At 44.7% G+C, this 144,179-nt stretch overlaps 1 protein-coding gene and 1 non-coding gene across 4 annotated transcripts; both read right to left on the bottom strand.

The window, feature by feature from the left end:
- Positions 1-67,408: 67,408 nt before the first annotated feature.
- On the bottom strand, positions 67,409-143,572 carry ttll12 (tubulin tyrosine ligase-like family, member 12). 3 transcript variants are annotated; one of them, XM_070900568.1, is made up of 14 exons: positions 143,385-143,571; positions 135,527-135,687; positions 132,598-132,796; positions 131,908-132,067; positions 127,612-127,745; positions 126,198-126,274; positions 124,211-124,327; positions 121,608-121,802; positions 120,348-120,459; positions 118,906-119,060; positions 99,407-99,488; positions 88,906-88,974; positions 71,184-71,322; positions 67,409-68,298 (listed from the first exon to the last, which is right to left on the bottom strand). In XM_070900568.1, exons 1-14 carry the CDS (start codon positions 143,508-143,510, stop codon positions 68,147-68,149), a joined length of 1,878 nt encoding a protein of 625 aa, XP_070756669.1. In that variant the 5' UTR covers positions 143,511-143,571; the 3' UTR covers positions 67,409-68,146. The 3 variants fall into 3 exon arrangements, with proteins under 3 accessions (XP_070756669.1, XP_070756670.1, XP_070756671.1); XM_070900569.1 differs by lacking the exon at positions 143,385-143,571 and adding an exon at positions 143,136-143,296; XM_070900570.1 differs by lacking the exon at positions 71,184-71,322 and having other exon boundaries at positions 68,185-68,298; positions 143,385-143,572.
- On the bottom strand, positions 117,374-117,466 carry trnay-gua (transfer RNA tyrosine (anticodon GUA)). Its single transcript has 2 exons — positions 117,430-117,466; positions 117,374-117,409 (listed from the first exon to the last, which is right to left on the bottom strand). It is a non-coding gene; the product is annotated as a tRNA-Tyr (tRNA).
- Positions 143,573-144,179: the final 607 nt, after the last annotated feature.

Below are 144,179 nucleotides of genomic sequence, written 5' to 3'. Positions count from 1 at the left end.
AAAACATGCCCAGTGGTAACAGACAGCTGTGTGGTCTGCCAGGAAAATAATTCTGGACCCATCACGGTAATGCCCCAACTGAGGCCCCCCCTGCCCCTGTCGGACCATTCCAGCATCTGCAGGTTGATTATATATCTCTTCCTTCATGCCATGATTCACTAACATTCTTGTCATGGTCGACAGATTCTCTAGATGGGTAGAAGCTGTCCCAACTAAAAGAGCCACAGCCAATCATACTGCAAAGGTCTTGTGTAAGGATTACATTCCCCGATTGGGAGTCCCGAGTAGCATTGACTCAGATCAGGGAACACACTTCAAAGGTGCTGTCTGCCAAGAAGTCTGTAGGTTACTGAACATTACGTGGGATTTACACTGTCCTTATCATCCACAATCATCAGGACAAGTAGAACGAATGAATCGAACTCTGAAACAACGGCTTGCCAAATATCAACAAGAAGGAACACCCTGGCCCCAGGCACTACCAATAGTGCTATGTAGCATTAGGGCAACCCTGAACAGAACTACAGGTCTAAGCCCATTTGAAATTATAACAGGAAGACCCATGTCACTGCCAGGAACTATTGATTTAAGGAAAGCTGATGTTCACTTAATGAGTGACACTTTGTTATCATTCTATCAGAACCTAACCAATGCTATTAGTTCTGTTTCCCGACAGGTATCGGCAGCTTGGGGTAATCCACCCAAGGAGGACATCATCCCGGGAGTCTGGGTGTATGTGAAAAAGTTGCATAAAGAACCTTTGGGTGCCAAGTGGGAGGGACCTTATCAAGTGTTATTGACCACCCAGGCAGCTGTTAAAGTCCAAGGAAAGAAAACCTGGATCCACGCTTCACACGTTAAACGAGCACCCATAACTGAAGCTGAAATCTAATAAGGACAATTACTTTTTGCCAAAATGTATAAATTTATTGTATTACTGACTGTCGGTATTCTAGGCATAGGCCTACTTCTTACTAGCCGACCCTCTGCACCAAAGGGAAATAGTAGAGTACCAAGGGAATTACATGTAAATATCTTTTTATATATGTCATACATTTATGCCAAACAAGGTAACATTTCTAGTTGTTGGGTGTGTGCGCATATTCCTATTCACTCAAAGGGAGAGATTCCCTTGAGGCCAGTTCCCTTGAATATCTTGGAAATGGCTGAGTGGATAATTAATCAAAACAAAACAGGCAATGCGTTTCAGGATACGGAAAACTGGGCATGTAAATGGAAGTCAATGGGATTGAAGGCCGATAAATCCCCAGGGCCTGATGGACTGCATCCCAGAGTACTTAAGGAGGTGGCCTTGGAAATAGTGGATGCATTGACAGTCATTTTGCAACATTCCATTGACTCTGGATCAGTTCCTATGGAGTGGAGGATAGCCAATGTAACCCCACTTTTTAAAAAAGGAGGGAGAGAGAAAACAGGGAATTACAGACCGGTCAGCCTGACATCGGTAGTGGGTAAAATGATGGAATCAATTATTAAGGATGTCATAGCAGTGCATTTGGAAAGAGGTAATATGATAGGTCCAAGTCAGCATGGATTTGTGAAAGGGAAATCATGCTTGACAAATCTTCTGGAATTTTTTGAGGATGTTTCCAGTAGAGTGGACAAGGGAGAACCAGTTGATGTGGTATATTTGGACTTTCAGAAGGCTTTCGAAAAGGTCCCACACAAGAGATTAATGTGCAAAGTTAAAGCACATGGGATTGGGGGTAGTGTGCTGACATGGATTGAGAACTGGTTGTCAGACAGGAAGCAAAGAGTAGGAGTAAATGGGGACTTTTCAGAATGGCAGGCAGTGACTAGTGGGGTACCGCAAGGTTCTGTGCTGGGGCCCCAGCTGTTTACACTGTACATTAATGATTTAGACGAGGGGATTAAATGTAGTATCTCCAAATTTGCGGATGACACTAAGTTGGGTGGCAGTGTGAGCTGCAAGGAGGATTCTATGAGGCTGCAGAGCGACTTGGATAGGTTAGGTGAGTGGGCAAATGCATGGCAGATGAAGTATAATGTGGATAAATGTGAGGTTATCCACTTTGGTGGTAAAAACAGAGAGACAGACTATTATCTGAATGGTGACAGATTAGGAAAAGGGCAGGTGCAAAGAGACCTGGGTGTCATGGTACATTAGTCATTGAAGGTTGGCATGCAGGTACAGCAGGCGGTTAAGAAAGCAAATGGCATGTTGGCCTTCATAGTGAGGGGATTTGAGTACAAGGGCAGGGAGGTGTTGCTACAATTGTACAGGGCCTTGGTGAGGCCACACCTGGAGTATTGTGTACAGTTTTGGTCTCCTAACCTGAGGAAGGACATTCTTGCTATTGAGGGAGTGCAGCGAAAGTTCACCAGACTGATTCCCGGGATGGCGGTACTGACCTATCAAGAAAGACTGGATCAACTGGGCTTGTATTCACTGGAGTTCAGAAGAATGAGAGGGGACCTCATAGAAATGTTTAAAATTCTGACGGGGTTAGACAGGTTAGATGCAGGAAGAATGTTCCCAATGTTGGGGAAGTCCAGAACCAGGGGACACAGTCTAAGGATAAGGGGGAAGCCATTTAGGACCGAGATGAGGAGGAATTTCTTCACCCAGAGAGTGGTGAACCTGTGGAATTCTCTACCACAGAAAGTTGTTGAGGCCAATTCACTAAATATATTCAAAAAGGAGTTAGATGAAGTCCTTACTACTAGGGGAATCAAGGGGTATGGTGAGAAAGCAGGAATGGGGTACTGAAGTTGCATGTTCAGCCATGAACTCATTGAATGGCGGTGCAAGCTAGAAGGGCCAAATGGCCTACTCCTGCACCTATTTTCTATGTTTCTATGTTTCTATGTCAGCAGGTCACAATCTGACTACCTTTGAAGGGGGATACCAACCATGCTACAATAATTCCAAACGGCCCCCATTTTTTGTGATCACTAATACAACGGGAATAGGAAGACCGGGGGAATCGGTCTGTCTGATTAGAAACATCAAAGGAGGCCAAAATATGGGGTATAGTAACTGCTCCCGGAATTATAATATAATCAAGCTACGGAACCGTCCAAAGTGGGCCGATGTGGGAATTTTTAACGTAACGGGGATTCTGAATAAAACAGATGGAAAAGCCTGGACAGGCCCCGGAATGTTGCTGACAAAGAAACAGCTAACAGTCATTGCCTATAATGGCACCTATTGGGTGTGTGGCCACAAGGCCTACCCTTGGCTGCCCCAGAATTGGACGGGATCCTGCTATTTAGCCGACATTGTGCCTTATCTGTATCATATAAAGTCACTGTCGGAACATTTACACCGTCCTAAGAGAGCTATCACAGAAACAGAGAGGTTCTTTGGCATTCTGATCCCCAGGTATGGGACCGCCAGACTGGCAAGGGAATCCATTAACATGGCATCCGTTGTGGAACGGGTAGCCAATGATACCTCCGAGGCCCTAGTTAAAATCAATGCAGAAATGGTAGCAATCCGCACAGTAGCCCTACAGAATAGACTGGCCCTTGATTACATCGTGGCTGAAAAGGGAGGTACTTGCACCCGACTCGGAACTAAGTGTTGCACATATATCCCAGATAGCTCCGAAAAAATTACCCACTTAGCGGAGCATATCCAAAAGGAGGTAGAAAAACTTAAGCAACCCCCATCATTCACTTTGGGGAGTGGAGCCATTGAATGGCTAGGTTCAATAGGAACTTCATTGGTGGAAGGTTTAATTCTATTTGTTGTAATTATTTTACTTTTATATTGTTTGTTTATGTTGATTAAATGTTGTTGCGACCAGGCGGCTGTAGCTGCTGTCCCGCAGGTGAGACACCTTGCAGGTCCCAGCAGACCATCTGTACGTGGCACAGGGGTATGTTATGCTTAAGGGAAGGTTGTTTACTGGTTGAATTAAGATATTGATTTGGATTAAATTGGAATAAGGTTAATTAACCTACTAAAACCAGACTTCCATTGTGGCCACGATGGAACTCGGGTTGGTGTAAATTTGTGTGGAAGCTACTAGTCCGGACATGTGGTGAAACACATCAACAAATTTTAGAAGGAAACTCTATTAACATGTATGAAATTATTTTGTAGAATGTTTAACCAGTGATACCTGATGTTTTATGATTCAGTTTGTGAAAGAATCAAAGGGGGGATTGATAGAGAATTCAAACAGGCTGCATTTAGACAGGCTGTGAAAATTCACAGACCCCAAGTCAAAGCTGCTACGTGCAGTTCAGCATGTTGCATTAAGTCATCAATCAACTTGACATTTTAGGACTTTGGGTAGCGAGCCAATTAAAGGTTAAAAGACTATCAAATGAGCCAATAAGGTCAAAGAAGGCGAGTTCTTTTCTGTAAATTGCACCAGGTATAAGTACAGCCATTTTAGCCATGTGGTCTCAGAAGGACAAGGACCTGGCTTAAAGCCAAGAGCTTGTTGCTGCTGCTAAAATAAAGTGACATTAAAACTACAATCGGAGTTCGTATTTCATTGGAAATTAAGAGATCTAACATCAGGCAAACAAAACTAGTCCATGATATCACATGGGCCAAGTGTTATCTATAAATACACTTACCTCCTATATGATGCAACCTCTGGCCCAGTCAAGAACCAGCTCAGCACCCTCTTGAAGGCATGCAGAACATAAGAACATAAGAATTAGGAACAGGAGTAGGCCATCTAGCCCCTCGAGCCTGCTCCGCCATTCAACGAGATCATGGCTGATCTGGCCGTGGACTCAGCTCCACTTAACCGCCCGCTCCCCATAACCCTTAATTCCCTTATTAGTTAAAAATCTATCTATCTGTGATTTGAATACATTCAATGAGCTTGCCTCAACTGCTTCCTTGGGCAGAGAATTCCACAGATTCACACCCTCTGGAAGAAGAAATTCCTTCTCAACTCAGTTTTAAATTGGCTCCCCCGTATTTTGAGGCTGTGTCCCCTAGTTCTAGTCTCCCCGACCAGTGGAAACAACCTCTCTGCCTCTATCTTGTCTATCCCTTCGGCAACACCCACTAATATATTCCAGAGGCTCACTAGTCTCTGGGAGAAGAAGAACTGCCTAACATCTGTTCCACTGTTACATTGTTTAAACTTATATCCCCTTGTCCTCTCCAATCTGTTAAACTGAAATAATCTATCAATCGGCAGGCTATCCAGCCCTTTTATAGACCTACATCAGGTAGTGTCTAAGTTTACGCTGCTCTAAAGTAAGTAGACCAAGGTCTTTATCTTGCAAGTAGATTAGGTTGTTTAAGTTAGGAACCATTCTCCATTAGCTAAAATCATTGAATTTAAGGCACCATGTATGGTTGTAACATTGAATTTTATGAATATTTTTATCGTGAGATGCCAGCATAGAGATACCAATATCATTACCAACATCAAGTATTAGCTCAACACTCTATTTCCTGATTTATTTTGTAACATCAAGGAACTGTTAATAGATACATTTACTGATGTCTTTGGAAGTCTCAGAAGATAATTCAGCAATGAGTTTCCTGATGCACTGAGTTGTACCATTTTAGAAGGACCCAGTTCAATTGCTAGTCTGGGCTGAGTAAGCTAATCTTAACTGGATGCCAATGGGGGATGCTACAGGGAGGAACAAACAGATCAAGGTACTAATACCTGATCACCATCCTGGGTGAAGATGTGGAGTCATGTTGAGCTGTGATGGACCCCATGGTTAAACAGGGCACTTGTATTAACTGTCCAGGCTCACATGCGACAAACCGTTACTTGTCAATTATTGGATAGCCCACAGGACCATAGCCCACAGTGAACCATCTCTTTTAGAAAAGGCGAAACCTTATGAAAATTTTACAATTTCAAATTCATTGCAGATCAGTGGCTCTAGAAGTGTAAAGCTTGACTCTCCTTCCAGAAGGTTTGAGTTTGAATCCTATTCTCAATACTCATTCAAACTTGATTATCTTCACTCAGTTATAGTGGATTCCAGCCGTATCAGATTGTAAATCAGATTGGTAGAAAGTCACGTCATTAAAGAAACAGAAATATCCTGACTAGTAGAGTAGAATCAAAGAATTCTTATAGAAATTGCAGTGGACAATACATGTCAGGTGCTATACCTCTTATCAATAATCAAAGTCTCTTAATCAAAACTGAGCAAATTAACCTCTTCCCTGACCAGGAACAGAGAAATTGAACATTCAACACCAGTCCGTGTGTTGGACAAGGGGTTAATTCTCCAAATATACAAAGTGCAGGGAATAGCACTTCATCTGGCAAAATTCTCCTTGTGCTTTCATGTAAAACTTGGCTTTACCCACGACTTCTGTCTCATCCTTGCTAGCACAGTATCTTTCCACATACTGAATTCTCTTTCAAGCATCATATTACAATTTTAAACCCTTATGTCTTCTTTCAGGCATTTTGCAAAGGTTATGCAATTACTGACCATGGAATAGCAGCCAATGAAACATTCATCAGGGATGGTGATGCTCACTTTCTTAGCACTCCTGTCCAATCGCTGCTGAGTTCATCCAATCACACTGCAATCACAATCTTCCCATGGATGTGTCACAACATGTGGCCCCAAGCACACTCTGAGGAAAGGGATGGTCTGACATTCTTTACTATCTGAAACAAAAAGAGAAAATGCTGCAAATACTCAGCACCACGTAATGGTAAGGAAGTGGTGCAAATTTACAGCACAGAAACTGGCCATTCGGTCCAACAGGTCTATGCTGGTATTTATGTTCCACACGAGCCAGCTCCCACCATACTCAATCTCACCCTATCAACATATATTTATTAACAATTATCTTATATTTAGAATTTGAAGTACAACTAATAAAATTCTTTAGATCAGGGCAAGTGTAGCACTGACAGTCATCCATTTAATGAAAAAATTAACTCGGGGAAGGGACCGGAGTAGGACTGGAACAAAGACTATTCAATATACTCCATAAAAAGACAGGCATAGTTAGGACCCATGTAGGTTCCCATAGCAACACCTTAAATCTAGAGGAAGTGAATGGAGTTAAAGGAAAAGTTGTTCAAAGTGTATGAATATCATGAAATAGTTGCTTTTTACAATATTTGTTTTATTATCTTATAATCATTACTATCTTATAATCATCAGTAATGGATTTATAATTATGTGTAAGAATTAAATGTAGAAGTCTGTAACTATCAACTGTATGCAATGGTAACCTGAATTATATTTGGCATGTAATCCTTTGCCTAGAATTAAAGTCTGTGAGTAAGCCATAACCCAGACAGCCTCGTGAGAAAGAGGAGTGCTCTCGTCAAATAGGGAAGCTGCGGGTAAATTAATAGAAGTTTGCTATTAGCCAACAGTAAGGATGAGTCTTAGAGCGGAGCTAGCTGTGGGATCCAAGGTCAGTTGTCATTGCAATCGTGGTGGAATGTTATGATGTCTGGCAGTAAGGTAAAGCATTTGCCTCTCACAGGACCATCAAGGGTGCAATATCTCTTCAGTATGGAGATATGTTCTTTTGTGTTGCCATAACTGCCCCAGATATCAATCTTGATGGTCAAAAATAGATGATGTAAGGGATCATAAGACCAGGACCTGAGTAACCAGACGTGGCACCTTTATGATTGGATTTTGGGGAATTGTGTGTAAGCCAGTGATTGGTTCATAAGACTCCATGGGGCTGAAGTTGCCCCTTTCCTTAAGGCCTGTTACCGCAAATTGGCGGCCACGCTGAAGAGTGGAGTAGCCGCAGACTTTTCGTGGAATGGCCGCTGCTAGCCCAATTGCCCTCCCGTGTTTTCCCGCCGGTGCCCCAATTTCCCCCCCACCTCCCCACACCCCACTGCACCGCTGCCGCCGATCGGTGTTAAGTGCGTCATCAATCATGTGCACCGCTGAACTAACCCCCCCCAACGGCGAAATTCCCCTCTAAAAATCTTTGGCCCGCCAGGCGGTGCCAAAACAAGCTTTTCCCTGGTGGTCCAGCGAGGCTGCGGCCTTCTAAAATGGCGGTGAGGCTTCCCTTAAAAGGGAGGATGCACTGCTATTTTATTTTTGGCAGCCGACTGCCATGTCGGCCTGACAAATCTGCCTCCGGGTTCGGCCGGGCTGCCAACAGGCAGCCTGGCACCCCCTCTTGGGTGCCAAGCCACTGGCCTGGCCTAAACCCTACCTAGTGGCCCAGTAGACCCAAGTTTTAATACCACGGAGGCTCTCCCCTTTAAGTGAAGGGGAGAGCCCTGGTGACGCGGTGCCATACTGACATCATCGCAGGGGTCCCCAACCCCCCCTTCCCAAGTTCCGCCCCTCAGTTCCGTTCACCGCCGTGTTTTTGTCCCTCAAGTTTTGTCACCGCCCCCATTATGATCGATTTCCGGATCAAAACAAAAAAATAAGCGCCGAATGTCGCACAAGAGGCAACCTGATCACAGCTGCGGTAAAATACATTGAAACGGGGTGGGAGTGCCCCGTTTTGGGCTGGGGCAAGGTGGTGTATTTGGATTTCCAGAAGATATTCAATAAGGTGCCACATAAAAGGTTACTACACAAGATTAAAGCTCACACAGTTGGGGGTAATATATTAGCATGGATAGCGGATTGGCTAACTAACAGAAAACAGAGAGTCGGGATAAATGGATAATTTTCCGGTTGGCAAAGAGTATCTAGTGGGGTGCCACAGGGATCAATGCTGGGGCCTCAACTATTTACAATCTATATTAATGACTTGGATGAAGGGATCGAGTGTAATGTAGCCAAGTTTGCTGATGATACAAAGATGGATGGGATAGCAAATTGTGAGGAGGACACAAAAAATCTGCAAAGGGATATCCACAGGCTAAGTGAATGGGCAAAAATTTGGCAGATGGAGTATAATGTGGGAAAATGTGAGGTTATCCACTTTGGCAGAAAAAATAGAAAAACAAATTATAATTAAATGGAGAAAAATTGCTAAGCGCTGCAGTACAGAGGAACCGGGGGGTCCTTGTGCATGAAACACAAAAAGTTAGTATGCAGGTACAGCAAGTAATCAGGAAGGCAAATGGAATGTTGGCCTTTATTGCAAGGGTGATAGAGTATAAAAGCAGAGAAGTCCTGCTACAACTGTACAGGGTATTAGTGAGGCCACACCTGGAGTACTGCATACAGTTTTGGTCTCTGTATTTAAGGAAGAATATACTTGCATTGGAGGCTGTTCAGAGAAGGTTCACTAGGTTGATTCCAGAGATGAGGGGGTTGACTTCTGAAGAAAGGTTGAGCAGGTTGGGCCTATACTCATTGGAGTTCAGAAGAATGAGAGGTGATCTTATTGAAATATATAAGATAATGAGGGGGCTCGACAAGGTGGATGCAGAGAGGATACTTTCATTCATAGGGGAAACTAAAACGAGGGGGCATAGTCTCAGATAAAGGGGCCGCCCATTTAAAACTGAGATGAGGAGAAATTTCTTCTCAAAGGATTGTAAATCTGTGGAATTCTCTGCCCCAGAGAGCTGTGGAGGCTGGGACATTGAATATATTTAAGGCGGAGATAGACAGATTTGTGAGCGATAAAGGAATAAAGGATTATGGGGAGCGGGCAGGGAAGTGGAGCTGAGTCCATGATCAGATCAGCTATGGCGGAGCAGGCTCAAGGGGCCAAATGGCTTACTCCTGCTCCTATTTCTTATGTTCTTATGTACCCCCATAGGTTTTGAATGGGAGGAAGGGGGTCCCGCTAGCCACAAAGGGTAAAGGGTAGAGGAATCCAGGAGACACCCAAGAGACAAGAAACACAGGGTGCGGCCTACTCACTATTGCGACTTCTACCCAGAGCATAACGGGGTAATACAAGTCTCCATTATACTCTGTAAACTGCTGCTCGAATACTGTAATGTATTAAGTACTGAATAAAGTTAAATAATTGTCACCAATATGAATCAACTTTGAACCTTTTGGAGTCAGGGCCCCTCTAGGATCATAAACAAGTTCAGCCAGGTGGAGGAGAGTGATGCTGGAAGGTGAATGCTAAGTTGATCTCTGTTGTGGAGAGGTAATCACAACATAACTCTTGGGTATATGCTCCTCCACCTCACTGATTTCCAGGGCCTTCGCCTTCATGGGTGTTAAGTACACTATTCAACTCTGGAGGGTACCATAGCCGGGCCGGATCTTGTCCTCACCTGAAGTTCACTAATGTTCACTTTTCAGCATGATTCGCTAGACAGCAATCAGAAAGGGAAGCCTGCATTATTTGCCCCTCCCTAGCCCAGGGGCATGGAGGCTAATTGTAGTGTCCTTTCTGTTCCCCGGCTGAGATGAGCTAACAGCATAGATGGAGAATCAAACCTATAGAGCTAAATTACACCCTTTCTTTGTAAATGGAGCCATCAGGAAAGTTGCTAATGTTGATTTTAAAAAAAAATGAATTTCTGTGCTATTGAAGGTGAAGAATGTCACTTCTGCAGAATGTAATATCTTTCTCCTTTTGGTCCAGGTCAAGCCCAGAATGGTGTGGGTTAGATGTAATGTAAAGTTCTCTCTTCTCTTCCTCAAAAAGGTATCTCCACTCTAAACTCAAAATAGCACCCCTATAATGTGGAATCTTTTAATAAAAAAATAATCACTCTCCATTTCTCCCATCTACTCCTTAAGATGGTAATTGCTCAGGTTTGGCTCCATAGGTACTGACATTTCCCTACTACTTTATCATCAAACTATTCTCTCTATGAAAACCTGGAGATTGAGCATTAACTCCAAATTGGGAGTCTTCAGGTTTTCGAGTTTAAATCAAGCTTGCAGTAATACTGATTTAGCAACAGCTGTAAAACAAGGATTGGCACTACAAAATACAAAGTCAAACAAATAGTTAAAAAGTCAGGCAAAAAACAGGTTCTAGTTACCTCCCGGGGAATAAAGATATGGGCTTCATCGCGCAGTTGTCTTTTGAAGCTCTTCTAACAACTGGTGGCAATGTATACCTTTATATAGGTGACTTGATTACAAGAATCTAGCAACTGTCCTTGTACAATAGTTGACATGGAAAGATTTAGACATTGAGCCCTCTTAACCATTGGTGGGAAAGCTTCCAATGGTCATGAACCCTGATTCAGAAATTCTCTTCCTTATTCATCGATATTCCCGCATCTCTCTGCCTCTTCAAATCTTGCTCAAAACCTACCTCTTCGACCATGAATTTTGTCAACATAAGAACATAAGAACTAGGAACAGGAGTAGGCCATCGAGCCCCTCGAGCCTGCTCCGCCATTCAAAAAGATCATGGCTGATCTGGCCGTGGACTCAGCTCCACTTACCCACCCGCTCCTCGTAACCCTTAATTCCCTTATTGGTTAAAAATCTATCTATCTGTGATTTGAATACATTCAATGAGCTAGCCTCAACTGCTTCCTTGGGCAGAGAATTCCACAGATTCACAACCCTCTGGGAGAAGAAATTCCTTCTCAACTCAGTTTTAAATAGACTCCCCCGTATTTTGAGGCTGTGCCCCCTAGTTCCAGTCTCCCCGACCAGTGGAAACAACCTCTCTGCCTCCATCTTGTCTATCCCTTTTATTATTTTAAATGTTTCTATAAGATCACCCCTCATCCTTCTGAACTCCAACGAGTAAAGACCCAGTCTATTCAATCTATCATCATAAGGTAGCCCCCTCATCTCCGGAATCAGCCTAGTGAATCGTCTCTGTACCCCCTCCAAGGCTAGTATATCCTTCCTTAAGTAAGGTGACCAAAACTGCACGCAGTACTCCAGGTGCGGCCTCACCAATACCCGGTACAGTTGCAGCAGGACCTCCCTGCTTTTGTACTCCATCCCTCTCGCAATGAAGGCCAACATTCCATTCGCCTTCCTGATTACCTGTTGCACCTGCAAACTAACTTTTTGGGATTCATGCACAAGGACCCCCAGGTCCCTCTGCACTGCAGCATGTTGTAATTTCTCCCCATTCAAATAATATTCCCTTTTACTGTTTTTTTTTCCAAGGTGGATGACCTCACATTTTCCAACATTGTATTCCATCTGCCAAACCTTAGCCCATTCGCTTAACCTATCTAAATCTCTTTGCAGCCTCTCTGTGTCCTCTACACAACCTGCTTTCCCACTAATCTTTGTGTATCTGCAAATTTTGTTACACTACACTCTGTCCCCTCTTCCAGGTCATCTATGTATATTGTAAACAGTTGTGGTCCCAGCACCGATCCCTGTGGCACACCACTAACCACCGATTTCCAACCCGAAAAGGACCCATTTATCCCGACTCTCTGCTTTCTGTTAGCCAGCCAATTCTCTATCCATGCTAATACATTTCCTCTGACTCCGTGTACCTTTATCTTCTGCAGTAACCTTTTGTGTGGCACCTTGTTGAATGTCCTTTGGAAATCTAAATACACCACATCCATCAGTACACCTCTATCCACCTTTCCTACCAACTCTTGATTGGTGTTTGCTACCACGTGAAGTATCTTGGGACCTGTTGTGACGATATTTATTCACACACCTTCCTGGCTCTCATGTTGGTTGACATCGTCAATGGTTACCTCTCCAACAGTAGTGGGGAAAATGTTGGAATCAATTATTAAAGCAGCGCATTTGGAAAGCAGTGACAGGATCGGTCCAAGTCAGCATGGATTTATGAAAGGAAAATCAAGCTTGACATATCTTCTGGAATTTTTTGAGGATGTAACTAGTAGAGTGGACAAGGGAGAACCAGTGGAAGTGGTGTATTTGGACTTTCAAAAGGCTTTTGACAAGGTCCCACACAAGAGATTAGTGTGCAAAATTAAAGCACATGGAATTGGGGGTAATGTACCATCATGGATAGAGAACTGGTGGCAGACAGGAAGCAGAGTTGGGATAAATGGGCCCTTTTCAGAATGGCAGGCAGTAACTAGTGGGGTGCCGCAGGGCTCAGTGCTGGACCCCAGTTATTTACAATATACATTAATGATTTAGATGAAGGAATTGAGTGTAATATCTCCAAGTTTGCAGATGACACTTAGTTGGGTCGCGCTGTGAGCTGTTAGGAGGACGCGAAGAGGCTGCAGGGTGACTTGGACAGGTTAGGTGAGTGAGCAAATGCATGGCAGATGCAGTATAATGTGAATAAATGTGAGGTTATCCACTTTGGTGGCACAAACACGAAGGCAGAATATTATCTGAATGGTGGCAGATTAGGAAAAGGGGAGGCGCAATGAGACCTGTGTGTCATGGTACATCAGTCATTGAAAGCTGGCATGCAGGTACAGCAGGTGGTGAAGGCGACAAATGGTATATTAGCCTTCATAGCTAGGGGATTTGAGTATAAAAGCAGGGAGGTCTTACTGCAGTTGTGCAGGGCCTTGGTGAGGCCTCACCTGGAATATTGTGTTCAGTTTTGGTCTCCTAATCTGAGGAAGGACATTCTTGCTATTGAGGGGTTGCAGCGAAGGTTCACCAAACTGATTCCCGGGATGGCAGGACTGACATATGAGGAGAGACTGGATTGACTGGGCCTGTATTCACTGGAGTTTAGAAGGATGAGAGGGGATCTCTCAGAAACATATAAAATTCTGACGTGACTGGACAGGTTAGATGCAGGAAGAATGTTCCCGATGTTGGGGAAGTCCAGAACCAGGGGTCACAGTTGAAGGATAAGGGGTAAGCCATTTAGGACTGAGATGAGGAGAAACTTCTTCACTCAGAGAGTTGTTAACCTGTGGAATTCTCTACCACAGAGAGTTGTTGATGCCAGTTCATTGGATATATTTAAGAGGGAGTTAGATATGGCCCTTACGGCTAAAGGGATCACGGGATATGGAGAGAAAGCACGAAAGGGGTACTGAGGGAATGATCAGCCATGATCTTATTGAATGTTGGTGCAGGCTCGAAGGGCCGAATGGCCTACTCCTGCACCTATTTCCTTTGTTTCTATGTTTCCTGTTCTCCCTCTTCAAAAACTCATCCTCAACTCTTTTGTCTTCCCCAACTATCGTCTCACCTCCAATTTCTCCTTCCTCTCACAGGTCTTCAATATGTCAGTGTCTCCTACTTGATCAAATCCCTCTAGTCCCACTTCCACTTTTCACAAAATACTGAAACACTCTGAGCAAAGTCATAAACAGCATTCTCGGTTTGTGACCATGGTGATTTATCGCTCCTCGATTCCTCCTTAACATTCAAACATGGTTGACCACACCTTCCTCTTCAAATTCCTCTCCTCCGACATCCAGCTCCATGGGACAACTCTTGCATAGTTCTAGTTCCACCTGTCCAAACGTAGCCAGCACATTTCCAACAATAACTATCTTCCCTCCCTTGTACCATTACCTCGAGAGTTTTCCCAAGGATCTATCCTTGGGTTCCTACTCTTCCCCATTTACATGCAGCCCCTTGGTAACGTTATCCACATGCCCAGGGTTAGCTTCCATCTGTGCACCAATGATACCCAGCTCTATCTCACTCGACTGTCTCCATACTGTCAGACTGCTTGTCCAACATCCCATCTTGGATGAGTCATAAATTGCTCCAGCTAAACACTGGGAATGCCAAAGCCATCATCTTTGGACCCCAACACAAACTCTGCTCCCTGGGCACTGACTCAGCTAGAATCAGATCATTTACATCCCTGGCACCCTGGTGAATCCTGAACTTTAGACATTAGGGGCCGAAAATTATTGGAGTCAGTGAGAGAGCATTTCATTTGCAGAGGGCTAGCCTAGGGGGCGGATATTACTATTTTCCTGTTTCAGATATTCAGTATTTGCTTTTTTGTTTGTGTTCTGCATACCAGGGACGCTCTTTCAAAGTCGAGGGCCAGATCCACATGACACAACCTTTGAGTCTAGTCCCCTCCCCACGAATCTAAAAATTCAAGTCCCCCACTAAAAATCTTTGTCCACCATAACACACAAAAAATCTAACTCCCCCTTCCCTCCAACATAAACTGTATCACACTTATCATTTAGCTTGTCCACCATAGACTGCTCTCCTGCTCCCAAGATGTCAACCAATGGGTATGAGCTCTTTTTAAATTCTGGGGGCCGAAATTGAGCCCCGCCCCAAACGGGGTGCACCTACTGGTTCTGAAAGTTTTTACATCCCTGTCCATTGGGCGGAGATACCGGAGAAATTCAGGACTCTGAAATTTGTTTTGCCTTGGTGCGATGTTCCGGTCAGGCGTGGGCGGAAGTGCCCTTGCAGCGGATCCATCGCCCCGACCAGTCATCAAGCCGCGCTGATGACATCATAGCGATGCGGATGTGCCGCGTCGTGCTGGCGCGTCACAACATCTCTCCCCTTCAGTTAAAGGGAGGGCTGCTGCAAACTCTGCAGCCACTTTAGTGGCAAACACTGGGCCACCAAGGAGGCTTTCGGCTGGGCCAGTGGCCTGGTTCCCAAGAGGGGGTGCCAGGCTGCCTGTTGGCGGCCCGGCCGAACCTGCAACCATAACTGTCAGCCCAACCTGGCAGTTGGCCGACAAAAAAAATAACATGGCGTCCATGGCAGTGCACCCTCCCCTTTAAGGGCATCCGTGCCACCACGCCACAAAGCTGTTGGGGGCACCAACCTGCGGCAGGGCTGGTCCCGTGGAGCAATTCCAGGAAAAGGGCAATTTCCCGAGAGACAATTTTGCAAAGGGGACCCCACGAGTCGTTAAGGGGCGGCACATGCACGGCACGGCAGGAAAACGTGCGGAGTGATCCCGGACTCTGCTCCAAAACTCCAGGAAGGGCAATTTCTAAAATGGCGGCCCCTCTGCAGAGATTCGGCGACCATTCCGCTCTGCCATGTGGCTGCCACTTTTAGGCAGCCAGAGGCCTTATTGGAAGGGGCAATTTCGGCCCCGGTGTCCAAAAAGCTGCATCCTGATTGGTTCAGAAATGTTGCTTTCTCATTGCCATTTCTAATTAGACCACACAGGACGCAGCGTATTCTAGTCCTTTAGCCCTGGAAAGTTGGACCTCTTAGCCATTCCGTCCTTGTGTACAATCTCACAATGTCAATACTAAGTGTTGTGTTCATACTCTATTTATTTGTCACAGCTCACACGACGGGCATTAGGACCCCACGGGACCTATTCACAGTTGCTATATTCATTCTGGTTCATGCCGGTTTGGGACACCATTTTGGGTTGTTGTATAAAGCACTCGGTTTAAGTTACTTCACTCCTGGCTCAGTTTGTCAGTTATTTGCGCATACATAACACTAAGCATGCAAAGGAAACAAGGCTACCACGGGCTGGGTTAAAAGAGCTTGAGACCCGATTTAGTCAGCAGACTGCCCCTGGTACATGGATGCCATATTCTACAAAGTACTTGATTAATTTGTTTAATTTTTCCATGCAGTTTATCAGCTGTTTTCAACCTATCAATTTATCTATTTGTGCTGAAGTCACTAGAATTTTGCTAAAATAAAACTTCATAATGCAAGCCCATTTCAAATTGAGACCAAGAAACATAGAAGTGAATCGAAATCATGTGATTCATGGCAAGAGAAAGTACTGATTAAGAAATAAATGAACCCAGCAGATGGGTGACAGTATATAATGAATAATGTGCATCGCAGCATGGTGATGATATCTGTCCAGGAAATGCCTTCCCCATTGCCAGCACTGGAGTTGATGTTCGGAGATTAACTGGGCATTTATCTCATTGCTATTTGTGGGATTTTACTGGGTGCGAATTGGCTGCTGCATTGTTTGCCTAAAAAATATTACCTTTTCTGATTGAACATCCTGTCCAGCAGTCAGTTTGAGAATACCATGCAATTGACGCAGAGTTTGGAATTTAACAGTCCAATTAATATTCCAAAGAGATGATACATTCCTATGCTAATTCTGCTGAACTTCAGTTCATGCAAAGCTCTGCTGCCCATGTCCTAACTCGCACCAAGTCCCATTCTCCCATCACCCCTGTGCTCCCTGACCTACATTGGCTCCCGATCCAGCAATGCTTCAGATTTAAAATTCTCATACTTGTGTTAAGCCCCTGCATGGCCTCACTGCTCCCCATCTCTAAGTTCCTCCAGCTTTACAACGCTCCAAGAATTCCTTCCCCCCACCCAATTCTGGCCCCTTGCGCATCCCCAATTTACATTGGCCACCATTAGTGGCTGTGCCTTTAACTGCCTAGGCCCTAGTCTCCCTAAACCCCAACATCTCTCTCTCCCCTCCTTTAAGACTGTCCTTAAAACCTACCTCTTTGACCAAGCTTTTGATCACCTGCCTGAATAGCCCTGTGTGACTCGGTCTGCAAATTTTGTTTGATGACGCTCCTCTGAAGCGCATGGAATGTTTTACTACATTAAAAGCGCTATATTAATGCCAGTTATTGTTGAACTCAACATATGTTTGCCATACTAAATAACAAGTTCTCACATTCTTGCCAGAACTCTGAACTGAACACAGTAAACATTGGGCTGAGCAAAACCTATTTAAAAAAAATTCTTGCCAGGAATAAAGTCAGAACCTCAAGTACCTTTATTCCAAGTACGTCCCTCCTGACCGCTATCTCTGATGAACCAGACTGTAGTTCACTAGCCAGGAAAAGAGGATTCGTGCCTTCGGCCCAAGTATGGTTAACCACACCAATGAATAGATTTGTGTCAAGAATTGATTATTTATTTGGCATCAAGTTTCCTCACAGACACGAATCTCACTTCAGATGTCTTAGTTTAAGGTAGAGAGAATAGTCTACTTTACAACTCCAATAGCCACATGCATTCAATGATTGAATCGGAGTCATCTGACGTGGTCAAGAGGCTTCAACAGCCCAAATCGCCAAACATGTGTGGTTTATGTTGTGTATCTGTAAAGCATGCACTCCCATTTTCCGCCACCAGGGAGCTCATCCCCTGAAGTCCCAAGGGATTCCAGCATCACTGTATATAAACCTGTTCCTCACTCTGGAGTGTCTTATTAAAGACTGAGGTCACTGTTACTTTAACCTTCTTGTGTGCAGCCTCATCTGTGTTAGGAACACAATAACTGGCGATGAGTGTACGAATCCAACACGAAGATGCAGCAAACTGTGGGCATCCTGGAGAAGTTCTCGGAAGGTGAGGACTGGGAAGCCTATGTCAAACGGCTAGATGAGTACTTTGTAGCCAACGAGCTGGATGAAGAAGGAAGCGCTGCAAAAAGGAGAGCGGTCCCCCTCACAGTCTGCAGGGCACCAACCTACAGCCTCTGGCTCCGGTGAAACCCACAGATAAGTCGTATGAGGAGCTGTGTACACTGGTTCGGGAGCATCTTAACCCAAGGGAGAGCGTGCTGATGGTGAGGTATCGGTTCTACACTTACCAGCAATCTGAAGGTCAGGAAATGATGAGCTACGTCGCCGAGCTAAGGCGACTTGCAGGACAATGTGAGTTTGATGGCTACCTGGAGCAAATGTTCAGACACTTTTTTGTACTGGGCATTGACCACCAGACCATCCTATGAAAACTTTTGACTGTAGAGACACCGACCCTCAGTAAGGCCATTGCGATAGCACAGGCGTTTATGTCCACCAGTGATAACACCAAACAAATCTCTCAGCACACAAGTGCTAGCGATGTTCATAAATTAACTGGAACTGTGTTTGCGAGCAGAAATGTACAGGGTAGAACCCACGAGTCTGCAACTGCCAGCAGGCCTCAGGTGACCCCAGATGACTCAGGATCCCCAACAAAGGATGAATGCAAGGCAATTCACACCTTGTTGGCGTTGTGGAGGCTTCCATTCAGCCTATTCATGCCGCTTCAAAGGGTATGTTTGCAAGAGCTGTGGAACAATGGGGCACCTCCAACGAGCTTGCAAATGAGCTGCAAGCTCTGCAAAACCTGCTAACCATCACGTGGCAGAGGAAGATCGGTCCATGGTGGATCAAAGCAATTTCGAGCCTCAGAGAGAGAAGGCAGATGCTGAAGTACACGGGGTGCACACATTTTTGACGAAATGTTCACCTATAATGCTAAACATAAAATTGAATGGCTTACCCGTAGCCATGCAACTGGACACTGGCGCTAGCCAATCCATCATGAGTAAAAAGATGTTTGAGAGACTGTGGTGCAACAAGGCATTCAGACCAGCCCTGAGCCCCATCCACACGAAACTGAGAACGTAACCAAAGAGCTTATCACTGTCCTGGGCAGCGACATGGTCAAGGTCACCTACGAGGGCACGCTGCACGAACTGCCACTCTGGATTGTCCCGGGCGATGGCCCCACACTGCTTCGAAGGAGCTGGCTGGGCAAAATCCGCTGGAACTGGGATGACATCCGAACGCTATCACATGTCGATGAGGCCTCATGTACCCAGGTTCTCAACAAATTCCCTTCCCTTTTTGAGCCAGGCATTGGAAACTTTTCCGGGGCGAAGGTGCGGATCCACTTGGTCCCAGAGGCATGACCCAAGGCGCGAGCGGTACCTCACATGATGAGGGAGAGAGTGGAAATCGAGCCGGACAGGCTGCAACGCAAGGGCATCATCTCCCCAGTGGAATTCAGCGAGTGGGCCAGCCCGATTGTTCCAGTACTCAAAATTGATGGCACGGTCAGGATTTGCGGCGATTATAAAGTAACTATTAATCGTTTCTCGCTACAGGACCAATACCCGCTTCCTAAGGCAGACGACCTATTTGCGACGCTGGCAGGAGGCAAGACATTCACCAAGCTCGACCTGACTTCGGCCTACGAGGCAGGAGCTGGAGGAGTCTTCGAAGGGCCTCACCTGCATCAACACGCACAAGGGACTGTTCATCTACAACAGATGCCTGTTTGGAATTCGGTCGGCTGCAGCGATCTTCCAGAGAAACATGGAGAACCTACTCAAGTCGGTACCACACACGGTGGTCTTTCAGGACGACATATTGGTCACGGGTCGGGACACCGCCGAGCACCTGCAACACCTGGAGGAGGTCCTCAGCAACTGGATTGCGAAGGGCTGCGGCTGAAGAGGCCGAAATGCACCTTCATGGCAACAGAAGTGGAGTTTTTGGGGAGAAAGATCGCAGCGGATGGCATTCGGCCCACAGATGCCAAGACAGAGGCTATCAGGAATGCACCCAGGCCATAGAACATCACGGAGCTGCGGTCGTTCCTGGGACTCCTCAACTATTTTGGTAAATTCAGACCGGGGTTAAGCACCCTTTTAGAGTCCCTACATGTGTTATTGCACAAAGGTGAGAACTGGGTATGGGGAAAAAAACAAGTAATTGCTTTTGAGAAAGCCAGAAACATTTTATGCTGCAACAAGCTGCTTGTATTGTATAACCTGTGTAAAAAACTTGTGCTAGCATGTGACGCGTCGTCGTATGGAGTCAAGTGTGTATTACAACAAGCTAACGTTGCGGTGAAGTTGCAACCTGTCGCCTATGCTTCCAGGAGCTTGTCTAAGGCCGAGAGGGCCTATAGCATGATTGAGAAAGAGGCATTAGCATGTGTGTTCAGGGTAAAGAAAATGCATCAGTACCTGTTTGGCCTCAAATTTGAGCTGGAAACCAATCACAAGCCCTTCACATCCCTGTTCGCTGAAAGCAAGGGGATAAATACTAATGCCTCAGCCCGCATACAAAGGTGGGCACTCGCGCTATCAGCATATAACTATACCATCCGCCACAGGCCAGGCACCAATAACTATGCGGATGCTCTCAGTCGGCTACCATTGCCCAACACGGGGGTGGAAGTGGCAGAGCCTGCAAACTTGTTGATGGTGGCACAGCCCGCAGACTTGTTGATGGTCATGGAAGCGTTTGAAAATGATAAATCACCTGTCACGGCCCGCCAGATTAGGACTTGGACCAGCCAAGATCCTCTGCTGTCCCTAGTAAAAAACTGTGTACTGCATGGGAGCTGGGCCAGCATCCCCATTGAAATGCAAGAGCCAATCAAGCCGTTCCAGCGGCAAAAGGACGAGCTGTCCATTCAGGCAGACTGCCTGTTGTGGGGTAACCGCGTAGTCCTACCAAAAAAGGGCAGGGAGACGTTCATCTCGGATCTCCACAGCACACACCCGGGTATAGTAATGATGAAAGCGATAGCCAGATACCACGTGTGGTGGCCTGGTATCGACTCTGACTTTGAGTCCTGTGTACGGCATTGCAGCGTATGTGCTCAGTTGAGCAACGCGCCCAGAGAGGCACCACAAAGTTTGTGGTCCAGGCCCTCCAGACCATGGTCAAGGATCCATGTCGACTATATGGGCCCGTTTCTCGGTAAAATGTTCCTGGTGGTGGTGGATGCTTTTGCAAAATGGATTAAATGTGAAATAATGTCGGGAAGCACCGCCACCGCCACCATTGAAAGCCTGAGGGCCATGTTTGCCACCCACGGCCTGCCTGACATACTGGTCAGTGACAACGGGCCATGTTTCACCAGTGCCGAATTTAAAGAATTCATGACCTGTATTGGGATCAAACATGTCACCTCGGCCCCGTTTAAACCAGCCTCCAATGGGCAGGCAGAGCGGGCAGTACAAACCATCAAATAGAGCCTTAAACAAGTCACAGAAGGCTCACTCCAAAGCCACCTGTCCCAAGTACTGCTCAGCTACTGCACGAAACCCCACTCGCTCACAGAGGTGCCCCTGGCTGAGCTACTCATGAAAAGGACACTTAAAACCAGACTCTCGCTGGTTCACCCCAACCTGCATGATCAGGTAGAGAGCAGGCAGCAGCAACAAAATGTAAACGATGGTCGCACCACTGTGTCACAGGAAATTGATCTGAATGACCCTGTGTATGTGCTAAACTATGGACATGGTCGCAAAAGGATCGCGGGCACGGTGATAGCTAAAGAAGGGAATTGGGTGTTTGTAGTCAAACTAGCCAATGGACAAATTTGTAGAAAGCATCTGGAGCAAACGAGGCTGCAGTTGACAGAATGCCCTGAACAATCCACAGCAGACACCACCTTTTTCGAGCCCACAACACACACCCAAAGGATGAACGACACCACGCCGGACCAGGAAATCGAACCCATCACGCCCAACAGCCCAGCAAGGCCAGGCTCACCTAGCAGCCCTGCAGGGCCAACAACACACACCAGCCCAGCGAGGGCACAGCCAACACACCAGAACAGACATTTGTACCGAGGCGGTCCACCGGGGAAAGAAAGGCTCCCGACCGCCTCACCTTGTAAATAGTTTTCACATTGACTTTGGGCGGGGGAGTGATGTTGTGTCTCTGTAAAGCATGCACTCCCATGTTCCGCCACCAGGGAGCTCATCCCCTGAAGTCTCAAGGGATCCCAGCATCCCTTGGGAGCACTGTATATAAGCCGGCCCCTGAGGTCTGTTCCTCACTCTGGAGTGTCTTATTAAAGACTGAGGTCACTGTCACTTTAACCTCTCTGTATGCAGCCTCATCTGTGTTAGGAACACAATAGTTTATATCTCATTTTCATTTGTACCTATGTCCTATTATATCCCACAATTTCATGTCCTTATGATTGGGGAATTGAACAAATTTAATAAGTCTTAGCTTTGGCTTTTTTCCACTATGAATAGACTTCTATGGTATTCAAAATAAAACCACAGGCTCTAGTCTAGCCTCATATATTCATTCTACTGTTATTCAGAAATTGCACTTTAGCATGGTTAATCCGTTAACAGTTTTTACAATCTAAGCAGACCTCATTAGAGAAAAGATTTGTTCGATATTTGTCTGTTTTTGTCAATTTCCATAGCACGTGGGTATTTGTGGTCAAACGTTTTTGCTTGCTTCAGTAGGAAGTAGCAGTTTATAAATCTGTCACTGTAGCTTTCATCCGCTTCAAGAGGAAATGAGCAGAGGCCACATTTTAGATACATCATGAATAGGTCAATTAAATAATAAAGTCAATTAATTTATTCATCACTCCCTCAGAATGACTCACTTTCACATATCAAAAGAAACAATACAGGAAGAATATCTTGGAGATCACTGAAATGCCCATTCGGTAAAGTCAGGCCATAATTTTCTGGGGTCCGTGCGGTCGCGATCGGAGGCGGATCGGGTGGGAAATGTGAAACATGTTGGAGCGGATCAGGAACCCTCAATCATCCCGCGCCCACGCGCCTTTCGCATGGGCGCATTTGCCAGCACGGCAGCGACACAAACGGCAGAGGTGGGCGACCTAATTTGTGGTCTGTTGCGCCCTGTACAATATAGCGTAGCAGCGAGGATTAGTGCTGCACGAGGACCAAGGCGCTGAGTGCACAGCCTCTTCAGAGCAGGAGGCCCAGGAGGAGGAGCAGCTGGAGGAACCAGCTGGCCACATCCCACTAGCACCCGAGCACATTGCTGCTGGGAGGCCAGGGATGGCCCCACCATGGCCAGATTTACTTAACTTTACACTGTACGCCCATATGGCTGCCACATGCTGCGCCAGGTTGGCATTCATAGCAACACCATAAAGCATCCCTACAATAACCCTTCACACTGACCATCATTGCTGGAGGTACAGTTATATCTCACCATTCACTGCAACTCATAAGCGGCGTCCAAAGGTGCGCACAAATTTGTCCAAGACTGGAAAATGATGAAAATAAAGATTTTTATGTTTGACAGCGCATCAGCTGGAAATTTTACATAAACATTGAATAAAACACCCAAGTGTCTATCCATGTGAATCTACTTGTGTGTTATCTTTCTCTTACGCATGTTGCTATGAGGTGCAACCCCTGTGGCTTCAGCAGAGGTAGAGCCAGCCTGCTCACTTCCCTGCTGCAACTACTTAGACACTGTCGGCGGACGTCCTCTGGGCTTTGGAGCCTGTGAGGGCCTCACCAAAGTCTTCTCCTCCTGTGACTGTGCAGGGGCAGACTCAGCAATTGCTGTCCGAACAGGCATCTGGGCTCTGACTGAGGGGTTGGCAATGGGGGAGAAGTGGGAGCACTTTGAGAGGAGTCCCCACTTCCATGTCCCCTCACACCATCATCGCTCTCATGGGCTACCCGCACTTCCCTGCTAGCAAGGAGCTGGAGAGCACCTTGCTGCACATCAGTGCGGCCATGAGGATCCACGTCTACGCTGACATCCCTACTAGAGAGGAGGGCTCCAAAATTCACGGTCCCGGGAAGGACCGTTATTGGCCATTTGGGCAGCCATTTGTCAAAATCGAATGGCCGCAGCTTTGGGCTCAACTATCCGCTCCAACATAGATTTGGTCTGGGGGTTTTGCAGCGGTATCGGCCACCGCCAACTCTCATGGCAGTGTGGGGCTTGCTGCGGTAGTGACGCGCTAAAAGTGCGCACCACTACCATTCCTCCCCCCGGACCCATGTTCACCATTAAGAAGCCGGCCCTTCAGCGGAGGGTGTCCCTGCCAGCTTTTAGGGCTGGTGCAGAGTGGCAGAGATCTCGGAGCCGTGGGAGCGGAGAGAGATAAGAAGGTAAGACCCAAACCTGAGGATGTGTCGGAAGCTCCCCGGAGTCCTCGAAGTAATAGCAGCTGAGTCGGTCTCACAGAGAAGTCCAGTAAGGGATCATCTGGTGGAGATCAGCGAGCTCCAGATGAGACGAGATCCTGCAGTCAGCTCCGTATTGCTCAGCAACAAGCCTCTTCAATGGACCAGAGTTCAGCACAGAATCCGCACTCAGAGGGAGAGAGGGAGGGAGGGAGGGAGGGAGAGAGGGAGCGAGGGAGAGAGAGAGAGAGAGAGAAAGAAAGAAAGGGAGGGGGAGAGAGGGAGGGGGCGAGGTAAAGAGAAAGGGAGAGGGAGAGAGGAGGAGAGGGGAGAGAGAGGGAGAGAGAAAGGGAGAGGGAGAGAGAGGGGAAAGGGAGCAAAAGAGATAGTAGTGAGGAAAGGGAATGAGAAACAGAATGAGAAATTTTGATTGGGAGAGAGAGAGAAATAGAAATAGAGAAAGAGAAAAGAGGGGAAAAAAAACGAGAGAGAGAGAAAGAGAGATCCCAAGATTCACAGACAGAAAACTGAAATCTCAATCCAGAGGCTCAGACTTGAAATGTTGCCCCAGCTCAGCATTCTGAGCGGTAACACATGGGAATCTGTTCCATCTCCATCGCCTCCAGGCTGCATCCAAGATCATCCCATCCTCTGTCATCAAACGACAATACGCAGACCATGCTTGCATCTGCGCACACTTGGAGGCCAAACTCCAAGCTGTTATGTATGCAATAAAGGTTCAAATGGAGTACTGATTAACTAAGCAAGGTACAACCTTGGCTCTGCTTTATTTAGGCCCAAGGTGCCTGACTCACAAGATGGCTGGCCTTTTATACCTGAGCAGCACCATGTGCATGCTGCTCAGTGGCCTCCAACAATAACACCATCTGGTAACTACAAACAGAATGTACATACATGACAATACCCCCCTCTGAGATCTTATCACAGTCTTTCACAGGTTGGGACGATCCGATGCTTTGCGCTCCCGGGTTGACCGTCTCAGTTTGATTCCAGCCTTGGGCGAGTGTGCGGGGTCTGTTGTGGCTGATGGCTGGATGACTGACTTGTTCGGGGTGGCAGAGGCCATGTCAGGAATTGCAAGTCAATTTTTATTGAACATGTCTGTGATGGAAATTCCGGGTTCACTGATGACCCGCGAGTCCTCTGAAGACTGCTGGTAGGTTGGTTGGTCGTCGATGGTTTCTTCGTCCGACTGCTCTGGCTTGTCTGTGTGCCTCAAGCCTTTGTCTGATCCATGTGTTTGCTGCAAGTTTGCCCATTCTTGAGCTTAATAATAAATACTCTGTTGCCCTCCTTGGCCATGACGTACCAACAATCTATTTGGGACCCTGACCATAGTTCAACACATATACAGGATCATTAACAGAAATCTCGCGTGACACAGTTGCGCGATCGTGGTACCCTTGTTGACTTTGTCTTCTGTATTCAACATGATTATTTAAATCCAGGTGTACCAGAGATAGCTTGGACTTAAGACCTCGTTTCATCATGAGTTCAGAAGGCGAGACCCCTGTGAGTGTGTGGGGTCTTGTCCTGTAACTCAGCAGTATGCAGCACAAGCGGGTCTGTAGTGACCCTTGGGTTACTCTCCTCATGCTTTGCTTGATAACTTGTACTGCACGTTCAACTTGCCCGTTGCACACAGGCTTGAACGGTGCTGACCTTACATGTTTTATGCCAATAAGTTTCACAAACTCCTGAAACTCCTGACTGGTGAAGTATGACCCATTGTCGCTCACCACTCTGTCAGGCAAACCATGTGTCGCGAACATGACATTGAGATTCTCTATGGTTGCCATGGACGTGCTGGATGACATGATTATGCATTCTATCCACTTCGAATAAGCGTCCACCACCACTAAAAATATCTTGCGCAGGAAGGGACCTGCAAAATCTACATGGATCCTGGACCAAGGTTTGGATGGCCACGACCACAGACTCAGCAGCAATTCCGCTGGTGCTTTGCTGAGCTGCATGCAAGTGTTGCACTGATGCACGCATGCTTCCAGCTCAGAATCAATTCCTGGCCACCATACATGGGACCTGGCGATGGCCTTCATCATCACTATACCCGGATGTGTGCTGTGTAACTCACGCATGAACTTCTCTCTCCCTTTCTTGGGCATCACAACGCGATTGCCCCACAATATGCAATCTGCTTGAATAGACAGTTCGTCCTTGCGACGAATCTACGGTTTGGCCTCCTCGCACAATTGCTTATGTATGGTAGACCAATCCCCTTTGAGGATGCAACCCTTTACCACCAATAATATTGGGTCCTGGCTGGTCTAGGTCTTAACTTGTTAAGCCATGATAGGGGTTCCTTCACTCTCAAAAACATCCATGATTAACATTAGATCCGCCGGTTGTGGTGTTCCACCTCCGGTGTGGGCAACGGCAACTGGCTCAAAGCATCGGCACAATTCTCTGTGCCAGGTCTGTGGCGAATGACATAATCATAGGCAGATAATGTCAGCGCCCACCTTTGGATGCAGGATGAAGCGTTGGTAGTGATACCTTTGCTCTCGGAAAACAATGAAATGAGCGGCTTGTGATCGGTCTCTAATTCGAACCTCAGACCGAACAGGTATTGATGCATCTTTTTAATACTGTACACGCACGCTAAAGCTTCTTTTTCAACCATGCTGTAGGCTCTTTCCGCTTTAGACAAACTTTTAGATGCATACGCGACAGGTTGAAGTTTCCCCGACTCATTGGCTTGTTGGAGTACGCAACCAATTCCATATGACGATGTGTCACAAGCCTAAACAAAATGTTTACATAGGTCATAATGTACCAGCAGCTTGTTCGAGCAAAGCAGATTGGTGGCTTTCTCGAAAGCTCTGTCTTGCGATGCGCCCCACACCCAGTTGTCGCCTTTTCTCAATAGCATGTGCAGTGGTTCTAGTAAGGTGCTCAATTTAGGTAGAAAGTTACCAAAGTATTTGAGTAGACCCAGGAACGAACACCACCCCGTCACATTCTGCGGCTTGGATGCATTCTTGATGGCCTTGGTTTTCACGTCAGTAGGTCTGGTGCCATCAACGGTGATTTTCCTCCCGAGGAATTCGACCTCCGGTGCCATGAAGATGCACTTCGAGTGTTTCAGTCTGAGTCCCACTCTATCCAAACACAGTACAACCTCTTCCAGGTTGTTCAGATGTTCCTTGGAGTCACGACCGGTGATCAGGATGTCATCTTGGAACACGATGGTTCTGGAACGGACTTCAGTAGACTTTCCATATTCCTCTGGAATATTGCTGCAGCCGAGCGAATTCCGAAAGGGCACCTGTGGTAAATAAACAGTCCTTTGTGTGTGTTAATGCACGTAAGTCTCTTCGACATTTCGACCAACTCCTATGTCATATAGGCCGACGTCAAGTCCAGTTTTGTGAATGACTTCCCTCCGGCTAGCATTGCAAACAAGTCAAGAGCCTTCGGTAATGGGTACTGATCTTGTTTCGAAACCCATTGATCATGGCCTTGTAGTCTCCACAGATTCTGACTGTGCCATCTTTTTTCAGCACAGGAACAATGGGGTTGGTCCATTCATTAAATTCGACCGGTGATATGATCCCTTCACGCTGGAGTCTGTCCAGTTCAATTTCGACCTTCTCCCTCATCATATACGGCACTGCCCGAGCTTTGGCTCCAGTGAAGTTGCCGATACCCGGTTCGAACAGCGAGGGGAACTTGCTCAATACTTGGGCACATATATCTTCCTCTGATGACAACTCCTTTATGTCATTCCAGTCGCATCTGATTTTCTCCAACCAGCTCCTGCCGAGCAGCGTTGGGCCATTGCCTGGAACAATCCACAGCGGTAACTCATGAACCGCACCGTTATATGACACTTTAATTAGTGCACTGCCAATCACCTTGATCAATTCTTTGGTGTACGTGCGCAGCTTGGCTTTAACAGGGCTCAGCCTGGGCCTCACAGTCTTAGTATCCCACAGCTTATAAAATGCCCTCTCGTTCATGATCGATTGACTCGCCCTCGTGTCCATTTCCATCGATACCGGTATCCCGTTAAACATCACATTAATCAAAATTGGTTTACTCTTGGTTATGAAGGAGTACAGTCCATACACTTCCTCTTCTGGCAACTCGGATTGCGTATCCGGATCCGCGCTAGTCTGACTCTCATCCTCCATGTGGTGTGTCGCAGCTTGCTTGCTCATCTGTGGACACTTGCACTGGAGATGCCCCACTCTCAGACAGCCTTTGCAACTATATTGCTTAAATCGGCATTGCTGGTGCCGATGATTTCCCCCACAAGGCCAACACGGAGAAGTCGGATACATTCCCGCTGGCGGACTTTGGGCAGCCACAGGTTTCGGGAACGTAGCCGGATAGGCCCTGCCATGTGCCGCTCTGCCGAACACCGAATCAGTCGCATTTACAGTACTTACCGAGGTTCGGTTCTTCACCGCTATTTGCTTTAGACTCCTGTCTGTCGTCATACTTGATTGAGCGATCTGGATGGCCCTTTGTAAATCCAACTCCTCCACCGTCAGAAGTTTGTGCAGGATCACCCCGTGGTTGATACCGATAACAAAGACATCCCGCAGCATGTCTGCCAACACCGTCCCGAACTTGCACGGTCCCGCTAGACGTCTCAGGTCGGCAACGACTTCTGCCGCACTCTGGCCCTCCGATCGAATGTGTGTATAAAACCTGTATCTCAAGATGATGATGCCGTCGTCTGGCTTGAGGTGCTCCAGTACCAATGTACACAACTCCTCATACATTTTCTCTGTTGGATCACTAGGCATGAGTAGATTCTTTATCAGACTGTTGATCTTTGAACCGCACACAGTGAGGAACACGGCCCAGCGTCGATCTGCATCGTCGACCCCCTTCATTTTGTTGGCCATGAAGTACTGGTTCAAACGGCTCACAAAGTCTGCCCAATCTTCTCCCTCCATGAATCGTTCTAAAAATCCAATCGTGCTCATTTTTCAAAGGTTCTTGTATTCTTGTCGCCAAATGTTATGAATGCAATAAAGGTTCAAACAGAGTACTGTTTAACTAAGCAAGGTACAACCTTGGCTCTGCTTTATTCAGGCCCAAAGAGCCTGATCCACAAAATGGCTGGCCTTGTATACCCGAGCAGCACCATGTGCATGTTGCTTAGTGGCCTCCAACAATGATGCCATTTGGTGGCTGCAAACAGAATGTATATACATGACACAAGCCATCATCAACACCTTCACCGAGGCGTTCGAAAGCATGGGCCTTACACTAAACATCCGTAAGACAAAGGCCCTCCACCAACCTGATCCCTCCACACAGCACTGCCCCCCCACAGTTATCAAAATCCACGGTAAGGTCTTGGACAAAGTGGACCATTTTCCATATCTCAGGAGCCTACTGTCAGCAAGGGCAGACATCGATGATGATGTCCAACACCGCCTTCAGTGCGCCAGTGCAGCCTTCGGTCGCCTGAGGAAGAGAGTTTTTGAAGACCAGGACCTCAAATCTGGCACCAGGCTTATGGTCTACAGGGCAGTAGTGATAGGCGCCCTCCTATATGGCTCAGAGATGTGGACTATTTCCAGCAGACACCTCAAAGCACTGGAGAAGTACCACCAATGCTGCGTCTGCGATATCCTGCAAATCCATTGGGAGGACAGACACACCAATGTTAGTGTCCTCATTCAGGCCAACATCCCCAGCATCGAAGCATTGACCACACTCGATCAGCCCCGTTTGATGGGCCACATTGTCCGCATGCCTGATACGAGACTCCCAAAGCAAGCGCTCTACTCAGAACTCCTACACGGCAAGCGAGCCCCAGGTGGGCAGAGGAAACGTTTCAAGGACACCCTCAAAGCCTCCCTGACAAAGTGCAACATCCCCACCGGCATGTAGGAGTCCCTGGCCCAAGACCGCCCAAAGTGGAGGAAGAGCATCCGGGAGGGCACTGAGCACTTCGAGTCTCGTCGCCGAGGGCATGCAGAATCCAAGCACAGACAGCGGAAGGAGCGTGCGGCAAACCAGACTCCCCACCCACCCTTTCCTTCAACCACCTATGACAGAGACTGTTCAGCCACCCGAGAACTCACTTTTAAAGTGGAAGCAAGTCATGCCCGACTTCGAGGGACTGCCTATGATCTTACACCTGCTTAACCTGCGACTTCGCCTCAGTGTCTCCCCTGCGGCTACCTCATGGGTCTGGGAAGGTTACTGTGTTCTCTGTGTGGAAGCTGAAGATGCCCTTCTTGGACGCCCTCGACCAGCTTTGGGCCTGGAAGGGCTGGGTGGAGACTGGTCAACGCCCTCCTGGGAGGGTTCAATCTGACTTGGCTCGGGCTAGGCCATGCGTGGAGGCACTGGCGGAGTGACAGGTCTGGAGCCAGGAATGCTGCGAGCCAGAGGGAGCACATCATCCGTATCTTGGCCCGAGGAGCCTGAATAACTCACCAGGGCGGCACCATAACACCACCACCAATCTGAGGGAAGTCAGGTCGGTGCTGCGGTGCCTCTCCAGAAGATCCGCCGTGGCCTGTGGTGGACCCAGCTGTGAAAGCCACACTGAGATCTCGGGGGGCATCCAGCTGAGGCTGCATGTGATCAACCACAGTCTGAAAGTCACCAGAAATGACAGCACTTAGATGCTTCATCGACTCTTGCAGAGCCGCGGCCATCCTCTCCAAAGCAGCTCCGATACGCTCGTTCCCTCACGCTTGTGCTGCAATGGCAGCTGTCACATCACCCTAAGGGTGAATTTCTCATGGGAATAAGGCCCCAATTACAACTGCAAACTTTCAGGTTTGAAGGGCTAATAAGACTGGAACACTTTTTTGTGGTCAAAAAGCTGAATTTGGATCCAATGGCTGCCGCAAACTTTGCGCCGCTAATCGGGGAAAAAAGGCCTTAACACCACCAGCTTTCGGGCTGCACGGAATTTTGGCCCCAAGGTCTATGAGCCTCTGCCAACTATTCTCCATAGATACCATGTGCTCCTGTGAGTGGCGCATTGGTTGCTTCATGTAGGTGGCCATCCTTTCCATGGAAGAGTCTGCAGTCATCATCGCCTGGAACATTGTGGTGCTCATGATGGAGATGGACTGTTCCATTCTCTGCACATTTGCAGACATGGTGTTCACAAAACCTGTCAGAGCCTCCTGCATTTCTTGCTGCCCCTCCAGGAACGCCTCCTTTCTGGATGGCTCCCCGAGGCTCAGCTTCTACATGTAGCTGAGCAGAGCTGGAAGTGTCCTGTGCACTTCAGCATGGAATCTCCACTGCTGTCTCTGTCTCCACCATCTCCTCTTGCTCACTTGTGACACACCAGGTGACAACACTACTCTATCTCGAGCGGGACCCACCGAGGTGTGTGTTTCTGTGTGGTGCTGGGTGCGCTTATATCTGGTGACGATGCACCCTCAGAGGCTGGAGACTCCTCTGAGGAATCATTTTCCTCTTCCTCCTGGACAGTGCAAGGGGCTCTTGATGGACCTGTGGGAAAGTAAAGAGATGAGTTATATATGTCAAAAGAAGAATGGGTACAGATACCATTATACACATGTTGACCATTCAATGGTTGCTAACATCAGTTCCCATATGAGTGACTGATGTATCCCATGAAGCTGTATGATATGTAATTCTGTCACCAGGTTGCTGAGATGTCCCCCTCTCTCCGTCTCCCACCTCCACCTCCTGTGCTGTTGTAAGGGTAGCAAACGATGGAGGGCCACTGCCGGTTCACTCCCTCTCCCTCTTATTGTGGGCTCTGTTTTCCTGCAAGTAGGGAAAAAAGCGAAGGTTGAGTGAGAGTGATGGCATGAGTGTAAGCAGAGGGCTGTGTTTTTGCCGACCCTGCCAGTGAAGTCACCGAGGAGGATCAGTTTGTCACCCATGGGGACACGGGATAGGGATTTTTTGAGGTTGGAGTAAAAAACCTCTTTGGTCTCATCCGTTGCATCGAGTGTTGGAGTATACATAGAAACATAGAAATATAGAAAATAGGTGCAGGAGTAGGCCATTCGGCCCTTCTAGCCTGCACCGCCATTCAATGAGTTCATGGCTGAACATGCAACTTCAGTACCCCATTCCTGCTTTCTCGCCATACCCCTTGATCCCCCTAGTAGTAAGGACTTCATCCAACTCCTTTTTGAATATATTTAGTGAATTGGCCTCAACAACTTTCTGTGGTAGAGAATTCCACAGGTTCACCACTCTCTGGGTGAAGAAGTTCCTCCTCATCTCGGTCCTAAATGGCTTACCTCTTATCCTTAGACTGTGTCCCCTGGTTCTGGACTTCCCCAACATTGGGAACATTCTTCCTGCATCTAACCTGTCTAACCCCGTCAGAATTTTAAATGTTTCTATGAGGTCCCCTCTCATTCTTCTGAACTCCAGTGAATACAAGCCCAGTTGATCCAGTCTTTCTTGATAGGTCAGTCCCACCATCCAGGGAATCAGTCTGGTGAACCTTCGCTGTACTCCCTCAATAGCAAGAATGTCCTTCCTCAGGTTAGGAGACCAAAACTGTACACAATACTCCAGGTGTGGCCTCACCAAGGCCCTGTACAACTGTAGCAACACCTCCCTGCCCCTGTACTCAAATCCCCTCGCTATGAAGGCCAACATGCCATTTGCTTTCTTAACCGCTTGCTGTACCTGCATGCCAACCTTCAATGACTGATGTACCATGACACCCAGGTCTCTTTGCAACTCCCCTTTTCCTAATCTGTCACCATTCAGATAATAGTCTGTCTCTCTGTTTTTACCACCAAAGTGGATAACCTCACATTTATCCACATTATACTTCATCTGCCATGCATTTGCCCACTCACCTAACCTATCCAAGTCGCTCTGCAGTCTCATAGCATCCTCCTCGCAGCTCACACTGCCACCCAACTTACTGTCATCCGCAAATATGGAGATACTACATTTAATCCCCTCGTCTAAATCATTAATGTACAGTGTAAACAGCTGGGGCCCCAGCACAGAACCTTGTGGTACCCCACTAGTCACTGCCTGCCATTCTGAAAAGTCCCCATTTACTCCTACTCTTTGCTTCCCGTCTGACAACCAGTTCTCAATCCATGTCAGCACACTACCCCCAATCCCATGTGCTTTAACTTTGCACATTAATCTCTTGTGTGGGACCTTGTCGAAAGTCTTCTGAAAGTCCAAATACACCACATCAACTGCTTCTCCCTTGTCCACTCTACTGGAAACATCCTCAAAAAATTCCAGAAGATTTGTCAAGCATGATTTCCCTTTCACAAATCCATGCTGACTTGGACCTATCATGTCACCTCTTTCCAAATGCACTGCTATGACATCCTTAATAATTGATTCCATCATTTTACCCACTACCGATGTCAGGCTGACCGGTCTATAATTCCCTGTTATCTCTCTCCCTCCTTTTTTAAAAAGTGGGGTTACATTGGCTACCCTCCACTCCATAGGAACTGATCCAGAGTCAATGGAATGTTGGAAAATGACTGTCAATGCATCCACTATTTCCAAGGCCACCTCCTTAAGTACTCTAGGATGCAGTCCATCAGGCCCTGGGGATTTATCGGCCTTCAATCCCATCAATTTCCCCAACACAATTGCCCGACTAATAAGGATTTCCCTCAGTTCCTCCTCCTTACTAGACCCTCCGACCCCTTTCATATCCGGAAGGTTGTTTGTGTCCTCCTCAGTGAATACCGAACCAAAGTACTTGTTCAATTGGTCCACCATTTCTTTGTTCCCAGTTATGACTTCCCCTGATTCTGACTGCAGGGGACCTACGTTTGTCTTTACTAACCTTTTTCTCTTTACATATCTATAGAAACTTTTGCAATCCGTCTTAATGTTCCCTGCAAGCTTCTTCTCTTACTCCATTTTCCCTGCCCTAATCAAACCCTTTGTCCTCCTCTGCTGAGTTCCAAATTTTTCCCAGTCCCCGGGTTCGCTGCTATTTCTGGCCAATTTGTATGCCACTTCCTTGGCTTTAATACTATCCCTGATTTTCCTTGATAGCCACGGTTAAGCCACCTTCCCTTTTTTATTTTTACGCCAGACAGAAATGTACAATTGTTGTAGTTCATGCATGTGGTCTCTAAATGTCTGCCATTGCCCATCCACAGTCAATCCCTTAAGTATCATTCGCCAATCTATCCTAGCCAATTCACGCCTCATACCTTCAAAGTTACCCTTCTTTAAGTTCTGGACCATGGTCTCTGAATTAACTGTTTCATTCTCCATCCTAATGCAGAATTCCACCATATTATGGTCACTCTTCCCCAAGGGGCCTCGCACAACGAGATTGCTAATTAATCCTCTCTCATTACACAACACCCAGTCTAAGATGGCCTCCCCCCTAGTTGGTTCCTCGACATATTGGTCTAAAAACCCTCCTTTATGCACTCCAGGAAATCCTCCTCCACCGTATTGCTTCCAATTTGGTTAGCCCAATCTATGTGCATATTAAAGTCACCCATTATAACTGCTGCACCTTTATTGCATGCAGCCCTAATTTCCTGTTTGATGCCCTCCCCAACATCACTACTACTGTTTGGAGGTCTGTACACAACTCCCACTAACGTTTTTTGCCCTTTGGTGTTCTGCAGCTCTACCCATATAGATTCCACATCATCCAAGCTAATGTCCTTCCTAACTATTGCCTTAATTTCCTCCTTAACCAGCAATGCTACCCCACCTCCTTTTCCTTTTATTCTATTCTTCCTGAATGTTGAATACCCCTGGATGTTGAGTTCCCAGCCCTGATCATCCTGGAGCCACGTCTCCGTAATCCCAATCACATCATATTTGTTAACATCTATTTGCACAGTTAATTCATCCACCTTATTGCGGATACTCCTTGCATTAAGACACAAAGCCTTCAGGCTTGTTTTTTTAACACCCTTTGTCCTTTTAGAATTTTGCTGTACAATGGCCCTTTTTGTTCTTTGCCTTGGGTTTCTCTGTCCTCCACTTTTCCTCATCTCCTTTCTGTCTTTTGCTTTTGCCTCCTTTTTGTTTCCCTCTGTCTCCCTGCATTGGTTCCGATCCCCCTGCCATATTAGTTTAACTCCTCCCCAACAGCACTAGCAAACACTCCCCCGAGGACATTGGTTCTGGTCCTGCCCAGGTGCAGACCGTCCGCTTTGTACTGATCCCACCTCCCCCAGAATCGGTTCCAATGCCCCAGGAATTTGAATCCCTCCCTGCTGCACCACTGCTCAAGCCACGTATTCATCTGCACTATCCTACGATTCCTACTCTGACTAGCACGTGGCACTGGTAGCAATCCCGAGATTACTACTTTTGAGGCCCTACTTTTTAATTTAGCTCCTAGCTCCTTAAATTCGTTTCGTAGGACCTCATCCCTTTTTTTACCCATGTCGTTGGTACCAATGTGCACCACGACAACTGGCTGATCTCCCTCCCTTTTTAGAATGTCCTGCACCCGCTCCGAGACATCCTTGACCCTTGCACCAGGGAGGCAACATACCATCCTGGAGTCTCGGTTGCGGCCGCAGAAACGCCTATCTATTCCCCTTACAATTGAATCCCCTATCACTATCGCTCTCCCACTCTTTTTCCTGCCCTCCTGTGCAACAGAGCCAGCCACGGTGCCATGAACTTGGCTGCTGCTGCCCTCCCCTGATGAGTCATCCCCCTCAACAGTACCCAAAGCAGTGTATCTGTTTTGCAGGGGGATGACCACAGGGGACCCCTGCACTACCTTCCTTGCACTGCTCTTCCTGTTGGTCTTCCATTCCCTATCTGGCTGTGGACCCTTTCCCTGCGGTACGACCAACTCGCTACACGTGCTACTCACGTCATTCTCAGCATCGTGGATGCTCCAGAGTGAATCCACCCTCAGCTCCAACTCCGCAACGCAGTCCGTCAGGAGCTGGAGGAGGATACACTTCCCGCACACGTAGTCGTCAGGAACACTGGTGTCGTCCCTGAGTTCCCACATGGTACAGGAGGAGCATAACACGTGACCGAGCTGTCCTGCCATGACTTAACCCTTAGATAAGCAACAACAATGCTAAAGTTTACTCACTGTTATAGAAGAGAAAAAAGAAAAACTACTCACCAATCACCAGCCAATCACTTACCCCCTTGGCTGTGACGTCACCTTTTGATTTCTTTCTACTTCTTTTTTGCCTTCTCTCCCCGCTGCAGCTGCACAGGTACGCCTCTCGCTGCCGCTGGGCTTTTATAGGCTCACCAACGCCAGGAACTCCCGCCTCTCGGACTGCCGCCGCCTCTCGCTGCCGCTGAGCCTTTATAGGCCTCACCAACGCCAGGAACTCCCGCCTCTCGGACTGCCGCCGCCTCTCGCTGCCGCTGAGCCTTTATCGGCCTCATCAACGCCAGGAACTCCCGCCTCTCGGACTGCCGCCGCCTCTCGCTGCCGCTGGGCCTTTATAGGCCTCACCAACACCAGGAACTCCCGCCTCTCGGACTGATGACTGTGGTGCATTGGTTCCGGGATAGGGTGAGTCGAAGAGTCATGAGGCGTTCGTTAACCCCGCAGGGGGAGCCTTTGTGGCAGTCGACCAGCTCGTTTTTGATGGCGAAACCGACTCCGTGAAGGCGGCGTTCTGCCTCTGGTTTCCCTTTCCAGAAAAAGGTGTAATCTTCACCTTGTTCTTTGAGCTGGCCTTCCCCTGCCCGCCAGGTCTCGCTTAGGACAATGATGTCGATGTCAAAACGTCCAAGTTCCTGGGCAACTATGGCGGTACAGCGTTCCGACCTGTCGCTGTTGGAGTGAATGTGGGGGGGGCTAGTCAGATGGAGATGTGATAATATATAGGAACATAGAAAATAGGTGCAGGAGTAGGCCATTCGGCCCTTCGAGCCTGCACCACCATTCAATAAGATCATGGCTGATCATTCCTTCAGTACCCCTTTCCTGCTTTCTCTCCATACCCCTTGATCCCTTTAGCCGTAAGGGCCATATCAAACTCCCTCTTGAATATATCCAATGAATTGGCACCAACAACTCTCTGCGGCAGGGAATTCCACAGGTTAACAACTCCAAGCGGGATCGGCGGATTTGTAAGATATGTTAATGTGAGTAATGATGTGCAGGAGTAGGGTTGGGAAGGCAGAGTGATGGGGATGTGATGAAGCACAGCAGGATGAAGTTGACTGTGATTTTCTACTCACCTTTCCTGATTTAATGAGATAATTGAAATATTTGTGGCACTGCACCCAGGTCCTCCTGATACATCCCTGCTGTTAACCTCTGTCGTCAAGCTACAGTACATGGACGACGCCTGCGTCTGCGCACATTCAGAGGCTGAACTCCAGGATATAGTCGACGTATTTACTGAGGCGTACGATAGCATGGGCCGTACGCTAAACATCATAAGACAAAGGAACTCCACCAGCCGGTCCTCGCCGCACAGCATTGTCCCCCAGTCATCAAGATCCATGGCACGGCCCTGGACAACGTGGACCATTTCCCATACCAGGGGAGCCTCTTATCAACAAAAGCAGACATTGATGAGGAGATGCAACACCGCCTCCAGTGCGCCAGCGCAGTCTTCGGCCGCTTGAGGAAAAGAGTGTTCAAAGACCAGGCCCTCAAATCTACCACCAAGCTCATGGTCTACAGGGTTGTAGTAATACTCACCCTCCTGTTTGGCTCAGAGACATGGACCACGTACGTAGACACCTCAAGTCACTGGAGAAAGACCATTAACAATGCCTTCGCAAGATCCTACAAATCCCCTGGAAGGACAGACGCACCAACATTAGCATCCTTGACCAGGCCAACATCCCCAGCATTGAAGCACTGACCACATTTGATCAGCTCCGCTGGGCAGGCCACATTGTCCACATGCCAGACACGAGACTCCCAAAGCAAGCGCTTTACTCGGAACTCCTTCATGGCAAATGAGCCAAGGGTGGACAGAGGAAACGCTACAAGGACACCATCAAAGCCTCCCTGATAAAGTGCGGCATCTCCACTGACATCTGGGAGTCCCTGGCCAAAGATGTCCTGAGTGGAGAAAATGCATCCGAGAGGGCGCTGAGCGCCTCGCGTCTCATCGCCAAGTGCATGCAGAAAACAAGCGTAGGCAGTGGAAGGAATGCGCCGCAAACCTGTCCCATCCTCCCTTACCCTCAACGACTGTCTGTCCCACCCATGGCAGGGACTGTGGCTCTAGTATTGGATTGTTCAGCCATCTAAGGACTCATTCTAAGAGTGGAAGCAAATCTTCCTCGATTCCGATGGACTGCCTATCATGATGATGATGAGTGTAAGCAATGGATGGGTTACATCATTAGAGGGAGACTACGATGCAGTGGGGTGCCAAGGCCAAGTGGTCTCCTTTTGTGTTGTTAGTTGGTATGGTTGCATTATGAGGGTGAATGTGAGGGGTGGTTAGTCAGATGGGGATGTGATAATGTAGAGAGAGGGATAGGCGGGTGTGCAAGGTATGTTGATGTGAGTAATGATGTGCAGGGTCGGGTTGGGAAGGCAGAGTGATGGGGATGTGATGAGACACAGCAGGATGAAGTTGAGTGTGATTTTCTACTCACCTTTCCTGATTTAATGAGATAATTGAAATGTTTGTGACACTGCACCCAGGTCCTCCTGATACATCCCTGCTGTTAACCTCCTCTGCAATTTGGAATCAGACTCTTTTGGTCTCCTGATGAGGGGGTGGGGGGCAGGGGGTGGTATCCTGTGTCCATTCAAAGAGAAGAGGACCTCCCTGTGTGCTCTCATTCCCCCTAAAGCATATGGAGAGAGTCATCTGAGAACCTGGGTGCAGCCCTCTGCCTCTATGCAGTCATCGGTGGAACTGTTTGCAGCAGTCGATTTGTCCAGCGTGCTGTCTTCAAATGCAATGTGGCCATGGCTCCTTTAAATATCCCGGCTGAAAACGAATCATGGATGACATCAGCAGGCTGGCACCATTTAATAGGACCAGGTAATCCACAGGGCAAGCCTGTTAGGCCTCATTAGCGCAAAGTCGATTTCTGCAGCGGGATGGAAGCAACAATGGGTCGTGACCCACACCCAACCCGCCCAGGTACAGAAAATTCCAGCCATCAGTGTTTAACTCAACTGTTAAGTTGAGGGAGATCCCAGACTCCATTACATGACACTCTCCTCTCCTGAAGCAGTAATTGCTGGCAAGTTATGGTTTCATGGGTGCCTCCAACCCTTAATTCAAATGCCAATTCTTCATGTACAAGTGTGTACAATTTTAAGTGATTCCGAGTAAGCTACTTTTATACTGGCCTTGGAGAGGTATTAGTATTGCCAGTTCCCAGTGCAGGATTTAGCAATTAAGGTTGCTGCCAGCTGGACGAAACCTGATCATCAGGACCTGGTAATGCCAGCAACCCTCTCAGGCCAGTATAAAAGTAGATTACATGAGTAAGAGTGGAAGCTGAGCAAAGACTGTTCCTTCTTCAAAGAAACAATTCTGGGCAAAAATGTCGCACACTCAAACAATGTCTCGAGGAGAGATGCGAGGCCACCTCAATTGTTTGATAAGGACATTTTGAAGGTCCTACTGCAGAAGGTGAGACAAAGGAGGGTGTCCATCTCTGGACCAGAATGCACTCTGTTAAAACAGAAATGAAAGTACCCTGGATGGGGGCGGCTGAGAGAGTTAATATGGTTAATGTAGCATACAAATGTGCAAGATAGTTTTAGATATCAGGTGTACTCCTAATGTGGGTGTCACCACATTTGGACAGATTATCATCACGTGCCATGGATGGTAAGCACCAAAATAGAGTTTGAACCTGACGTAATCTCAAGAAGGCATAATGAAAATGTAGAAAGAAAAGATTCCATTAAGTTGACCACTATTTTATTGTACTGCTGTGCATCAGCACTCTTAAACTGAGGAATGTCTTGGTGTATCACATTATGAATCACGTTATGAGTGTACACCATCATACCAACTTTGAAATTGACACAAGTTTGGGATTTCTACATGCACTTCCGCATTCGCTAAATCCCAAATGTGCGATCTGTCAAGGTACGCCTTGACAGATGATCCGCACTGACGGGAAAATACTCATTGCTGGTGCAGAGTTGGGCTAATTGCCCACCAACAGCCCAGCAATCATGGACGAAAATGTTAGAGTTAGTAAAAGCAGGGCTGTTTCATTGTGAAAGGAACCCGGAAGACCTTGCAGGCATTTTCTGCCATGGTTCCTGACAGGTGCACTTTGAAAGTTGCCAAAAAAGTTTGCAGTATTATTAATAAGGTACATTCACATGTTTTCACTAATTATAGCGCTGCAAGTTATATTTCAAAGAATTTGAAAATTCAAATTCAAAAGGTAAGTGAGACTTCTTTTCATAGGTTGGAAGCATACTCCATAGCTACGCCACCGACTGCAATTTTTGGCCCAATGTCTTCGCTCTTATCTGGTGACAATCTGCTGAAGGGCAGAGGGCCGTGCAATAGAAGGTCTTGGTCTGCAAGCTGTGGTACCTGTATGTGTGATAATGGAACATTTTTGTGTCACAGTTGAGCAAGGCCAGATCACAGATGCAATAAATGAGTTACATTTAAATATAGCTAGGATAGCCACAGCTTGAGAAGATAGTATGCTGAAACCACGTACTTCTGTTCCCAGATTGAATCTTTAGAGTCAGCACAAAGCATGGAGACAATGTTTTGCCATTTCCTCACATTTCGCTGGAAATAAAGTTGAATGGCTTACTGCATACACTGTCAAATATAAACCTTGGAAGGCGTGCTCCAATCAACACTTGCAACTTCCTGCATGCTAAACTGTAATTGACTGACACAAGAAGGGGTGTAGGGTGGCTGTCTAGATCCTCTTCCAAAATCTAACATCTGCACGTGTTGTGTGTGATTTCAGGAAAAAGCAACATATACCCAGAGAGAACCTAGATTAGAAGGAACTGCTCCACTTGAAGCAGTTGACCCGATTTGAGGAGAGAGCATTGGCAAAGGCTTTAAACTAGTAAGACGGGGGAGGGATCTACAAGAAATTAAACCAGTCTAAATATAAACAAAACAGTAAAGAAGAGCATGGGAAAGAATAAAGTAAGGGAGGACACTGAAAGCCAGGGAATAAATACGGTTATAGAACAGGAATGTAAAATGATGGTTAACAATAGAATGAGAGAAACTGCTATTAAAAATTAGTTAAACTGTTTCTAAAGCAATGCACAAAGCGTCTAATAAAACAGGGGAACTGAAGGCAATAATACGCTACGAGGAATCAGAAATAGTAGGGAATACTGAGACATGGCTACAGAAAAATCAGGATTGGGAAGTAAACATTGCAGGGTATAACATATTTAGAAAAGATACGGGGGGTTGAATAGCTGTACTTATGAGGGACTACATAATGGCAGTAGAAAAAAGTAACAGCTATCAGCAAGACAAAAATAGAATCCATGTGCATAGAAGTAAAAGATAAAAGATAATAAAGGATCAATCACATTAATAGAGGTAGTCTACAGGCCACCAAATAGTGGAAGGGAGGTGGAGGAAGAAATATGCAAAAAAGTTGGGGAAATGAATAAAGAACATAGAACAATAATCATGGGGAATTTCACCTAATTGGCCAGAAGAGGTAGGTAAAGGGAATAAGGGAATGGAGTTCCTACAATGTGTACAGCACTCCTTTCTCAGTCAATATGTCAGAAGCCCAACAAGGGAGGTTTCGCTATTGGAGCTAGTAATGGGGAATGAACCAGAGCAGATAAAAGTAGTAAAAGTAGGGGAACATCTACACAATAGTGAGCATCATATAATACGCTTTAAGATTAAAAATTGGGAAGGACACAAGTATGATGAAGACCAGGATAATAGATTGGAGAAAAGCCGATTTTGCGGGGCTGAGAATAGAACTTGGGAAAATAAAATGGACAGCAATATTGGCAAACAATGATATAGAACAGCAGTGGGAAATATTTAAAATGGTGTTCAACATAGAAACATAGAAAATAGGTGCAGGAGTAGGCCATTCGGCCCTTCGAGCCTGCACCGCCATTCAATGAGTTCATGGCTGAACATGCAACTTCAGTAGCCCATTCCTGCTTTCTCACCATATCCCTTGATCCCCTTAACCGTACGAGCCATATCTAACTCCCTCTTGAATATATCCAGTGAACTGGCTTCAACAACTCTCTGCGGCAGGGAATTCCACAGGTTAACAACTCTCTGAGTGAAGAAGTTTCTCCTCATCTCAGCCCTAAATGGCCTACCTCTTATCCAAAGACTATGTTCCCTGGTTCTGGACTTCCCCAACAATGGGAACATTCTTCCCGCATCTAACCTGTCCAGGCCCGTCAGAATCTTATATGTTTCTATGAGATCCCCTCCCATCCTTCAAAAATTCAGTGAATAAAGGCCCAGTTGATCCAGTCTCTCCTCATATGACAGAGTCCAGGAAAAATATATTCTGCTAAAAGACAAGAACAAGCTAAGCACTAATGAGACAACATTGATGAATGAAGACACAACGGGAAAATTGAAGGCAAGGAAAGAGGCATACACTTAGTACATGAACAGTAGGGGAGAGCAGGACAAACATAGAAACATAGTAAATAGGTGCAGGAGTAGGCCATTCGGCCCTTCGAGCCTGCACCGCCATTCAATAAGATCATGGCTGATCATTCCTTCAGTACCCCTTTCCTGCTTTCTCTCCATACCCCTTGATCCCCTTAACCGTAAGAGCCATATCTAACTCACTCTTGAATATATCCAGTGAACTAGCATCAACAACTCTCTGCGGCAGGGAATTCCACAGGTTAACAACTCTCTGAGTGAAGAAGTTTCTCCTCATCTCAGTTCTAAATGGCTTACCTCTATCCGAAGACTATGTTCCCTGATTCTGGACTTCCCCAACAATGGGAACATTCTTCCTGCATCTAACCTGTCCAGGCCCGTCAGAATCTTATATGTTTCTATGAGATCCCCTTTCATCCTTCAAAACTTCAGTGAATAAAGGCCCAGTTGATCCAGTCTCTCCTCATATGTCAGTCCAGCCATCCCTGGAGTCAGTCTGGTGAACCTTCGCTGCACTCCTTCAATAGCAAGAATGTCCTTCCTCAGACTAGATCATCAAAACTGAACACAATATTCCACGTGAGGCCTCACTCAGGCCCTGTACAACTGCAGTAAGACCTCCCTGCTTCTATATTCAAATCCCCTAGCAATGAAGGCCAACATACCATTTGCCTTCTTCACCGCCTGCTGTACCTGCATGCCCACTTTCAGTGACTGATGAACCATGACACCCAGTTCTCGTTGCACCTCCCTTTTTCCTAATCTGCCACCATTCAGATAATATTCTTCCTTCGTGTTTTTGCCCCCAAAATGGATAATCTCACATTTATCCACATTATACTGCATCTGCCATGCATTTGCCCACTCACCTAACCTGTCCAAGTCACCCTGCAGCCTCTTAGCGTCTTCCTCACAGCTCACACCGCCACCAAGTTTAGTGTCATCAGCAAACTTGGAGATATTACACTCTATTCCTTCATCCAAATCGTTAATGTATATTGTAAAGAACTGGGGTCCCAGCACTGAGTCCTGTGGCACTCCACTAGTCACTGCCTGCCATTCTGAAAAGGACCCGTTTATCCCGACTCTCTGCTTCCTGTCTGCCAACCAGTTCCCTATACACATCAGTATATTACCCCCAATACCATGTGCTTTGATTTTGCACAACAACCTCTTGTGCGGGATCTTGTCAAAAGCCTTCTGAAAGTCCAAATATACCACATCCACTGGTTCTCCCTTGTCCACTCTGCTAGTTGCATCCTCAAAAAATTCCAGAAGATTCGTCAAGCATGATTTCCCTTTCATAAATCTCTGCTGACTTGATCCAATTCTGTCACCGCTTTCCAAATGCACTGCTATTTCATCCTTCATGATCGATTCCAACATTTTCCCCACTACTGATGTCAAGCTAACCGGTCTATAATTGCCCGTTTTCTCTCTCCCTCCTTTTTGAAAAAGTGGTGTTACATTAGCTACCCTCCAGTCCATGGGAACTGATCCAGAGTCGATAGACTGTTGGAAAATGAACACCAATGCATCCACTATTTCTAGGGCCGTTTCCTTGAGCACTATGGGATGCAGAGTATCAGGCCCCGGGGATTTATCGGCCTTCAATCCCATCAATTTTCTTAATACAATTTCCCGCCTAATAAGGATATCCTTCAGTTCCTCCTTCTCACTAGACCCATTATGCCCTAGTACCTTCGGAAGGTTATTTGCATCTTCCTTTGTGAAGACAGAACCGAAGTATTGGTTCAATTGGTCTGCCATTTCTTTGTTCCCCATTCTAATTTCACCTGAATCCGACTGCAAGGGACCTACATTTGTCTTTGCTAATCTTTTTCTCTTCACATATTTATAGAAGCGTTTGCAGTCAGTTTTTATATTCCCTGCAAGCTTCCTCTCGTACTCTATTTTCCCCCTCTTAATTAAACCCTTAGTCCTCCTCTGTTGAATTCTAAATTTCTCCCAGTCCTCAGGTTTGTTGCTTTTTCTAGCCAATTTATATGCCTCTTCCTTGGCTTTAACACTATCCTTAATTTCCCTTGTTAGCCACGGTTGAGCCATCTTCCCCGTTTTATTTTTACTCCAGACAGGGATGTACATTTGCTGAAGTTCATCCATGTTATCTTTAAATGTTTGCCATTGCTTATCCACCATCAACCCTTTGAGTAACGTTTGCCAGTCTATTCTAGCCAATTCACGCCTCATTCCGTTGAAGTTACCTTTCCTTAAGTTCAGGACTGAGTTTCCGAATTAACTTTGTCACTCTCCATCTTAATAAGGAATTCTACCATATTATGGTCACTCTTCCCCAAGGGGCCTCGCACAACAAGATTGCTAATTAGTCCCTTCTCATTACACATCACCCAGTCTAGGATGGCCAGCTCCCTGGTTGGTTCCTCGACATATTGGTCTAGAAAACCATCCCTAATACACTCCAGGAAATCCTCCTCTACCGCATTGCTACCAGTTAGGTTAGCCCAATCAAGGTGTAGATTAAAGTCGCCCACGATTACTGCTGTACCTTTATTGCATACATCCCTTATTTCTTGTTTGATGCTGTCCCCAACCTCACTACTACTATTTGGTGGTCTATACACAACCCCCACTAGCGTTTTCTGCCCTTTGTTATTCCGCAGCTCCACCCATACCGATTCCACATCATCCAGGCTAATGTCCTTCCTTACTATTGCATTGATTTCATCTTTAACCAGCAACACCATCCCGCCTCCTTTTCCTTTCTGTCTATCCTTCCTAAATGCTGAATACCCTTGGGTGTTGAGTTCCCAGCCTTGGTCCCCCTGGAGCCATGTCTCCGTGATGCCAATCACATCGTATCTGTTAACTGTTATCTGCGCAGTTAATTCATCCACCTTATTCCGAATACTCCTCATATTGAGGCACAGAGCCTTCAGGCTGGTTTTTTTTAAACACACTTTGCCCCTTTAGAATTTTACTGTAATGTGGCCCTTTTTGTTTTTTGCCTTGGGTTTCTCTGCCCTCCACCTTCACTTTTCTTTTTTCTATCTTTTGCTTCTGCCCCCATTTTATTTCCCTCTGTCTCCCTGCATAGGTTCCCATCCCCCTGCCATAATAGTTTAACTCCTCCCCAACAGCACTCGCAAACACTCCCCTTGAGACATTGGTTCTGGTCCTGCCCAGGTGCAGACCGTCCGGTTTGTACTGGTCCCACCTCCCCCAGAACCGGTTCCAATGTCCAAGGAATTTGAATCCCTCCCTTCTGCACCACTCCTCAAGCCACGTATTCATCTGAGCTATCCTGCGATTCCTACTCTGACTAGCACGTGGCACTGGTAGCAATCCTGAGATTACTACTTTTGAGGTCCTACTTTTTAAATTTAGCTCCTAGCTCCCTAAATTTGCCTCGTAGGACCTTATCCCGTTTTTTACCTATGTCATTGGTACCTATATGCACCACGACAACTGGCTGTTCACCCTCCCTTTTTAGAATGTCCTGCACCCGCTCTGAGACATCCCTGACCCTTGCACCAGGGAGGCAACATACCATCAGTTGCAGCCGCAGAAACGCCTATCTATTCCCCTTACAATTGAATCCCCTATCACTATCGCTCTCCTACATTTTTTCCTGCCCTCCTGTGCAGCAGAGCCAGCCATGGTGCCATGAACTTGGCTGCTGCTGCTCCCCCCGATGAGTCATCCCCCTCAACAGTACCCAAAGCGGTGTATCTGTTTTGCAGGGGGATGACCGCAGGGATCACTGCACTACCTTCCTTGCACTGCTCTTGCTGTTGGTCTTCCATTCCCTATCTGGCTGTGTACCCTTTACCTGCGGTAAGATCAACTCACTAAATGTGCTATTCGCATCATTCTCAGCATCGTGCATGCTCCAGAGTCAATCCACCCGCAGCTCCAGTTCCGCAACGCAGTTTTTCCGGAGGCGTCCCTGACTTCCCACATAGTACAGGAGGAGCATAACATGTGTCCGAACTCTCCTGCCATGACTTAACCCTTAGATACACTTAAATTGGCAACAATGCTAAAGGTTACTTATTGATAGAGAAAAGAAAAAAGAAAAACTACTTACCAATCACCAGCCAATCACTTACCCCCTTGGCTGTGACATCACCTTTCGATTTCTTTCTACTTCTTTTTTGCCTTTACCCTGTAGCTGCACAAGCACGCCTCTCGCCGAACTCATGGACTCCCGACTCAGCGACGCAGCTCCCGACCTCGCGGCCTTTATAGGCCTCTCGCCGAACTCATGGACTCCCGACTCAGCGACGCAGCTCCCAACCTCGCGGCCTTTATAGGCCTCTCGCCGAACTCACGAACTCCCGATTCATCGACGCACCTCCCGACCTCGCAGCCTTTATAGGCCTCTCGCTGAACTCACGGACTCCCGACTCAGCGACGCAGCTCCCGACCTCGCGGCCTTTATAGGCCTCTCGCCGAACTCACGAACTCCCGATTCATCGACGCACCTCCCGACCTCGCGGCCTTTATAGGCCTCTCGCCGAACTCACGGACTCCCGACTCAGCCCCGACAAGAGAGAATATGAAGATTAGGAGAGAAAAAACAAGTAGAAAGGCAAAAACGAACTATGAAATTAAATTATTAAGGAACATAAAAAAATAATTAAATATTCTAGAGACATATAAATAGAAAAAGGAAAGTTGGGATGAGAATAGGACCACTAAGGGATGGATAGGATAATATTGCAGGCAGCAATAGAGAGATGGCAGAAATATTAAATAATTACTTTGCTTCAGTATTTACCAGGAAGGTAGAACAGGTCGACATGACATCGGATGATGAGATTAGAAATGTGATTAAAAATGAAAAGGAGAAATATTAAATAAACTAATCAAACTCCTGGTCCGGATAGATTACATCCACCCATTTAAATAGAATCTAGGGAAGAGCTACCAGAGGCATTACTACACATATTTAATAATTAGTTAGACAAAGTGTAGTGCCCGAGGACTGATAACATAATACCTATATTTAAGAAAGGATAGAACATGTCCAGAGAACTATAGAGTGGTAGGAAAAAGAATGGAATCTCTACTAAAGGAGTAAATAGAAGAACATCTAGAAACAAAAAATATAATAATGAATAGTCAGCATGCATGTCAAAAGGAAAAATCTTGCTTGACCAAACCCATTGAATTTTTTGATGAGGTAAGAGAGATTAGACAAGGCCTTCGATAAGGTACCACATAATAGATTAATGAATAAGGTCAGAGCATACGGAGTCAGGGGACAAGTAGCAGAATGGATAGCTAGCTGGCTTCAAGACAGAAAGCAGAGAGTAGGGGTAAAGAGTGGCTATTCAGAGTGGCAGAAGTTGGGAAGTGATGTTCCACAAGGATCAGTGCTGGGACCACTGTTGCTCAATTTATATTAACGATTTAGACTTTGGAGTAAGGGAAGAAGTTGGGAGAGAGGGGGCTAGCACAGGTTAGGTGTAGAATGAAATTACCAAGGATGAGTCACTTGGTACAGAAATTGAGATGAGATGTCGGTGCGAATATCAGGAAGGAACTTGGGAGGACAGTGCATGATTAAGTAAGAGAAAGGAGGAATGGAAGAGGATGAGGGGCTCAAAAGGAGAAGGTGCCAGAGGGGGAGAGGCCAAAGTGGTGCTTGGCCAAATCAGCCCCACAACCAGTGAAGCAATTTGGTAGAATAAGCGATGGAATGTGTTGCTGATGAGGAAGCTTGAGTAAAGGAGCAGAAGTCATCATTTATAGGCCATGATTTTGTCACGGATGGCAAGGGTCTAGTTAATACAAAAGGCCATATGGCGTGCGGAAGTGATTGATGATCTGCCTGCAGGGTTGTGGGGTGACAGGAAATGATGTTAAAGGGAGGAAGAGGTGCGTGAAAGAGGTTAACTCCCAAGCAGCGAGCTGGGCGAGTTAGTCACCAGGAGTAGAAGATGGGGTTGCTTTTCAGAGAACCAATGATAGGTGCCACAAGGGGCATGGCAGGCTATACTAAGGGAGGTGCAGAAGGAGACTATACAAGAAAGTGAGCTCATTCGAAAGGGACTTGAACCTGAGATGGTAGCAGGAGAGAAGATAGGTTCAGAAATATTGTTAATCAGGAGAACCATTGTGCTGGCGAAGTGGGAGGTGAAAGGGGGCATGGTTGAATAAGATGAAAACAGAGGAAGGCCCGGCAATGAGAAGTGAGTTTAGGGAACACAGGTCTGGAGAAGCAGACAATATTGGCATGTGAATGAACACAGATGGAGACCTCAAATACTCTTCAAACTGGTACATTAATGCAAGAGATAATTCACTAATGAGAAATAGATTAAATACCTTTGAATGTGAAATGACACTGGAACATAGAACTGATGTACCAGTAAGATAAAGGGTCAATAGTGGAATGTGAGATTAAGCTACTGGAGAGACACAGGATTAAAGGCAGACAGTTCCCAAGGATGGACGGTAATCAGATGCAGAAAGAATGCACTGTGAGATAAGGTTTCTGGTACTCACAGTACAAAGAACAGTAGTCATCCTCAATTCCTAAGCTGTATGTATACCTATTACTTGTACCTTATATGGACGTGTTTAACTCTTCTTTTTTGCTTAATCATGCAATGAGTAGATGTGGCAGTGGTCACGTAAACCCAGGACCTGACAGTTTAAAAGGAGAGATTTTGAACAGCTCTACGAGTACATGTCTGGGATCCTATAGGCAACATGGAATTAGCCTGGGTTAGCAGACGTTTGTGCCTCCAAATCGGTAACGTATGATCTGTTCCTTGTGTCTATTGTTTTCAGGACTTCAGTTTGTTTCAATGTTAAATATATAACTTACAATAAAACCTGTTAAAAGGGATAATGTTGGATAGTACCTTCAGTGAAAGTCCCAAATTAAATTATAAGCATCAAATTTAAAAAGAGGCAAATGTCACAGCAAGGAAAATTCTTAGAGTTGGAGCTGATATGAGAAGATAGCCAGTACAATATCAGACAGCTTCTCTTGGAGGGAAAGCCTCTGAACAGGAGGAAGCAGCAGAGGGAAGAACGGTTTGGGAGCTAGCAGAGAAGCAAAGGAGAAGCTTAGAGTCAGCAACCAGTGGAGGACTGTTGTCTGTTTCAGAAGCCTATGGAGTTCTATGTGTTTAGCCTTCAGAGGAGTGGAGAAGGAACCAGGAACCCTTGGCAGAGTTCCCAGGAGGACCCAGGAGCATGGGGAAGCTCGAGGGGCCATCAGAGGAGTAAGAAGGAGCCATTGGAGGAGTGGGGAAGTAGGCAGGAACTGCTGGCAGAATGAAAAAGCATCCAGGAGTCATCAAAAGGGTGGGGAATAACTCTGGAACTGTCAGAAAAGTGCAGCATGGACCAGAAGCCAGTGGAGTTTGGTCTTGGAAACAGAGTGAATCTCAGGAACTCAGGAGTAGGGTCTAGCCCAGGAGCCAGCGGAAGAACGAAGCGTAGGCCAAGAAAAAACTGCAAATAGAATGAGTACTACCCTTTGATATAGTAGGCGCACCTGGTAGTGTCAGAGCACTGCTAAATCTGCCTCAGTTATCATAGCAGCAGAATTGCAGACCCACTTTCTCATGGATAACAACAACGGAGCCAGTTTTAGCAGTGTAAATGAGGGGAGCCAGCACACAGACACCACTAACTAAACACGTGCCAGTGCTCAGTGCAGTGATCAAGAAAATCTCTGTCCATGTTGGTGGTGTGTGCTGATTTTCCCATTGAAATAATTATTATGTGCTAGAAAAGACACTGACATTCACTTGGCCTTACAGTTAGTCAGAAGTTTTTAGCCAATGTTGTTGAGTTTGGAATTTTTTCATTTACATTCCTCAAGGTTTCATGGTTTACTACATGGTTTTCAAAGCAAACATATTGGATTCATTCCATAGTACAGGATTCAGCAGCACTTTCTTCCCCCGCACCCCCGCATTTAAGTTCAAAACTCCTTAACTGCGTCCATGAGACTAGTCATTCGACAGGCAGAGGTGTCTGATCTGTTTCAAGGGATTGATTGAAGATTGCTTTGATATTGTAGCCATCATTATCTAGTGCATGACTGAGAATTGCCGCATCAAAATTAGCTAGATTCAAGAATAAGACGAGCACAACTACAAAATGTCCATTAACAAAGTACTTCAACTAGGCACGCGCCCAGAGGGTTCAAACACCCTGAGTTGCCAGAGAAGATGTAACTCAAAACTCTAAGGAATGCAATTAAGAACAATTCGGCAGGCACCCTGACCACCTCACAGCTACATTTGCTACTAATGATGACAATTGAATGAGCTAAATTGATAGAATCCCAAAAAGAAAATCCACTTCCATTTCAGATTATACTCACAAGTGTTCAGGTGAGCATTCTTTGATTGTTGAAGGATGCTCCAAATTGTCACGTTATTCCAGTCTGCAGACATCACTTTGTTAGGATTTTCTTCACTTTCTTTTACTGCTCCTCCCCGCAAGGTGGATGAGAAATCCTGGCACATGGCTCAAGTGATGCCAGTGGTCATCCAGGACCTCATTCAACTGGCCATTCCTCATATTTGAACCAAGGGCTTTTCAACTGTGGGGACCATCACAGTTGAGCCCACTCCTTTTCACCTGACAGCCACATGTGAGCACTTCCAACAGATTCACTGCATTAGGAGTGGAATAGTTCCTCTCCCTAACCCAGAATCTATTCGTCATTGAGAATAGGCTGTTTTCCAATTTTACTTCTCCGAGTCTGACCGGATTCCTTTATTGACTCGGGCTGTTTATCTATTTATTGACAGCTTCTAAGAAGCTTGTGATTGATTTTAGAGGCTTAAAAATGCAAATTTCCCATGTGTAATGATCACTGTTTCTCTAAAGTTTTCTTTTTGTTATTATGCCAGCTTGCCTCAGTTGGACAGATGCGTGTTCAAACCCCAGTCAAAGGCTTCAGCATATAATATAGATTGTCCCTTATATGCAGCACAGTGGAACTGCTTTGGATGTAATGTTAAACTGAGGCCTTGTCTACATGGATGTTATTCAAAGATTTTCCAACTATCTTGGCAAAAATTCCTTTTCTAGCTAAAAACAGATTAACCGATCATTTATCTTATTGTTGTTTATGAGATCTTGCTGTGTGCAAATGATTACTCATTTTACCTTCACTACAGTCACATTTACACATTATTGCATATGATGTGTTTTGGGATGTTTTTGATATAGTGCTGCATAAAATTATTTTGTTACACTGTTGTGGTCATTCTTAACATTTTCTCAACTCCTGAACACATTGTGAATGTCTTACTGAGGTATAGTTCAACTAGCAATGCTGCCTTTCAAGCTATAGCCAAACCTGATAACATTACTGATTAAGAGTAACAATCAAGTATTTGGGCTAGTCATAAATTGTGAAAAGTCAAAAGTTAATTGAAAAAAGGTCAGAGTGAAAGCCTACTCTGGTATTAAGTAGCCCTTAATCATCCGTGAGGCTTGACAGTAATTTTCAGCAAGCTTTCTGACTGTTGAGATCACAGCCAAGCTAATCTTTTCCTTATCTGGTGTCCTCGCACAGTTCCAGCACGGACTGTTCTATACAGATTAGCAGTAGGAACTGGAGATTAATTTTCCATCTTTAACCCAAGAGTGCCGTAGACAATTGCAGCGCCTGGCTGAGATAAGCTGACTCACAGACTGGGAGTGGAATTTGGTCTGTATGCTTCAGGATCATTTTATTTAAAATAAATCTTTGTTGCTTCAAGTTTAATGTTGCTTCTTGTGTCTGTGGGTCTTTGTTTTTTTTATGAATGGTTGTGTTATGTTAACTAAAATTAAGTTTACATGAGAAAAGGTTGAATTCCCATATCAAGTTAAATGTATGTTCTTGCAAAAGGAAGATCTGATGGTGGTCTGCACAGAGCAGTCTTAAAGGGACTGGACTTAAACAGAGTAGTTTATTTGGGAATTTGGAAAGAGTGGGAATTTCTGCTAATTGGGTAAGAAGAAGCTGTAAAAAGTGAAATTTAGTTCAACATTTTGGTTTAAACCCAGAACTTTAAAAACTGTAGTTAACAGAAGATGCCTGCCAGTGGCAGTAAACTGTTAGTCAGCTGTAAATGTTTGTCTTTAAATAGGTGTTAATCACAGGGAACAGGGGAGCTGAGCCAACGCTTGTAAATTGGGTGTAGCTCTTAAAAGTATAAAAGTCAATAGTTTTGCAGAGCACAGAGTGATCCGCACAGAGCGGTCTTGAAGGGAGTAAACTTAAACAGAGTGGTTTATTTGGGAATTTGGAAAGAGTGGGAATTGGGAGGAGAGGGAAGAAGTTGCAGCTTTTTGCCCACACTATTTGTAGTACTTTGTGTTACAGGTAGATATTTAATTTCATTACCCACTATTTAATCCAGATCAATTAAGAAGACAAGGAACTAAACTGTAAACTGCAGGCGAGAGCGTGAGTTTACTTAAATACAAATTGAATTACATTTAATTAAATAGACGTTTCTAAACTTAGAATTGGTTTAAATTATGAGCTGTGGTACAGATTAAAAACTATAGATAATTTGATATTTCAAAACTTGAAAACCTAATTATTATATGTGAGAGCTGGTGGGCACCAGTGTGATCCACGGCGACCACATCTGCCGTAAGTGTTGGCGGCTCAAGGAACTTCGGCTCAGAGTTGATGAGCTGGAGTTCAAGCTTCAAAACAATGCAATACATCAGGGAGGGGGAAGAGTTATCTGGACGCTGTGTTTCAGGAGGCAGTCACACCCCTTAGGTTAAATAATTCAAATTTGGTCCGTGGTCAGGGACAGGAGGCTGTGACCAGGAGTGAGGCAGGTATGGGGATCCAGAAGACAGCACTGAAGGAGCCTCAAGCCCTTGCACTTGTCCAACCAATGTAGGATCCATTCTTCCACCCACCCGCCCCCCAAATGGTAAAAATTGGACTATTGAATATAAAACCTCAGAACTGCGTTACAGCCTGCAAGAAGAGCTGGGCAGGAAAGCGTTAATTCTTACATTGCAGCCAAACCATCAGACATCATGAGGGACAACAATATAGGATTATATGCCATCGACCTTAATCACAAGACAATGGCAGCAGAAGAGAGACATTCACACCTTCAATGGTTTCCTGTCGGAAAGATAGAGGGACATTCATATATTCATTTATCTTAAGGGGTTACATTGTTTTTGGACTGTGGCTCCAGAAAGGCTGGTATCCAGGTCGGCCTAGACAATGGCCGGACCCTGAGCCACGCGGATATGAAGCTACCAGGAAACCAACCATTGTCACCTCGGGAAAGGTAATCATGAACAATGACTCCAGGTGAGGAACAATTAGCCATCAAGAGTTCACATTTGATGTGGTCATCATGTTGTTTTTTGGTATAAAGACTAACTTTCGAAAACAGCAGAACACAGCAGTACAGAAATAGACGCCAGCATGTCTTCTGGACACAAGCTGCAACCAAGGAAACGGCCGACAGTCAACCTCAGGAGACAGCCAAGGAATTGGTGATTGTGTGTTTTAACCAAATCTCGAAGGGGTTTTGTCCATGTATTGTTGATTTTAATCAACTCATAGTTTTGGGTTGAGCTTAAACCTTACACCACCTCCAGTGCAGCCTTCGGCCGTCTGAAGAAGAGTGTTCGAAGACCAGGCCCTCAAATCTACCACCAAGCCCATGGTCTACAGGGCTGTAGTAATACCCGCCCTTCTGGATGACAAGTCGCTGGAGATATATCACCAACGATGTCTCTGCAAGATCCTGTAAATCCCCTGGGAGGACAGGCATACCAACATCAGCGTCCTCATTCAGGCTAACATCCCCAGCATTGAAGCACTGACCACTCGATCAGCTTCGCTGGGCAGGCTACATAGTTCGCATGCCAGACATGAGACTCCCAAAGCAAGTGCTCTATGCGGAGCTCCTTCACGGCAAAAGAGCCAAAGGTGGGCAGCGGAAACGCTACAAGGACACCCTCAAAGCCTCCCTGATAAAGTGCGACATCACCACTGACACCTGGAAGTCCCTGGCCAAGGACTGTCCTAAGTAGAGAAAGTGCATCCGGGAGGGCGTTGAGCACTTCGAGTCTCAACGCCAAGAGCGTGCAGAGGTCAAGCGCAGACAGCGGAAGGAGCGTGCTGAAAAGCAGTCCCACTCACCCCTTCCCTCAATGACTATCTGTCTCACCTGTGACAGAGTCTGTGGCTCTCGTACTGGACTGTTCAGCTACCAAAGAACTCACTTCAGGAGTGGAAGCAAGTCTTCCTCGATTCCGAGGGACTGCCTATGATGATGGTGTTGTGTATATTTTGTTCCTGTAAATCCCAGAGTCAAAGAACTGTAGTAAGGCCAAGGAAAGCAAAAATCTTACATAGGCATGAGGTTCTTGCTCCATGTGGACAAGAGCAGTGACTGTAGGGAGGATGAGCAAATTGACCACAGCACTGTGGTACAGGAGAATATTCAAGTTGGGGGAATAAAAAGAATGGTAGTATTGGTAGGGGACAGTATAGTTATGGGGATACTGTTATCTGCAGCCGAGAACATGAGTCCCAAAGGCTGTGTTGCCTGCCCGGTACCAGGGTTAAGGACATCTCCTCTGGGCTGGAGAGGAAGTTGGAGTGGGAGGGGAAAGATCCAGTTGTCGTGTTCCACGTTGCTGCCAATGACATAGATAGGTATGAGCAGCTAGGGACTAAATTAAAAAGCAGAACCACAAAGGTAATAATCTCTGGAGCAAATTGGCATAGGGTAAATACGATCAGAGAGATGAATGCGTGACTCAAAGATTGGAGTGGGAGAAATGGGTTTCAATTCATGGGGCACTGGCACCAGTACCGGGGAAAGAGGGAGCTGTTCCGTTGGGACGGGCTTTACTTGAAATATGTGGGGACCAGTGTCCTGGCTAATCAAATAACTAGGGCTGTAGATAGGGCTTTAAACTAAATAGTGGGGTGGGGTGGGTTCAGGTTAGGGGAAATTAAAAAAGTCAGTCAAAGAGAAAGGAGAAGTACAGGGTAGCGATAATGGTAATGATGATGATAATGATCATCAATAATGATAACCAGAGTGTGACAGGAAGGGACAGAGCATATAAACATAAGAGTGCACCAGAAAAGAGAGTCACAGTAGGAAAAAATGATAAAAAGACAAAAGTAAAAGCTCTTTATCTGAATGCACGCAGCATTCATAACAAAATAGATGAGTTAACGGCACGAATAGAAATAAATGGGTATGATCTGATAGCCATTACAGAAATGTGGTTGCAAGGTGACCAAGGCTGCGAACTGAATATTCAGGGGTATTTGACATTTCAGAAGGATAGGCAGAAAGGAAAAGGAGGTGGCATAGCTCTGTTAATAAAGGATGAGATCAGTGCAGAAGTGAGAAATGATATTGGCTCAGAAGATCAAAGATGTAGAATCAATTTGGGTGGAGATAAGAAATAATAAAGGAAATATTTCACTGGTGGGAGTAGCCTATAGGCCCCCTAACAGTAACTACACTGTAGAACAGAGTATACATCAAGAAATAATGGAGGCTTGTAAGAAAGGTACGGCAATAATCATGGGCGATTTTAATCTTCATATAGATTGGACAAATCAAATTGGCAAAGGTAGCCTTGCAGACGAGTTCATAGAGTGTATTCAGGATGGTTACTAAGAAAAATGTGTTGTGGAACCAGAGAGCAGGCTATTTTAGATCTGGTAATGTATAATGAGATGGGAATTAATTAATGACCTAATAGTAAAGGATCCTCATGGGAAGAATGACCATACCATGTTAGAATTTCAAATTCAGTTTGAGGGTGAAATACTTGGGTCTCAAATTAGTGTCCTGAACTTACATAAAGGCAATTGCAAAGATATGAAGACAGAGTTGGCTAAAGTGGACTGAGAAAATAGATTAAAGGGTAAGATGGTAGAAAAGCAGTGGCAGACATTTAAGGAGATATTTCATAACCCTCAGCACAGATATATTCCAGTGAGAAAGAAAGAATCTAAAAGAAGGATGAACCCTCCGTGCCTAACTAAGGAAGTTAAGGATGGTATCAAATTGAAAATAAAGGCATACAATGTTGCGAAGATTAGCGGTAGGCTAGAGGATTGGAAATTTTTTTTAAGACACTAGCAAAGGACAATTAAAAAAAATAATAAAGATAGATTATGAGAGTAAACTATAAAAGAACTATAAAAAGACAGTAAGAGCTTCTACAGGTATATAAAAAGGAAGAGAATAGTTAAAGTAAATATTAGTCCCTTAGAGGATGGGGAATTAATAATGGGAAACGGAAATGACAGAGATTTTGAACAAATATTTTGTATCGGTCTTCAGGGTATAAGACGGTAAAAGCATCCCAATGATAATAATCAAAGAGCTATAGGGCGGGGGGGAACTTAAAACTACTAGGCAAATTAATGGGACTATATGTGGACAAGATCACCTGCATCCTTAGGATTAAAATAAGTGGCTGTAGAGACAGTGGATGCATTGGTTGTAATCTACCAAAAATTCCTGAATGATGCAGAGGTATCAGCGGATTAGAAAACCGCAAATGTAACACCCCAATTCAAGAAAGGAGGGAGTCAGAAAGCAGGAAACTATAGACCAGTTAACCTAACATCTGTCATTGGGAAAGTGCTGGAGTCCATTATTAAGGAAGTAGTAGCAAGATATTTAGACAATCATAATACAATCAAGCAGAGTCAGCATGTTTTATGAAAGATAAATCATGTTTGACAAATTTGCTAGAGTTCTTTGAGGATGCAACGAGCAAGGTGGATAAAGGGGAACCAGTGGATGTGGTGTGTTTGGATTTCCAGAAGGCATTCGATAAGGTGCCACATAAAAGGTTGCTGCACAAGAGCTCACGGGGTTGGGGGTAATATATTAGCATGGAAAGAGGATTGGCGAATGAACACAAAACAGAGAGTTGGGACATATGGGTCATTTTCAAGTCGGCAAACTGTAACTAGCGGTGTACCGCAGGGATCAGTGGTGTGGCCTCAACTTTTTACAATCTATATTAATGACTTGGATGAAGGGAACGAGTGTAATGTAGCCAAATTTGTTGATGATACAAAGAGAGCTGGGAAAGCAAGTTGTGAAGAGGACACAAAGTCTGCAAAGGGATATAGATGGGTCAGCTAAGCGGGAAAAAATTTGGCAGATGGAGTATAATGTGGGAAAATGTGAGGTTATCCACTTTGGTAGGAAGAATAAAACAAATTATTATTTAAATGGAGACTACAAAATGCTGTGGTACAGAGGGATCTGTGGGTCCTTGTACATAAAACACAAAGTTAGCATGTAGGTACAGCAAGTAATTCGGAAGGCAAATTGAATGTTGGCCTTTAGTGGAAGGGGGATGGAGTATAAAAGTAGGGAAGACTTGCTACAACTGTGGTGAGACCAAACCTGGAGTATTGCATACAGTTTTGGTCTCCTTATTTAAGGATATACTTGCATTGGAGGCAGTTCAGAGAAGGTTCACTCGGTTGCTTCCTGAGCTGAAGGGGTTGTCTTATGAAGAAAGGTTGAGCAGGTTGGGATTATACTCATTGGAGTTTAGAAGAATGAGAGGTAATCTTATTGAAATGGATAAGATTCTGAGGGGGTTGGACAGGGTAGATGGAGAGAGGATGTTTCTCCTCATGGGTGAATCTAGAACTAGGCATAGTTTCAGAATAAGCGGTCGCCCATTTAAAACAGAGATGATGAGGAATTTCTTCTGAGGGTCGTGAATCTTTGGAATTTTCTACCCCAGAGAGATGTTAAGGCTGGGTCATTGAATATAATTAAGCTAGAGATAGACAAATTTTTGAGCTATAGGGGAGTCAAGGGTTATGGGGAGCGGGCAGGAAAGTGGAGCTGAGGCCAAGATCAGATCAGCCATGATCTTATTGAATGGCGGAGCAGGCTCAAGGCGCCAAATGGCCTACTCCTGCTCCTATTTCTTATGTTCTTATCTGGGTTGAGATTGTAACAAGGACATTGCTGATAAAAGACACAATGTTCAAAATTCTGATACGCAGAGAGCGAACTGTTGCTTAGGTGAAGATGTGTATATGGCATGTGTGCAAAAAGTTATGCTGATATGGCAAATTTCGGAAGAATAAGAGAGGACAACAAACGTATGTGAAGAAGGTTGTAGGCAGACATCTCTGCTCAAAATGTACAATTAACACTTAAAATCAATGGACTGCTAACAAGCAAAGGATGGCCTTTAATATATTTTCCCAGTCCACTTTAACCAACTCTGTCTTCATACCTTTGTAATGACCTTTATTTAAGTTCAGGACATTAGTTTGAGACCTAGCCTTCTCACCCTCAAACTGAATTTGAAATTCTACCATGTTATGATCACTCGTCCCAAGAGGATCCTTCATTACAAGATCATTAATTAATCCAGACTCGTTACACATTACCAGATCTAAAATAGTCTGCTCCCTTGTTGGTTCCACAACGTATTGTTTCAAGAAACCATCCCGCATACTCTCAATGAACTCTTCCTCAAGGCTACCTTTGCCAATTTGATTTATCCAATCAATATTAAGATTAAAATTGCCCATGATTATTACTGTACCTTTCTTACAAGCCTCCATTATTTCTTGATTTATATTTTGTGCTACAGTGTGGCTACTGTTTGGAGGCCTGTAGCCAATCCCACCAGTGATTTCTTCCCATTATTATTTCTTATCTCCACCCAAACTGATTTTACATCTTGATCTTCTGAGCCAATATCATTTCTCACGATTGCACTGATCTCATCCTTTATTAACAGAGCTACCCCACCTACTTTTCTTTTCTGCCTATCCTGACAAAATGGCAAATACCCCTGAATATTTAGTTCCCAGCCTTGGTCATCTTGCAACCACGTCTCTGTAATGGCTATCAGATTAAACCCATTTATTTCTATTTGTGCCGTCAACTCATCTATCTTGTTTTCAATGCTTTGTGTGTTGAGATATAGAGCTTTTAATTTTGTCTTATGTGTATACACTCTGTCCCTACTTGTCACACCCAGTGTTCCGGGGCCCGGCGGTGGTGGTCTCACACAGGTCGGGGTGGCCCACGATGGGGGTACCACCGCAGATCGGGGCTATAAATAGAGCTGGAGCACCGGGCTCTGGAACATCGTGGGCGAAGGTGTGGTGAATGAGGGTATGGGGCCCAGAAGAGGAGAGGGCCCAGGGGCAGCACGGGACTGCCCACGTTGCAATATGTGTGTGCACGAGGTCCATGCGGCAGAGCAGGTCTCCAGTCGTCCTGGTTAACCCTTGCCATTGGATAAAGGCCTAGCTGTGTCAAGCTCATGTGGTGGCTGATGTGCAACGGTCATCACACGTTAAAAAAATCCACACACAGGCATCTTCCACCCCCTCAACTGGAGTTCAGGACTGGAACATCGGGTCCTTCATTGAAACATCTGTGAACTCTTGTGGAAACAAGTCATCCTCGTTCGAGGGACCGCCAATGAATGAATGAATGAGGGTTGAAAACAAGACAAGGAAGAATCACAGACACTGAATGTCTGACGTTATGGTCCAGGTACGATAAGTAAGCCAGCGGAACTTGTCTTAAACAAGTAGATTACTAATGCCTGGTGAAGAGAAATTTGTGATCAGCCAAGAGAAGACAGCAGCAACCCTGAAGGTAACTGTCTCTGGAAGAGCAAGTCCGAGTCCATGTGGACATATGTATATATGAGCAAGTCTATATTGTGTAATGTAAGCAAATGCATGCAAGGTTAGCCAGCAACTAATCACATAATTGAATATATATATTGAAGATCAATCAAACTCAGTGACTCCTTCAGTTCTTGGGTTCAAACTAACTAGAAATTAGATATTGGAAATCACTGGTTTGGCACTTCTCAATTGAGCAGCTGGTCTACATCAGAATCAGATCTGGTGCAGCAGGGGTCCAGGTTATATTTGTGCAGCCTGGAGTAACACACCTGCTCCTTCTGGATCCACACAAATAAATAAAATCTTAAGTCCGGGCTCTTCTTTGGCTAGGAGCGCGGGTGAAACTGGGTGGAATGTGTACGTTGCCAGTTCTGCCCTGTTGGGATACTGTTGTACATTAACTGTTGATGAAATTGGATGTCTGTAGACGTTGCTGTAACTAAAATGTGATATAATATCATGCTAGAAAATTAACATTTGGAACATGGTGGAAAGATACAGCATGACCTAACCACATGCTGATCGTTTATGTCTTGATCTTAAAAAAGACAATGGAATAGGGAAGTAACAGGCGGATATACAAAGGGGCCCACTGCACAAACAGAAGATTGAGCTAAAATCACCAACTGACTCTCAGCTTAATATTCTTCCTAAAGTTTATGGAATACAAATCATAAATTATAACAGGTTCAGTACACTGATTTTTTTTCTCTGTGTCTCTTATACAGACTGTCTCAGAGTAATAAAAACATAAACTTTACCTGAACTCAGATTTTGAAATTTATCCTCTAGCTTCTGTTCAAATAATTTTGAAAAACGATTTAGCAGAAATCGAAAAATATTCCATCAATACAGCTAACTGAATTATACTGATGCATTCCGGGAAATTAGATGCCCGACACAAACTATTTCAGCTAGCAACATTATAACGGTATCTCATCCAAGCCTAGGTTTTTGGGAGAGACTGAACGTTGAGTTAAAACTTCGAATGAAGGCATCAAGATATTTTTTTAAATCAATATATGTTATTGTGAAATGTAAATTTTTGAATTGTTATTTAGCCCTTATTTTGGATATCAGAAATTTCAGTTACTGAGGAAAGGTGGCGTGGGAAAATATTTAGAAATCATTTTACAGATTTAGAGGGAGTGGGGTAAATGCAGTGCCACCGAATGGCCAGAGGTTGTAATTCCAGAATGGCAGGAATCAGTTTGTTTAGTTTTCCATTATAACTATAAACATAGGAACTTATAATGGAAATTTAACAAAACATGCAAGAACAGGAAGTATGGTTTTGTAAGCAGGAAGTGCCTGCAGACACAAATTGTTTACTAGGATACTAGACTCTCCAGTTCTGATGAAGGTCACCGGCTCGAAACGTTAACTCTGCTTCCTCTCCACAGATGCTGCCTGACCTGCTGAGATTTCCAGCATTTTGTGTCTTTATTCCAGATTCCAGCATCAGTAGTATGTTGCTTTTGTACTAGTTTATCTCCCATGGCATTGCATACAGGAAGTCAAGACCAAGTTCAGTTCAAATCCGACTCTAGAGACTTGAACACATAATCTGAGTTGAAATGCTCATCATAGGCAATCCCTTGGAATCGAGGAAGACTTGCTTCCACTCCTGAAGTGTTCTTTGGTGGCTGAACAATCTAATATGAGCTACAGACTCTTGTCACAGGTGGGACAGATAGTCATTGAGGGAAGGGGTGGGCGGGACTGCTTTGCCGCACGCTCTTTCTGTTGCCTGCGCTTGATTTCTGCACGCTCGACGTCTAGCTCTGCTCAGCGGCCTCCTGGATGCACTTCCTCCACTTAGGGCGGTCTTTGGCCAGACACTCCCAGGTATCAGTGGGGATGTCGCATTTTATCAGGGAGGCTTTGAGGGTGTCCATGTAATGTTTCCGCTGCCCACCTTTGGCTCGTTTGCCGTGAAGGAGCTCCGCGTAGAGCACTTGCTTTGGGAGTCTCGTGTCTGGCATGCGAACTATGTGGCCTGCCCAGCAGAGCTAGGGAATGCTGCACTGTCAGAGGTGTCTTTCAGATGAGATGTTAAACCGAGGCCCTCTCTGCCTACTCAGATGAATATTTAAAAATCTCTCAGCGCTATTTGATGACCAGGAAGGGCTTTATACAACAATTTCCAGCCTTTAACGTAGTAAATCGTCCCAAGGTACTTCATAGGAGCATTATTGTAAGGTATTGTGAGGGGATAAAGATGGTCACTAAAGTGGATATTAGACGTAGTGAATTGATCTGACACATAAAATGGTCCAGACTATAGGGCTGATCAGTATTAGGAGGTTGTGAGGAGTCAGGAGTTCCTCCACCTCATGGTAGGGATTGTAATATATGCAAAGCTTGATAGTAAATGAACCATCAATTGTATTAAACTTTAGCACAGACTGATAGAAAATGAAAACTTACATATTCAGTACAGAACAATTTCTACCAAGGACAGTAGGGTGCCAGCAGTCTAGAAACATAGATTGTAACAGCAGTAAAACCCATGAGAAGAAAGTTTTGACTGGAGTTCTCTTGGGGAAGGGACAAGAAATCAGGTGTTTGGGAACAAGATAGCAAACCCTGGGAAACAAGGTTAATCAACACAGCATGAGGAACTGAGGCAAAGTTGACACTACTGAATAACACATTCCAGAAGGGTGACGAGATGGGAGATGGTCAGGTTGGGAAATCACTCAGCAGCCAGTCTGATAAGGGTCTATGAATCAACGAAGCTCTGCTGATAAGCTGCAGGCCAATAGAAGTTTTGTAGGATGGTCGCACACCTTGAAAATCTGTATAAATGTGCTTGTAGAAACCCTTGTATTTCGATAGTTCATTCGTGAACTCTTCCCCTGCATGCTTGAATAAAGCCCGGTTGAACCGAGGTTTCGTCTGAGTGATTCCGTGATCGCTATACAGGTAGATGTCGATTCCTTATATCAGGCAATCCACCTTGAAGAGAAGTCTTCTTTTTACCCCAACAATTACCAAACAAAATTTGACACCAAGCCACATCAAGGAAATATTAAGGCAGATCAAAGTTTGGTCAAAGAGGTAGGTCTTAAGGAGCACCTTAAAGGAGGAAAAAGAGATACAGTGGCAGAGAGGTTTAGGGAAGAAATTCCAGAGCTTAGGGCCTCAGCAGCTGAAGGCACGGCCACCAATAGAGCGATTAAAATCGGAGTTGCGCAAGAGGCCAGAATTTGAGGAGCGCAGATATCTCATAGGGTTTATAGGGCTGGAGATTACAGATATAGGGAGGGGCGAGACCTTGGAGGGATTTGAAAACAAGGATGAGAATTTTAAAATCGAGGCGTTGCTTAACCGGGAGCTAATGTAGGTCAACGAGCACAGGGGACTTGTTGCGAGTTAGGTCACGGGCAGCAGTTTTGGATGAGCTTAAGTTTATGGAGGGTGGAAGATGGTAGGCAGACGAGGTGTTGGAATAGTCAAGTCTGAACGTAACAAAGGCATGGATGAGGTTTCAGCAACAGATGAGCTGAGGCAGGGGCAGAGTTGGGCAATGTTAGAGGTGGGAATAGGTGATCTTGGTGATGGTGCGATTATGTGGTCGGAAACTCAACCCGGGATTTATCCGTCATGCAACAGCAGATTATCTGGTCATTTGTATTTCAGGGAGCTTGGTTGACATGTTTACCAACATTACATCAGTCACTGTGCTTCAAAAATTGGTAATTAAACTTTTAAGACATTCTGAGATGAAATATATTATATAAATATAAGTTATTTCTTTCAGGGTGAGGTAGGATTAGAGGGCGAGAATGATTAGGCCGGGATTATAGGGCGAGAATAATTAGATTGCTAATGATATAGAGAGAGCACTGGTAAAACTACACCCTGGGATGAGTCACCTCTTTCAGGAAAGTAGGTGAAAAGCAAAGAAAATTTGTTTTGGAATTTAACCGGTGATGCTCCAGCAAGTCCCCTGTTCTCACTGAATCATCAGGATAGTGGTTAAATAAAGCTTTGGGACTTCTGAATGGGATGCAGAAATTAGAGTAGTGAACTTCAGCTGCTTGAGTACTTCCTAAAGGTTGATGAGAATTGTTGACCTACTTTCACAGCTTAGAAATAACTCACACCATAGGGGGATGGGAGGGAAAGAGGAGAGTGGGCGTGAGGATTAGGAGAGGAGGAGAGTGGGCGTGAGGATTAGAAGGATCACAAATAAACACAAAACAGATTTTGCTGAGGAAACTTTCCAACTGAAAATGCGGATATTGTGTAATTGGTTCAAGGCCATATACGTCAAATGTTGGTTTCTTTTATACCCTTAATTCCAATCATGAATCTAATTAAGGAAGCCTAACTATACAAAAGCAAAATACTGCAGATGCTGGAACCTGAAATAAAAACACAAACAATATAGCCTATCTATACATTTTATCTTTGTCCCTTAGTTGTAAATTCAGACATATTGTCTCCACATCCGCCAGGTATCAGTCGAATCTGTTGACTTAGCTGGAGGTCACAGAAAGTTCACATTCTCTTACCACAGCCAATTAGCCTCAATCAGAGCAGTTGCATTCACTTTCAGAGGTGTGGGTTGTACTTTGAAGGTGAGCACTGTGAATATTTATTTATTCTTCATAGTTTAAGGGTATTCTCTTTTATCACCCAGCATTATTTCATTTCTTTCAGCTCTGCACAAATCTGTTATCTTCTCTAGATTGACTGCTGACGTATCTCCTAGCTCAGCCTTAAAACTGTGTTTTTCTTGGCTCTGGCATCCCGTTCCCCTTTTTCTGCTGGGCCTTTGCTGCATTTTAGCTCTTTTTTATAGAAAATTATTTTCTAATGGAATAACTGAATTACAATTCAATAACATATTTGCTTTGACAATTATGGCATTATACCATCCTCTGCATGGCATGGTCTCTAGCAAGAACGTCACCATGGCAACAAGACCTCTTTGAAGACGCCATCCAATACCAGTCAGTGCAGTGAATGGTGCAGTGACCCATGATTTGCAGCTTGAACCTTTGAGAGTTCTTACACAATTAAAGGAAGAATTTGGTTTCCATTCCATGGTTGAATAACCTGCAGCGTCACTTTGAGCTCTTTCCTCTCTCGCATACAGAAGAATGGCCACTTCGGCGAGATACCAGAGGGATAGAGTACCCATTGTATTCTATCACCAGTGCGCGCCTTCAGGAGAGCAGAGAAAATCTGATTGGCAAACAAAACTTATTACACACAGTTGTTTAAAAGTGGGATTTATGGTACATTTGGTGTTTTTTCACTTACATTTTGAAATCATTTTCATATTTAAAAATTGTGTTCGTAACTGTGGCCCAAAAAAATTGCCATTAGCATGATTCCAGTGTATAATGCTTGGATTTTTGAGTATCACAACTGATTATTGCCTTGCATAGCAAATGTAGTAGGCCAAATAATACTGTAGCATCAAGAAAATGGGGCTGCATCATACGGAGCTGAAGACTCCTCCCTGCCCCCATAATAGTATAACTTCAAAGTCATGAGATTTGCAGAAGAGAAGTTACCTTAATCCCCCTCTTCGAATATGAACATAAAATGCAAGTATTTTATTATATCACTTATCCCTATTAAAGCCACTATACAGAATTTGTGATTTCCACTCTTAACATATGGATTTATACAGTCATTGCCTCTTCAATAACCTCTTCAACATTAAATCCAATTCACTAGTTGAGGATCCTAGATAAAATATTAATTATTTCACGTTGCACAATTTTACATTTTTTGTCTTCTCAAATGTTTATGAGGTTATTTATTGTTGATAAACTTATTGCAGATTGAAGAAATAATACACAACGTAGAATGTAACAATGTGTACTTTCCCCTGCAACATTAATATTTATTGCCGTGCAATATTAATATTTATTGATAAGGTATTACTGGTTCTTTAACAATTTCTGGGTGATGTGAAATTGTATGCAATTTTGGAAACATTTCTGCCATTTCCATTACACGCGGGAGATAAGTCAATTCCAGGGGCTTATCAAGGTGAGATGTGTTCATGCTGGGAAACGGAACACTTCAAACTTCAGGCAACTCCAAGCAGGTCAGATGCAGAGTAAAGCTGCTTCTACTCTCAGCCACCTCCTCAGAAGAGCTGTGGTGCATAGAATACAATCCAGGTCGTGTTTGCAGCCCACCTCTGTGTTTAGCAGATCCACTGTTCCCTGTATCTTTGGGCCTCAATACACTCTAGGAAGCTGGTAGAGCCAGAATTCGAGGGAGGGATTGTAATCTGTAACAGACCGAGAGAGCCATATGCTTTTGAGAGCTCTGTGTCCGCGATAGACGATAGCAATTATATACAAGGTCAGAATGACCGAGGCAAGGCAGTATAGAAACATAGAAAATAGATGCAGGAGTAGGCCATTCGGCCCTTCGAGCCTGCACCACCATTCAATATGACCATAGCTTTAAGAAATCATTGACCTTAATTGCCTTTAATCAGGAACAACTCCCAGTAAGGATAAAAGGCAGGGAAAAAGTTCAGTTGAGGAGTTTGGAGAGGAAGGAACTGAGAATGAGAAGAGCTATGTTCGAGCGTAATTCTTGTTACCGCTTGATTCATCACTGCACTTGAAGACCCAAATGGTGTGGGTGAATAAACCTCACTTGTTTTAACCATTAAACTCTGGTCTGCGGGTCTAATTGATCACTGGGTCCTGGGCTTGCTTCAGCTTTTTAGATTTAAACAGGAAAAAAATATAAATGTTTCAAATATTAACGACATGGATTTCCTTTATGGTAGATAGCCTTCAAGTCACCACTCGGGATTATAACCCTTGATACAAGCGTTAGCAAGCACACTTGCCCCATTACATGTGTGATAGTTTCCCCATTTCCAACACCAATCATCCTACGAAGAAATAATACCACTCATGAAAGTGAGATTGCTAATTTAATGTCAATTTGTGCCAAATCACTTGCATGGTCTGGCCCCAGGCCTATCAATGGCTCTTTTCACATAAGTCCTTTAAGTTAATAGAGCAAATCCCCATCTGTATAGGTTGGATTTGAACCAAGGTCCCAGAGGTGAAAGGATAATATACAAATACATTGCCCTACTCCATTTCCAATACATTAGACTTCCTCAAAAGGAACACATCCATGAGAAAAATGGACCCACCCTCTCCCCTTCTCTCATCATCTCAGTATTTGGCCTGTGGTGGCTCATGTTTTGGGCCACCTTCGAGCCGCTGTTCCTGAAACATGGCAATTCTTTTGAGTGGCTGTGTGTGTAGGATACTGCTGCTCATCACATCCAGCGGATTAGTGGGATGTGCTGACTCGACATTGACTGAAAGCAGGCCACGTTTCAGCACCCTGCTTCGAAAAGGAAGCAAAGAGGCTGACCTCAACTGAAAAGCCAGTCACTGCAGGGAAAGTTTTTTTTTTAAAAAAGAAATGAAAACGCTTGCTTCCAAGAATACTCAAGCAATCAGGCCTTGGAAATGTCTTGATATGAAGAATTTCTTGAAGAACATACAGATCTGAGAGAAATTAATGTCTGAAGTCACTGGACACTTGCTAACTGATTTAACCATCTTCATGCCATCCGGAAGGTTTGCAACAACTTTTGCAAACATTCCAAACAATTACAGATGAGATTCCTTGGTATTAACTCAAGCGAGTGACAGGGCGATCAGCCACTTCATCTAAGGCGAGTACACTGAAAATGTCGTTAAAGAAGCTGGGGTGATACTTGCAGGCTCTGGCACAGTCGGGGCTAAAATTCACCTCTAAAATTTGAGGCTGCATGATCTGTTTTCCTGGAAAACAAACATCAATAAAGTATTTTTAGTGTTTGTGCAGATTCAAATATAACTTGAAATCTGACCCTTTAATGAGGGGATAATATTATTTTCAAATTCAAGCAGTATATATGAAATATATTCATTAAGTTCTCCCAATTTACTGCCCTCCACCCATGCTGACTTGTATTGTGGCAGGGTCTCAGATACCCTGCCCAAGTGGCTGTTCTCCCAATATGATATAGTGTTCAGTTCCACTGCTGGCATCAGGGCAAGTGGATAGTCCAGAGTTATGGTGCCTGCCCCTGATCACAAAGAGCTTGCTCCAGGTCTCCATCATAATCTTATATCCCTGAAGCAACTCAAAGGAGAAGTCTTGGGATGAAGTGGGGTTACAAGAAGGACTCAAGGTATTCTCCAGACCTTCCTTAGAATCACTGGAACACATCCTCTAGTCTAAGTTTCCATTTTCCCAACCATATGCTCCCCTCTATCCTGGTGCTCTTGTGTGCTATCTGTCAAAACAACTTATATTTATAAAGCATTCCTCACACACAGCATTCCAGAATGTTTTACAGGGGAAAAAAAAAGAGAATGTAAAAGTAGAATCATAGAATGTCGCAACATGGAAACAGGACATTTGGTCCATCAAGACACCAGTTTTTTTTCCCCAATCTCAATTTCCCATACCAGAACGCTTCATAACCAGAACTGCCTTTACGACCTCCATCAGGTCAGCCCTCAACATTCGCTGCTCCACTGAAAAAGCTCCATCTCTCAAACCTCTCTTCACCAGTCGTCGCTCATCTTTGATAACACATTAATGAACAGTTGTGACTTTACAACAATCCTGGCGCCTGCGCACAAATTACCAGCTTTATTAAATTAAATTTCACAACCTGCTATGGTGGGGTTTGACCTTTTAACCTCTGGTTGCTGGTCCAGTACCATCACTACCAGGCTATCAATCCTGATCTATTGGGCAGCAGTGTCTGTGATTCATTGGTAGTCTCACTCTAGAGATTTAAGCACATAATCTAGGCTGACACTTAGTACTGAGGGAGTGCTGGACTGAATATAATTTATATGTAACCTCTTATGGATCAGTCTTGGCTCAGTATTAGTAGCACACTTGCCTCAGTCAGAAGATCAGGGGTGCAAGCCTCACTCCAAAGACTTGAGCACATAATATATCCTGACACTCCAGTGCAGTGCTGCACTGTTGGAGGTGCCATCTTTTGGATGAGATATTAAACCAAGTCCGCCCTCAGGTGAACGTAAAAAATATCACGGTGCTACTCAAAGAAAAGCAGGCGAGTCCTACTGGTGTCCTGGCTATTATTTATCCCTCATCCAACATCATTACAAAATAGATTATCTGGTACAGGTGCAGCACGAGAATCCGGAATCCAGGACGATTGGTGATAGGGTCGTCCGGAATCCGCAAAATGTTCCGGAGTTTGGACCCGACGATCCTGCCGACCTCGGGGCCCCGCCGCTGCCCGACCTTGGCCCTCACCTCGCTGTCGCTGTCCGTACCTCGAGGCCTCCTCGCTGGCTCGCCCGACAATCTCCTCAGTGGTGCCCTGCCCAACGACAACAGCTTCTCAGCAGGGCCCGCCCAACGACAACCTCGTCGGCGGGGCCGGGCGGCCCAAACTGCTCCTCAGCGGGAATCCTCACCCGCTTCTGACATTCCGAAATCCAGAAATACCTGAACCTGGGTTCGGGTGTTTGTGGATTTGTGATGTCAGAAAGCAAATCGAAAGTCCGGAAAAGCCTGGAATCCGGAACGGCCTCGGTCCTGAGGGTTCCGGATTTTAGGCGCTGCACCTGTAATGCATTCCATTGCTGTTTGTATGACCTTCAAAAATACATAATTTGTTGTAAAGTGCTTTGGGGCGTAAGTTGCTCTATAAATGCAAATCCTTTTCTTTACTCATATAATGCAAGTTATTTTTTTCTTTGTCTGGAAGACCAAATTGGTAATCTTAGCGGTGGGGAGAGGTGATCTTATCGAAACATAAGATAATGAGGGGGCTCGACAAGGTGGACGCAGAAAAGGATATTTCCACTCATAGGGGAAACTAAAACTAGGAGACATAGTCTCAGAATAAGGGGCCGTACATTTAAAACCGAGATAAGGAAGAATTTCTTCTGAGGGGGTTGTATATCTATGGAATTTTCTGCACCAGAGAGCTGTGGAGGCTGGGTCACTGAATATATTTAAGGCGGAGATAGACAGATGTTTGAGCGGTAAGGGAGTAAAGGGTTATGGGGAGCGGGCAGGGAAATGGAACTGAGTCCATGATCAGATCAGCCATGATCTTATTGAATGGCGGAGCAGGCTCGATGGGCCAAATGGCCTAATCTTCCTCCTATTTCTTATGTTCTTAACATCTGAGCCATGTAGGTCCACAGTACTCCAGGGCACTGCTAATGATTGATTAACAAACCTCATTCACTCAGCTCCAAGCAACCTTGTAGGTCAGTGCTGGAACAGGTAGGGTGGGCCTAGCTGAACAAGCAGTAGGAAGCTAACCAGCGCTCTATGCTGATAGACTGCATTGTTTTAGCACATTAAACTGCAGCAATACACCTATACACACTTGGGGGGGGGGGGTTTCTTCAGTATTGCCGCTTGCCAAACTGCATCAAATCTCTGGATTTGGTTAAGTAGGCCATGTTCCTACAGGGAAAAAAGTAGGAGAAAAGAAACTCTGCTTGTGTGGATTTCTCAGTAAGTTGGTCTGGAGACTTTTATTCATGGTAATATATTTACGCTCATGTCAAGATACCCGAAGGACCAAAGAATATTTGTCTACATTCTGGTTTTGCAGTTGACTTGCTGACTGTAATGGGTCCTGTACTAATGATAAAAATCCAAGAGAAAGGACACTTACCATCACTGTCTATATCCCATTTCAACATGAGGTCAATAGCGTATATTGCTCGGGATGACGGGTAATTGCAGATACCAAGGGGGGCAGGTTTGGCAGTAGCTACTTGAAACAGTTCGACAAATGATTTATGTATTTCTTCCTGTAACCAAAATGTCAATGTAACAAATTATGCTAAAAGAAAAACCATGAAGAAAGTAACTCATCTTTAGTTTACAATAGCAATCAATATCTTCTGGAATGCAGTGGATCTCCTGTGATTTTGCTCATATTAAAGTCAGAGGCTACCCTGTTTTATGCTATTAGCATTACAATGTAGAACATAATGGGCCGGAATTTGCTGAAGCAGGACATCTTGTGACTTGCCCAGTTAGTTAGACCTTTTCCTGCATTCTGCAGCTCAAAACATTTTTGTCTTGTAAGCTGCTAGAAGTACGAGCGACTAATGGCACAATGAGAGCAACTTAGTGAACAACTAGAACAACACTATCTCCTTAACCAATGAAATTAAAGGAGTGGTAAATAAAGAAGGACTGAGAAGGAGGGTGAATTAGTGGATGAATTCAATGTCAATCAAGTAAAGGAAGGGAAATAGAGAGACAAAGAAAGATTGGATTAAGAGAGAGACAAAAAGCGACAAAGTTTTATTAAATTTAAAAATGTTTAAATCTCCAACAATTCATTACCTGAATGAATGAGACTCCACACTTTTAATTGTTCATTATCCGGGTCAGAGGTTGATTGGCAATCAGTAACAATTATCACATCGTTAAAATGGTACTCTCCCTTAATTACTAGACTTCATTTTCTGTGCTGAGTTTAATGAGCAATTAATGGGCAACTGCAGCAACTTCATGAAACTCAGTGAGGTTAAGGTCGAGATGCCATTGTTGCAAATCACCAAAGATGGAGTGGCGCTAATCGTTGGTTTTTCGCAATTCACGGGTAACTCTTCCTCGCCACAAGATGCCGGCCAATTTGCACACTAATAACGCTGTGCGTCGTTCACATGCCATTATTTTTTCAGCAAATTCCAGTCCAATGTATTATATATCCACGAAGAAACTAAAGTCTTCAGCAAAGCTATCAGCTACTAAACTGGAGCTGTGTTTAACTAAGCCTGTCCTTTTAGGGAAAAAATATACTTGCGGTAACAAAGTACTTCAAATAGGCACATTCCAAGGCTGATTAAAATGCTGTTGTGACTTGTCTTTAGATTGCCATGGAAATCCCCAGCCCCTCCTCTTGAGAAAAGGGCAAGAATCAAGATTAAGACAAGCTTTCAATGTTTATATTACTCTTTGAAAAGATTGTTCAGCTGTGACTTGTTTCTGATTAGTGTAATGTCTGTAAGCTTGTAATGTTTGTAGCTCCACACTATGGATGTGGACGTATTGTGTACTGCAATTGCACAGTTAATAATTAAACAGAACCAGGCAGATTTCCAGAGGCTTCAGAGAGAGCTGCCTGCCATGTTGGAAGCTGTGTGTGCTTGTGCTCTGTGAAGATATCACATTGAGATGGGATTTTTCGGATGATTTAAAGCTTAAATTTTGTTGGTGAAGGATTCAGCCAGCCGACAGAGAGACTTTGGAAGTTTCTGTCTTTGGAAAAAGCTACAAAAATCCAAGGTAAAATACAGCACACGGTGTGAACAGCTAGAGATTTAAATGGCAGGTGTAATCGGACATTTGGGGCAATATAGACAAGACCGGGAACGTTTTAAAGCGTATGTGGATCGGCTAGAAATGTATTTCACTGCAAATAACAATCGAAATTCCAAACAATATAGTCCAACAATGCTGTGTTGGAATGCAAGAAAACGATCATCTTATTGGCGGCGGGTCCAACATTGAACGAAACCCTTGTAAATCTGCTTGTGCCCGACGAGCCAAAAGGACACAATGCTTAACGAAGCTGGAGCAGCACTATAACCCCAAACCGTTAGAAATTGCTGAAAGCTATCGTTTCGGGATTCGGAATCAAAAGGCTGATTAAAGTATCAGTGATTACATCATAGCATTAAAAAAGCTATCGATGCACTGTAATTTTGGAAACTTTCAAAACCGCACATTATGTGATCATTTTGTTTGTGGGGTGAAAAATGATGCAATCAGAAGGAAGTTATTGATGATGGATGACTTGACTTTTGAGATTGCTTGTGAGACAGCGAGGTCGATGGGCATGGCCGAACAATATTCCCGAGAATTAAGTAATAATTATGGTCGTCAGTCAACCGAGGTAAATCACCTGCAGATTCAAAGGTAAAAAACGGTGGGGGCCCAAAGTCTCAGAAACTGGAAATTCTAACAGAGCGTCGAAGTCGTGCTATAGGTGCCTGGGACAACACATTGTTCAAAGTTGTCCATACATGAAGGCTGAGTGTTTCTTCTGCAAGAAGACTGGACATCTTGCGAAAGCATGCCGACCGAAGGGTAAACCAGTTTTTAAAGCTATGAGTCCAGCGTTCAAAGCTATGAGTAGAAATCCCAAGAGACTACATAGCATGGAAGAACAACAACAGGATGAGGAGATGTTAGAATTACACGTCATCAGGAGCACGAGGTTAACGGACAGCGATTCGGAAAGCATCAAAATCCACATAGATGTTGTGGGATTCAAGATACCAATGGAAATTGACACGGGTGCATCCGTGAGTGTAGTAGCGGAGTCACTGTACCGTGACAAATTGCGTGATTTCCAACTGGGGCAATCCAAGATAGAGCTGCGAGGCTACTCGGGAGAGAAAATTCCCGTGGTAGGTCATATCACCGTACCGGTGAAATATAAAGATCAATTTCAGAACTTGCTTCTAATAGTAGTGAAAGGAGACAAGCCTGCCTTACTCGGAAGAAATTGGTTGAGCTCACTGAAGCTGGATTGGAGTGAGATTTTCTGTGTGGAAGCGAGATTTATCAACGGATGAGGTTATCAAGCAGTATCCGAAGGTGTTCTGCGAAATGGGCAGTCCGATCCAAGGCTTCAAGGCGAGTGTCAGGGTACAGAAGGACGCTAGATTGGTTTACTACAAGCCACGTTCCGTACCATATGCACTCAAGGAGAAAGTTGAGCAAGAACTTAAAAGACGAGAGACTGAGAACATTATTTGTAAGATAGATCGATGTAATTGGGCTACACCCATTATTGTTGTACCTAAGTCCGATGGCAAGGTAAGATTGTGGTGATTATAAAGTAACCGTAAACCAGGTTCTAGAGGGTAATGTCCCCAATACATTGCCAAATATAGAAGATTTGTTCACAACTCTGACAGGTGGTCAGATCTTCTCAAAACTGGATCTTACAAATGCCTACTTACAGGTTGAACTAGGGGAGTCCAAGTCATGTTTGACTATAAATATTCATCTAGGCTTATATCAATTTAATAGGCTACCGTTTGGAGTGTCTTCCGCCCCTGTCATAATCCAAGGGGTGATGAACCAGATTTTGCAAGGTATTGAAGGGGTAGTATGTTATTTGGATGACTTACTAATTTCAGCACCAAATAGGCAAATTCATAATAACATTTTGAATGAAGTCCTCAAACGGCTAGAGAAGCACAGAGTAAGAGTGTCTGCTCGTAAGTGTGAGTTATTTAAAAACTCAGTGGAGTACTTAGGGTACAGAGTAGACAAAGATGGTTTACGTCCAACCATGGAAAAATTGGATGCAATTAGAAATGCACCCACTCCTAGGAATATCACTGAACTTCGTTCATTCTTGGGTCTTTTGAACTATTATGGGAAGTTCCTACCAAATTTGGCAACAGTATTACATCCACTGAATGAACTTTTGAAAAAAACAGGTCCATTGGAAGTGATCAAAAGAATGCAATACAGCATTCAAGGAGTTTAAAAGCAAATTGGTAGAGAGCACTATGTTAGTTCACTATGACATATCCAAGGAGATTAAGCTAGCATGTTATACCTCTCCGTATGGAGTTGGGGCAGTAATCTCTCATGTATTAAGTAGTGGGGAGGAGAGACCAATTGCTGTTGCTTCACGCACTCTCAGTGCCAGAGAGAGTAATTATGCGCAAATTGAAAGGGAAGCTTTGGCATTAATTTTTGGGGTCAAGTAGTTTCACAAATACTTGTATGGTCGTAAGTTTACCATCGTTATGGACCATAAGCCCCTAATAGCAATCCTCCATCCAAAGTCCCTAGTTACAACATTAGCTGCAGCCCGAATGCAGAGATGGCTTTGATTTTATCAGCATATACATATGATATTGAATACAGACGATCAGCTGATCACAGTAATGCTGATGCAATGTCTAGATTGCCTTCCCCATCACAAGTTACACCTGATAGGGAAGAAGTGTTTTATTTTTCATACATTGATGAACTGCCAGTCACAGCTGAAGAGATTGGTAGAGCAACCAAACGTGACCCAGTGATGTCAAAGGTGTATGAGTATATTTCAAATGGATGGCCAAACCAGGTAACAGACAAAGATACACAAGCATTCTTCATTCGTAGGAATGAATTATCAGTCGATATAGACTGTATCATGTGGGGTGCAAGAGTGGTTATACCAAATAAATTCAGGTCCAAGTTATTAGGAGACCTCCATGACTAGCACCTGGGAGTTTTGCACGCAGTTATTTATGGTGGCCAGGTCTTGATAAAGATATAGAGTACATCATGAGTCAGTGTACGACATGTCAATCGGTAAGCAAGCAACCACCACCAGTACCATTACAACCATGGAAATGGCATCCCAGGGTGTGGCAAAGGCTACATATTGATTTTGCTGAGTTATAAGGAAAATTGTTCATTGTGATTGATAGCCATTCGAAGTGGGTTGAGGTGTTTCCAATGTGGAAAATAACAAGTAAAACATTGGACATTTTACGAAAATTATTTTCTTCATTTGGCCTCCCTGAGGAGATTGTTTCGGATAATGGACCACAATTTCGTTCAGAAGAATTGCACAATTCATGAGCAAAAATGGTGTGAAACATACCAAGGTTCCACCCTACCATCCTGCTTCAAATGGTGCAGCAGCGCGCACTGTACAAATTGTAAAACGTGCCCTCATAAAACAAATGCTAGATCCAAATCCAAGGAAACGACAGTTGTCATTGGATCACAAATTGGCTAATTTTTTGATTACATATCGAAATACTTCTCATATAACTACTGGTAGAACACCAGCAGAGTGGTTTCTCAAACGACAGCCTCAAACCAGATATTCTCGTTGTTAAAGCCAAATTTGGCCCAGTCCGTAGAAGAGATACAATTAAGACAGAAAGAGAATCATGAGAGGTAGAGTAAAAGAGAGAAGTGTGAAATTAAACCAGAAGGAGAGAGTGAAGAACCATCACCATAAATGGTTAAAGTGGTTACCAGGAAAAGTGGTAAAGTTAAATTTGTAAATATGGAAAAAAAATAAGTTTATATCCTGTGTTATGTATAAACATGAAAGTTATGTATGATGTTTGTATAATAACTTCATTAAGGAGGGAGAAGTGTAATGTCTGTAAGCTTGTAATGTTTGTAGCTCCACACTGTGGATGTGGACGTATTGTGTACTGCAACTGCATAGTTAATAATTAAACAGAACCAGGCAGATTTCCAGAGGCTTCCGAGAGAGCTGCCTGCCATGTGTGCTTGTGCTCTGTGAAGATATCACAATTATCAGAGTAAATTGGATGCAAATGTTATGCATGAAATAGAAGACATCTCCCATGGCATTGCTCATGGTAAATTGGATGGTATCCTGCCAAACTACAAATTATTCTGGTAAAGTGAGGCCGCGTCCCTGCATAAATTATGTTAAGTAAAAACAGAGCAGGGTTAATTTCCGATTGCTATTATTTTGAAGCCAGACGATAACCCAGTATGAAATACCTACTTTAAAAAAAAATGTAAGAAGATTGTAAATTCAGTCAGAAGCTGCAGACATTCCAAGACCTGCATGGATAAGGTATTTTGTGTTTCTAGGGCAGTTTTTCAGTGTGCTTCTGGGCTGGCAGTTCCTTACCGAGCTTCTTTGATTTGGAACTCTATCCTTGGCTATTGTGCCTCAATCTCCTCTTCCATGGTTTACAATCCCTGTCTCTAATAATGGGTGCATTTTAGTCCAAGCTGCAAGTTTAAAGTTACCAGTGCTGAGTCCATTGCCCATCCCCCAACCCTGCTTGTTCTTTGTTTCACTGAGCCCTTTCAACACCTGGAGCTCTGCTCAAATTTGGCTTGCCAACTCCTGGACTTCACTGGTTTAGCTGTTCATCACCAGATCTGGCTGAACAACATAAAGCACCATCAGGTCTTGCTCTCCTCTGCTAAAACTGCTCACTACTCTGGTATCACCTGGTATGCAAAGAAAACCTATGGCTTTTCTTCACTACCCACTTTCTTCTTAATCCCTTCTTCCCTGCCTCCTCCACCTCCAATGTCCAAGAAGCTCATGGATTTCATTATCACTAAGATTGAGACCATCCTTTCAGCTGCCTCTGCTTAATGGTGAGAAACTTGAAACTTTGGAGTAGCAAAAGTAATTGGGTGTCTATGTACACATTAAAAGCTAGTGCACAGGCACAAAAAGTAATCAAAAAGGTTAATGGAACATTGGTCTTTATCTCAAGGGGGGGGGGGGGGGGAGGCTGGAATACAAAGAGGTAGTAGTTACGTTTCAGTTGTACAGAGCCTTGTTTAAAAATACAAAAGACTTCAACAGGGTCGATACAGAGAAACGATTTCCTCTGGTGGGGAATCCAGAACAAGGGGGCACAATCTTAAAATTAGAGCTAGACCATTCAGGAGTTAAGTCAGGAATCACAGCAAGTGATCAGGAAGGCCAATGGAATCTTGTCCTTTATTGCAAAAGGGATGGAGTATAAAAGCAGGGAAGTCTTGCTACAGTTGTACAGGGTATTGGTGAGGACACACCTGGAATACTGCGTGCAGTTTTGGTTTCCATATTTACAAAGGATATACTTGCTTTGGAGGCAGTTCAGAGAAGGTTCACTAGGTTGATTCCGGGGATGAGGGGGTTGACTTATGAGGAAAGGTTGAGAAGGTTGGGCCTCAACTCATTGGAATCCAGCAGAATGAGAGGTGATCTTATCGAAACATATAAGATTGAGGGTGCTTGACAAGGTGGATGCAGAGAGGATGTTTACACTGATAGGGGAGACTAGAACTAGAAGGCATAATCTTAGAATAAGGGACCGCCCATTTAAAACTGAGATGAGGAGAAATTTCTTCTCTGAGGGTTGTGGATTTGTGGAATTCGCTGCCTCAAGAGAGCTGTGGAAGCTGGGACATTGAATTTAAGACAGAAATGGATAGTTTCTTTAACAATAAGGAAAGAAGAGTTTATGGAGAGCGGGCAGGGAAGTGGACCAGAGTCCATGATTGGATCAGCCATGATTGTATTAAATGGTGGAACAGGCTCGAGGGGCCATATGGCCTACTCCTGCTCCTATTTCTTATGTTCTCATGTAATGCAAATCTGAACCTCTCCAAGAAAAAAATGCTGTAGGTGATGGGTGAGTGAGACTTGGTGCAGGATAGGATACAAGTTTTGGATGAGCTGAAGTTCATGGAGGATGATAGGCCGGCCAGGTGAGCATTGGAAGAGTCAAGTTTGGAGAAGACAAAAGCATGAATGAAACAAAGAACATGAAAAAACACAGCTGGAAATGCAGAAAAAAATGTTTAAAAAAAAAAAATAGGGAAATAATAGAATCTTACATCACAGAAGGGGGCCATTCAGCTCATTGTGACTGTGCTGGCTCTTTGAAAGAGCTGACCAATTTAGTTCCACACTCCAGCTTTCTCCCCATAACCATGAAAATGAGTTCTCTTCAAATACATGCCCAATTGCCTTTTGAAAGTTCCTATATAATGTGATTCCAGCACCCTTCAGATCCAGATCATAACCCTGTGTGAAATTATCTCTCATTTCCCCTCTAGTTCTTTTGCCAATGATTTTAAATCTGTGATCTCTGGTTATCCACCCACTTGCCAGAGGGAACAGTCTCTCCCTACTTGCTCTTTCAAAAGCCCTCAGAATTTTGAATACTTTTATTAGGCCTCCCCATAACCTTCTCTGCTCTAAGAAAAACAATCTCAGCTTCTCCAATCTCACCATGTAACTGAAGTCTCTCATCCCCGGTAAAGCTTCTCTGTACCCTCTCCAAGGCCTTGACATCCTTCCTAAAGTGTGGTGCCCAGAACTGTACACAATACTCCAGCTGAGGCCTAACCAGAAATTTATAAAGGTTTAGCATGACTTCCTCTATTTTGTATTCAATGCCCCTATTTACAAAGCCAAGTATCTCAGATGCTTTCTTAACTGCCTTATCAACTTGCCTGCCAGCTTGAAGCATTTGTGAATATGCACCCTCGGGTCCCTCTGCGCTTAAAATAGTACCATTTAGATTATATTGCCGCTCCATGTTGTTTCTTCCAAAGTGCATCACTTCACACTTTTCCACATTAAATTGCATCTGCCATGTGTCTACCCATTTCACCAGTCGGTCGATGTCCTCCTGAAGTCTGCTACTATCCTGCTCACTCTTTACTACGTTGCCAAGCTTACTTTCATCTGGAAACTTCGAGATTGTACTCCCTATACCAAAGTCATTTATACAAAAGAAAAGCAATAGTCCTAATACCGAGCCCCTGTGGGATCCCACTGCATACTCCAGTCAGAAAAATATCTGTTCATCATTGCTCTCTGCCTACTAGCCCTCAGCCAATTATGTACCCAAGTGACCACTGTCCCTTTAATACCCTGTGCTTTTATTTTCTGAATAAGTCTGTTATTTATCAAATGCCTTTTGAAAGTCCATATATACACAACAGCTACCGCACTACCTTCATCAACTCTCTGTTACTCCATCAAAGAACTCAATCAAGTTAGTCAGGCATGAGTTGCCTTTAACAAATCCGTACTGCCTATCCTTCATTAACCCATGTTTCTCCAAGTGAGAATTAATTTTGTCCTCGACAGTGGTCTCTAATTCCCACCCCTGACGTTGGATGGTAAACAGGCCAAATCAATCTCAGGTAATAAACCAGGTTTATCACTCCCCTTTTGTTGAACAGGAGGATAACATTTGCAATCCTCCTGTCCTCTGGCACCACTCCCTTATCCAAGGAGGATTGAAAAATTATCGTCCGAGCTTCTTCTATTTCCACCCTAGCTTCCCTCAGCAACCCAAGATAAATCCCATTTGGACTGGGTGATCTGTTAAGTTTGAGTGATACCATTCTATTTAGCACCTCCTTTCTATCCTATCCAATGTCCTTGTATCCTTTTTCAATTTCCCTCTGTATTCAGCCTGGTTTTCTGTACCAGACATTTATCATAATCCTCCTTTTCGGTTTTATTTTAACCTCTATTTCCTTCGTCATCCAGGGATCTCTAGATTGGATGCCCGATCTTTCCTCCTTATAGGGATATGCTAGGTTTATACCCAAATTATCTCTGCCTTGAAGGCACTAGTATTGCTCATTTACTGTTTTCCAGGCCAATCTTTGTATCCAGTCCACCATTTATAGAATCATAGAAATTTATAGCACGGGGGATGGAGGCAATTTCGGCCCATCATGTCCACGCCGACCGACCAAGAGCTATTCAGACTAATCCCACTTTCAATCTCTTGGCCTTGTAGGTTATGGCACTTTAAGTGCACATCCAAGTACTTTTTAAATGTGGTGAGGTTTTCTGCCTCTACCACCCTTTCAGGCAGTGAGTTCCAGACCCCCACCACCTTCTGTGTGAAGACATTTCCTCTCATATCCCCACTAAACCTTCCCCCAATTACTTTAAATCTATGCCCCCTGGTTGTTGACCCCTCTGCCAAGGGAAAACAGGTCCTTCCTATCCACTCTATCCTGGCCCCTGATAATGTTATACACCTCAATCAGGTCTCCCTTCAGCCTCCTCTGTTCCAAAGAAAACAGACCCAGCATCTCCAATCTTTCCTCATAGCCAAAATTTTCCAGTCCAGGCAACATTTTTATAAACTCTTTCCAGTGTAATCACATCTTTCCTGTAATGTGGTGACCAGAACTGCACACTGTTGTCCAGCTGCGGCCTAAACTGTGTTTTATACAGTTCAAGCATAACCTCCTTACTCTTGTATTCCATGCCTTGACTAATAAAGGCAAGTATTCCAAATGCCTTCTTAATCACCTTATCTACCTGGCCTGCTACCTTCAGGGATTTGTGGACCTGCACTCCAAGGTCCCTTTGTTCCTCTACACTTTTCAGTGTTGTACCATTTAATGTGTATTCCCTTGCCTTGTTAGACCTCCCTAAATGCATTACCTCACCCATATTCACAATGTGGATTTCGTCCCCTACAGGGCACAACAGACATGATCTTTGCAGCGTGACAGCTGCAGGAAAAATGCAGGGAGCACCGCCAGCCCTTATATATGGCTTTCTTCGATCTTACAAAGGCCTTTGACACTGTCAACATTGAGGGTCTATGGAGCGCCTACTCAGTTTCAGATGCCCCCAAAAGTTTGTCAACATCCTTCACCTGCTTCACGTCGTCATGCAGGCCGTGATCCTTACCAACGGATCCATTACAGACCCAATTCACATCCGGACCGGGGTCAAACAGGACTGAGTCATCGCTCCAATCCTCTTCTCAGTCTTCCTCGCTGCCATGCTCCACCTCAAATCAACAAGCTCCCCGCTGGAGTGGAACTAAACTACAGAACCAGTGGGAAGCTGTTAAACCTACGCCGCCTCCAGGCCAGGTTCAAGATCACCCCAATCTCTGTCATTGAACTGCAGTACACAGACAATGCCTGCGTCTGCGCACATTCTGAGGCTGAACTCCAGGATATAGTCAATGTATTCACTAAGGCATATGAAAGCATGGGCCCCACGCTTAACATCCATAAGACAAAGGTCCTCCACCAGCCTGTCCCCGCCGCACAGCACTGCCCTCCAACCTCGACAACGTGGACCATTTCCCGTATCTCGGGAGCCTCTTATCAGCAAAGGCAGACATTGATGCAGAGATTTAACATCGCCTCCAGTGCGCCAGTGCAGCCTTCGGCCGTCTGAGGAAAAAAAGTGTTTGAAGACCTGGCCCTCAAATCTACCACCAAGCTCATGGTCTACAGGGCTGTAGTAATACCTGCCCTCTTGTATGGATCTGAGGCATGGAAGATGTATAGAAGGCACCTCAAGTCACTCGAGATACATCACCAACGATGTCTCTGCAATATCCTGCGGATCGCATGGGAGGACAGGCGCACCAACATCAGTGCCCTCGCCCAGGCTAACATCCCCATTATTGAAGCACTGACCACACTCGATCAGCTTCGTTGGGCAGGCCACATAGTTCACATGCCAGATAGGAGACTCCCTAAGCAAATGCTTTATGCAGAGCTCCGTCATGGTAAACGAGCCATAGGTCGGCAGCGGAAGCGTTACAAGGACATCCTCAAAGCCTTCCTGGTAAAGTGCAACATCACCACTGACACCTGGGAGACCCTGGCCGATGACCGCCCGAGGTAGAAAAAGTGCATCCGGGAGGGAGTTGAGTTCTTCCGAGTCTCAACGCAAAGAGCGTGAAAAGGTCAAGCGCAGACAGCGAAAGGAGTGCGCGGCAAACCAGCCTCACCCATCCCTTCCCTCGACGAATGTCTGTCCCACCTGTGACAGGGTCCTTGGCTCTCGTATTGGACTGTTCAGCCACCAGAGAACTCACTTTGGGAGTGGAAGCAAGTCTTCCTTGATTCCGAGGGACTGCCAATGATGAAACCTCCCCAAATGCATTACCTCATACATATCCTGATTGAATTTCATTTGCCACTGTTCCACCCACCCGACCAGTTCATTGATATCTTCCTGCAGTCCTCAATCCCTTCTCAAATCACTGAAATTGGCTCTCTTCCAGTTGGGTATTTTCACCATTGATTTTTCTTTGTTACTTTCCATAACTACTTTAAACCTAATTATATGATGATCACTATTATCCAGATGTTCTCCCACTGCAACACAGTCCACTTGCCCCACTTCACTCCCCAGAATTAGATCCAGCACTGCTTCCTTCCTCGTTGGGTTAGAAACATACTGATTAAAGAAGTACTCTTGTACACATTTTAGGAATTCTTCGCCTTCCTTGCCCTTTACTCTGTTTTTTTACCCATATATTAGGGTGATTGAATTCCCCTTCTAGTGCCTACACATTTGCTCCTTCTCACTATTTGGGGGTCTATAATAAACACCCAGAAATGTAACAGCTCCTTTTCTGTTCCTTAACTCCAATAGATTCAGTCTTTTAACCCTCCAGTGTATCGTCCCTCTGTAGAATTGAATTATCCTTGATCAATACTGGCATCACTACGCCACTCTCCTCTTTTCCTTCCCTATCCCTCCTGAATACATTATAGCCAGAAATGTTTAGTTCCAATTCCTGCCCATGTTTAAGTCAGGCCTCCATTATAGCCAATATATCATAACCCCATGTGGCAAATTGTGCCTGTAACTTGTCAATCTTATTTGCAATACTCCTCTCATCAACACACATCGATTCCAACACCATGCTAATCGACTTTGCTTTTTCCCTCCATTTAATTCCTGCTGTTTCTGCACTTTCCTTTGTTATGTTGCCGTTTGAGAAAACGAGGAGGGACATTCACCTTGTCTTTATAATCTACCAAAATTCTCTGGACTCTGGGGAGGTACCAGCGGATTGGAAAGCAGCTAATGTAACGCCTCTGTTTAAAAAAGGGGGCAGACAAAAGGCAGGTAACTATAGACCGGTTAATTTAACATATGTAGTGGGGAAAATGCTTGAAACTATTAAGGAAGAAATAGCGGGACATCTAGATAAGAATAGTGCAGAAGCAACATGGATTCATGAAGGGGAAATCATGTTTAACTAATTTACTGGAATTCTTTGAGGATATAACGAGCATGGTGGATAGAGGTGTACCGATGGATGTGGTGTATTTAGATTTTCAAAAGGCATTCGATAAGGTGCCACACAAAAGGTTACTGCAGAAGATAAAGGTACGCGGAGTCCGAGGAAATGTATTAGCATGGATAGAGAATTGGCTGGCTAACAGAAAGCAGAGAGTCGGGATAAATGGGTCATAGAAACATAGAAACAGAGAAAATAGGTGCAGGAGTAGGCCATTCGGCCCTTCTAGCCTGCACCGCCATTCAAATAGTTCATGGCTGAACATTCAACTTCAGTACCCCATTCCTGCTTTCTCGCCATACCCCTTGATCCCCCTAGCAGTAAGGACCTCATCTAACTCCTTTTTGAATATATTTAGTGAATTGGCCTCAACAACTTTCTGTGGTAGAGAATTCCACAGGTTCACCACTCTCTGGGTGAAGAAGTTCCTCCGCATCTCGGTTCTAAATGGCTTACCCCTTATCCTTAGACTGTGACCCCTGGTTCTGGACTTCCCCAACATTGGGAACATTCTTCCTGCATCTAACCTGTCTAACCCCGTCAGAATTTTATATGTTTCTATGAGGTCCCCTCTCATTCTTCTGAACTCCAGTGAATACAAGCCCAGTTGATCCAGTCTTTCTTGATAGGTCAGTCCCGCCATCCCGGGAATCAGTCTGGTGAACCTTCGCTGCACTCCCTCAATAGCAAGAATGTCCTTCCTCAGGTTAGGAGACCAAAACTGTACACAATACTCCAGGTGTGGCCTCACCAATGCCCTGTACAACTGTAGCAACACCTCCCTGCCCCTGTACTCAAATCCCCTTGCTATGAAGGCCAACATGCCATTTGCTTTTTTAACCGCCTGCTGCACCTGCATGCCAACCTTCAATGACTGATGTACCATGACACCCAGGTCTCTTTGCACCTCCCCTTTTCCTAATCTGTCACCATTCAGATAATAGTCTGTCTCTCTGTTTTTACCACCAAAGTGGATAACCTCACATTTATCCACATTATACTTCATCTGCCATGCATTTGCCCACTCACCTAACCTATCCAAGTCGCTCTGCAGCCTCACAGCATCCTCCTCGCAGCTCACACTGCCACCCAACTTAGTGTCATCCGCAAATTTGGAGATATTACATTTAATCCCCTCATCTAAATCATTAATGTACAGTGTAAACAGCTGGGGCCCCAGCACAGAACCTTGCGGTACCCCACTAGTCACTGCCTGCCATTCTGAAAAGTACCCATTTACTCCTACTCTTTGCTTCCTGTCTGACAACCAGTTCTCAATCCATGTCAGTACACTACCCCCAATCCCATGTGCTCTAACTTTGCACATCAATCTCTTGTGTGGGACCTTGTCGAACGCCTTCTGAAAGTCCAAATATACCACATCAACTGGTTCTCCCTTATCCACTCTACTGGAAACATCCTCAAAAAATTCCAGAAGATTTGTCAAGCATGATTTCCCTTTCACAAATCCATGCTGACTTGGACCTATCATGTCACCTCTTTCCAAATGCACTGCTATGACATCCTTAATAATTGATTCCATCATTTTACCCACTACCGATGTCAGGCTGACCGGTCTATAATTCCCTGTTTTCTCTCTCCCTCCTTTTTTAAAAAGTGGGGTTACATTGGCTACCCTCCACTCCATAGGAACTGATCCAGAGTCAATGGAATGTTGGAAAATGACTGTCAACGCATCCACTATTTCCAAGGCCACCTCCTTAAGTACTCTGGGATGCAGTCCATCAGGCCCTGGGGATTTATCGGCCTTCAATCCCATCAATTTCCCCAACACAATTTCCCGGCTAATAAGGATTTCCCTCAGTTCCTCCTCCTTACTAGACCCCCCGACCCCTTTTATAACCGGAAGGTTGTTCGTGTCCTCCTTCATGAATACCGAACCAAAGTACTTGTTCAATTGGTCCGCCATTTCTTTGTTCCCCGTTATGACTTCCCCTGATTCTGACTGCAGGGGACCTACATTTGTCTTTACTAACCTTTTTCTCTTTACATATCTATAGAAACTTTTGCAATCCGTCTTAATGTTCCCTGCAAGCTTCTTCTCGTACTCCATTTTCCCTGCCCTAATCAAACCCTTTGTCCTCCTCTGCTGAGTTCTAAATTTCTCCCAGTCCCCAGGTTCGCTGTTATTTCTGGCCAATTTGTATGCCACTTCCTTGGCTTTAATACTATCCCTGATTTCCCTTGATAGCCACGGTTGAGCCACCTTCCCTTTTTTATTTCTATGCCAGACAGGAATGTACAATTGTTGTAGTTCATCCATGCGGTCTCTAAATGTCTGCCATTGCCCATCCACAGTCAACCCCTTAAGTATCATTCGCCAATCCATCTCAGCCAATTCACGCCTCATACCTTCAAAGTTAGCCTTCTTTAAGTTCTGGACCATGGTCTCTGAATTAACTGTTTCATTCTCCATCCTAATGCAGAATTCCACCATATTATGGTCACTCTTCCCCAAGGGGCCTCGCACAACGAGATTGCTAATTAATCCTTTCTCATTACATAACACCCAGTCTAAGATGGCCTCCCCCCTAGTTGGTTCCTCGACATATTGGTCTAAAAAACCATCCCTTATGCACTCCAGAAAATCCTCCTCCACTGTATTGCTTCCAGTTTGGTTAGCCCAATCTATGTGCATATTAAAGTCACCCATTATAACTGCTGCACCTTTATTGCACGCACCCCTAATTTCCTGTTTGATGCCCTCCCCAACATCACTACTACTGTTTGGAGGTCTGTACACAACTCCCACTAACGTTTTTTGCCCTTTGGTGTTCTGCAGCTCTACCCATATAGATTCCACATCATCCAAGCTAATGTCCTTCCTAACTATTGCCTTAATCTCCTCCTTAACCAGCAATGCTACCCCACCTCCTTTTCCTTTTATTCTATCCTTCCTGAATGTTGAATATCCCTGGATGTTGAGTTCCCAGCCCTGCTCATCCTGGAGCCACGTCTCCGTAATCCCAATCACATCATATTTGTTAACATCTATTTGCACAGTTAATTCATCCACCTTATTGCGGATACTCCTTGCATTAAGACACAAAGCCTTTAGGCTTGTTTTTTTAACACCCTCTGTCCTTTTAGAATTTTGCTGTACAATGGCCCTTTTTGTTCTTTGCCTTGGGTTTCTCTGCCCTCCACTTTTCCTCATCTCCTTTCTGTCTTTTGTTTTTGCCTCCTTTTTGTTTCCCTCTATCTCCCTGCATTGGTTCCCATCCCCCTGCCATATTAGTTTAACTCCTCCTCAACAGCACTAGCAAACACTCCCCCGAGGACATTGGTTCCGATTCTGCCCAGGTGCAGACCGTCCGGATTGTACTGGTCCCACCTCCCCCAGAACCGGTTCCAATGCCCCAGGAATTTGAATCCCTCCCTGCTGCACCATTGCTCAAGCCACGTATTCATCTGAGCTATCCTGCGGGTTGGAAATCGGTGGTTAGTGGTGTGCCACAGGGATCGGTGCTGGGACCACAATTGTTTACAATATACATAGATGACCTGGAAGAGGGGACAGAGTGTAGTGTAACAAAATTTGCAGATGACACAAAGATTAGTGGGAAAGCGGGTTGTGTAGAGGACACAGAGAGGCTGCAAAGAGATTTAGATAGGTTAAGCGAATGGGCTAAGGTTTGGCAGATGGAATACAATGTCGGAAAGTGTGAGGTCATCCACCTTGGGAAAAAAAAACAGTCAAAAGGGATTATTATTTGAATGGGGAGAAATTACAACATGCTGCGTTGCAGAGGGACCTGGGGGTCCTTGTGCATGAATCCCAAAAAGTTAGTTTGCAGGTGCAGCAGGTAATCAGGAAGGCGAATGGAATGTTGGCCTTCATTGCGAGAGGGATGGAGTATAAAAGCAGAGAGGTCCTGCTGCAACTGTATAGGGTATTGGTGAGGCTGCACCTGGAGTACTGCGTGCAGTTTTGGTCACCTTACTTGAGGAAGGATATACTAGCTTTGGAGGGGGTACAGAGACGATTCACTAGGCTGATTCCAGAGATGAGGGGGTTACCTTATGATGACAGATTGAGTAGACTTGGGTCTTTACTCGTTGAAGTTCAGAAGGATGAGGGGTGATCTTATAGAAACATTTAAAATAATGAAAGGGATAGACAAGATAGAGGCAGAGAGGTTGTTTCCACTGGTCGGGGAGACTAGAACTAGGGGGCACAGCCTCAAAATACGGGGGAGCCAATTTAAAACCAAGTTGAGAAGGAATTTCTTCTCCCAGAGGGTTGTGAATCTGTGGAATTCTCTGCCCAAGGAAGCAGTTGAGGCTAGCTCATTGAATGTATTCAAGTCACAGATAGATAGATTTTTAACCAATAAGGGAATTAAGGGTTACGGGGAGCGGGCGGGTAAGTGGAGCTGAGTCCACGGCCAGATCAGCCATGATCTTGTTGAATGGCGGAGCAGGCTTGAGGGGCTAGATGGCCTACTCCTGTTCCATGTTCTTATGTTCTTTCCTCTCTGCTGTTACATCCTGGTGCCCCTGCCCCATAAACTCTCCTCCACAGCACTAGTTAACCTCACCGCAAAGACACTGGGCCCCGCCCTATTGACGTGCAACCTGTCCAGTTTGTACAGGTGCCAATGCCCCAGGAATCTGTAGCCCTCCCTCCTGATACAAAACGTTTTTTGCCTCCATTTGGAGGTGACATTTCCTAATTTTGCTAAGTAACTTAATCCACTGCTTAATTGGCTGTTCTACTATAAAAGCCCATTGAATACATTTTAGAAACGGGTCACCATAATAAGACTCTCAAAAGATGCAATCACTGGAACCCACCTCGATATTCTTCCACAGATACTTGGGATATTGCTTCTCAAACATTGGAATGAACTCATTGTAGTGGACCTATGAATAATGAACAATTCAGTAATTAAAACCAGTGCGTCACAGCCAGTGTTTGTCCTTAGTTCCCCAACAAAGGGAAAATACAGCATAACATTGATGCTGTGGAGGAAAAAAAACTTATTGGAATACGAAATTCACTGCATTGGATTACTGCAATCCCATCAATTTGTAGCAGAGCATGTTATTTGGCACAAACACAGGCTAATCCTTACAAAGCAAAATACTGCAGACGTTGGAAATCCAAAATAAAAACAAAAAATGCTGGAAATACTCAGCAGGTCAGGCAGCATTGGTGGAGAGAGAAACAGAGTTAACATTTCAGGTAGATGACCCTTCGTCAGAACCAGATTAAAGATAATCCTTAATCCGTTTCATGTATTTTCGTGCTCTCTCCATGTCATTACGGAGATCAGGGTGCGGTGAACACAGTAACTTCAATAACTGGTGATAACTAGGTTGTCCTTTTAAAAGTTCTCCCTCCTCTTCTCAAGTTAATAAGCAGCAACAAAATCGAATTACTGCTCAACACCAAGGTACTGGTTTAACCAAATCTGCAATTATTTTTGTACTAGAATCCGAGTGCTGACAGACCACTGATTATAGTCTGGTATATCCCTTCAAAAAGACAAGTACTGTGGAACTAACCAACTATTTCAGTATGTAGTTTACCTTCTGCAAAACAGCAATTCTGGATTTATCAAAAGTCCCCCCCATCTCCCATGTATAAAAGGCACCAAAATGCATGCTGTTCCAGATAAAGGATCATAGATAGCCATCCCTTTAAATCATGCTGGAAATCGGAAACAAAAGCAGCACGGTTGTGAGAGCATGTGGAGTGGGTCAGGGAAGAAGCAGAAGACCTGGTCAAGGGTCTGCTTGACCACTCCAGAGGGTGATCTTCAGCTGATAAAAAAGGAGCACATTTCAGAAGCAGATTTGATGGAGATGAAGAAACTGGGAGAACAAAAGAGAGTCTTCACAGGTGACAAGAGTGGGAATAAGCATAGTCCAGGTAGTTGTGGGAGTCAGTGGGCTGGCAGTAGATGCCATGCCTACCATATGAGACAGAATGAGAGAAGTACAGGAAGGGAAGAGAGAATCGAAGATGGACATATAAAAGTGAGGGATAGGCAGAAATTGAAAGCATAGTTAATGAAATTCTCAGGATCAAAGTGAGAGCAAGAGCATCACAGTTATCAGTGTAACAAAACAGGTCTGGGAGTGGGCCTAAGTGGGACTAGATCTAGAGCGTTTGACAAATCCTATATAAAGCAGATACACCCAAGTTCCAGTCGCAACACCTTTAATCTGGAGGGTGAAGAGAGTTATAGAAACATAGAAAATAGGTGCAGGAGTAGGTCATTCGGCCCTTCTAGCCTGTACCGCCATTCAATGAGTTCATGGCTGAACATGCAACTTCAGTACCCCATTCCTGCTTTCTCACCATACCCCTTGATCCCCCTAGTAGTAAGGACTTCATCTAACTCCCTTTTGAATATATTTAGTGAATTGGCCTCAACAACTTTCTGTGGTAGAGAATTCCACAGGTTCACCACTCTCTGGGTGAAAAAATTCCTCCTCATCTCGGTCCTAAATGGCTTACCCCTTATCCTTAGACTGTGTCCCCTGGTTCTGGACTTCCCCAACATTGGGAACATTCTTCCTGCATCTAACCTGTCTAACCCCATCAGAATTTTAAACGTTTCTATGAGGTCCCCTCTCATTCTTCTGAACTCCAGTGAATACAAGCCCAGTTGATCCAGTCTTTCTTGATCGGTCAGTCCCGCCATCCCGGGAATCAGTCTGGTGAACCTTCGCTGCACTCCCTCAATAGCAAGAATGTCCTTCCTCAGGTTAGGAGACCAAAACTGTACACAATACTCCAGGTGCGGCCTCACCAATGCCCTGTACAACTGTAGCAACACCTCCCTGCCCCTGTACTCAAATCCCCTCGCTATGAAGGCCAACAAGCCATTTGCTTTCTTAACCGCCTGCTGTACCTGCATGCCAACCTTCAATGACTGATGTACCATGACACCCAGGTCTCTTTGCAACTCCCCTTTTCCTAATCTGTCACCATTCAGATAATAGTCTGTCTCTCTGTTTTTACCACCAAAGTGGATAACCTCACATTTATCCACATTATACTTCATCTGCCATGCATTTGCCCACTCACCTAACCTATCCAAGTCGTTCTGCAGCCTCAAAGCATCCTCCTCGCAGCTCACACTGCCACCCAACTTAGCGTCATCTGCAAATTTGGAGATACTACATTTAATCCCCTCATCTAAATCATTAATGTACAGTGTAAACAGCTGGGGCCCCAGCACAGAACCTTACGGTACCCCACTAGTCACTGCCTGCCATTCTGAAAAGTCCCCATTTACTCCTACTCTTTGCTTCCTGTCTGACAACGAGTTCTCAATCCATGTCAGCACACTACCCCCAATCCCATGTGCTTTAACTTTGCACATTAATCTCTTGTGTGTGACCTTGTCGAAAGCCTTCTGAAAGTCCAAATATACCACATCAACTGCTTCTCCCTTGTCCACTCTACTGGAAACATCCTCAAAAAATTCCAGAAGATTTGTCAAGCATGATTTCCCTTTCACAAATCCATGCTGACTTGGACCTATCATGTCACCTCTTTCCAAATGCACTGCTATGACATGCTTAATAATTGATTCCATCATTTTACCCACTACCGATGTCAGACTGACCGGTCTATAATTCCCTGTTATCTCTCTCCCTCCTTTTTTAAATTGGCTACCCTCCACTCCATAAGAACTGATCCCAAGTCAATGGAATGTTGGAAAATGACTGTCAATGCATCCACTATTTCCAAGGCCTCCTCCTTAAGTACTCTGGGATGCAGTCCATCAGGCCCTGGGGATTTATCGGCCTTCAATCCCATCAATTTCCCCAACAAAATTTCACGACTAATAAGGATTTCCCTCAGTTCCTCCTCCTTACTAGACCCTCTGACCCCTTTTATATCCGGAAGGTTGTTTGTGTCCTCCTTAGTGAATACCGAACCAAAGTACTTGTTCAATTGGTCCGCCATTTCTTTGTTCCCCGTTATGACTTCCCCTGATTCTAACTGCAGGGGACCTACGTTTGTCTTTACTAACCTTTTTCTCTTTACATATCTATAGAAACTTTTGCAATCCGTCTTAATGTTCCCTGCAAGCTTCTTCTCGTACTCCATTTTCCCTGCCCTAATCAAACCCTTTGTCCTCCTCTGCTGAGTTCTAAATTTCTCCCAGTCCCCGGGTTCGCTGCTATTTCTGGCCAATTTGTATGCCACTTCCTTGGCTTTAATACTATCCCTGATTTCCCTTGATAGCCATGGTTGAGCCACCTTCCCTTTTTTATTTTTACACCAGACAGGAATGTACAATTGTTGTAGTTCATCCATGCGGCCTCTAAATGTCTGCCATTGCCCATCCACAGTCAACCCCTTCAGTATCATTCGCCAATCTATCCTAGCCAATTCACGCCTCATACCTTCAAAGTTACCCTTCTTTAAGTTCTGGACCATGGTCTCTGAATTAACTGTTTCATTCTCCATCCTAATGCAGAATTCCACCATATTATGGTCACTCTTCCCCAAGGGGCCTCGCACAACGAGATTGCTAATTAATCCTCTCTCATTACACAACACTCAGTCTAAGATGGCCTCCCCCCTAGTTGGTTCCTCGACATATTGGTCTAAAAAACCATCCCTTATGCACTCCAGGAAATCCTCCTCCACCGTATTGCTTCCAGTTTGGTTAGCCCAATCTATGTGCATATTAAAGTCACCCATTCTAACTGCTGCACCTTTATTGCACGCATCCCTAACTTCCTGTTTGATGCCCTCCCCAACATCACTACTACTGTTTGGAGGTCTGTACACAACTCCCACTAACGTTTTTTGCCCTTTGGTGTTCTGCAGCTCTACCCATATAGATTCCACATCATCCAAGCTAATGTCCTTCCGAACTATTGCCTTAATTTTCTCCTTAACCAGCAATGCTACCCCACTTCCTTTTCCTTTTATTCTATCTTTCCTGAATGTTGAATACCCCTGGATGTTGAGTTCCCAGCCCTGATCATCCTGGAGCCACGTCTCCGTAATCCCAATCACATCATATTTGTTAACATCTATTTGCACAGTTCAAGGGAAAGTTCAGCCAGGTGGAGGAATGTGGTGTTGGTGCAGGGAGGGATGATGAAACTAATTGAGGCATTGTTTAAGGAAGAGGGGTACGAAAGGTTCAACTGTTGAGCTGAATGCTGGGAAGTGGCTAGATAAACTACAGGCTTTTAAGCTAATTAAGCCACAAAGCTTCTAAGTTAATGAGACCATGAAAGCTTGTGTACAAACAAAGCATTCCTTACTGGGGTTATAAAGCCATTTAGAAGACTAAGGTCCAGGAAAAAGCCTGAGTCAGTCACAAACATGTCATATCCCCATATAATTTCTGTGAGGCACTTTGATAGATAGGCAAGGTGAGTCATAAAATGGAGACCCACAGTCTGGTGTGCATGGAATAGTCAGGTTACTATTCCAAGATATTCCAAGACCATCCATGCTTATCAGAACTGATTTACAGAAGAGGGACCACGATCCTTTTGGCACATGTGTCACTCAAATTAGGTTACCTTTCTTTGTCCCTTTTAGTAGTAGTCAGTAGTAGCTCTTGGTAGTTTAGGCTGGAGTAGTCAGTGGCAGTGGGGTGAGACAAGGATGCACACGGTCACCTGATTTATTTAATCCACTACTGGAAACAGTAATGAATCTTGCACTAAAAGATGACATTGGAGGAGTCTACATTTGTGGCAAGATTTTAAACATTAACCTTATAGCAACATCTAAAACAGATTTGCAGAGACTAACTGACGAGGTCTATGTGGAGAGCAGAACATTTGGATTAACAAAGACGACAAAGGTCATGTCATGTGGGAAGCATTCGGAAGATGTACATATTACAGCTGGAGGGGACATTAAAAAGATGAACATATTACAGCTGGAGGAGACATTAGGAAGGTGTACATATTACACGAAGGGGATGCAGTTGAATAGGTGAATAGTTTGTATACTTTGGTGGGTTCGTGTCAGAGAACGGGAGTTGTGAAAAAAAGTCAAAAGGATTGGATTTGCTCCTGCTGCTTTAGGAAGATTAAGCAGGATATGGAAGGCTATAGATATTTTGGTAGAATAAAGGCAAGAGTTTTATAGAGCGATGATTATCCAAATATTGGAATACGAATCTGAATGTTGGAACATGAGAAAAGTTGAGAGCAAAAGATACTAATGGCAGGGATTAGTTGGTTGCAAGGAATACTGGGAGCATCCAGGATGCAAAGAATGAAGAATGATATAAGAAGAATGTAGCTTCAACAAGAAACACTGCTTATAGAGAAGATCCAAGAAAGACGACTGCAATGGCTTGGGCAAAGAAACCATTCTGCTTGGTTTTTGCTCATGATCGCTACCTAGCGACCCCCTCTAGAAGTGTTGGAGAATATGTGGGTTAGAACATAGTTGCGTATAGCTGCAGTTCATCAAGGCCAAATAGCTTGCTCACACTGAAGGTCAAGGGTCACATGAACGGCCACTTGTGCCAAGGTCCATAGAAACAAAGAAAATAGGTGCAGGAGTAGGCCATTCGGCCCTTCGAATCTGCACCACCATTCAATATGATCATGGCTGATCAGTTTTGCAAGTTTAGTACCCCATTCCTGCTTTCTCTCCATACCCCTTGAGCCCTTTAGCCGTAAGGGCCACATCTAACTCCCTTTTGAATATATCTAACGAACTGGCCTGAACAACTTTGTGGTAGAGAATTCCACAGGTTCAGAATTCTCTGAGTGAAGAAGTTTCTCCTCATCTCAATCCTAAATGGCTTGCCCCTTATCCTTCGTCTGTGACCCCTGGTTCTGGACTTCCCCAACAATGGGAACATTCTTCCTGCATCTAACCTGTCCAATTGCGTCAGAATTTTATATGTTTCTATGAGATCCCCTCTCTTTCTTCTAAATTCCAGTGAATATAAGCCTAGTCGATCCAGTCTTTCTTCTTAGGTCAGTCCTGCCACCCCGGAAATCAGTCTGGTGAACCTTCGCTGCACTCCCTCAATAGCAAGAATGTCCTTCCTCAGATTAGGAGACCAAAACTGTACACAATATTCAAGGTATGGCCTCACCAAGTCCCTGTACATCTGCAGTAAGACCTCCCTGCTCATATACTCAAATCCTCTCGCTATGAAGGCCAACATGCCATTTGTCACCTTCTCTGCCAGCTGTACCTGCATGCCAACTTTCAATGACTGATGTACCATGACACTCGGGTCTCGTTGCACCTCCCCTTTTCCTAATCGGTCACCATTCAGATAATATTCTGCCTTCCTGTTTTTGCTACCAAAGTGGATAACCTCACATTTATCCACATTATACTGCATCTGCCATGCATTTGCCCACTCACCTAACCTGTCCAAGTCACTCTGCAGCCTCTTAGCATCCTCCTCACAGCTCACACTGCTACCCAGCTTAGTGTCATCTGCAAACTTGGAGATGTTACACTCAATTCCTTCATCTAAATCATTAATGTATATTGTAAATAGCTGAGGTCCCAGTACTAAACCTTGCGGTACCCCACTAGTCACTGGCTGCCATTCTGAAAAGGTCCCATTTATTCCTACTCTTTGCTTCCTGTCTGCCAACCAGCTCTCTATCCACGTCAATACATTACCCCCAATACCATTTGCTTATATTTTACACACCAATCTCTTGTGTGGGACCTTGTCAAAAGCCTTTTGAAAGTCCAAATACACCACATCCACTGGTTCTCCCTTGTCGACTCTACTAGTTACATCCTCAAAAAATTCAAGAAGATTTGTCAAGCATGATTTCCCTTTCATAAATCCATGCTGATTAGGACCGATCCTGCTTTCCAAATGCGCTGCTATTACATCTTTATTAATTGATTCCAACATTTTCCCCACTACCGATGTCAGGCTAACTGGGCTATAATTCCGTTTTCTCGCTCCCTCCTTTTTTTAAAAAAGTGGGGTTACATTAGCTACCCTCCAATCCATAGGAACTGATCCAGAGTCTATAGAATGTAGAAAAATGATAACCAATGCATCCACTATTTCTAGGGCCACTTCCTTAAGTACTCTGGGATGAAGACTATCAGGCCCTGGGGATTTATTAGCCATCAGTTCCATTAATTTCCCTAATACAATTTCCTGACTAATAAGGATTTCCTTCAGTTCCTCCTTCTCGCTAGACCCTCGGTCCCCTAGTATTTCCGTTAGGTTATTTGTAGCTTCCTGAGTGAAGACAGAACCAAAAGTATTTGTTCAATTGGTCTGCCATTTCTTTGTTCCCCATTATAAATTCACCCGATTCTGACTGCAAGGGACCTACATTTGTCTTCGCTAATCTTTTTCTCTTCGATCTATAGAAGCTTTTGCAGTCAGTTTTGATGTTCCCTGCAAGCTTACTCTCATACTCTATTTCCCCCCACCTAATTAAACCCTTTGTCCTCCTCTGCTGAATTCTAAATTTCTCCCAGTCCTCAGGTTTGCTGCTTTTTCTGGCCAATTTATATGCCTCTTCCTTGGATTTAACACTATCCCTAATTTCCCTTGTTAACCACAGATGAGCCACCTTCACCATTTTATTTTTACACCAGACAGGGATGTACAATTGTTGAAGTTCATCCGTGATCTTTGAATATCTGCTATTGCCTATCCACCGTCAACCCTTTAAGTATCATTCACCAGTCTATCCTAGCCAATTTACGTCTCATACCATCGAAGATACCTTTCTTTAAGTTCAGGACTCTAGCCTCTGAATTAACTGTGTCACTCTCCATCTTAATGAAGAGTGACATATTTGACCATATCATAGTCACTTTTCCCCAAGGGGCCTCGCACAACAAGATTGCTAATTAATCCTCTCTTGATACACAACACCCAGTCTCGGATGGCCAGCTCTTTAGTTGGTTCCTCGACGTATTAGTCTAGAAAACCATCTCTAATACACACCAGGAAATCCTCCTCCACCGTATTGCTACCAGTTTGGTTCGCCCAATCTATATGCAGATTAAAGTCATCCATGATAACTGCTGTACCCTTATTGCACGCATCCCTAATTTCTTGTTTGATGCCATTCCCAACCTCACTACTACTGTTTGGTGGTCTGTACACAACTCCCACTCGCGTTTTCTGCCCTTTGGTATACCACAGCTCTACTCATACAGATTCTACATCATCCAAGCTAATGTCTTTCCTTACTATTGCGTTAATCTCCTCTTCAACCAGCAATGCTACCCCACCTCCTTTTCTTTTCTGTCTATCCATCTTGAATATTGAATAGCCCTGGATATTGAGTTCCCAGCTTTGGTCACTTTGGAGCCATGTCTCCGTAATCCCAATTACATAATATCCGTTAACAGCTATCTGCGCAGTTAATTCATCCACCTTATTACGAATGCTCCTCGCATTGACACACAGAGCCTTCAGGCTTGTCTTTTTAACACTCTGTCCTTTTAGAATCATGTTGTAATGTGGCCCTTTTTGATTTTTGCCTTTGATTTCTCTGCCCTCCACTTTTCCTCATCTCCTTGCTACCTTTTGCTTCTGCCCCCATTTTACTTCCCTCTGTCGCCCTGCATAGATTCCCAGCCCCCTGCTATATTAGTTTAAACCCTCCCCAACAGCACTAGCAAACACTCCCCCGAGGACATTGGTTCCAGTCCTGCCCAGGTGCAGACCATCCAGTTGGTACTGGTCCCACCTCCCTCAGAACCAGTTCCAATGTCCCAGGAATTTGAATCCCTCCCTCTTGCACCATTCCTCAAGCCACATATTCATCTCAACTATCCTGCTATTTCAATGAATAGCACGTGGCACTGGTAGCTATTCTGAGATTACTACCTTTGAGGTTCTACTTTTTAATTTAACTCCTAGCTCCCTAAATTCAACTTGTAGGACCTCATGCTGTTTTTTTTACCTGTCATTGGTACCTATGTGCACTACAACAACTGGCTGTTCACCCTCCCCCTCCAGAATGCCCTGCAGCCCCTCCAAGACATCCTTGACCCTTGCACCAGGGAGACAACAGACCATCCTGGAGTCTCGATTGCAGCCGCAGAAGCACCTATCTATTCCCCTTACAATAGAATCCCCTACCACTATAGCTCTCCCACTCTTTTTCCTGCCCTCCTGTGCAGCAGAGTCATCCATGGTGCCATGAACTTGGCTGCTGCTGCCTTCCCCTGATGAGCCATCTCCCCCAACAGTACCCAAAATGATATATCTGTTTTGGAGGGAGATGACCGCAGGGGACCCCTGCACTACCTTCCTTCCACTGCTCTGCCTGATAGTCACCCATTCCCTATTTGTCTGTGTAACCTTTACCTGCAATGTGACCAACTCACTAAACGTGCTATTCACGACATCCTCAGCATCACGGATACTCCAGTGTGATTCCACGCGCAGCTCCAGTGCCGCAATTCGGGCTGTCAGGAGCTGCAGCTGGACACACTTCCTGCACACATGGTAGTCAGGGACACTGGGAGCATCCCTGACTTCCCACATAGCACAGGAGGAGATGACACAGGTCTGGGCTCTCCTGCCATGACTTAACCCTTAAATTAACTTAATTTGGCAACAATGCCAAAGGTTACCTACTGATAAGAAAAAGAAAACGAAAAAGATTAAATACTCACCAATCCACCAGCCAATTACTGACCCGCTTGGCTGTGACGTCACACCTCGATTTCTTATTACTTCTTTGTTTACTCTTGCACCTGCACCAGCTAGTTCCTCCCGACTGCTACTCCGAGTGCCCAAACTCCTGGCCTTTTATAGATCTCGATCCTCGACCTCCTGCTCCTCCCGACTGCTGCTCTGACTGCCCGAACTCCTGGTCTTTTATAGATCTCGATCCTCGACCCCCCGCTCCTCCCGACTGCTGCTCCAACTGCCCGAACTCCTGGCCTTTTATAGGCCTCGATCCTCGACCTCCCGCTCCTCCCGACTGCTGCTCTGACTGCCCGAACTCCTGGCTTTTTATAGGCCTCGATCCTCCGCTCCTCCCGACTGCTGCTCCAACTGCCCGAACTCCTGGCTTTTTATAGGCCTCGATCCTCGACCTCCCGCTCCTCCCGACTGCTGCTCCAACTGCCCGAACTCCTGGCTTTTTATAGGCCTCGATCCTCGACCCCCCGCTCCTCCCGACTGCTGCTCCAACTGCCCGAACTCCTGGCCTTTTATAGGTCTCAATTCTCAACCTCCCACTGCTCCAGACTGCTGCCCAGATTGTGGCACCATACTCCAATGAATAGGAGACCAGAGAAAATCAAGAAAAACATAGAAAACCACTAAATTATCACGACCAGTATTTATAATCAAAATTTTAAAAAAACTTTTCTTACCTGCTTAAGTTGGGTTTCAGCAACATAGTTCATCACAGTAAAGTGCTTCTGATAATTATCAAAATGATCCAGGGAGAAGGGCCTGGAAAATTAAGAAAAGATTGTCCATACTTTAAAATATCCCACACAAATAAATGGGCCTGTTACTGTTTTGTTGTGTTGCATTTGCATGAATGAAGTGTAACTGGTTTTAGAAGGTATCAAATTGCAAGCTGTATTACAATGCTTATTGATGGACACTTCAAAATGAACCATGCCAGTATGTTTACATCACAATATTAAATAATGAAACATCTCTATTCTAAAGTGACATTTACATCCTGTAACTTATTTTTATCACATCCATCAACTTACCAATGTGCTATCCCTATCTCCCAATGAGCCTCACCAGATCTGTTTCCAAGGAATCTAACACTTTCCTCATATCTCAGGCCTATTAAAATTGCCTCCATTACCTAATGGTTCCCTGTTGCCTCATCAGCTATCCTGCATTACCTTTCTGCCCCTTCGCAAGGCGTCAGTTTCGGTAGCATTCTTGCTCGAGTGAAAGGTTATAGGTTCATACGCAACTACGGATATGATCACATAATCTCGGCTGGTATTTAAGTGTAATACTGAAGGAGTATTATTGGAGTGCTGCCTTCAAGGTAAGACAACTTACGGAGATACCATCTGCTGCTCAGGCAGATATAAAAGATCCCATTGCAGTAATCAAGGATAAACAACGAGCTGTAACCAACAGACTTCACTGGACCAATACTGTCAAACAGTTTAACTGCTCATTCATTTGCTGCTTGTGGAACCTTGATGCACACACATTAGCTGCCTCTTTTGCCCAAACAACAGTGACTGCACTTCAAAAGGAGTCCATTGGTTGTAAAGTGGATTGGGAAATCCGGAGGATCTATATAAATGCAAGTTCTTTTTTCTTGGTCCACAGCAGCATTTGACCCAACTGCCCTCACCCATTCCTCACAGTCACGTGCTGCTAAAACTGCATTCACAGTCATGACTGGCAATGTGCCTTAAGAACTTTCTGATTTTACTATCATAGTAAATTAGATTTACCATTATTGGCGTCAGGTTTTGGAATTGTAAATAATTTTTCCACAGAAAGGATTTGGAAGAGAGTTATTTTTAAATGTTTTCTTCCAAGGTATACAATACAATCCAGCAGAGCAATGCAGTCCCCAATGCAGTACTGATGACAGAGGAGACCAGGAATTCAAATGTGAGCAGAGTTCCAGCCATTGAAAATAAGATGGGATTAAAGAACTTAACAGAAGAAATAGGATAGGAGCAGGAGTAGGCCATATGGCCCCTTGAGCCTGCTCTGCCATTCAAGAAGATCATGGCTGATCTTCGACCTCAACTCCACTTTCCCGCCCGATCCCCATATCTCTGGATTCCCCTCGAGTCCAAATATTTATCGACGTCAGCCTTGAATATACTGAACAACTCCACATCCACAGCCCTTTGGGGTAGAGAATTCCTGGATTCACAACCCTCTGTGTGAGAAGAAATTCCACCTCATCTTGGTCTTAAATGGCCAGCCCCTTATCCTGAGACTGTGCCTCCTAGTTCTAGACTCTCCAGCCACAGGAAACAACCTCTCAACATCTACCCTGTCAATCCCCCTCATATTCTTATGTGTTTCAATGAGATCACCTCTCATTCTTCTAAACTCCAGAGTATAGTCCCAATCTACTCAATTTCACCTCACAGGACAATCCTCTCAATGCAGGGATCAATCTAGTGAACCTTTGTTGTACCACCTCCAAGGCATGTATGTCCTTTTTCCGACTGCACAGTACTTCAGGTGTGGTCTCACCAAAGCCCTATACAATTGTAGTAAGATTTCTTTACTTTTGTACTCCAATCCCCTTGCAATAAAAGCCAATATGCCAATTGCCTTCCTAATTGCTTGCTGTACCTGCATGCCAACTCTGTTTCCTGTACAAGGACATCTAAATCTCTGAATGGAGAAATTTAATAGTTTATAATTTTTTTTAAATTATGTTTTTCTATTCTTCCTACCAAGGAGAATAACCTCACATTTCCTTACAATGTACTCCATCTGCTACCTTATTGGCCACTCACTTAACCTGTCTATATCCCTTTGCAGGATTTTTGTGTCCTCCTCACAGCTTACTTTCCGATCTAGCTTTGTATCGTCAGCAAACTTGGATACATTTCACTCGGTCCCTTCATCTCAGTTGAAAGGGGAATTAAAGAGTTAAAGGCACTTTATACTTGCAAGGCAAAAATAAGCTGATGTAGCAAATCATGAGGTGCAAAGGGCAGTCTGCAACAGCCTAACCACAGGACGCATTTTTCAGAACAATGGTCCTAAGTTTATGGTGTAAGTTCCTGTTATTGGCAGGAGGCAGGATGCATCTGTTCATATCCAAGGAAGATAATGGAACAATCAGCAAATTAAAATTAACAAGCTGTAAGTAAGCGAAGATTGTCACGTGGGAGAGAGAATGACCAATGATAATATAAACAATGACTTTGCAAAGAATTCTGTATAAAGAAGCAGCTCCGAATGTGTTCGCAGAGAACGGCTGGAGAAAGCACCCAGTTGCGGAACTGGTATAAACCGTGTCTCCCTTTGATCAAGCAAATTAAACACTTCTTTTCTCCACAACAGACCTGTGTGGAGTGTCTTAATCATATTCCACAACATATGGCGTAGTCGGCGGGATATATTCAGGCAAAAGACAGACGGACATTTACAAACCATCATGAGTGAGTATATTTAAAGTACCACTCAATAATCCGATGTAATCTGTTACGAGACGTGTCAGTTGCCTGGAGCATCTGAATCTGTGAAAGTTCTGAAATGGTGTAAAAGACTTGAGGGTAGTTAAGAGGTCACAATAGTAATTATCAAAGTATGATCGGCTTCGTAGGTTTGTAATTGCAGACCCTAAGTTCGAGGAAACCAGGTTAAAAGGGGACAACAAACCGATAGAAGGGTAGACATACCAAACATAGATAGCGTGCAAAAATATGCTAGATTGGGGGCCGGAAGGTTAGCTGAGTAGGTATTTTGCCGACGATTATAAAAAATTGATAGCACTATGTTAAGTGACGGATGGGATCCCAAAGAAGACCCCGCAAAACAAAAATGATGGTGGGAAAAACAAAAAAATAAAAAGACGGCCAAAGCAGGGTTCGATGGTGGTCAGTCAATGTTTGCAATATAAGGCCATGGCAAGGCCTCAGCTAGACGAATTACGTAGGTTAAGGGTGGAAGTAGTTTAAAACAACAGATGGAGGGACGATTCGGGCCCCGACGCAATGACCCCCAGGACAACGAGATGGACAGTAAGACAAATGACGTGCCCCCGCCGTATGAGAAAATAGTCCCAACTGACCCAAAACAGGACAGCAGTGACGACGAGGATGAAATCTCCGTCACGCCAGTGACAATGACAGTAGGAGGTCCCAACGTAAGGGTACACAAATATAGGGCCTTCACTCCCCTGGAAAAACATAGCATACTTAAGGATTTGGGTGCAATAAAACCCCACAATTGAAACAGAGTTTTGGAAGTCCCTGCAAGAAATGTATGCCATTCATATGCATGAACAGGACGTTCACCAACTAGTAAGGGCAAAGTGCCCACGTGACAAATGGAATACCCTGGCACAAAATTTTAGGGACAGGAGCTGGGTTCCCAACGTGAACGTCGCCCGGGCCGCAAGGCAGGCTGCATACGACGGATTCAAAGACCGCCGTGCAGACTTTCTTGGGACTATCACAGCCCAATTGGGACATTATATTGTCGGTAAAACAAAAGAAAAATGAGAATCGTAATGAATACGGAGGGCGTTTATGGACAGTATATCAGGAGTAGTCAGGCCAGGCCAACCCAGACCGGAATGACATCCCCTTCTGTAAAATGTTTAAAAATGGGTTGTCGGTAGAGCATCAGAAAATTCTCAAAATGGGGGTAATAGCAGTCAATACGTACAATAGATTGGTACAATGAGCATGTCAGGTAGATAGCGAGATAACAAAACAGATAAAGACCGAGGTGGTGGCCATGAGAGTGGGGAATAGTCAGGAGTGTTATAATTGTGGAAAGATGGGACATCGAAAAAGCGAGTGTAGGTTATCCCCACAGAAATGCCAGGACTGTGGCAAAACCGGTCACCCCAAGGACCGTTGCTAGGCAAAAAGGGGGTGGCGGGTGGGGAGGCAGGGACCAGATAAGGAAACCCCACTGGCTAACCTAACCGGAGCAACTAGGCAACAACTACTCCAGGCCTTGAAGGAACTGGGGCATGATTGAAGGTCAGCGGTCCCCCTACGGAGTGAAGGTGACCTGTGTATTCACGTGACAGCAGTGTTAGGGGGCCAGCATTGTGATATGTTAGTGGATACTGGGGCATCGGTCTCTATTACCGACATCCCCTTGCCAACCACCCGAAAAATCATGACGGTAAGGGGGGTGGAAGGGACCGATTCGACTGCCAAATTAAGCGAAGTTGTACTGTTGGAAGTAGCTGGGATCTTACTACCGGCCCAATTTTATATAATGCCCAACAATGAGGGTATGATACTAGGAATAGATTTATTGGATCAATTAGGGGCGCTGGTGGACCTCCAGGGAAAGAAGGTAATTTGGGTAAAAGCCAATGGTCAGCAGACGAGTGTGTCAGGGAGGCAAGATAGGTTCGATGGACATGCTAAAGTAGGACGTGCCCAGATCATAAGGGATTGGGATGCGCTAGGCAGTGGGGGGGGGCCGTCTGCCGGCACGTCAGTGGAGTCTGGGCAACGTCCAAGCAAGACTGCGGGTTGGTGGAGGGGGACCCTGTGGTGATCCCAGGACCTGAACATACCTCACAAACAATATCCCATTAAACCAGAGGCAATGACCGCCGTAAATCAAATCATAAAGGAGTTACTAAATAATGGAATACTTAAGAGCAGCGGAAGGAACTACCAACTCCCCGGTATGGCCAGTAAAGAAGCCAGACGGGTCATACAGGCTGACCATTGACTACACAGCTTTGAATAAGGTAACCCCAAGACAGCACCCCATTGTAGCAAGCCCCGCTACCATATTTAATGGGTTGAGGCTCGAAAACCAGGTATTCACAGTACTAGACATAGCCAACGGCTTTTGGTCCATACCCCTGGCAAAAATCCCAGGATAAATTCGCCTTTACGGTGGGTGACCACCAGTATACTTGGATGCAGGTCCCACAAGGATTCCACAATAGTCCGACAATATTTCACCGAACCATGAGCCGGGCCATAGAAAAAGTGGACCCGACACCATACAGGAGTACGATATTGCAGTACGTAGACGACCTGCTGATTGCCCCCTTTCGTCTTCTGAGGCTAACAGGTGCACTTAGAGGTCCTCGAAGCCTTATGAGAAGCAAGATTTATGGTCAACTCCAAAAAGGCACAGAATGGACAAGCCACAGTTCAGTACTTGGGACACGAGATCTCCCAAGGCACTCGGACAATGTCCAATGATAGGAAAGAAGCCATTAGAATCATGCCCCGTTCAAAAACAGTCCGATGAGTGTGCAAGGTACTGGGACTCTAACTACTGCAGAAATTTTATACCCAACTTCGCAGCAATTACAGAACCCGTGCAGAGGTTGGTATAAGGGGGAAACCGTCCCTAGAGACCATAGAATGGGGTCCTGAGCAAGAGACAGCATATGGAAATCTGAAGGAGGCCCTAATGTCCACCCCAGGATTGGACCTCCCTTTTCACGTTTACTGTGAGAACCAAAAAGGCTTTTATGGAGCCGTGGAAACACAAATGCATGGGGACAGAATGAGACCCATAGCTTACTATTCAACCCAACAATCACCAGTAGCCGCGGGCTTATCCAGATGCATGGCTGCACTGGACTGTGCCACATGGGCAGTCAAGATCAGCGAACCTGTCATGATGACAGGCAAAATTGTCCTACACACAAAACGCACTCTTGTAGAAATGTTGAATACTGGAAAACTCCAGGCCGTCTCCAATGTCTGCCAAGCGAAGTGGGAAGCCGTTTTACTGCCCCACGATGAATTAATAAAGATAGTCAGAGACACCGGGGAAAACCCGGCAGAAGGAACCCTCACTGGTGGGGGGGGCGGGGGAAGCCCTACGAGTGTAACACGTTATAGAATGGGAAGATTCCCCAGGGAATGTGAGTGAGGTAGCGCTCGAAAATCCAGACCTCACATTGCATGTGGACGGATCGCGACGGTACGTCGATGGCCACCCACGCACGGGATGGGCGGTATTAAACCAGCACCTTGAGGTAGTCATACAGGAAGCGCTGGACAGAGACCTTTCGGCCCAGTAGCAGAATTAACCGCACTGACGGAAGCCTTATTACTGGCAGAGGTACATACATTTTTATACACACACACACACACACACATTACACACACAGTTGCTTTGGGGTAGTACATGACTACATGGCAGCATGGGGAAGAAGAGGGTTTGTTACCTCTGGCGGCGAGGCCATCAAACACGATGAACGTATAAAATTACCATTAGAAGCAGCCAGCAAACCAGCTAAAGCAGCAGTGATAAAGGTAAAGGCTCATCAACAAGTAGTGGATGGAACACAGCGTGGAAATAAGGCTGCGAACAATGCCATTCGAGAAGCGGCCACATTCGCAGACATAAAGATAGAGTCAGAGGAGAACAAACAGTTTAACTGCACGCAGATACGAACGAGGAAGAAAGAGCAAAATGGGAGAGAAAGGGAGGATCACCTGGTATAGACTCCATGTGGAGAAAGGACGGAAAGGTGTTGACCCCTTCCTGCATTCGGCAAATGATCATGGAGTTACACCGTGGCATTACCCATGCTGGGCGTAACGTCATGATATCCAATTTCTCATGGGATTGGTGGTGGCCGGGAATTGGGCGTGACGTTGCTGAACACTGTCGGCACTGTGTTACGTGCGCCCAACATAATCCGGGAAAAATAAGGATGGCGCACCAACCCCACCCACAGGGACCATGGGAAGTCATACAGATTGATTTTACTGAGCCCCTAATAAACTCCAGGGGAAGGAAGTTCTGCTTGATGATTATTGACCAGTTTATAAGGTGGGTGGAAGCATTCGCCACCAGCAATTGCACCGCAACCACGGTAGCCCGTACACTAGCGGAAGAGGTCATTCCTAGATGGGGGATTCCCATACCGATAGATTTGGACCAAGCGACTCATTTCACAGGAAAGGTAATGAAGGAAACTTGTAAAATACTGAACATTAAGCAGAATTTCCACATCCCCTACCATCCCCAGAGTTCGGGAATGGTAGAAAGAATGAATAGAACCCTCAAAACCTCCCTGAGTAAAGCAATCCAGGGAACCGGACAGGCATGGTCGGAACTCCTGCCCACCATATTGATGAGACTGCGTGTTACACCGAACCGCACAACAGGACTCACCGCTTACGAACTAATGACTGGATAAGCAATGAAACTCCCTGAGGGAATAGTTACAGGAGGAGTAGAGTTAGGACCTTTACGCGATATAATTAGGAAGTATGTGATGGAACTGAGTAGGCAGTTGAAAGGTATGCGACAGGAAGTGCAAGATAAGCAGGAAGAGGAAGACGAGGATAAAAAGGAACAAAACCCCCAGCGGTAGTACCCAAGGTGGGGGAAAGGGTAATGGTTAGGGTATTACCAGAAAAATCTGGATTCGCCCCTCGATGGAGCGGACCCGATGAGTTACTGATTAGCGGAGACACGTGTGCATGCATAAATACTGGCCTCAACTGAAAGAATATAAGGGACCGAACCAATGAATGACCCCAAATTTGTGCCAATATACCTCTCTGAATGGCATGCAGAGGCTTACGACAGATGGGTAAATGGACTAGTAGGCGGACTAATAGGAGGAATGTGTATCATATTTGTAATGTCATGATAATCTGGCTGTGGGAGAGGACCCAAGAGAGGAATAGGAATGGCCAGGTGAAAATGGAGATGGTAAGGCTCTGACCCCAGTATGGGATGTCCAGATTGTGTTCCCCCAAACAGGTAACACAAAAGGATGTTGTTATTGGCCTTGTTGGGCCTGGCCAGAGGAACAGAATACATGGTGACGCTGTCCAACAGATACAACGACGAGAGTATTATCCCAGAGGACGAAAAGGGGATCACACACTACTTCAAGAACCAGAAGAAACAATGTTGGGAGCGTCACCCTAATTCTCACCCCACCTATAAAAGGATCAAAGGGCGAGGATAGCAGCCAGTGCGCTAGTCCGTCAGCCCCAGGGTGCTGGAAGGCAGGGTGTGACCCGGGACATAAGTTGCCAGATTGTCCCTGGATAACCAAGACCAGGGGGGAGGGGGAACCATCTATAAAGACCTCGCGTGCGTGAATAATAGGGCCATTGCATATCAGGGAGTGTTTGGATGTTGGTGTTTAGAACTAACCGCTACATTCACACCAGAAACCCCGAATCCCCCACCACCAGATTGACCACAAACAGGAAGAGGCAAGTGGAGGGCTGGTGATAAAGAAGACAAAGAAAAAGATACACTTTGGAATACGGCAGAAGATAATTACAATATTTCTAAATCTGACCGATCTAACGATCCCCAGTTTCTGCGGGTCAAAAACAATAAGCATGTATAAAAATCTGACATTGTGGGCATTAGATGGACCCGAGTCTATCCCGAGGTTTATCACATTAAAAGGAAAGGTTAGTCGAAAAAGGGGAATACTAGAAATGATGGGCGCAGGATTATGCGGCGGGCGTAGCAACGGTAAACACTATGGGCCCAAGTTTCCACATGATTTGCGCCTGATTTTTCAGAGCAACTGGTGGAGAACGGACTATCTTAGAAATCGCAATTCTCCACATTTTTTTTTCTGCAGTTCTTGTCAGGTAGAACAGTTCTACTTTGGAACATAATTTTTTCTTCAAAAGGGGGCGTGTCCGGCCACTGACGCCTGATTTGAAAGTTTCCACAGTGAAAACGTACTCCAAACTAAAGTAGAATGGAGCAAGTGAAGATTTTTGTAGAACTGAAAAAGCGTGTTCTACACATTAAAAAATCAGGCGCAGGTTACAAATTAGGCGTCCAGAACGAGGTGGGGGGGGGGGGGGGGGGAAAAGGGAAGTCATTAAATTTTATAATAAATCCTTATTTATACTTATACAAATATTATACAAATAAATCCAACCTGAATAAACATTTATAAGCAAAGAAAAGATTAAATAAACCATCTTCCTACCTGTGTGAAAGTGCTTCAGGCAGGCCTTTCGGGACTGAAGGCTGAACGGGCCGGCCCGAAGTCCCCAGCACCAGATTTACAGGTAGGTGGCGTTGGGTTGGGTCGGGTCGGGTCGGGATGGTTCGGTTCGGGAGGGAGAGGGAGGAGGTCAGGTCGGATCCAGTCCAGGAGCGTGAGTCGGGTCGGGTCCAGTCGGGGGGGCGCGGAGCGGGAACAGGAGCGCGGGTCGGGTCGGGTCCAGTCGGGCAGCGGGAACTGGAGCGCGGGTCGTGTCGGGTCGGGTCCAGTCGGGGAGCGGGAACAGGAGCGCGGGTCGGGTTGGGTCCAGGCGGGGGGGGGGGGGGCGGGGCGGGGGGAAGCGGGTGTCGGGTCTGATCCGGAGGCAGGGGGGAGTGGGTGTCGGGTCCGGTCCGGGGGGGGGGGGGGGGGGGGGAGCAGGAGCTGGCCGTGGGAGGAGCCTTATTCACGCAACCCCAGTGAGGCCATTCGGCCAGGGCTAGGGGCTGCGTGCTTCGGGCCCCTCCCACACAGTTCGGCGCCTGGAGCTACTGCACTTGCGTGCCTACTGTAGCGCGCAAGTGCAGAGGACCCGGCACTGTTTTCAGCGCAGGGGCCTGGCTCCGCCCCCCTACAGCTCATGCTGGCTGCACCGAGGGCCAGAGGACCTGCAGGGAGGTGGAGAATACGGAGGATTTTTTTTAGGCGCACTTTGTGGCGCGAAAAACGGGCGTCCACGTTCTCGGCGCGTGTGGAAACTTGGGCCCTATAGATCTCCAGATTGTAGAAAAGCAGGCACTCACCCAAACCCTAAGAGGGTTGCTGGAGAGGGGAGATGATAATGAGAAGATGCAGGCCCAACGAGAATTGCTACAAGTGGCTCACAGACTAAGGGATCATGCTAAGACAATTAACTTAATAAACGCGAACCAAAAGTACAATAGCGAAAGCGGACAAAACGCCGCAGTATGTGCCGGGTATGGAGCATGGCTGATAAGTTCAGTACAACATAACTTAGAACAGCTACAAAATGGGGAGGTCCCAGATTGGATAACCAATGATGTATTCAGGGACTGGACCTTGAGAAAAAGGGAAACAGACACCTATGAAATCAGACGAAACAGCCATGCATGGGTTCCGAAAACTAAATGTGTAACTGGTCATCAGAATATAATCTGATTGTAGTATCAATACCACAATATGATGTGACCTGTATAAAGTTAATATAGGAGAAATAAGAAACCAACATGGGTCAGATACCGCAAACTGCACCAATACGTTATTAAGAAAGGAGATGATGCCAAAGGTGTGTGCATTAAAGATTGTTATAAGAATAACCAGGTTGTTTTGTGCCGAGAACATCTAAATTTGATCATGACGATGATACGGCTGCACAGAGGATGCATCGTGAGCATAATCCCGCTGATGCTGGATTCTGAGACAACAGCAGCCCCACGAAGTAATGGGCAATGGTGTGCCAGCATCACAGCCACTAACATGACTGTGGGAGGAGTAACACACTGCCCCATCACTACCACCAACCTTTGCTTCACGACCAGAGAAGAGGTTAATATTCAGGGACATATTATATACCCAGAATTAGAAGAAACTGTCAATGGAACAGTGGTAGACACTATAAAGGCGGGGTTCAAGGGCTTCGAAGAGCCTCAGGGAAAACCCATTCCCAAACTAAGTGAGGAACAGACAGCATTGGAGAAGTGTGTCTGTGAGCAACGACAAAAATACATCATCCTGATAAAAAAGATTGTTAAGCTACAAAAAGACACAAAGAAAGTGCTGTCCAATCAACCATGGTATATACGACTATGGAATTTTGGACTTAATATGTTCATGTATACCCTTGGATAAGAATTATATCACTTCGTGATCATGCAGATGTTGATTGTACTTATGTTACTGTTTGAATGGTGCTTTAGATGTAGGAGAAGGATAAAAGCACTGGTAAAAGACGCTCAGAAATACGAAAGGAAGCCTTTGCTGAAAGTAGGCAACAGGGGCGACGAACCAAACCAACACGAAAACCTGATATGAATCATGAGTGTCCCAATCCTATCACCTGATCAACTAAATCGGGGTGGGAGACACACGAGTCTAGTTAGGTAATTTTTAAAAATTGTTCACGGTGGGTTAATAGAATAACCATATGACCAAAGGGGGGATTGAAGGGGGAATTAAGAGTTAAATGCACTTTATGCTAGCAAGGCAAAAATAAGCTGTAGCAAATCATCAGGTGCAAAGAGCAGTCTGCAACAGCCTAACCACAGGACGTGTTTTTTGGATCAATGGTCCTAAGTTTATGGTGTAAGTTCCTGTTATTGGCAGGAGGCAGGATGCATCTGTTCATACCCAAGGAAGATAATGGAACAATCAGCAAGTTAAAATTAACAAGCTGTAACTAAGCGAAGATTGTCACACGGTAGAGAGAATGACCAATGATAATATAAATCACTTTGCAAAGAATTCTGTATAAAGAAGCAGCTCTGAATGTGTTCGAAGAGAACGGTTGGGGAAAGCATCCAGTTGCGGAACTGGTGTAAATCATGTCTCCTTTGATCAAGCAAATTAAACATTTATTTTCTCCACAACAGACCTGTGTTGAGTATCTTAGTCATATAGATTGTAAATATCTGAGGCCCAAGCACTGATCCTTGTGGCACTCCACTAGTTACAGCTTGGCAATCTGAAAATGACCCACTTATCCCTACTTTCTGATTTCTGTCCATTAACCAAGCCTCTATCCTTGCTAATATATTATCTCCAACCACGAGTGCTTCTCTTGCGTAGCAATCTTTTATGTGGCACCTTATCAAATGCCCTTTGAAAATCTGAATATACATCCACTGGTTCCCCTTTATCTACTCTAGTTACATTCTCAAGAAACTAATAAATTTGTTAAACATGACTTCTCTTTCATAAAACCATGTTGACTCTGTCTAATCATATGAAGATTTTCTATGTGTCCTGTTACCACTTCCTCAATAATGGATTCCAGCATTTTTCCGACAACTGATGTCAGGCTAATTGGCCTGTAGTTCCACGTTTTCTCTTTCCCTCCTTTCTTGAAAACTGGGGTTACAATTGCTATCATCCAATCTGCTGGGACTGTTCCAAAATCCCCTAGATTCTAGAAGATATCAATAATACATCCACCATCTCTGCAGCCACCTCTTTTAGAATCTTAGGATGCAGGCCGTCAGGTCCAGGGGATGTCAGCTTTTAGTCCCATTAATTTCTCAAGTACTTTTTCTCTACTCATTAATTATGACTTATCAGCCCTTAATTCCCCACTATTTTTGGAATGCTTTTTGTGACTTCTACGGTGAAGACAGATAAAAAATATTTGTTTTAAGTCTCTGCCATGTCCTTATTCACGATTATAATTTCACTTCTCAGCCTCCAAGGGACTTTTTCTACTCTCTTCCTTTTTACAAACTTGTAGAGGCTCTTGCAATCTGTTTTTCTATTTCTTGCGAGTTTACTCTCATTCTATTTTCTCCCCTTTTATCAATTATTTAGTCATCCTTTGCTGGTTTATAAAGCTCTTCCAATCCTCAGACTTCCTACTATTCTTCGCAACATTATAAGCCTCTTATTTTAATCTAATACTTTCCTTAACTTCTTCAGTTAGCCGTGTACGGATCATTTTTCAGATGGTGTGAAGAAATAGTGAGAGAGAGAAAACAAAGAGAAATTGTGACGACTTGGGCAGATGATGGCAGGCTGCAGAGATCAAGGATGGCAGCTGCCAGTTAAGCATCAAGTATGAGAAATTATAATGGTGAATAAGGAAATGTGTGGCATGCTGAACTTGTAAGGGAAAAAAAATGACGACATTCACCTTAAAGCATCAAATGACTTCTCAGACGATGGACCCTGTATCTTGGAGGAAGCTGCCATGCAGGTCAAACTGATACTCTGCCCCTCCATCCAGCTCCTGGATTCACTCGCTCTCTACAACCTGGACACTGACTCACTGATGCTCCAAGTATACTCCACCGTGTCCACAAATCAACTTCATCCCACCACAGGACCTCAGATTTCAACGTGGAATCTCTTATGTGACCTACTTCCTGTGCTCTGTTTATGACCAGAACATGTCTCTCGTAACAGCACTGGCCCCCAGTCATCAAAATCTACAGCGGGCCTTGGACAACGTGGACCATTTTCCATTCTTCGGGAGCCTACTATCACAGCAAGGCCAGACGTCGACAACCAGGTCCAATACCACCTCCAGTGCGCCAGCGCAGCTTTCAGTTGCCTGAGGAAGAGAGTGTTTGAAGACCAGGACCTCAAATCTGGCACCAAGCTTATGGTCTACAGAGTGGTAGTGATACACGTCCTCCTATCTAGCTCAGAGACGTGGACTATATACGATAGACACCTCAAAGCACTGGAAAAGTACCACCAGCGCTGCCTCCGCAAGATCCTGAACATCCACTGGGAGGATAGACGCATCATCAGTGTTCTCGATCAGACCAACATCCCCAGCATCGAAGCACTCACCACACTCGACCAGCTCCGTTGGGCGGGCCACATCATCCGCATGCCCGACACGAGACTCCCAAAGCAAGCGCTCTACTCTGAACTCCTACTAGGCAAGCGAGCCCCAGGTGGGCAGAGGAAACGTTTCAAGGACACCCTCAAAGTCTCCTTGATAAAGTGCAACATCCCCACCAACACCTGGGAATCCCTGGCCCAAGACCACCCTAAGTGGAGGAAGAGCATCCGGGAGGGCGCTGAGCACCTAGAGTCTCGTTGCTGAGAGCATGCAGAAAGCAAGCGCAGACAGCAGAAGGAGCATGCGACAAACCAGACTCCCCACCCACCCTTTCCTTCAACCACTATCTGTCCCACCTGTGACAGAGACTGTAATTCCCATATTGGACTGTACAGTTACCTGAGAACTCACTTTTAGAGTGGAAGCAAGTCTTCCTCGATTTCGAAGGACTGCCTAAGATGATGACGACTGATACTCTGCCCCTCCAACAGCTCCTGAATTCACTCACTCTCTACAACCTGGACACTGACTCAGGTGATGCTCCAAGCATACTCCACCATGTCTACAAGTCAACTTCATCCCACCACAGGACCTCAGATTTCAACTTTGGTATCTCTTATGTGACTTACTTCCTATGCTCTGTTTATGACCAGGACATGTCTTCTCCTGATCTTTGCCATGCCGATGTAAGCACAATTCCCTGTGGCCATTCGTGCGGGCATTTTGGCGAGCTGCTCCAGACCAGAGCCCATTACTTGCATCTATTTTTTGCGCCCTCTCAAGCAGAGATGAAGTGGCGGGCGAGAGGGACTGTGGACAGGGCGAGGTGGAGAGGCGGGTAGGGGGAGAGGAGAGAATGAGTGGGGGAAAAAGGAGAGATTGGGTGGGAGAGGAGAGGGGAAAAGGAGGAAGGGGTGGAAGGAGGGAATAATGGAAGAGATGAGGTCAGCTTCCACATGCACGTTGGCGAAACTCATTTCTACTTCAATACCTTTCCAAACTCATCCACTGCCTCTGTCCTCTGTGCATCTTCCCTCATGCCCATCCCCATTTGTTCCCTTCAACCGCGATGGCTTCCTTTCCCAAAACACCTACCAGCTCCCACCCAAAAAAGAAAAAAAAGCAGAAAAAAAAAGAGGGCAGGGAGGAAGATGAGAGGAAAGAGGAGAGAGGCACAAAGAGAAGCAGTAACATGAAGAAGGTAGAGGCATGCAAGACTGGGACCACATGCTCCCATTTTTGATAAGCAACGCCACAAGAAATCCATTTTATATATTAAAGTCTTAGGTATCTTCACACTTCCTGTCCACCACACAGACTTATGCAAATTTCTGCGTCGTACTTGCAAAAAAATATGAAAGGCAGTCATTTGGAATGTATAAACTCTCTGGCAAAACAAAGTACCACAGCCAGAAAGTCTGCGGCCTCTTAGTTGACCTTTCTATCAACTCAATAACTGTTTACTTATCCATTAGAGTTTTCATCCTCAAGGGAATAAATATCAGTAATACAGTGTAATTTACATATTGCTGTGTTACTTACAAAACTGTACATTTTCTGACATCGTAAGCAGGACTGTAGGAGATATGTTGGCATAAAAATGATATATGTAGAGCACAATATCTATCCACTCAAATATGTGTCACGCGTCAAACAAAGGTGTAAAGGGACAAAAACAGAAAATGCTGGAAACACTCAGCAGGCCAGGCAGCATCCTGTTGTTTTGGATTCCAACATCCGCAGTATTTTGCTACTGTATAAATAAAGGGACTCTCCAGTTACACAAAATACCAGAGCACAACATACCAGAGATCTCTTCATTGACTTTTGTATGAACTCGCCCAGAGATCACGTTACAGCAGCAGAATTGACCTCTGTATAAACTCTGATGTTGACTGAGCAGCAGCAATGAGACGTTGTAGCCTTAAAAGAGCACACCCTACACATCATGTGGCACACTGCTCCGAAAGGCACAGAACCAAGGTGGCTAACGTGTCATGTGCAAGGACTAATTTGACTTGAGTAGAATTACATGTACAAATTAAAAGAAAACTCTCTGGAGAATAGAGATATGTAAATATAACAAAAGCTGCTATTATTGGGGCCAAGGTGCTTCACAGGATGTTCTGTGTTTCATAAAGTCAGTAAATAGGGCGAGAACATTTCACTTGCAAATAAGTTGGGGCAAACTGAACATGTCAAGTACCTCTCTGAAGCACATCACTGTCCCTCTTGCTCATGCCCTTCCATGCTTTGGTGCTAGATATTGCACTTCTCTTTCCCCATCCTTTTCTGCCAATTTGCTCTCCCTTCCTGAAGCTGTGTGTGTGTTATCGCTCTCTCTCGCTGATTTTTCTCCATAATTCTGGAGTACTAAAGCCAATTGTATCTGACCTGGCTGAGATCAGCTATTGAGAGCAAACCTGCCCCAGTCTGCTGAGCTAGCTACTATTAGCCATGGTGCCGATAAAGTAGGCACGAGAAAAAGCTATGACAACCACCTACAGGGCACCTGGCTTCCAGACCACTTCCCATTGCTTTGCTATATGAGGATGGTTGCAACTGGAATATTACTGAAAAATCACATATTTTACTAATATATATATTGATGTACACACTACATCATTACATATTTACTGAGGCGTACGAAAGCATGGGCCTTACGCTAAACATCAGTAAGACAAAGGTTCTCTACCAGCCTGTCCTCACCGCACTGCCCCCCAGTCATCAAGATCCACGGCGCGTCCCTGGACACAGTGGACCACTTCCCATATCTCGGGAGCCTCCTATCAACAACAGCAGGCATCGACGACGAGATCCAACACCGCTCCCAGTGCGCCAGTGCAGCCTTCGGTCACCTGAGGAAAAGAGTGTTTGAAGACCAGGCCCTCCAAACTGCCACCAAGCTCATGGTCTACAGGGCTGTAGTAATACCTGTCCTCCTGTATGGCTCAGAGACATGGACCATGTACAGTAGACAGCTCAAGTTGCTGGAGAAATATCACCAACGATGCCTCCGCAAGATCCTGCAAATCCCCTGGGAGGACAGGCGCACCAACATCAGCGTCTTCACTCAGGCTAACATCCCCAGCATTGAAGCACTGACCACACTCGATCAGCTCCGCTGGGCGGGCCATATAGTCCGCATGCCAGACACGAGACTCCCAAAGCAAGTGCTCTACTCAGAGCTCCTTCATGGCAAACGAGCCAAAGGTGGGCAGCGGAAACGCTACAAAAGAGATGGCGGAAGTTATAGCAGATGCATTCGTTATAATCTACCAAAACTCTCTGGACTCTGGGGAGGTACCAGCGGATTGGAAAGCAGCTAATGTAATGCCTCTGTTTTAAAAAAAAGAGGGCAGTCAAAAGGCAAGTAACTATAGGCCGGTTAGTTTAACATCTGTAGTGGGGAAAATGCTTGAAGCTTTCATGAATGAAGAAATAGCGGGACATCTAGATAAGAATAGTGCAATCAAGCAGAAGCAACATGGATTCATGAAGGGGAAATCATGTTTAACTAATTTACTTGAATTCCTTGAGGACATAACGAGCATGGTGGAGAGAGGTGTACCGATGGATGTGGTGTATTTAGATTTCCAAAAGGCATTCAATAAGGTGCCACACAAAAGGTTACTGCAGAAGATAAAGGTACGCGGAGTCAGAGGAAATGTATTAGCATGGATCGAGAATTGGCTGGCTAACAGAAAGCAGAGTGTCGGGATAAATGGATCCTTTTCGGGTTGGAAATCGGTGGTTACTGGTGTGCCACAGGGATCGGTGCTGGGACCACAATTGTTTACAATATACATAGATGACCTGGAAGAGGGGACAGAGTGTAGTGTAACAAAATTTGCAGATGACACAAAGATTAGTGGGAAAGCAGGTTGTGTAGAGGACAGAGAGAGGCTGCAAAGAGATTTAGATAGGTTAAGCGAATGGGCTAAGGTTTGGTAGATGAAATACAATGTCGGAAAATGTGAGGTCATCCACCTTGGAAAAAAAAAAAACAGTAAAAGGGAATATTATTTGAATGGGGAGAAATTACAACATGCTGTGGTGCAGAGGGACCTGGGGGTCCTTGTGCATGAACATTTTTTTTTTTTAAACAACTGCCTCCCCGTCGGGGAAATGAACCCCGGTCTCCAGCGTGACAGGCGAGGATACTCACCACTATACTAACGAGGAACTGACGGGTTAAAGTACACTAGCTCCTTCGAGCCAGAATTGAACCAGCGACCTAAGGATGACTTTGCTGAGTATTACCACTACATTCCTCCGCTCTACCAACTGAGCTATCGAAGGGAAGCGCCTAAAGATTGCAGTTAACAGAGGATGGTTTCGATCAATCGACCTCTGGGTTATGGGCCCAGCATGCTTCCGCTGCGCCACTCTGCTGCTGGATGAAACTCTTTTGAATCCCAAAAAGTTAGTTTGCAGGTGCAGCAGGTAATCAGGAAGGCGAATGGAATGTTGGCCTTCATTGCGAGAGGGATGGAGTACAAAAGCAGGGAGGTGCAACTGTACAGGATATTGGTGAGGCCGCACCTGGAGTACTCCGTGCAGTTTTGGTCACCTTACTTAAGGAAGGATATACTAGCCTTGGAGGGGGTATATAGACAATTCACTTGGCTGATTCTGGAGATGAGGGGGTTACCTTATGATGATAGATTGAGTAGACTGGGTCTTTACTCGTTGGAGTTCAGAAGGATGAGGGGTGATCTTACAGAAACATTTAAAATAATGAAAGGGATAGACAAGATAGAGGCAGAGAGGTTGTTTCCACTGGTCGGGGAGACTAGAACTAGGGGGCACAGCCTCAAAATACGGGGGAGCCAATTTAAAACAGAGTTGAGAAGGAATTTCTTCTCCCAGATGGTTGTGAATCTGTGAAATTCTCTGCCCAAGGAAGCAGTTGAGGCTAGCTCATTGAATGTATTCAAATCACAGATAGATAGATTTGTAACCAATATGGTAATTAAGGGTTATGGGGAGCGGGCGGGTAAGTGGAGCTGAGTCCACGGCCAGATCAGCCGTGATCTTTTTGAATGGCGGAGCAGGCTCAAGGGGCTAGATGGCCTACTCCTGTTCCTAATTCTTATGCTCTTATGTTATGTTCATAGGACACCCTCAAAGCCTCTCTGATAAAGTGCAATATCCCCACTGACACCTGGGAGTCCCTGGCCCAAAACCGCCCTAAGTGGAAGAAGTGCATCTGAGAGGGCGCTGAGCACCTCGAGTCTCAACGCTGAGAGCATGCAGAAATCAAGTGCAGACAGCAGAAAGAGCATGCGGTGAACCAGTCCCACCCACCCCTCCCCTCAGCAACTATCTGTCCCACCTGTAACAGAGTCTGTGGCTCTCGCATTGAACTGTTCAGCCACCAAAGAACTCACTTCAGGAGTGGAATCAAGTCTTCCTCGATTCCGAGGGACTGCCTATGATGACATATTCAAATAAAAATATCACAAGCATACAATTTAATTTAAAATAATCCTTTTCCCCTTAATTTCTTCCTCAATCGGATAGAAAATCACTTGTCAGTAATAATCTATTAAGTCTAATTAAATAGAAAGTAAATTAATTTGGAAACCTGTCTGATCCTCATGCAACTTTTTTTTTAAAAAAGAGCATATTTGTGAAAAGAAAAATCATGCAGATAAATTCATTTTCATGGGCCTCACTAAACATGAATCAGTTTGAAAATTTCCAAACATCCAAAAAGTAATTTCATCTCTTCATACCTGTTGGAGAAGCGGAGCCAGAAGACATTGTACGCATAAATCTGCAACGGCTGGACTGAACGAAGGAGGACAATATATCGAATGTCAAATTTAACCAATCCTTCGATATCTTCTCTATCAAACAGCACCGGATTCTCAATGTACTTGCACACTACCTGCAGATAGACAATGACCAGTATATCATTGGTGTAAAACTACCAAAGTTACATTTTCCCTTGATATTTTTCTCTCATCTCATAAAATGGCTGACTCATGCCGAGGCATGATGCCGCATGCTCTCCAGTACCTCATCCAAATGGCCATTGAACATGTGCGAAGCTAGTGAGTGCTGAATGGTGATTTGGCTGATTGGTGATGTGGCATACATCACTAGCTGGCTTCACAAATGCACTATCCAGGATGAGTCACTGGTTAGTGATCCAACAACTTGTATTTATATAGTGCCTTTAACATAGTAAGACATCCCAAGGTGCTTCATAGGAGCATTATCAAACAAAATTTGGCACAGAGCAGAGATATTAGGACAGATGACAAAAAACTTGATCAAAGAGGTAGGTTTGAAGGAGTGTCTTAAAGGAGAGAGGCGCGGAGATATTTAGGGAGGGTATTCCAGAGCTTAGAGCCCAGGCAGCTGAAGGCACGGCCACCAATGATGGAGCCATTAAAATCAGGAATGCGCAAGAGGCCAGAATTGGAGGAGTGCAGATACCTCAAGGATTGTAGGACGAGGCGTGACTACAGAGAAAGGAAGAGGTGAGGCCATGGCAGGATTTGGAAACAAGGATGAGAATTTTAAAACTGAGGCATTGCAGGACCGCCAATGTAGCTCAGTGAGCACAGGGGTGGTGAATGAACGGGACTTGCTACAAGTTAGCATAAGGGCAGTAGAGCTTTAGACAAGTTAATTTTCTGCATGGTGGAAGATGGGAGGCTGGCAGGAGAGCATTGGAAGAGTCAAGTTTAGAGGTAACAATGGCATGAGGATTTCAGCAACAGATGAGCTGAGGCAGGGATAGAGACAGGTGATGTTCCAGAGATGGAAGAAGATGATCTTGTTGATAATGTGAGATATGTAACCAAGAGAGAGGGATAGAGTCGGTGGCTCGGGAACGGAATTTGTGGCAGTGGCTGAAGATAATAGCTTCGGTCTTCCCAATATTTAGCTGGAGGAAATTTCTACTCATCCAGGACTGGATGTCGGAGAGGCAGCAGGAACCAGGGTGACTTTCCCATTCCCTAGCCCAGGCTTAAAATGAGGTCAACTGGAACACCCCCATCACTGCCCCATTTGAAATGTGCACAAAACACAAAAAATAAAATCTGGGACATTCTTGGTACGTACGACACGGCACCACACCATTGGCCACTGACTCACCTGGGACATTCTTTGCTTTGCAATTAACTTCACATTTCCATATTTTAGCTGGAGAAACGGGACTCACCTTTGGTGTGCTTTCCCGTTGACGAATGATGTAATTCAGGTCATTAGTAATGTGTGTGTCTAGGCCTCGAGCCAGGTTCCAGGGCTTGCAGATCCAGTGATTGTCCTCTCCCCTGAGGAACAGGATGAAGTTAATGGAATAAACAAAGATTTACATTTATACAGTACAGTGACTAGTTTTAGCAGTAAATACAGCAGCCTTTTCAGATACAAGATCCCACAAACTGCAATGAGATGAATGACTACAGTTTGGTGGTGTTGGTTGAAGGAAAAATGTTGTTCACGATAGTGCAGCAAACAACAGGTAATACAGGGCATGATGCTACTTTTACTCAAAAACGTTATCCATGCTTTCAGCTAAATAGCAGTTTCCATAAAATAGCCCGAATCCCTTATGGACTACAAGCTGCGTTTTTCTTTTTGGGTGTGAATGGGTTAATATAGCCTTAGTTTAACAATTAGGAGATTACAGGTATTTGCCATTCATGTAGTGACTTAATGGCCACCTTCCATTTTGATGACAGCTATTTGCTTCAAAGCATAAATGCAAAATATAAAACGTTCTTGCTTGACACACGTCAGCACATGACTACTGTGCATTACAGTTTTATGTGGAAGTCATGCTCGGCTTTTTTCAGAGCAATGGTACATTCTGATTCAGTTTTAAATGTGAAGTCCAGCACAAATTAGTCCCGTTTTCTAATGGAAGGAATTGCCGCAGGAAGTCCCATTGAAAGCCAAATCAAGATTGACCCAATCAATGGCAGCACCCTTTTTAAACAATTATTTCTCCAACTTCTTTCCCCCTCCTCCCCAAAACAGTACATTTCTACAGACATCCTTGTGGTATCTTGTCCAAGTGATTATGTTATCATGCCAACTTAGAACAGCAAGTGTCAGCAGGCTACTAGACGTCTAGCTGAGAGGGGAGGAGGCAGAAATCACCACTGCGCTCCATCTTGTCCTGATCAGTTGTCCACACGTGCACACTTTCCAGCATGAATCACACTACAGTGAACTGGAGCTGGCACCCGTGTAATTTTATTCTCTTCTTTAAACCAGGGCACTAGAAATTAGTAGCCCTCTGAAACAGTCTAAATGTTATAAGAGCAAGCTGTTACTTCTTTAATTTACAATTTGGGCAGATTTCAAGAAGGAATCTAATTTATGGCTCAAGCAACAGCTATAAACTACGAGTCATCTACACCCTTGGCTTGCAATCACCACTGAAAACTCAATAAAAGTCTTTTGCATTGCCTACCTGTCTTTGCGTTGTTGATAACAGCTAACAAACTGAGGTAGCTCTGTGCGAAGGTTATAGGTCAGGGGCAGCCAGTTTGGGCCATCCGCTCCTCCAGCTCGCCGTGCCACGGCAGCTAAACAATCCTTCAGCGTCACCAGGTTCTCGCAAGGAAATTGATTAACCATGACCTGGGGCCTCTGCTCGCTCAGAGTCCTGAAAATGTTTAACACAAACGTACAAAAAAGGTTGAAGGCGAGTTCTCAAACAAGCAGCAAGTCATCTGTTTCATATAGAAGCATTCCACTTCTAAAGTTGGTGTCAGAGTATGGATAACCTCCAGATAGCAAAAGACATGAGATCACTTAAGGAAAAAAAAACAAAGGTTTGTTAAGTAATTGGGGGCCACTTTGATCTTTCTCCTTTACAATAAATTGCTATTACAAGGCTTGAGTTATAGCCATATATTTATATGCACTACATATCTTTTAGTCTCTCTTCCCACCCCCCCCCCCCATTATCTCTTGCAGTACCGCCCCTCCTTTACTCATTGACTCGATTACTGAAGAACAGTTCCCCTGGCGGTTGCCTTCTGGTACCTGACCCAAGTGACTATTATTCATGTGCGAGTCTTAATGGAAAGTTTTGACAAGCTGACTGAAGGGGACATCACACCCAAAACCAATGCTGCTTTCTCTTGTATTCAGAGTAGCGCATTCCCGGCAGGGGTTGGTGTACAGTAATCAGGAACCCTGGTTGACTTTTTGCATGGGGTGGCAGAAAGAAAGAAAGAGAGAGAGAGAGGGAGGAAAAGAGGAGGAGGGTGAAAATTCTAAGCATGGTACCCCACCCCCCATTTCCCCTGGTTGCCAGGGTCCTTGAAAAGAGCTGACGGAAGGGGCAAAGGTGATTCTTTGACCCTTAATTGGTTTCATAAATCAGGATTCTGACATTGAAAACTCTCTCAATTATCAGGCTAAATATCCACATGGAACCAACCACTTTCTAGGTGATTGTTTGGCTGTTGGATAGAACAGGGTTTCTTGCAAACTATTAACATATCGAGGCTACAACCTTAAATCCATGTATGTGCAATGGTATTCTCTTTAGAATGTAGAACTTCTACCTCCCCCCATCCCCCAAACATTCTCTGGGAATTGTCTCTGATTCTGCATTGCCATAAATCATTAGTCAACCTGCCAAAAAAGTAATTCAATTGATAGGAAGTACTTCCAGACTAAGTATTTAAACCACTATATAAAATGGAAGTTCTTCCTTTCTTCTGTTCATGACCAATTTTCTTACATGAAGTACAACCAAACTACCACAGTTAATTCCAAATCGAGACAAATTTCATTCTATCCAGACTCGCCTTCCCATCCCGAGCTCTTGGACTTGAGCACTTGATCACCTGGAAAATCACACTGCTAGTAACTTTGGTTTTGGCTAAAAAGGCAAGCAAGATTCAGGTTTTGGTGTCAAGTCAATCCTATTTCACCCGATATTCAGACTGCGTGATCCTGCGGATCCATTTAAAATTCTTACCAAATGTAATAGTACTATTTTATTTAGGTTAGGAAGCAGTCATCTGTAATTTTCAAGTCAAGCACACTCCACAGATGCTCACTGCACCTTAACAAGCTATGTGGTTAGGATTATGTCTCTGTGGAAGATTTTTGGGTCTTACTGTCCCAGGATATTGGGTAGGTCAGTAGCCAGATTGCGCCTGATCTGTTCTTAGATGTTATCCTTTATTTTGCCACCTTAAAAGACAAAGAGTCGCTTAGGTTGCATCATCGGCCTCAACCAAGCATGTTTATATTAATGATATTTGTCATATGGGAACTTTGAGCAACCCGCTTAACTTTACCAAATACTACAATTCAGAACTTGCCAGGGTTGCCAATAATCAATGTTGGAATAATTTTCTGCCTGCAAGAGCCTCCCGCGTCCTAGTTCAATACTGTATCAACGATCTTCAGCAGTACGAGGAGCGTGCATACTGAAGGACAGAAAGATTATCTTGCTCAAGTAAAATCTTCATTTTTTTTTTTCTAGAGTATACTCCACACCACACTCCTTCCCAACCTTTCCCTCCTTGCATTGTCTTCTATTTTTCTTATTTGTTAAATATCAAACTGAAGCCATGGGGTAGAGCTTACGATTTACGGAAGAAGAAAGCAAGAGGTCACCTGGTAATTCCTCTGATGTCACAGCGCCATGACATCTCAAAACCTCAGACGAGCTGCTCTTAATTCTCCACCTCCCCCCTCAGGAACATGACATGATATGAGGTCTCTCCAGCAGTGTGTGGAGGAATACTCCTTTCCAAAAAAGGTGAAGACTCTTATCAGAGATAGGTTACCTCTTTTTCCTTTCGGTCTTTCTGTGAAATGTCATGAAAGAATAGATGGTGTGAAAGAAGACTTTCATCCCATCAACCAGGGTTGGCATGACAGATATGCGACAATCCACTGTACCACACAGTCTTCTTTGTCAGTCCATTCTGCAGAAAGCTGAACTAGTTTCGGCATACAATTATGCAATTAAAGCCAAATTTGTGTGACATTAATTCCCCTGGAGAATGAGTTGAAAATTCCCCTCTCCGTTAATGAGACACTGACCTGTAGTCTTTGAAATGATGGTACAAATAAAGAATATCTGCCTCCTTTTCATCGTCCGTAAACACAAAGCGTGGGGAATTCAGGTTCTCCAACACTTGCTTAAAGTCTGTATATACCCTGAACAAAAAGTGGAAAGGATGTTAAAACACAAGAACCAAATGGTTCAGAGCCACTGAATCAGAACCATTTCTCGCTGAAACAATATGAGAATCTAAACAGCTTCCAAGCTTACATGCGAGAGGGCCACTAAGAAATTTCAGAGACCCAAATACACCTTGTATACATCAGGTCTGGTTCATTATCTGTAAACCATCAATCCCACAACCCGCTTCGAGCCTGGTCTGTCATTAAATTAGATCAAGTTTGATTTGTATCTTAACTCCATTTACCCACCATGGTTCTGTAACCTTTAATACCCTTGCCTAACACAGATCTACCGATCTTGTCACTTTCTTCATCATCCTCATCCTCCTCCCCCTCCCCCTCCTCCTCCCACCCCCAGAGCATATAGTTTCTCTCCATCTACCCTATCAAATCCTTTAAGCATCTTGAACACCTCAATTAGATCACCCCTTGATCTTCAATTCTCGAGGAAATACAAGACTATTCTATGCATCCTGTCCTCATAATTTAATCCTTTGAGCCCCAGTATCATTCTGCACTGCACCCCTCGAAGGCCAATATATACTTCCCATGGTATGGTGCCCAGAGCTGAATGCAGTACTCCAGATGCGGTCTAACCACAGCTTTATATAACTGTAGCAGAATTTCCACACCTTTGTATCCCAAACCCCTTGAGATGAAGGCTAACATTCTAATAATTTTTTTGTACACTAGTTTTTGGTGATTTTTGTACTTTGACCCCTAAATCTCCTTGCTCCTTCACAGTTCCTAGCTTCTCACCATTTAGAAAAAAACGATTTATCTTTCTTGGGTCAAAAGTAGATTACCTCACACTTCCCACGTTGAACTCCATCTGCTACAGTTCTGCCCACTCATTTAATCTATCAATGTCCCTTTGCAAGTTTCTGGTCCCATCTACTCTACTTACTGTACCACCTAACTTAGTGTCGTCAACAAACTTGAATATTCCTCTTTATTCCTTTATCTAAGTTATTGATAAATATAGTGAAAAAGCTAAGGCCCAGTACAGATCTCTGGGAAGCACCACTAGTCACATCCCGCAAGTTCCAATTATTATTGAATAAAAACTAAGGAAATGTAACAATCCCCCTCAAGCACTATTACTTCCACGTACACTGCACCTTACTCGTAACTCCTCTTGATGCATTAATTTATCTGAACTTGAATGAAGAATCAACCACCTGTCGTGTATAGTATGTCAGAAAAGCACTTTATCATGTCAGTACAAACAACAGGACCCATCGAGATATATTTATTAAAAAAAATAATTGCAGCTGAGCCACACAGATAACTTTAACACTGCTGATTTTTGTGTAGCGAGTATTGAGGACAGGTTTTCTGTGAGGGGGACTCCCTGAAACTATTGATAAATTCGCGGGGGCACACTAACTTCTGAAAGACTGTGTCAGTTGCCCAAAAGGAGAACACTGGAGTTTGGAGGAAAAGGGACTATAAAGTGGTCTTTTAAGTGGCTTAAAAACAGATCTTTCAAACTGGAATTCTGGGAAACCCAAATGGTTGTTCTAATTGTGAGAATATTCAACAAGAGATCAACAAAAAGGCTCTTGGAACTAGCAGCTGTTTCCAATTAACAGCTGGAGCTAAGTGAACACAAGACAGTCAAGGACATTGAATGAATGGACCGTATTATCTGAAGAGATAAATACTTGGGAGTTTTCTCAGGGGTGCCAGGGAGGCTATTTTTAGCCAATACTACCGTTATAATGATACAAGACTATCGCAGTGTGTTCTTAAAAATCTGCCAGTATCTATAGCACTACGCCACTATCACCACCTTCAGAAGACTGGAGAAAATAGAAATGCAAAAAATATTTATACATACTTGAAAATTTTTTCTTTCCGATAAACTGGTGGTTCTATTGAAAGTGGTAAAACTTCTTTATTGTCAGCTGAAACAGCCTGAAATTCAGAAATTGCATCATGTTCAAGATTTTAAAATGATAAACAAGATGTGTTCTTACAACGAACGCCACTGACAGTACATCTAAAGTACAATAAAAATAACCAACTTCTACACTTGGTTAGATAGCACTGCCCTCTTGGATGTAGCTCAGCGGTAGAGTGCATGCTTCGCATTTAGGAGGTGCTGGATTCAATCCCCAGCATTTCCATATAATGGATTTGTGAAAGGTAGGACATACCTGGCAAACCTGATTGAATGTTTTGAAGAGGTGACTAAAGCAGGTTGCCCTGCATTCTATCCAACAATTTTTTTAAATTCTAAAGTAGTGGACAGGGGATGTTATTTATATGGACTTCCAGAAGGCATTTGATAAAGTCCCACATAAGAGACTGTTAACTAAGGTAGAAACCCAGAGAGTTGAGAGCAAATTATTGACCTCGTTAGGAAATTGGCTGAGCGGAAGGAGACACAGAGTAGGGATACTGGGTACATACCTTATTGGTAGGATGTGACTAGTGGTGTCCCACAGAGATCTGTGTTGGGGTCCCAACTACTCACCGTAGTTATTAACAACTTAGATGGTGGCATAGAAAGTCAGATACCCAAATTTGTCGATGACACAAAGATCGGCGGCATTGTAGTCAGTGTAGATGAAAGCATAAAATTACAAAGGGATATTGATAGATTAAGTGAATGGGCAAAACTCGTCCGCAAACAGCAACTGATGCTAGATCAATTGTTAATTTTAAATCGGAGATCAATAGATTTTTGTTAACCGAAGGTATTAAGGGATATGGGCCAAAGGCAGGTAGGTACATGGCGTTAGATCGCAGATCAGCCATGATCTCATCGAATGGCGAAACAGGCTAGAGGGGCTGAATGACCTACTCCTGTTCCGATGTTCCTATTTTGCAGTTCAGCAGCAGCACATTAACTCCACAGTAGTCAGGATGGTTAGAATTTGCAGGTTGGGATTGGGCTTGACTGTGATTGAATAACCTTCAAACATCACTATTGAGGTCCGCACATCAGCTAGCTGGACAAGACACTAGAGGAAAACTAGCACCTGCCCAAACATACCTCAACAAGGAGTCAACACCTTCAGGAGAGATGGGGAGAAAATTGGCAGATACGGAAATCTTTTATAAAAAAAAAATGTGACATTTAATAACCACCACAGCTTATGGATAGCGAAATGGCACAGTAAACTTGGAGAAGTCAATATGTAAAACATCAAAAGTACTGCCAGAAATATGCTGCATTTAATTTGGCTAAAAACAAAATACTAATGCAAATCTTTTCTCCAAACAAACATACCAATCTAAGTGCTTACCTTGTAATAGTCTTCTGCAGGTTCACTGATGTTGGAGTTAACATCCCTCAAATCAGCTGGCTCCCAAGGCAAAAGCCTGCATTTCCTGATGAGAGGATTTTGCTCACCATGTGCATGATCCCACGTTACCTCTTCTGCATGAAATGTTCAAAGAATGTTTCAAAAGTGGTACATTCTGAGACACATACAACCCATTACACGTTACAACTTATTTTAAATATATTTTTCAAGCCTTTGTTTAAACACTTTTTGCATCTGAATGTCAATGCAGGCAGCTAGAAAAAGGTCCTTGTCCATCAACACATGGTGATAATTATTAAAGTAGCATCTACAAAACTATCCAATGCATCCCATAGTTTAACCAACAAAAAGCAACAGGCTAGAACATGGCATAAGGTAGTCAACCAATCAGTCTTCAGAAAACAACATAAGAAATAGGAGCAGGAGGCCATACGGCCTCTTGAGCCTGTTCTGCCATTCAACAAGATCATGGCTGATCTGATCTTGACCTCAACTATACTTTCCTGCCTGATCCCCATAACACTTGAACCCCCTATAGTTGAAGAATCTGTCTATCTCAGCCTTGAATATATTCAATGACTCAGCCTCCACAGCTCTCTGGGGTAGAGAATTCCAAAGATTCACGACCCTCTACAAGAAGAAATTCCTTTTCATCTCAGTCTTAAATCCCTTTGCAGACTCTCTGCCCTCCTCACAACTTGCTTTCTCACCTATCTTTGTATCACCAGCAAATTTGGCTACAATACACTCGGTCCCTTCATCCAATTCATTAATATAGTTTGTAAGTAGTTGAGGCCCCTGCACTGATCCTTGTGGCACCCCACTAGCTAAGTTTGCCAACCTAAAGATTACCCCTTTATCCCGACTCTCCATTTTCTGTTAGTTAGCCAATCCTCTATCCATGCTAATATATTACCCCCCCCCCCCCCCCCCCAACCCAGTGAACTTTTATCTTGTGCAGGAACCCTTTATGTGGCATCTTATCGAATGCCTTTTGGAAATCCAAATACACCACATCCACTGGTTCCCCCGTATTCACCCTGCTCATTACATCCTCAAAAGAACTCCAGCAAATTTGTCAAACATGATTTCCCTTTCATGAAACCATGCTAACTCTGCTTGATTGAATTATGCTTTTCCAAATGTCCCACTACTGCTTCTTTAATAATGGACTCCAGCATTTTCCCAACGACAGATGTAAGGCCAAGTGATCTATAGTTTCCTGCTTTTTATCTGCCTCCTTTTTAAAAAAAAAAAATAGTGGCTTTACATTTGCGGTTTTCCAATCCGCTGGGACCGCCCCAGAATCCAAGGAATTTTGGTAGATTACAACCAATGCATCCACTCTCTCTGCAGCCACTTCTTTTAAGACCCTAGGATGTAAACCATCAGGTCCAGGGGACTTGTCTGCCTTTAGTCCCATTATTTTACCAAGTACTACTTCATTAGTGATAGTGATTGTATTAAGTTCCTCCCTCCATATAGCCCCTTGATTATCTACTATTGGGATGTTTTTAGTGTCTTCTACCATGAAGACCGATAACAAAATATTTGTTCAATGTCTCTGCCATTTCCCTGTTCTCCATTATTATTTCCTCAGTCTCATCCTCTCGGGGATCAACATTTACTTTAGCCACTCTTTTCCTTTTTATGTACCTGTAGAAACTCTTACTACTCCTGCTCCTATTTCTTATGTTCTTATATTTCGTGCTTGCTACTTTCATAATCTATCTTCTCTATCATTTTTTTAGTTGCTCTTTGCTGGCTTTTAAAAGTTTCCCAATCCTCTGGCCTCCCAGTAGTCTTAGCCACATTGTATACCCTTTCAATTTGATACCATCCCTTAGTTAGCCACAGATGGTTAGCCCTTCTCTTAGTCTTTCCTTCTCATTGGGATATATTTTTGTTGCGAGTTATTAAATATCTCCTTAAAATGTCTGCCACTACTCATCAACCGTCCCATACTTTAAATTTATTTTCTCAGTTCACTTTAGCCAACTCTGCCCTCGTACCTTTGTAGTTTCTTTTATTTAAGCTTAGGACACTGGTTTGAGAACCAACTTTCTCACCTTCCAACTGAATTTGAAATTCAACCATGTTATGGTCACTTATTCCTAGAGGATCCTTTAGTGTGAGATCATTTATTAATCCTGTCTCATTACACAGTACCAGATCTAAGATAGCCTGCTCCCTGGTTGGTTCTGCAACATACTGTTCAAGGAAACTATCCCGGATACACTTAATGAACTCTTCCTCAAGGCTACCCTGGCCAATTTGCTTTGTCCAATCAATATGAAGGTTAAAATCGCCCATGATTATAGCTATTCTTTTTTTACAAGCTTCCATTATTTCTTGATTATACTGTCCACAGTGTAGCTACTGTTAGGGGCATATAGACTACGACCACCTGCGACTTTTTCTCTTTATTATTCCTTTTTTCCACCCAAACTGATTCAACATCTTGATCTTCTGAGCCAATATCGTTTCTCATTAATGCACTAATCTCATCCTTTATTAACAGTGCTACCTCACCTCCTTTTCCTTTCTGTCTGTCCTTCCAAATTGTCAAATACCCCCGAATATTTAGTTCCCACTGCTGGTCTCCTTGGAACCACGTCTCTGTAATGGTTAGTAGATCATACCCATTTGTATCTATTTGTGCCGTCAACTCATCTATTTTTATTTTAATGAATGTTACGTGCATTTAGATAAAGAGCTTTTAAATTTGTTTTTTTACCATTTTTTGCTTGCTTTGACCCCACATTCTGATTCACCTTTATGTTTATACATTCTGTCCCGTCCTGGCATGCTCTGGTTTTAATTTCCCCCAGTGCTACGCTGCTCTATTGCCTTTTCCTTATTCTTTGACTTTTAAAATTTTCACTCACCTGAATCCTCCCCCCCCACTATTTAGTTGAAAGCCCTCTCTACAGCCCTCGTTATTTTATTCGCCAGTACCAAAGTCTGAGCACGGTCTAAATGGAGTCCGTCCGAACGGAACAGCTCCCTCTTACCCCAGTACTGGTGCCAGTGTTCCCATTTCTCCCACACCAGTCTCTGATCTTATTTACCCTTTGCAAATTTGCTCGTGGCTCAGGTAGTAATCCAGAGATTATTACCTTTGTGGTTCTGCTTTTTAATTTGGCCCCTAGCTACTCATACTCTCTCAGCAGAACCTCTTTCTTTGTCCCATCTATGTCGTTGGTACCCACATGGACCACGACAAGTGGATCTTCCCCCTCCCACTTCAAGTTCCTCTCCAGCCCTGAAGAGATGTCCTTAACCCTGGCACCGGGTAGGCAACACAGCCTTCGGGACTTACGCTCTCGGCTGCAGAGAACAGTATCTATCCCCCTAATGATACTGTTCCTTACCATTACGTTTCTTTTTACTCCCCCCATTTGAATGGCCCCTTGTACCACAGTGCTGTGGTCAGTTTGCTCACCCTCCCTGCAGTCCCTGCTCGCATCCATACAGGGAGTAAGAGCCTCGAACCTGTTGGACAAGAACAAGGGCCGAGGCTCCTCCATCACTCCACCGTGAGTCCCCATACTTTCCTCACTCATAGTCACATCCTCCTGTCCCTGACCACGGATCGAATTTGAATTAATTACTCCAATTGTTGTGACTAGCTCCTGGATTGCGGCATCCAGGTAACTCTCCCCCCTCCCTGCAGTGTCGTAATGTCTGCAGCTCGGATTCCAGCTCATCATCCTGCAGGTATTCTTCTTACAATACACGTTTTCCACATTCCTGAACAACTACTGGCTCTCGGTGACATACAAAAATTGACTTTGTCCAGGGGCACACATACAGAAAGAGATGCAGATATAATGGCAATGTAATCCCCCCAATTATCATAGGCGGTCCCTCAAACGAGGATGACTTTGTTTCCACGAGAATTCACAGATGTTTCAATGAAGGGCCCGATGTTCCAGTCCTGAACTCCAGTTGAGGGGGTGAAAGATCCAACCTCACAATGAGTAATCCAGAAATCCACCACATATGGTGCAAGTGGGGTAACAAAATAGGAGAGAGAAATAAAAAAGCAAGAGAGGAACAGAATCCGAGCAAACCTGCTGTGACCACCAAACAATGATGTGTAGTGAGTAACTTTTTCAAAAGAATTGTTATCAATCTATACAGGAAGAATTATAACTTACCTGTTCCATGATGACTACAATAGGAGCACGTGGGAGCTCTATTAAATTAACATAATCCTTGATCTGCAACAGAGTGCCTAACTCCACCCCGACGGTCAGTCTGGCCACTTACCACCATGATCAAGATCTCCCCGTGGCCACAGCAAAGTGAAGGTAACCTGTCCCGGCCCGTAAAAGAATGGAGCAGTTTGAAAAGTTGGTTCATCAGAGTGCTGGATTCGAGATCCAAACTCATCCATAATGTACCAAATTGGCACTTGTTCTTCAGCTGACTGTAGATGAGAAGAGCAACAGTGAACTTGCATGGATGCTCTCCAACGTGTATACTAATCTAGATGATATTGATTTCCCGCTTTCCCTGCTCCGAAGGTGGTAAATCAACCTAGAACATATTTAGAATCTTAAAGGCCTTACTCCTGGATCATCAGCATGATAACATACTGCACGACATTCTCCCTTCACTGAAGAAATAGCCCTTTTAATCTAACAGTAGAAAACTTCCCTTTTACAGTCAAAAGCTTCAAAGTGGACAACTGGATTGTTTTACCTTTACATCAAACTAGATTACTGATGTCACCAGTTACGCAAGATATAATCTGATAGAGCCGCTGTATTAGCTTTGAGTATCATAAATCCTCAGGGAGCCAAAGCAAAAGCAAAGCTCACTCTATTGTTAAAAAATGTGTTCTACCGGAATTCAATTAACTGCACAGCTTCCATAACAGACTGGTCTTCTACTTGAAAAAAAAACTGATTTTGGTATCTCTCTGCACTCTGATTTTATACCGTGAATCTTTCTTACCCCCTGGGACAGTTGGTACGTGTGACTGAAGGTCCACATCTCTGCCATCACATCGTCAATGACATCATCATCGGGAACCTCTCCGTGGAACTCCACCCCAGTAAAATTGGCCATCCGGTGCAGCAAGCCAGGGACTTCCCATAATTGCTGACGAGCTTGATCCACTCGGTACGTCCAGGCATGATCGATCAAGAAAATGCTGTAACAGGAAATTATTGAAAGTGCCGCAATTGAGAAAGCTTTACTGTAAAGCAGCAAGGTAGAGAACACCCAACTAAACCAATTTTCCACCATGTGCAAAAAAAAAACGTAGGTTATAAACTACATGCTTGGACACATGCTTATTCCATCCATGTTCATTGTGAAAGTTAAGATTACATTAGTCTCCCTGCCGTATCTCACCATTTACAGTGAAGTAAGGAACATGTCCATTTCATTCTTAAATGATCTGCCCCTGCCTCAGCTCATCTACTGCCATGACCCTCATCCATGTCGTTGTTACTTCTAACCTCAACTATACCAATGCTCCCCTGGCCGGCCTCTCACCTTGCACCCTCCATAAACTTGAGCTCATCCAAAACTCTGCTGCCCGTGCCTTAAGTCGCACCAAGTCCCGCTCACCCATCACTCCTGTGCTCGCTGATCTATATTGGTTCCTGGTCCGGCAACACCTTGATTTTAAAATTCTCATCCTTGTTTTCAAATCCCTCCATGGCCCCGCCCTTCCCTATCACCATAACCTCCACCAGCCTTAAACCCTCCCAGATCTCTGCGCTCCTCCAATTCTGGCCTCTTGCGCATCCTCGAATTTAATCGTTCTGTCATTGGTGGCTGTGCCTTCAGCTGCTGGGGCCCCAAGCTCGGAATTCCCTCCCTAAACCTCTCCGTCTCTCGACCTCGCTCCACTCCTTTAAGATGCTCCTTTAAATCTACCTCTTTCACCAAGCTTTTGGTCACTTGTCCTAATATCACCTTATGTTGCTCGGTGTCAAATTCTATTTGATAACGCTCCTGTGACTTTGCTATTTTAAAAAAGGTGCTATATAAAGTTGTTATTAAATCCTTCAATCAATTCCACAACCATTGCACTAGGTGAACAACTATTGTGAAACTGAATAGCTTAAGCAGCAAAACGATGATAAAAAACATTGAGATAACAACAATTTGCATTTATATAGTATCTTTAATCTAGAAATAACAGCAATGCAACAAAAGTAAATCTGGGGCCAAAGAAGAAAAGTTAAGAGGCGTGACCAAAACCTTGGTCAAGGAGGTGGGTTTTAGAAGAGAAGAGGAGAGGGAGTGGAGGCAAAGTATCTGAAAGAGAAGAGATGAAAAGTGACTTGGCCGAGTGAGGGGAGGGGAGGAGAGAAAATAGGAAGGCCCAAGAGAAACCAAAAATTGGAACATGGAAATAGAAACAATAGGCTCAGGTTTACAGAAGCAGCCAAAGTATACGCGTGAATGAACACAAAGGGAATTCTGGCCAGTATAGCAATAGGAGATGAGGAGAGACATGTAGTGCTCATACAGGACAGGAAGGAGCTTAGAGCAGCCACCGTCGATTGTTGTAGCTTGGAGTTAGAAGTGAAGAGGGGGTGGATTCGGGACGAACTGAGTCGTTGATGGAGGTTGTCCAACAGATTCAAAAGCTGGGAGGGAGCAGAGAGTTGATCAGGAGCCAGTGGGCACTGATGCCAGGGTCCAACAAAGGTGCAGTGACCTCAAGTGTTGATGGTGTGCACTGATGGATCCAGTAGACCAGAGAATCAAGGAGCTGGGAGAGTGAAACCTAGGGACAGAGGAGTGAAGATCAGGGAGCCAAGAAATCAGTGTGGATGAAGTACAGCTGAAAGGCAGTGAGGAGCAAACAAAATCAGGAGCTTGAGAAACTGGTCTAACTCAGTCCAGTAATGGGATAGAATTAAATTAACCTAAAGCAAAATAAAAGTGCAGTAAAACTTTCACTTTTACACTGATGCAAAGAAGTTTTGGGTCCACATCAATACACGCATATGGATACAGTCAGAACATCATTGAATGCTCTAAAGCCTTGAGGTGTGAGATGCCCATCAGAGCCCCATTCAATAGCCATTTATTTTGGCAAAAAATGCAGTACAACACCAGCTTAAAAAGTTCCGCCGCCACACGCTGCTCCCTGTGATGGCCCCGGTCTGCTGATGCTCTTGCAGGCCGGGACCGCGACGATTTCCAGGCCGGGCCGGGCCACTGCACGCTGCTCCCTCTAATGCAGTCTTTCAATCACAGTAAATCCTCTTCAATTTACTAACGTGGCCTTTCGATGGCCTGCGAATGACCTGTGAAGTCAGGTCACTGATTGCAGTGCGGACAGGCACAGCAGGAGGGGCGAAGGAGCGCCGAGAAATTGTAGATGGAAGTGACCAGGGCCCAGGAGAGGCCAGGGGCAGCACGGGCCAGCCCACACTGTTTGTTATATGTGTGCGCGCTCGGTCCGTGCAGCAGAGCTGGTCTCCAGTTGTCTTGGTTAATCCTTGCCACTGGACCAAGACCTAGCTCTGTCAAGCCCGTGTGGTGGCTGGTGTGCAACAGCCATCACACGTTAAAAAAATCCAAGCACAGGCATCTTCCACACTTCAGGATGTAGTTCGGGATCTGGAATAGGTCTTTCATTGAAACACCTGTCAACTCATTCCTTTTTGGCATGGAACTGCCTATGATGATGATGAAAAAGTTCTCTTCAGAAAACTATTTTGCATGTGAAATAACTCACCATTGATACATTTCATGGGTTACCTTTTATTAACATATTCTACAATGTCTCATTTACAGCAGCAAGAGAGAGCTGAATTGCTTTTTATGAACACATCAAACAGGTGCTTCCATTCTTTGCAACATGCAGTGTGAACAAAGTTTTCATGTGCAGTATTTTTCTAAGACAGTTTATTACCTGTTGCTGTCTGCAGCCTGAAGTCCTTCTTCTCTAGTGACAATGACTTTGTAAACAGGTAGTGTTCCAGGGTTAAGCATCACCTTTTCCTCTGCATCACCTTCATCAACTTCATCATCTTCCACCTGCATGATCCCGAACACCTCACCCGCATCGAACACCTGAAGATAACAAGCATAACATTAAATTACAGAAAAACTGGCAAAAAAGACAAAGGAGTGCAAAACTTCAAGCAAATGGAGCAATAAATTGACATATTTCTGAGAAAATTCACTGGCAGATCGTCTTTTATTTTCCACTTCTGTTTGCCCTCAACCAACATCACTACAACAGATTATCTGGTCATACTGTTGTTTGGGTTACCCTGCTGTGTGCAAATTAGCTGCCACATTTCCTACATTATAATCATCATATGCAGTCCCTCGGAATCGAGGCAGACTTGCTTCCACTCTTAACATGAGCTCTTAGGTGCGTGAACAGTCCAATACGAGAACCACAGTCTCTGTCACAGGTGGGACAGACAGTCCTTGAGGGAACAGGTGGGTGGGACTGGTGTTCTGCACGCTCTTTCTGCAGCCTGCGCTTGATTTCTGCATGCTTTCGATTGCCAACATTACAATAGTGACTACAATTCAAAAAATTAATTAGTTGCAAAGTGATTTTGGATGGCCTAAAGCACTAGGTAAATGCAAGGCCTTTCCTAACTCAGCTTAATGAACTGATCCATCCGTTGACTGGCATGGCTTGTTTGGATTTTCATAAGTGACAAGCAGATTCAAAGTTAATTGGCTGCTCCATATTTAAATGTACAAAGCACTGAGTGTATTTGTTCAAAATTTGCTCGGTTCCTCTTCTCAAGCTGACAATTCAAAAACTAGTCTGGCAACACATGCATCAAAGTAGTTTTAAACTCCTTATTATGATTGGATTTAAAGGGACACCCACCAAACCAAATCTAGGCAAACAAAAATACTGTATTTTTGTCCCTGCATAGAAGCTACAACACAAACAGGCCATTCGTTTCAATTAGTCCATCTCGGTATTTGGTATGCAGGTACAGCAGGCGGTAAATGGTATGTTGGCCTTCATAGCTAGGGGATTTGAGTATAGGAGCAGGGAGGTCTTACTGCAGTTGTACAGGGTCTTGGTGAGGCCTCATCTGGAATAGCGTGTTCAGTTTTGGTCGTCTAATCTGAGGAAGGACGTTCTTGCTATTGAGAGAGTGCAGCGAAGGTTTACCAGACTGATTCCCGGGATGGTAGGACTGACATATGAGGAGAGACTGGATCAACTGGGCCTTTATACACTGGAGTTTAGAAGGATGAGAAGGAATTTCATAGAAACTTATAAGATTCTGATGGGACGGGACAGGTTAGATGCGGGAAGAATGTTCCCGATGATGGGGAAGTCCAAAACCAGGGGACATAGGATAAGGGGTAGGCCATTTAGGACTGAGATGAGGAGAAACTTCTTCACTCAGAGTTGTTAACCTGTGGAATTCCCTGCCGCAGAGTTGTTGATGCCAGTTCATTGGATATATTCAAGAGGGAGTTAGATATGGCCCTTACGGCTAAAGGGATCAAGGGGTATGGAGAGAAAGCAGGAAAGGGGTACTGAGGGAATGATCAGCCATCATCGTATTGAATGGTGGTGCAGGCTCGAGGGGCCGAATGGTCTACTCCTGCACCTATTTTCTATGTTTCTATGTTTACCATCTACGCAAACAGGTTTTTAAAAATTCATTCATTCATGGGATGTGGGCAAGCCAGAATTTATTACCCATCTCCAATTGTCCTCGAGGTGAGCAGCTACCTTCTTGAACCGCTGCAGTCCATCTAACGAAGGTCTTCCCAGAGTGCGGTTAGATAGGGAGTTCCAGGGTTTTGACCCAGAAATAGTTCTAATCACATTTACCGACCCTGTTCCCATATCCCTTGAACCTCTTTTTTCATTTCACCTGTCCAATCTAATCTTGAATGCTGAAATAGTTGCTGCCTCAGCCACTAACCCTGAAAGTAATTTCACATCCTAACAGTTCTGCAGAAAGAAGCTTCTCCTGTCCTAAATCCCTTTTTACCCCTCAACTACTGCAAACAGTAGCCTCTCCCATCCTGTCATAATTGTAAACACTTCTACCATATCACCCTGATCTGGGTTGTTTTAATGAAAAAAAACTCAATTTAAAAAAAAATTCTTGGGACGTGGGTATCGCTGGCAAGGTAAGTATTTACTGCCCATCCCTAGTTGCCACTGAGATTGCTTGATAAGCCATTTCAAAAAGCAGTTATGAGTCAACTGCATTGGTGAGGGACTGAGTCACATATAAGCCAGACTGGGTAAGGATGGCAGGTTTCCTAAAAGGACATTAGTGAACCAGTTGGGCTTGTACGACAAACTGACTGGTCATTTTTTCTCGCAGTAGCTTTTTTTTTGTCAAACCAGTTTTATAGATCAAAAAAGCAGTTTTGTAAATTGCTATATGACTATCATTTGATATTCTCATGCCAGCAAACTTTCAAGTGTTCTGAAATTGAACCATCTATTCTGAATTACCCGTGTACAAATATATTCACACTACAAAGAGATAGGGATAAAGGGCTCAAAATTGCCCAGGAGTTGCTCAGTTTTTTTGGGAGCAACTTGATTTTTCTGGAGTATCTTAAATTCCCATTTTGCACATTCAATTTGCGCCAGTGTAAGTTACTTAGGATTTTTTTTTTAAGTTCAGTTTTTTTCAAAAAGGGACGTTACCAGCCACCTACGCCCGTTTTGGCCATTTAGGCCACTTTGGACAGCTAATAGTTACTCCAAACTAACTTAGGCCAGTGTATGTGGCCACTTGTGGCCGCACAGAAAACCCTTGCAGAGAGTTAAGAAATCAGCGCAGGTAGGTACATCGGAGGCCAGCAGAACTTAATGACTTGACTAAAGAATGTGAATAGGATCAAACAGCTATACAGGACATCATATGACAAACTTCGCAAGGTTAATTTACTATACAACAGAAGCATTCATGGAAGCTTAAACTATAAAAATAATAGAAGTAAAGAGACAAAACATATTTACATAATTTTTTCAAAATATCCAAATATAAAATAGAAGTACCTCCTGCTCGTAATTCTTATATCCTTATGTAGGAAAGTATTTTCATCAACAGGATTAAGGAACGTCTTGAGTAAGCTCATTATAATTACTGGCTACACAGTTCTCCCCCTCCCCCACCTGCCAGGATTAAAACTCCTCCACCCCCCCCCCCCCCCCCCCCCCAGATCAAAACTTCAAAACTCTCCTCTCCTCAAACCCCCCCCCCTTCCCCGGATCAAAACCCACCCCGCACCAACTTGTTTGTTGTAGCCTTAGCCCGGGAAGGCAACTAACCGGCCTGTGTGGCAGGCCACTCGGCCCGGGATAGGGGCGGGACGCATCGGGTCCCACGCTGCAGCACGCACACAGAGGCTGGGGGCAGGAGCTACTATGCATGCACGTACACTCCAACGCGCATGTGGAGAGCTGCCGGCACTGTTTCTGGCGCAGGGCCCTAGCTCCGCCCCCCAATCGATTGGCCACGCTGCGCCAAGCCCCAGGAGAGGCAACACAGCAACCAGAATCAGGGGACAATTTTTAGTCGCCACTTTCAGCCCACAAAGTCGGCGCATCTCTGCTGAGTGCGCCGAAAAAAGGGGTGGGCCAAATTTGAGTCCACATTGTGCACTGGAACACTAACTTATCACAACATCATGTGGAAGAATGTAGTTTCAAATCCTACACTGCAATCAGATCCCAATTTGGGCCACACTAAGCAAGACAGCAATAGGTGGAAAGCAAGGTCTCACTCTGTTGAAAATGAAAATGAGATGGAGGCGTCATCATTTGGTTGCTACGATGTACCTCCCAGTAGCTGGCCAGAGATCACTGACAAGAGATTTGAAGAATGCCACAGAACTGCCTTCTCAGAAAAAAAAAATCTCAAAATACAATAATAAAACTTAGTTCAACAATCTCAAATATAAACTCCAAAACCTCACTATCATCCAAAATACATATGGCATTTTTGATTAAAGTGAGCTGCAGACTATAACATGTCTATCAAAAGGTTGTTAGGCACTCACATTTGGGTAACCCACTGGATCATCGAAACATAGAAATCTACGGAAGGAGGTAATTTCGGTCCATCGTGTCCTCGCCGGCCAACCAAGACCTATTCAACCTGATCCCACTTTCCAACTCTTGGTCCGTAGCCTTGCAGGTTACGGCACTTCAAGTGCACATCCAAGTATTTTTTTAATGTGATGAGGCTTTCTGCCTCTACCACCCTTTCAGGCAGTGAGTTCCAGACCCCCAATACCTTCTGCGTGAAGAAATTTCCCATCATAAGTCCTCTAAACTTCTGCCCAATTACTTTAAATCTATGCCCCCGGTTGTTGACCCCTCCGCCAGGAAAACAGGTCCATCCTATCCACTCCCCTCATAATTTCATATACCTCAATCAGGTCTCCCCTCAGCCTCCTCTGTTACAAAGAAAACAGACCCAGCATCTCCAATCTTTCCTCAGACAAAATGCTCCATGCCAGGCAACATTCTTGTAAATCTTCTCTGCACCCTTTCCAGTGCAATCACATCGTTCCTGTAACGTGGTGACCAGAACTGCACACAGTAATCCAACTGCAGCCTAACCAATGTTTTATACAGTTCAAGCATAGCCTCCTTGCTTTTGTATTCCATGCCTCGACTAATAATGGCAAGTATTCCATATGCCTTCTTAACCACCTTGTCTACCTGGCCTGCTACCTTCAGGGATCTGCACTCCAAGGTCCCTTTGTTCCTCTACACTTTTCAGCTGAAATATATAACAAAAAATTACGCACAGCAGTCTGTGGAGATAGAACACAGGTATACATGAAAGAAAGTAAACATCCCTCTCTTAACCAGCACCAAGAACAGAATATGGTTGTTGAGAATATTGCTGTTTGTGGACCCTTGCTATGAAAAAGTGGCTGCGGTATTTGCCTACATAACAGCACTTCAAAAATAATCCACTTTATTATTAATTCACTGCAGTAAAGCACTTCTGGATTTGCTCAGGAGCTATACAAACGCACGTACTCTCTCTCTCTCTCTCTCTCTTGTATGATAGGAAAATTCTGGGGGAGTATGATTGCACTAGGCACAGTAATGTGAAATCAATTTCTACAGAAAACCACTTTCCCTCACCTCAAAATATAAATGAGGTACGACTGCAACAAAAGCTGCAACTGGTACTGCAGACCACTTTGAAAAACAGTAACACAATACTAAAGCAACGTAGCAGCACAGCTGCAAGAGATCCATGAGGAACTAGAATTGAGAGCTATATCACTGCTTCATCACAAGATAGGTACAACGGAGGAAAGCCATCCAGCCTACCATAGCTCATCCTTTGCAGAACAAACTTAAAATCTCGTCCTGCCCACTCTCCTCCCCAACCACAGCATCCAGCTGTTTCATTCAATATTTCAGTTCTTATCTGCCCTAGTCTACCTGGAAACCCATTTCATGCATTGATCAATCTGTGTGAACAATTTTTTCCCTTCATATAGCGTTGTTTATATAATAAATATTTCATGGTGCTTTACAAAGAGACACCAGGCAGCAGTAGAAGAATTATGAGAGGTAACCATAGTTGAAAAGATAGATTTTGAAAAGACTTTTAAATGACAGGGAGAGAAATTAAAAGAAACTGCAATCAGAAAACGAAAGAACATGGGCTGGAATGTAGGATTGGCAGCTGCGTAAATTGGATGGGGGTAAAGCCATGCAGGATTTCTAAATGAGGACAAGGATTGTGAATTCCATGCGGTGGGGACTGGAAGTCAGTAAGGACAGGGATGAAAGGCCAAGCAAGGGTTAGTGGGGTCAGGATGTGGGTAGTGGAGCTTTAGATGAACAAGCGTTTGTGTAGGGCAATTCCCAAGGAGCCAAGTCTGGAAATAACAAAAAAAAGTGTGGATAAAGACAGAAGTGGGTGATGTGGCAGAGGCGGGAAGTAAGCAGTCCTAAACTTGCATTTCAAGTTGAAACCTGTGCCCCTTGTCCTTCATCAATTTAGTTTGGAGTAGTGTTCGGGATTTACCCTTCTGTGTGATTGGCTCTTCAATATTTGTATCTGACCACTTTCTGGCTCAGAAGCAAGTCTACCACTTCTGGGTCAGGGGTCAGCTCTCGCCTGAGTCAGACATTCAAGGTTTCAAGTCCCACTCCAGGACTTGAGCACACGATCTATGCTGACACTTAAATGCAAAACTGAGGGAGTCCTGCATTGTCAAATTACATTTAAGTAACACTATAGATGCTGTCCTGTACATTATATATTAAATATATTCTATATATTAAATATCTGCAAAATGAAAAAACATATACACAAATTATACAGCTAAGCATTACAAATGAATCGACTATCTTTTAGATGAGGCATTAAACTCAACATAAACTTGAGCTCATCAAAACTCTATTGCCTGTATCCTAACTCACACCAAATCCAGTTAACCCACATTGGCTCCCGGTCCAGCACACCTCAATTTTAATATTCTCATCCTTACTTTCAAATCCCTCGATAGCATCCTCCCCTCCCTATCTCTAACCTCCTCCAGCCCTACAAATCTCCTCCAATTCCGGCATTTTACACATCCCCGATTTTAAATCGCTCCACCATTGGCAGCCGTGCCTTCAGCTGTTTAGGCCCCAAACTCTGGAATTCCCTTCCTAACCCTCTCCTACTCTCCTCCTTTAAGATGCTCCTTCAAACCTAGCTTTTTGACCAAGCTTTTGGTCATTTGTCCTAACATTTCATGTGGCCCGGTGTCAAACGTTTGTTTGATTACGTGCCTGTGAAGCACCTTGCAACATTTTACTACATTAAAGGCACTATATAAATGCAAGTTGTTCTGTTATCTATCTGTTCAGGTGAACATCAAAGCAGTTCTCCCAGTATCACGGACAACATTTATCCCTCAACCATCACCAAAACAGATTACGCCAAATTATCTACCAAACAAGTAACTATACTTCAAAAAGTAATTAATTGGCAATGAACTACTTTGGGGCATCCTGTGAAAGGTGCTGTATAAACGCGTTCATTTGTTGAGTCACCCCCTTTCAACTATTTTGTGTAAAACAATAATCAAGTGCCCCTTACCGACAAATTAACCAATAAAACTTTTTGAAACAATAATCAGTCAAATTAAAATGTGGTTGCCAGGGGTGATGATGCACTCCAGTCTTTCCAGCGCCCATCTCTCACGGAAGGCTGCGAGCGTACCAGTGGACACTGCGTGCTCCATCTCCAGGGACACCCTGGCTCGAATGTACCCGTGGAAGAGAGGCAGGCAGTCGGGCTGAACGACCCCCTCGACCGTCTGCTGCCTTAGCCATGCCCAAGAGCAGGAGCAGGCCCAGGAGGAGGCCTTGTGACCTGCCCCCTCCCCTCCGCACTGTCACCCCCTTTCAAGACTAATGCCCCCACCATCACCAAATCCTATTTTTTTTTTCGGGACTCCAGGATAATTCTATAAAAGGCAACAACCCCAAACTAAATCTCTTGCTACACTAGCCTCATTGACCAGAAAATACTCGCCTTTAGTCTACTTGTAGCGTGGGCTAAGATGCAAATGTAAATGGACTTTAAAAAAAATGCTACCTATCCTGATCCACGCATGAAATCGCTTTGGAAAACTAGCCAAAAACTTTTTTACACATAAATGAATCAAAAAGGTAGAATCCGGTTGGGCAGGTTTTATATTTCCTTCAATGCACCGGAAGAGCTTGCAACACGTCCCCAGATCCCAGCCTACAAATCTGCTGCTAAGTAACAAACCGCGACAACCTCATGGGCGAGCTTGTGGTGCAGACTCTGCCAGTAAAGCGGCGGCACCCCCGAGGATTTCAGCGCCAAGCCGTGGGTCTGTGTAAAGAGCTGGAAATCTGTCTGCGTGCCCACACCTGGCTCCATCTTATCCGCGAGTCGAGCAAGGCCCGGCGCCGCATCCCGCGGGCAACGCGGCTTAAAGGCAACGTCCGGGCGCCGCCTGCAGGAACCAAAAACATCTCCCCCGACAAAAATACTATTGTCATCATCCAAACCAATTCCCTCGGCACTTCCACACTCCCCTGTTTCAATAAAAATAATTTTGGGGTGTTAACTTTTAAAAAAAAAAAAAAATTAAAAGTATTCTAATGAACCTGAAAACCACAAGGAATATAATTTCCTTCAGCCATCCTGTACCATATCTGCAGCATTGATGTGTTGGATGGTATCCTAAGGGACAACCTCTAAGTGTCTGTTCTGAGCATCTCTGAAAGAACTGCGCTGTTGTTTTGTAGATGATGTTACGTTGCTCCACGGTTCACCTGGGCTTCTGGTGCATTCCGCTCACCATCTTGACCAATGAGCTAACTAGTGGGATATGGTGATGGGTAACTCCAACAGTGGTGTTATGGTTTTGCATTGCTCTAGAGGGGATCTTGATGGTATTGATTAGAAGATACATGTGGCAACTGTCCTATTTGTTGATCCTTACAGTGTCAGCTTTGGCTGAAAGTTGTAGATTCAAGTCCCACTCCAGGAACTTGAGTCCATAAATCTAGGCTGACACTCCAGAGCAATGCTGAGGGAGTGCTG

Source organism: Pristiophorus japonicus, chromosome 15 (genome assembly GCF_044704955.1).
Source record: "Pristiophorus japonicus isolate sPriJap1 chromosome 15, sPriJap1.hap1, whole genome shotgun sequence".
NCBI lineage: Eukaryota > Metazoa > Chordata > Chondrichthyes > Pristiophoridae > Pristiophorus > Pristiophorus japonicus.
The sequence above is the reverse complement of the archived record's forward strand: the minus strand, read 5'-3'. Positions and strand labels throughout refer to the sequence as shown.

Excerpts from the sequence above, each read along its gene's own strand:
- ttll12 (XM_070900568.1), bottom strand. The coding sequence starts at position 143,510 with ATGGAGCCAGGTGTGGGCACGCAGACAGATTTCCAGCTCTTTACACAG. Across the intron at positions 127,746-131,907 it reads GGGAGATCTTGATCATGGTG|AAGAGGTAACGTGGGATCAT; the intron begins GTAAGTGGCCAG and ends CATTTCATGCAG. Across the intron at positions 119,061-120,347 it reads AACGGGAAAGCACACCAAAG|GTAGTGTGCAAGTACATTGA; the intron begins GTGAGTCCCGTT and ends GTCTATCTGCAG.